The sequence below is a fragment of the Coregonus lavaretus genome, assembly GCF_964263955.1.
Source record: "Coregonus lavaretus genome assembly, chromosome: 1".
Lineage (NCBI taxonomy): Eukaryota > Metazoa > Chordata > Actinopteri > Salmoniformes > Salmonidae > Coregonus > Coregonus lavaretus.
The window spans coordinates 72,046,866-72,191,044 of NC_139988.1; the positions used below are offsets into that span (position 1 = coordinate 72,046,866).

General features: G+C 42.8%; 5 protein-coding genes across 6 annotated transcripts in view; 2 read left to right on the forward strand and 3 right to left on the reverse strand.

Moving 5' to 3' along the window:
• Positions 1 to 6,341: 6,341 nt before the first annotated feature.
• Positions 6,342 to 54,892, reverse strand: pth3r (parathyroid hormone 3 receptor; the record flags this gene model as incomplete). Its single annotated transcript, XM_084158523.1, has 13 exons — positions 6,342 to 6,866; positions 14,929 to 14,970; positions 15,555 to 15,696; positions 17,656 to 17,750; positions 18,049 to 18,115; positions 18,236 to 18,296; positions 20,491 to 20,644; positions 21,855 to 22,008; positions 29,147 to 29,241; positions 29,885 to 30,009; positions 31,680 to 31,790; positions 34,017 to 34,122; positions 54,830 to 54,892. 13 exons carry the CDS (start codon positions 54,890 to 54,892, stop codon positions 6,342 to 6,344), a joined length of 1,740 nt encoding a protein of 579 aa, XP_084014649.1.
• Positions 54,893 to 56,324: 1,432 nt separating this feature from the next.
• taco1 (translational activator of mitochondrially encoded cytochrome c oxidase I) lies at positions 56,325 to 67,106 on the forward strand. The gene is made up of 6 exons (XM_084162310.1): positions 56,325 to 56,396; positions 56,704 to 57,002; positions 57,128 to 57,237; positions 65,718 to 65,851; positions 66,020 to 66,182; positions 66,441 to 67,106. Exons 2-6 carry the CDS (start codon positions 56,708 to 56,710, stop codon positions 66,648 to 66,650), a joined length of 912 nt encoding a protein of 303 aa, XP_084018436.1. The 5' UTR covers positions 56,325 to 56,396; positions 56,704 to 56,707; the 3' UTR covers positions 66,651 to 67,106.
• A 295-nt stretch (positions 67,107 to 67,401) lies between these two features.
• LOC311129827 (mitochondrial amidoxime-reducing component 1-like) lies at positions 67,402 to 70,911 on the reverse strand. The gene is made up of 2 exons (XM_084162290.1): positions 70,598 to 70,911; positions 67,402 to 68,543 (listed from the first exon to the last, which is right to left on the reverse strand). The coding sequence occupies exons 1-2, from the start codon at positions 70,849 to 70,851 to the stop codon at positions 67,805 to 67,807; spliced, it is 993 nt and encodes a 330-aa protein (XP_084018416.1). The 5' UTR covers positions 70,852 to 70,911; the 3' UTR covers positions 67,402 to 67,804.
• A 32,581-nt stretch (positions 70,912 to 103,492) lies between these two features.
• On the forward strand, positions 103,493 to 122,061 carry kcnh6b (potassium voltage-gated channel, subfamily H (eag-related), member 6b; the record flags this gene model as incomplete). Its single annotated transcript, XM_084167564.1, has 11 exons — positions 103,493 to 103,627; positions 115,630 to 116,055; positions 116,572 to 116,965; positions 117,175 to 117,374; positions 117,851 to 118,103; positions 118,547 to 118,740; positions 118,911 to 119,022; positions 119,121 to 119,381; positions 119,554 to 119,743; positions 121,428 to 121,620; positions 121,777 to 122,061. The coding sequence occupies 11 exons, from the start codon at positions 103,493 to 103,495 to the stop codon at positions 122,059 to 122,061; spliced, it is 2,643 nt and encodes an 880-aa protein (XP_084023690.1).
• A 16,818-nt stretch (positions 122,062 to 138,879) lies between these two features.
• LOC311131741 (DDB1- and CUL4-associated factor 7) overlaps positions 138,880 to 144,179 on the reverse strand; it is a 21,774-nt gene continuing 16,474 nt past the window's right edge. The window contains exons 4-7 of one of the 2 annotated variants that reach the window (XM_084164869.1): positions 142,763 to 142,881; positions 142,225 to 142,434; positions 141,864 to 141,981; positions 138,880 to 141,231 (exon numbers count right to left, since the gene is read on the reverse strand). In XM_084164869.1, the coding sequence (XP_084020995.1) occupies positions 141,059 to 141,231; positions 141,864 to 141,981; positions 142,225 to 142,434; positions 142,763 to 142,881 (620 nt within the window). In that variant the 3' untranslated portion in view covers positions 138,880 to 141,058. Of the gene's footprint in view, positions 141,235 to 141,863; positions 141,982 to 142,224; positions 142,435 to 142,762; positions 142,882 to 144,179 lie in introns of both variants that reach the window. The other variant, XM_084164868.1, reaches the window with a different exon arrangement.

The following is a 144,179-nucleotide window of genomic DNA, read 5'->3' on the forward strand; positions in this document are numbered from 1 at the left end:
ATTGCTGTAATAGCTTAATTTCCAAATTTTTTCTCGAATAAAAGATTACATCTCACTAGAATAGACAAATAGTTCATGAATTGTTATGCAGACAGAGAAGAGATCAGAGAAAGCAGACAAGCAGACAGAAAAGCAAACAGAAAAGGAAAAACAATAGTCTGTTTAACGATGATGCAAAGCAGAAGATATCAAATATACCTGACAAACAAATATCGCACGTATAGAAAGGCATGCAGAACTCCACATTCCGTAATGGGTGCAGCAACCCACTAGTCATTGGTTTCTTTATTACAACCACTGATAAATTAAATCACCAATCACGCTAAAACTACATGTTATTTCTTCATGATCAATGGATCAATGTTTAAGTGATGGCGCCGGAGGGGATGGCTGTCGTTTAATGGACTCTTGACCAACTGTGCTATTTTGTTCGTTTTTTCGCATTGTTTGTAACTTATTTTGTACATAATGTTGCTGCTACCGTCCCTTATGACTGAAAAGAGCTTCTGGACATCAGAACAGTGATTACTCACCTTGAACTGGACTAAGAATGTTTCTTTCATGAGTCGGACGAGAGGGATTTGCTCCAGACACCCAAAAGGGCCCTCATCCCCATCATTCGCAGTAGAAAGAAAATGAAATACTGCGGAAGGAGATCGGGGTGCCTGGTAAGGAGCTGGCGACGAGTGGCTAATCTGCCTTAGCCATCGACACTATTGGCCAACTTACAATCGCTTGATAATAAAGTGGACGAACTACAAGCACGTATATCCTACCAACGGGACATTAAAAACTGTAATATCTTATGTTTCACAGAGTCGTGACTGAACGAAGACATGAATAACATACAGCTGGCGGGTTATACACTGTATCGGCAGGATAGAACAGCAGCCTCTGGTAAGACAAGGGTAGCGGTCTATGTACAGTCGTGGTCAAAAGTTTTGAGAATGACACAAGTATTGGTCTTCACAAAGTTTGCTGCTTCAGGGTTATGAGATATTTTTGTCTGATGTTACTATGGTATACTGAAGTATAATTACAAGCATTCCATAAGTGTCAAAGGCTTTTATTGACAATTACATTAAGTTTATGCAAAGAGTCAATATTTGCAGTGTTGACCCTTCTTTTTCAAGACCTCTGCAATCCGCCCTGGCATGCTGTCAATTAACTTCTGGGCCACATCCTGACTGATGTGAGGGGAACGGCATTCTTGCATAATCAATGCTTGGAGTTTGTCAGAATTTGTGGGTTTTTGTTTGTCCACCCGCCTCTTGAGGATCGACCACAAGTTCTCAATGGGATTAAGGTCTGGGGAGTTTCCTGGCCATGGACCCAAAATGTCGATGTTTTGTTCCCCGAGCCACTTAGTTATCACTTTTGCCTTATGGCAAGGTGCTCCATCATGCTGGAAAAGGCATTGGTCGTCACCAAACTGTTCTTGGACGGTTGGGAAAAGTTGCTCTCGGAGGATGTGTTGGTACCATTCTTTATTCATGGCTGTGTTCTTAGGCAAAATTGTGAGTGAGCCCACTCCCTTGGCTGAGAAGCAACCCCACACATGAATGGTCTCAGGATGCTTTACTGTTGGCATGACACAGGACTGATGGTAGCGCTCACCTTGCCTTCTCCGGACAAGGTGTTTTCCGGAGGGGATTCATCAGAGAAAATGACTTTACCCCAGTCCTCAGCAGTTCAATCCCTGTACCTTTTGCAGAATATCAGTCTGTCCCTGATGTTTTTCCTGGAGAGAAGTGGCTTCTTTGCTGCCCTTCTTGACACCAGGCCATCCTCCAAAAGTCTTCGCCTCACTGTGCGTGCAGATGCACTCACACCTACCTGCTGCCATTCCTGACCAAGCTCTGCACTGGTGGTGCCCCGATCACGCTGCTGAATCAACTTTAGTAGACATCCTGGCGCTTGCTGGACTTTCTTGGGTGCCCTGATGCCTTCTTCACAACAATTGAACCTCTCTCCTTTAAGTTCTTGATGATCCAATAAATGGTTGATTTAGGTGCAATCTTACTAGCAGCAATATCCTTGCCTGTGAAGCCCTTTTTGTGCAAAGCAATGATGACGGCACGTGTTTCCTTGCAGGTAACCATGGTTAACAGAGGAAGAACAATGATTTCAAGCACCACCCTCCTTTTAAAGCTTCCAGTCTGTTATTCTAACTCAATCAGCATGACAGAGTGATCTCCAGCCTTGTCCTCGTCAACACTCTCACCTGTGTTAACGAGAGAATCACTGACATGATGGCAGCTGGTCCTTTTGTGGCAGTGCTGAAATGCAGTGGAAATGTTTTTGGGGGATTAAGTTCATTTTCTTGGCAAAGAGGGACTTTGCAATTCATCTGATCACTCTTCATGACATTCTGGAGTATATGCAAATTGCCATCATCAAAACTGAGGCAGCAGACTTTGTGAAAATTAGTATTTCTCATTCTCAAAACTTTTGACCACGACTGTATCTTTGAAAACAACAGCTGGTGCATGATATCTAAGGAAGTCTCAAGGTTTTGCTCGCCTGAGGTAGAGTTTCTCATGATAAGCTGTAGACTACACTATCTACCAAGAGAGTTTTCATCTATATTCTTCGTAGCTGTCTATTTACCACCACAAACCGATGCTGGCACTAAGACCGCACTCAATGAACTGTATACGGCCATAAGAAAACAGGAAAACGCTCATCCAGAGGCGACTCTCCTAGTTGCCGGGGACTTTAATGCAGGGAAACTTAAATCTGTTTTACCTCATTTCTACCAGCATGTTAAATGTGCAACCAGAGCGGGAAAAAACTCTAGACCACCTTTACTCCACACACAGAGACGTATACAAAGCTCTCCCTCGCCCTCCATTTGGCAAATCAAACAATAATTATATAATAATTATTCCTGCTTACATTCATAAACTAAAGCAGGAAGCACCAGTGGCTCGGTCAATAAAAAAGTGGTTAGATGAAGCAGATACTAAGCTACAGGACTGTTTTGCTAGCACAGACTGGAATATGTTCCGGGATTCTTCCAATGGCATTGAGGAGTACACCACATCAGTCACTGGCTTCATCAATAAGTGCATCGATTACGTCGTCCCCACTGTGACTATACGTACATACCCCAACCAGAAGCCATGGATTACAAGCAACATCCGCACTGAGCTAAAGGGTAGAGCTGCTGCTTTCAAGGAACGGGACTCTAATCCGGAAGCTTATAAGAAATCCCGCTATGCCCTCTGACGAACCATCAAACAGGCAAAGCGTCAATACAGGACTAATATCAAATTGTACTACACCGGCTCCGACGCTCGTCGGATGTGGCAGGGCTTGCAAACTATTACAGACTACAAAGGGAAGCACAGCCACGAGCTGCCCAGTGACACGAGCCTACAAGACGAGCTTAATTACTTCTATACTCGCTTCGAGGCAAGTAACACTGAAACATGCATGAGAGCATCAGCTGTTCCGGATGACTGTGTGATCACGGTCTCCGTAGCCGATGTGAGTAAGACCTTTAAACAGGTCAACATTCAAAAGGCCGCAGAGCCAGACGGATTACCAGGACGTGTACTCCGAGCATGCGCTGACCAACTGGCAAGTGTCTTCACTGACATTTTCAATATCTCCCTGTCTGAGTCTGTAATACCTACATGTTTCAAGCAGACCACCATAGTCCCTGTGCCCAAGAACACCGAGGTAACCTGCCTAAATGACTACCGACCCGTAGCACTCACGTCTGTAGCCATAAAGTGCTTTGAAAGGCTGGTCATGGCTCACATCAACACCATTATCCTAGAAACCCTAGACCCACTCCAATTTCCATACCGACTGGTTGCATCACTTCCTGGTATGGCAACTGCTCGGCCTCCGACCGCAAGGCACTACAGAGGGTGCGTACGGCCCAGTATTTCACTGGGGCCAAGCTTCATGCCATCCAGGTCCTCTATACCAGGCGTTGTCAGAGGAAGGCCCTAAAAATTGTCAAACACTCCAGCCACCGTAGTCATAGACTGTTCTCTCTGCTACCGCACGGCAAGCGGTACCGGAGCGCCAAGTCTAGGTCCACGAGGCTTCTAAACAGCTTTACCCCCAAGCAATAAGACTCCTGAACATCTAATCAAATGGCTACCAAGACTATTTGCATTGCCACCCCCCCCCCCCCCTTTTACGCTACTGCTACTCTCTGTTTATTATCTATGCATAGTGACTTTAATAACTCTACCTACATGTACACATTACCTAAATTACCTAGACTAACCGGTGCCCCCGCACATTGACTCGGTACCTGTATCCCCTGTACAGTGGGGAGAACAAGTATTTGATACACTGACGATTTTGCAGGTTTTCCTACTTACAAAGCATGTAGAGGTCTGTAATTTTTTATCATAGGTACACTTCAACTGTGAGAGACGTAATCTAAAACAAAAATCCAGAAAATCACATTGTATGATTTTTAGGTAATTAATTTGCATTTTATTACATGACATACGTATTTGATCACCTACCAACCAGTAAGAATTCCGGCTCTCACAGACCTGTTAGTTTTTCTTTAAGAAGCCCTCCTGTTCTCCATTCATTACCTGTATTAACTGCACCTGTTTGAACTCGTTACCTGTATAAAAGACACCTGTCCACACACTCAATCAAACAGACTCCAACCTCTCCACAATGGCCAAGACCAGAGAGCTGTGTAAGGACATCAGGGAGAAAATTGTAGACCTGCACAAGGCTGGGATGGGCTACAGGACAATAGGCAAGCAGCTTGGTGAGAAGGCAACAACTGTTGGCGCAATTATTAGAAAATGGAAGAAGTTCAAGATGACGGTCAATCACCCTCGGTCTGGGGCTCCATGCAAAATCTCACCTCGTCGGGCATCAATGATCATGAGGAAGGTGAGGGATCAGCCCAGAACTACACAGCATGACCTGGTCAATGACCTGAAGAGAGCTGGGACCACAGTCTCAAAGAAAACCATTAGTAACACAGTACGCCGTCATGGATTAAAATCCTGCAGCGCACGCAAGGTCCCCCTGCTCAAGCCAGCGCATGTCCAGGCCCGTCTGAAGTTTGCCAATGACCAACTGGATGATCCAGAGGAGGAATGTGAGAAGGTCATGTGGTCTGATGAGACAAAATAGAGCTTTTTGGTCTAAACTCCACTCGCCGTGTTTGGAGGAAGAAGAAGGATGAGTACAACCCCAAGAACACCATCCCAACTGTGAAGCATGTAGGTGGAAACATCATTCTTTGGGGATGCTTTTCTGCAAAGGGGACAGGACGACTGCACCGTATTGAGGGGAGGATGGATGGGGCCATGTATCGCGAGATCTTCGCCAACAACCTCCTTCCCTCAGTAAGAGCATTGAAGATGGGTCGTGGCTGGGTCTTCCAGCATGACAACGACCCGAAACACACAGCCAGGGCAACTATGGAGTGGCTCCGTAAGAAGCATCTCAAGGTCCTGGAGTGGCCTAGCCAGTCTCCAGACCTGAACCCAATAGAAAATCTTTGGAGAGTGCTGAAAGTCCCTATTGCCCAGTGACAGCCCCGAAACCTGAAGGATCTGGAGAAGGTATGGAGGAGTGGGCCAAAACCCCTGCTGCAGTGTGTGCAAACCTGGTCAAGACCTACAGGAAACGTATGATCTCTGTAATTGCAAACAAAGGTTTCTGTACCAAATATTAAGTTCTGCTTTTCTGATGTATCAAATACTTATGTCATGCAATACATTTCAAATTAATTACTTAAAAATCATACAATGTGATTTTCTGGATTTTTGTTTTAGATTCCGTATCTCACAGTTGAAGTGTACCTATGATAAAAATTACAGACCTCTACATGCTTTGTAAGTAGGAAAACCTGCAAAATCAGCAGTGTATCAAATACTTGTTCTCCCCACTCTATATAGCCTCGCTATTGTTATTTTACTGCTGCCCTTTAATTATTTGTTACTTTTATTTCGTATTATTTTATATTGTATTTTTTTGTGTGATATTTTTTTGTATTCTTTCTTAAAACTGCATGGTTGGTTAAGGGCTTATAAGTAAGCATTTCACTGTAAGGTCTACACCTGTTGTATTCGGCGCATGTGACAAATAACATTTGATTTGATATGATTTGATTTGGTTTACACACAATGATTCTTTAACCCCCACTAAATAATGTACGTAGCTAAGTCTTCGGACATCAGTCACGACTCAAGCAAACAGGGGATCCAAGGGAGATTTAAATAGGTCCTTGGAGATCACTTGAATGGAGCCTTGATATGGATCCATGGCAGGAATCTGGCTAAGTAAAGCCATCTGATACAGTGCTCACTGTTTGACGCCATAGATCTGACAGTTCCAGTTCACAAGATGGTCTCTAGTTCCTTTAGAGACAAAGAGCAGCAGGGCTCCTCGTCTCCCAACCACTGGGGCGCAGAGGCTGCAGTCTCTGTCTTGGCTCCACCACCACCCCCTTGGATCCCCTCGTTAGCAGCCCTGGGGTGCCTGGGAAAGGTGCCTACACCGGCCCCAGCTCCAGCACCAGCACCCACCCCCGGCCTCCTAATGACAAGTTCCTGCCTGGGGGTCTCCGTGTCGCTGGGCACGTAACCTGGCAGGTTGGTGAGGGGGTGGAAGGAAGAGGTGAGGAGGCGTGGCTGCCTGCTTCCCCCTCCCCCGTTGCTTCCCCCGGCTCCTCCCACCCCGGAGGCCCCATTCAGCGACATTCCTCTGGGATTGGCCACAGTCAGACTCACACTGTGGGTTGTGGTGTGTGACATCATGCCGCCGTAGTAGCAGCTGCCCCCGCTGCTGGTCACCCGGGTCTTCTGTTTAAGGTCCAGGGCCAGGCTCCGCCGTAGCCACGCCTTCTTTACCTCCGCCTGCACCTGGGAAGACAGGAATTAAAGTGGAACTGACAGTGTTTAAGCAACATAAAATCTTATTAAAATCTGTTCATATACACCCCCAGCAAGAATATGACACCTTTTTTAAATGTTCTGACAAGCGAGCACTTGGAGATGGTCATTTTCACGTTTTCATAAATTCATAGAATGTTTGGGAATGACATAGAGTAAGGCATCTGTGAAACTTCTATAGCAATAGAGTGGGAAAGCGGCGGTGTGTTTGGACAATTAATAGACACTGCTGTAAATAAAACCTAATAAAAACATCTGTCTCATCCAGGACCGGAGTCTACGCAGACCAGTGCACCATAACCAATCAGAGCTACATTTACATTACATTTACATTTTACATTTTAGTCATTTAGCAGACGCTCTTATCCAGAGCGACTTACAGTTAGTGAATACATATTTTTTTATACTGGCCCCCCGTGGGAATCGAACCCACAACCCTGGCGTTGCAAACGCCATGCTCTATCAACTGAGCTACATCCCTGCCGGCCATTCCCTCCCCTACCCTGGACGACCCTATGCCAGCTGATTCATGATTTCGACTGGCTGAGAAACGCTGCCTGCCTGTCTCGTCCCAACTCCCGACACGTTCATTACTATGGGACAGCTGGAGATCGAATTTGGAAATATTGAAACAATGTTGCAAATGTAGGAGAGACAGACAACAAGGTTTATACAAATCTCCGCGCTTGAAAACTAAATGTTAGTCCAAAAGAAATGTGAGATGATATCTAGATGCTTTTTATAGTGGAGATAAAGATTATAAATTGCCTGGCTAGGCTGATGAAACAGTGGATTGCGCAGTCAGATGGAACAGAGTAAATAGGCATTTTAACATCATGAATTTAGCCGGTGGTAACTTGTGGAATAGACACCGGCTGGAAAGCGGTTTTAACCAAACAGCATTCAGGATTAGAACCACCCGTTGTATAATGCACTATTGGCACAGGACGGTTGATCCGAGTGTTCCTCACAACGGCAGTCAAGCACCCAAGCTAACTGGCTAAAGTTGGCTAGCTTGCAAGCTACATCCAGACACAAATGCGAGAACAACTCACGCACAGGAGGTTGGTGGCACCTTAATTGGGGAGAACGGGCTCGTGGTAATGATTGGAGCGGAATCAGTGGAATGGTATCAAATACATCAAACACATGGTTTCCAGGTGTTTGATGCCATTCCATTCGCTCCGTTACAGCCATTATTATTTTCCCCTCAGCAGCCTCCACTGACCTCACACTGACCATTTTACTCGCCCTAGCAGGGCTGATTAGGCTGTTAATATGTTATCTAGAGTGTTAGTGACCAACTGTGCTGCTGGCAACAATTTAATTACAGTGGGGAAAAAAAGTATTTAGTCAGCCACCAATTGTGCAAGTTCTCCCACTTAAAAAGATGAGAGAGGCCTGTAATTTTCATCATAGGTACACGTCAACTGTGACAGACAAATTGAGATTTTCTTTCTCCAGAAAATCAAATTGTAGGATTTTTAATGAATTTATTTGCAAATTATGGTGGAAAATAAGTATTTGGTCACCTACAAACAAGCAAGATTTCTGGCTCTCACAGACCTGTAACTTCTTCTTTAAGAGGCTCCTCTGTCCTCCACTCGTTACCTATATTAATGGCACCTGTTTGAACTTGTTATCAGTATAAAAGACACCTGTCCACAACCTCAAACAGTCACACTCCAAACTCCACTATGGCCAAGACCAAAGAGCTGTCAAAGGACACCAGAAACAAAATTGTAGACCTGCACCAGGCTGGGAAGACTGAATCTGCAATAGGTAAGCAGCTTGGTTTGAAGAAATCAACTCTGGGAGCAATTATTAGGAAATTGAAGACATACAAGACCACTGATAATCTCCTTAGATCTGGGGCTCCACGCAAGATCTCACCCCGTGGGGTCAAAATGATCACAAGAACGGTGAGCAAAAATCCCAGAACCACACGGGGGGACCTAGTGAATGACCTGCAGAGAGCTGGGACCAAAGTAACAAAGCCTACCATCAGTAACACACTACGCCGCCAGGGACTCAAATCCTGCAGTGCCAGACGTGTCCCCCTGCTTAACCCAGTACATGTCCAGGCCCGTCTGAAGTTTGCTAGAGTGCATTTGGATGATCCAGAAGAGGATTGGGAGAATGTCATATGGTCAGATGAAACCAAAAGATAACTTTTTGGTAAAAACTCAACTCGTCGTGTTTGGAGGACAAAGAATGCTGAGTTGCATCCAAAGAACACCATACCTACTGTGAAGCATGGGGGTGGAAACATCATGCTTTGGGGCTGTTTTTCTGCAAAGGGACCAGGACGACTGATCCGTGTAAAGGAAAGAATGAATGGGGCCATGTATCGTGAGATTTCGAGTGAAAACCTCCTTCCATCAGCAAGGGCATTGAAGATGAAACATGGCTGGGTCTTTCAGCATGACAATGATCCCAAACACACCGCCCGGGCAACGAAGGAGTGGCTTCGTAAGAAGCATTTCAAGGTCCTGGAGTGGCCTAGCCAGTCTCCAGATCTCAACCCCATAGAAAATCTTTGGAGGGAGTTGAAAGTCCGTGTTGCCCAGCGACAGCCCCAAAACATCACTGCTCTAGAGGAGATCTGCATGGAGGAATGGGCCAAAATACCAGCAACAGTGTGTGAAAACCTTGTGAAGACTTACAGAAAACGTTTGACCTGTGTCATTGCCAACAAAGGGTATATAACAAAGTATTGAGAAACTTTTGTTATTGACCAAATACTTATTTTCCACCATAATTTGCAAATAAATTCATAAAAAAAAATATTTTCCTCATTTTGTCTGTCACAGTTGACGTGTACCTATGATGGTCCTCTGTAGCTCAGCTGGTAGAGCACGGCGCTTGTAACGCCAAGGTAGTGGGTTCGATCCCCGGGACCACCCATACACAAAAATGTATGCACGCATGACTGTAAGTCGCTTTGGATAGCCAGAGTGAATTTACGAATGGAAGAAATATGCTAACTGGATAACAGTTGTTTAAGTTCTGCATCGCTAGCTAGCTAGCTAGCTAGCAAAGTGCTTCACATATATTGCTAGCTAACCAGATGGCACCTGCATCTCTAGCTGTCACCCACTCCTCCAATGACATGACATCCTCCCAGCAGGTAGATAGCTAACGTTAGGCTCTGTTTTTTTAGCTTTGTATTGACATTCCCAGCCTTAGTTACAGTCATCCTTTTTTGTCCAAAATATTGAGTCTTTGAAACAGTGCATCCTGAATTGGTGGAAGCAGCAAACAATGTACCAGGCCAGCTGTGATTTACTACCAGATAGCAATATTTGTTGGACTACCAATAAATGTATTGGTGAACTATATGAATCATGCATTGAACTGCATCCATCTACAGTGCATTCGGAAAGTATTCAGACCCCTTCCCTTTTTCCACATTTTGTTACGTTACAGCCTTACTCTAAAATGGATTGAATTGTTTTTTTCCCTCATCAATCTACACACAATACCCCATAATGACAAAGCAAAAACAGTTTTTTTGAAATTTTTGAAAATGTATTATAAATAAAAAACGGAAATATCACATTTACATAAGTATTCAGACCCTTTACTCAGAACTTTGTTGAAGCACCTTTGGCAGCGATTACAGCCTTGAGTCTTCTTGGGTAGGACGCTACAAGCTTGGCACACCTGTATTTGGGGAGTTTCTCCCATTCTTCTCTGCAGATCCTCTCAAGCTCTGTCAGGTTGGATGGGGAGCATCGCTGCACAGCTATTTTCAGGTCTCTCCAAAGATGTTAGATCGGGTTCAAGTCTGGGCTCTGGCTGGGCCACTCAAGAACATTCAGAGACTCGTCCCGAAGCCACTCCTGCGTTGTCTTGGCTGTGTGCTTAGGGTCGTTGTCCTGTTGGAAGGTGAACCTTCGCCATAGTCTGAGGTCCTGAGCGCTCTGGAGCATATTTTCATCAAGGATCTCTCTGTACTTTGCTCCGTTCATCTTTCCCTCAATCCTGACTAGTCTCCCAGTCCCTGCCGCTGAAAAACATCCCCACAGCATTATGCTGCCAACACCATGCTTCACCGTAGGGATGCTGCCAGGTTTCCTCCAGACGTGACGCTTGGCATTCAGGCCAAAGAGTTCAATCTTGGTTTCATCAGACCAGAGAATCTTGTTTCTCATGGTCAGCGTCCTTTAGGTGCCTTTTGGCAAACTCCAAGTGGGCTGTCATGTGCCTTTTACTGAGGAGTGGCTTCTGTCTGGCCACTCTAACCTAAATGCCTGATTGGTGGAGTGCTGCAGAGATGGTTGTCCTTCTGGAAGGTTCTCCCATCTCCACAGAGGAACTCTGGAGCTCTGTCAGAGTGACCATCAGGTTCTTGGTCACCTCCCTGACCAAGGCCCTTCTACCCCGATTGCTCAGTTTGACCGGGCGGCTAGCTGGGGGACCTCAATTCTGTAGAAATGTTTTGGTACTCTTCCTCCGATCTGTGCCTCGACACAATCCTGTCTCAGAGCTCTACAGCCAATTCCTTCGAACTCATGGCTTGGTTTTTGCTGTGACATGCACTGTCAACTGTGGGACCTTATATAGACAGGTGTGTGCCTTTCCAAATCATGTCCAATTAATTGTATTTACCACAGGTGGACTCCAATCAAGTTGTAGAAACATCTCAAGGATGGTCAATGGAAACAGGATGCACATGAGCTCAATTTCGAGTCTCATAGCAAAGGGTCTGAATACGTATGTAAATAAGGTATTTCCGTTTTTTTTTCTCAATACATTTGCAAATATTTCTAAAAACCTGTTTTCGCTTTGTCATTATTGGGTATTGCGTGTAGATTGATGAGGAACATTTGGATTTTCATCCATTTTAGAATAAGGCTGTAATGTAACAAAATGTGGAAAAGGGGGTCTGAATACTTTCCGAATGCACTGTATTCTGCCAACAATGTCTGCAAGGAGCTTTACATATGAAACAGCCTACATGGCAGCATCCTGATTTATCAGCCTCTGAGGCCGCTATTGAATCTGATCAGCCTTCCAGGAATAGAGCTCACCCACTCTGGATTATATGCATCTGCCTATAAAGCACTTGACAGCTAATCTGTCTGCAAGAAGACTTACCTATGAAATAGCCTACAAGGCAGCATCCTGATTTATAAGGCTCTGAAGCTGAAATTGAATCTGATCAGACTGTCACCCACTGTAAATTTAAATATTATCCCAAGACATGAAGTGTCCCTTATACACTGAACAAAAATATAAACAACATGTAAAGTGTTGGTCCCATGTTTCATGAGCTGAAATAAATGATCCCAGAAATGTTCCATACACACAAAAAGCTTATTTCTCTCAAATATTGTGCACAAATTTGTTTACATCCCTGTTACTGAGCATTTCTCCTTTGCCAAGATAATCCATCCAGCTGACAGGTGTGGCATATCAAGAAGCTGATTTAACAGCATGATCATTACACAGGTGCACCTTGTGTTGGGGACAAAGTCACTAAAATGTGCAGTTTTGTCATACAACACAATGCAACAGATGTCTCGTTTTGAGGGAGCGTGCAATTGGTATGCTGACTGCAAGAATGTCCACCAGAGCTGTTGCCAGATAATGTAATGTTCATTTCTCTACCATAAGCCAACTCCAACATCGTTTTAGAGAATTTGGCAATACGTCCGACTGGCCTCACAACTGCAGACCACGTGTATGGTGTTGTGTGGGAGAGCGGTGTGCTGATGTCAACGTTGTGAACAGAGTGCCCCATGGTGACGGTGGGGTTATCGTATGGGCAGGCATAAACTACGGACAACGAACACAATTGCATTTTATCGACGGCAATTTGAATGTACAGAGATACCGTGATGAGATCCTGAGGCGATCCTGAGGCCCATTCATCCACAACCGTCACCTCAAGTTTCAGCATGATAATGTCGCAAGGATCTTTACACAATTCCTGGAAGCTGAAAATGTCCCAGTTCTTCCATGGCCTGCAAACTCACCAGACATGTCACCCATTAAGCATGTTTGGGATGCTCTGGATCGACGTGTACGACAGCATGTTCCAGTTCCTGCCAAAATCCAACAACTTGAATAGTAGTGGGACAACATTCCGCAGGCCACAATCAACAGCCTGATCAACTCTATGAGAAGGAGATGTGTCACGCTGCATGAGGCAAATGGTGGTCACACCAGATACTGACTGGTTTTCTGATCCACACCCCCACTTAAAAAAAAGGCACACTATATATACAAAAGTATGTGGATACCCCTTCAAGTTAGTGGATTTGGCTATTTCAGCTACACCCATTGCTGACAGGTGTATAAAATTGAGCACACATCCATGCAATCTCCATACACAAACATTGGCAGTAGAATGGCCTTACTGAAGAGCTCAGTGACTTTCAACATGGCACCGTCATAGGATGCCACCTTTCCAACAAGTCAGTTCGTCAAATTTCCGCCCTGCTACAGCTGCCCCGGTCAACTGTAAGTGCTGTTATTGTGAAGTGGAAATGTCTAGGAGCAACAACGGCTCAACCAAGAAATGGAAGGCCACACAAGCTCACAGAACGGGACTGGCGAGTACTGAAGCGAGTTCCACGTAAAATGTGTCTGTCCTCGGTTGAAACACTCACTACCAAGTTCCAAACTGCCTCTGGAAGACACTTCAGCACAATAACTGTTCGTTGAGAGCTCCATGAAATGGGTTTCCATGGCCGAGCAGCCACACACAAGCCTAAGATCAGCATTCGCAATGCTAAGCATCGGCTGGAGTGGTGTTAAGCTCGCCGCCATTGGACTCTGGAGAAGTGGAAACGCCTTCTCTGGAGTCATGAATCACGCTTCACCATCTGGCAGTCCGACGGACGAATCTGGGTTCGGCAGATGCCAGGAGAACGCTACCTGCCCGAATGCATAGTGCAAACTGTAAAGTTTGGTGGAGGAGGAATAATGTTCTGGGGCTGTTTTTCATGGTTCGGGCTAGGTCCCTTAGTTCCAGTGAAGGGAAATCTTAATGCTACAGCATACAATGACATTCCTAACAATTCTGTGCTTCCAACTTTGTGGCAACAGTTTGGGGAAGGCCCTTTCCTGTTTCAGCATGCCCCCGTGCACAAAATGAGGTCCATGCAGAAATGGTTTGTTGAGATTGGTGTGGAAGGACTTGACTGGCCTGCACAGAGCCCTGACCTCAACCCCATCGAACACCTTTGGGATGAATTGGAATGCCGACTGCGAGCCAGGCCTAATCGCCCAACATCAGTGCCCGACCTCACTAATACTCTTGTGGCTGAATGGAAGCAAGTCCCCGCAGCAATGTTCCAACATCTAGTGGAAAGCCTTCCCAGAAGAGTGGAGGCTGTTATAGCAGCAAAGGGGGTTCAATTCCATATTAATGCCCCTGATTCTGGAATGAGATGTTCAACGAGCAGGTGTCCACATACATTTGGTCACGTAGTGTATCTGTGACCAACAGATGCATATCTGTATTTCCAGTCATGTGAAATCCATAGATTAGGGCCTAATTTATTTATTTAAATTGACAGATTTCCTTATATGACCTATAACTCAGTAAAATCTTGGAAATTGTTGCATGTTGCGTTTATACATTTGTTTAGTATATTTATACACATATCAGTTATGCACGCTAACAACCAGCATAGGTAACAAGCTACCTAGCTAACTAGCTAGCTCACAAGACTAGCCAAGTTAGCTGCGTTGTTCCTTGCATGCGATTGGCTGTAGTCTTTGGGGCCTGGGAGACAAGCTGCCTGTCAGGCATCGTTCAGGGCTCCTTGATGAAGTGGTTCTCGTGCATCTGAGCAAATTAATAGATGATGCGTGGTACTTTTGATTATCGTGATCTCGACAAAACAACTTTTGTTATGTAGTGGCCACAAGAAAAGTATCTTGTGATCTCAACAAAACAACTGTTGAGATAAATAAGTCGTGATCTCGACATAACAAGGGATTTTATTTATTTATTCATATGTCCTGTCTGGACTTCCGTAGATATTCAAAATGAGGTAGATTGTTCTTCATTTACCTCCCCATTGCAGAAACAGTAGATGAATGCCACAAAGAATCCCTGAAAGGATAAAAGGGGAAAAGCCCAAGTTAGATAAAGGAAATACATTTAGTGCTGTTCGACATTTACTAACAGCACTTAAGACAGATTTTTAGGACATAACATAAATCTGTCATCAATAGTCAATAGTCATCAACAGTCAATAGACAATAGCCTGCATAAAACTGGCAGATTAGCCTTTTTTCGTCATGAATCTTGTTCTGGAGGCAGCTCTGCACAGTGGTTACTAGCTGACACAGCCACAAAAAAAAATCACCTCAACCCTAACTTTAACTACACTGCTAACCATAATGCCTAACCCTAACCTTAAATGAAGACCAAAAAGCAAATGTTGGTTTTGATGAATCTTTACAATATAGCTAATTGTTACTTTTCAGCTGGCCTATCTAATGGGAAATCACTCAGTTTTGCCTCAAGGACAAGACTCATGACAATAAACGTCAACTTGCGGTCATTACTATTTTTTTTATATTTTGTAAAATATTTTTTTATTTGGGGGGGGGGGGGGGGGGGGGGGGGTAGATCAGCTTTAATATTGCAGAGAGATTGTAACTTCCATCAATTTGCCCTTTGGGGTGTCTGACCTGGGAAGAGTTGAAGAACATCTCGTAGTGCATCTGCACCTGCCACAGCAGGCCCGTAACCTCAGTGTAGGGTAGAGCCATAAACACCATGTAGTGCACTCCAAACAAGGGCATCAGGACAAGGGTGGATTTCAACAGCTTCCTGTGGACAGTAACGGACAAAATTGTACAGATAATATTATATCAGTGTAATATACTATTTATCTACAGTACCAGTCAAAACTTTGGACACACCTACTCATTCAAGGGTTTTTCTTTATTTTCACAATTTTTTACATTGTAGAATAATAGTGAAGACATCAAAACTATGAAATAACACATATGGAATCATGTAGTAAACAAAAAAGTGTTAAACAAATCAAAATATATTTTAGATTTGAGATTCTTCAAATAGCCACACTTTGCCTTGATGACAGCTTTGCAAACTCTTGGCGTTCTCTCAACCAGCTTCATGAGGTAGTCACCTGGAATGCATTTCAATTAACAGGTGTGCCTTCTTAAAAGTTAATTTGTGGAATTTCTTCTTAATGTGTTTGAGCCAATCAGTTGTGTTGTGACAAGGTAGGGTTGGTATACAGAAGATAGCCCCATTTAGTAAAAGACCAAGTCCATCTTATGGCAAGAACAGCTCAAATAAGCAAAGACAAACGACAGTCCATCGTTACTTTAAGACATGAAGGTCAGTCAATACGGGAAATGTCAAGAACTTTGAAAGTTTCTTCAAGTGCAGTCACAAAAACCATCAAGCGCTATGATGAAACTGGCTCTCATGTGGACCGCCACAGGAATGGAAGACCCAGAGTTACCTCTGCTGCAGAGGATAAGTTCATTCGAGTTACCAGCCTCAGAAATTGCAGACCAAATTAATACTTCACAGAGTTCAAGTAACAGACATATCTCAACATCAACTGTTCAGAGGAGACTGTGTGAATCAGGCCTTCATGGTCGAAATGCTGCAAAGAAACCACTACTGAAGGACATCATTAAGCAATGGACATTAGAACATTGGAAATTTGTCCTTTGCTCTGGATTCCAAAATTGAGATTTTTGGTTCCAACCGCCGCGTCTTTGTGAGACACGGTGTGGGTGAACGGATGATCTCCGCATGTGTATTTCCCACTGTAAAGCATGGAGGAGGAGGTGTTATGGTGTGGGGGTGCTTTGCTGGTGACACTGTCTGTGATTTATTTCGAATTCAAGGCACACTTAACCAGCATGGCTACCACAGCATTCTGCAGCGATACGCCATCCCATCTGGTTTGGGCTTAGTGGGACTATCATTTGTTTTTCAACAGGACAATGACCCAACACACCTCCACGATGTGTAAGGGCTATTTTACCAAGAAGAAAAGTGATGGAGTGCTGCATCAGTGATGGCCTCCACAATTCCCCCACCTCAACCCAATTGAGATGGTTTGGGATGAGTTGGACAGCAGAGTGAAGGAAAAGCATCCAACAAGTGCTCAGCATATGTGGGAACTCCTTCAAGACTGTTGGAAAAGCATTCCAGGTGAAGCTGGTTGAGAGAATGCCAAGAGTGTGCAAAGCTGTCATCAAGGCAAAGGGTGGCTATTTGAAGAATCTCAAAATATAAAATATATTTTGATTTGTTTAACACTTTATTGGTTACTACATGATTCCATGTGTTATTTCATCGTTTTGATGTCTTCACTATTATTCTACAAGGTAGAAAATAGTAAAAATAAAGAAAAACCCATTGAATAAATGGGTGTGAACAAACCTTTGACTGGTACTGTATGTTTGAATAAAGTGGCCTTGATTTAGAGAAACTATGTAAGACAACGTAGGATTTATTATCAAGATACAGCCAATGTATTCCCATAACATGCACAGTGATTTCTGATTTCAAATGATATTTTCAAAACACAAATTTACAGTCACATGTTTAGCAATCAGGAAAAACTAGCCTAGGCTCTATCACAAATGAAGAAATGGTGGGTTGTATCATGTGCATAGAGCATGTATCCATTAATTTATCCATGCTATTACTAGTACTGTTTATTACAAGTGCATTACTAGTTTATTACTAATCTATTGCCAGTCTTTTACTGTTTATTGTTAGTCTAATACAGTCCCTCACCTGTACTGCTGACGGGGGTCCAGTTTGCCTGTGTTGGTCTCCCATAGCTTAGAGGCCAACACTCGTATGATGTTGAGGAACAGGAAGAAGTTCACCTGTAGGAAGAGTTAGAAATGCATGTAAGGTGTCCATATTAAGACAGCCTCAGAGTCACAAGGAGTTGGTGTAACAGTCACTCTGACTTCGGACACCGTATTCATGCTCTTAAGTTGAAGATCAGTTGAAAGCGGAGACATCCAATAAATAGTACATTTCAGCTTTTGAGCTTATTTGGATTGTGTCAAATAAGATGTTTGATGTGAAATCACGGATGCTATCCAACAATAAAAAAGGGACATGAGACAAATGCTTGTGAAGTGCATGAGTCAAGGTGAAAAGGAAATATTTACTTACTACAATGGCTGCAAGAATCGGGACTTGATAGATCCACTTCAGATTTCCCGCACTGATGTCCCAGCACCTGCAAATGGGGAGAACACACTGCGATTGTGTGTTGTGTGTAGAATAGCTAGTGTTAAGTGTTAAGTGTGATTATTCACTTCAATGTGATGTACACACAATTTTGTATAAAGGGACTCACTGAGTGTCCGCCAGTGATGCTCGCGCACTGACCCAAATGGACACAAACACTGCAGGGACACCTATGAGAGAGGGAGGGAAAGAGGTAGGAGGGTGAAATAGATTAATGTTGAATTCCCGTCTGAGCTATCTAACATAGCCACAACAAAGGTCTTTCAAGGTGGTCTTTTCCAGTGGTGGACAAAGTACCCAATTGTCATACTTGAGTAAAAGTAAAGATACCTTAATAGAAAATGACTCAAGTAAAAGTGAAAGTCACCCAGTAAAATCCTACTTGAGTAAAAGTCTAAAAGTATTTGGTTTTAAATATACTGAAGTATTAAAAGTAAATGGAATTGATCAAATAATAATAATCTGATCTCGCAACGCTTGGAGGAGTGTTTAAAGGGGCAATCTGTGACTGCTTTTAAACCCTTTTTTGGACTTTTAGATTAATAATACAGTGAGGGAAAAAAGTATTTGATCCCCTGCTGATTTTGTACGTTTGCCCACTGACAAAGACATGATCAGTCTATAATTTTAATGGTAGGTTTATTTGAACAGTGAGAGACAGAATAACAACAAAAATATCCAGAAAAACGCATGTCAAAAATGTTATAAATTGATTTACATTTTAATGAGGGAAATAAGTATTTGACCCCTCTGCAAAACATGACTTAGCACTTGGTGGCAAAACCCTTGTTGGCAATCACAGAGGTCAGACGTTTCTTGTAGTTGGCCACCAGGTTTGCACACATCTCAGGAGGGATTTTGTCCCACTCCTCTTTGCAGATCTTCTCCAAGTCATTAAGGTTTCGAGGCTGACGTTTGGCAACTCGAACCTTCAGCTCCCTCCACAGATTATCTATGGGATTAAGGTCTGGAGACTGGCTAGGCCACTCCAGGACCTTAATGTGCTTCTTCTTGAGCCACTCCTTTGTTGCCTTGGCCATGTGTTTTGGGTCATTGTCATGCTGGAATACTCATCCACGACCCATTTTCAATGCCCTGGCTGAGGGAAGGAGGTTCTCACCCAAGATTTGACGGTACATGGCCCCGTCCATCGTTCCTTTGATGCGGTGAAGTTGTCCTGTCCCCTTAGCAGAAAAACACCCCCAAAGCATAATGTTTCCACCTCCATGTTTGACGGTGGGGATGGTGTTCTTGGGGTCATAGGCAGCATTCCTCCTCCTCCAAACACGGCAAGTTGAGTTGATGCCAAAGAGCTCGATTTTGGTCTCATTTGACCACAACACTTTCACCCAGTTCTCCTCTGAATCATTCAGATGTTCATTGGCAAACTTCAGATGGGCCTGTATATGTGCTTTCTTGAGCAGGGGGAACTTGCGGGCGCTGCAGGATTTCAGTCCTTTACAGCGTAGTGTGTTACCAATTGTTTTCTTGGTGACTATGGTTCCAGCTGCCTACAGATCATTGACAAGATCCTCCCGTGTAGTTCTGGGCTGATTCCTCACCGTTCTCATGATCATTGCAACTCCACGAGGTGAGATCTTGCATGGAGCCCCAGGCCAAGGGAGGTTGACAGTTATTTTGTGTTTCTTCCATTTGTGAATAATCGTTGTCACCTTCTCACCAAGCTGCTTGGCGATGGTCTTGTAGCCCATTCCAGCCTTGTGTAGGTCTACAATCTTGTCCCTGACATCCTTGGAGAGCTCTTTGGTCTTGGCCATGGTGGAGAGTTTGGAATCTGATTGATTGATTGCTTCTGTGGACAGGTGTTTTTTATACAGGTAACAAACTGAGATTAGGAGCACTCCCTTTAAGAGTGTGCTCCTAATCTCAGCTCGTTACCTGTATAAAAGACACCTGGGAGCCAGAAATCTTTCTGATTGAGAGGGGGTCAAATACTTATTTCCCTCATTAAAATGCAAATCAATTTATAACATTTTTGACATACGTTCTTCTGGATTTTTGTTGTTGTTATTCTGTCTCTCACTGTTCAAATAAACCTACCATTAAAATTATAGACTGATCATTTCTTTGTCAGTGGGCAAACGTACAAAATCAGCAGGGGATCAAATACTTTTTTCCCTCACTGTATATACCCATTGATTCTTGAAGAATATCACTTATGAATGCCTCATGAGCTTTGTTCAACTGTCATTCCCCATCCGAACCCAACATAAGCTTTTTTTACTGCATTTTTTGTAAACAATGTAAATGTAAACAAACACTGTATAGCCTCAAAACAAATGGTGAAATGGTTCTACCTGGAACCAGAAAGTGTTCTCCTGCAGGGAGTGTAGAAAGACTCACCCCAGCCGATGATGGTGAGTGCCCACAGGTAGTTCTTGTCTGAGAGGAAGGCCATGAAGATGAGGCTGTGCAGGTACAGCCCCTCCACCAGGATCCAGTAGTGATTGGTCGCCAGGAAATACAGGAAGAGAGTAACGGCCACCTTACAGCCCACCTATAGGGCACCAGAGAGAAGAGAGGTGTCATGTTCATATCGTTAATAAGGGACTTGGGACATTCAACATATCATCATCAGATAATGGTTCCAATGGATCAATGGGATAGAGCAGGAGGGGCAAGCTACGGTTTCAATTCGTAGCTTAAACTAGATATAAAGTATGTAGAAATTATAATGGACCTAAACTACCAGTCAAAAGTTTGGACACACCTACTCATTCAAGGATATGTCTTTATTTTTTTACATCGTAGAATAATAGTGAAGATATCAAAACTATGAAATAACACATATGGAATCATGAAGTAACCAAAAAAGTGTTAAACAAATCAAAATATATTTTAGATTTGAGATTCTTCAAATAGCCACCCTTTGCCTTGATGACAGTTTTGCACACTCTCGCGTCCTCCTGCCACATCCGACGAGCGTCAGAGCCGGGGTAGTAGGATTCAATCTTAGTCATGTATTGACGCTTTGCCTGTTTGATGGTTCAACTGAGGGCATTGGGGGATTTCTTATAAGCGTCCGGATTAGTGTCCCGCTCCTTGAAAGCGGCAGCTCTAGCCTTTAGCTCGGTGCGGGTTTTGCCTGTAATCCATGGCTTCTGGTTGAGATATGTATGTACAGTCACTGTGGGGACGACGTCATCAATGCACTTATTGATGAAGCCGGTGACTGATGAATGCCATTGGATGAATCGCGGAACATATTCCAGTCTGTGCTAGCAAAACAGTCCTGTAGCGTAGCATCCGCGTCATCTGACCACTTCCGTATTGAGCGAGTCACTGGTACTTCAGGAGGATAGAATTATGGTACGATTTTCCAAATGGAGGGCAAGGGCGAGTTTTGTATGCGTCTCTGTGTGTGGCGTAAAGGTGGTCTATGGTGATTCAAGAGGGACAAACAACAATAGCAAACATAACACACCCACATCGAACCACACCCCCAAGATGCAAATATTGTTTTTCTTAATGAGCAGCAGGAAAAGCCCAAGCAAAATCGTTGAGTTCAGCCACCCTTTAAGAAAAATTATATGTAGCTTCCTCCTATATGTGCAGGTGTGGGGGTACTACTTATATCTGACTGTTTACTGTTGTTTGTTTCCTGTTGTGTTTTTCGATGTATGTGTGAGCTGTGGGAAGATGTTCCTCGTGTAGGACAATAAACTTCAATCTAATCTAATCTTAGTCAGTAAAGAAGTGCACAGTACCATATGGGGTCTCTCTGCCAAGTCCTCCGCTTCAGTCTTTCCGTCGTCAGACATGGCGTAGAGGACAGCATCCTTCACAAAGATACTGATGGCCCGACACACAAAGGAGGTGAATAGGTGAATGTGGATGTAGTTCCGTGTGCAGTGGAGACGCCTGGAGGGAAGAGAGAGAACGAGAGATAGTCATGTTTGCAATGCTTCTTTCACAAATACAACAACAGCTCAAAGATGCCCCAATACCCAGAACCTTTTGTCATAGTAACCATCCAGAACATGTGAAAAAAAAGACATAAATAATCCTCCAAACCCGCCCACTGAAGACACACCAGATCCCAGCCGTCTGATAACATTGTTGAGAACTGATTCCAGTGCAGATTACAATAGGTCCAGAGACCCCAACAGCTACCTATGAGGCCTACACTTGCCACATGCTCATCACATTAATAACAGATAGGTATCATAGTGTGCCTTGGGCCTGGTCTCCTGTACTTAACCCTGGGAGTGTGACAGACCATTGATAGGATCAAAGATTTATTGGAAATTGGAATCCGGCTTAATATGGTTCAGCTAGGGTCTATCCTGGGTTTTAACTCAGGGCTTTTTCAATCTAAAGATCACATTAAAAGCAATGATTTAGTTGGCTAACAGCATATACATTTTTGGTGTACAGTGAAATTGCCCCTAGACACTGATCTTAGGTCAGTTTTGAATTTCCTCCACGAAATGGGTAGTATACACCCACAACCCGTATACGGGCTGAAAATGGCAGATGTGGTCACTGATAAGCACCTAAATTGGAACGCAGTGGCTGTACAGTAACATGCTATACATGACAGAGCTCAGTGTCTCTGCTTTATAGCACTGTTTGGGATATATACTTTTTTGTTGTCTGAGAGAGGGGAATGCTGTAAATCAAGACCAAAGAGCTCTCCAAGGATGTCAGGGACAAGATTGTAGACCTACACAAGGCGATTATTCACAAATGGAAGAAACACAAAAGAACTGTCAATCTCCCTCGGCCTGGGGCTCCATGCAAGATCTCACCTCGTGGAGTTGCAATGATCATGAGAACGGTAAGGAATCAGCCCAGAACTACACAGGAGGATCTTGTCAATGATCTCAAGGCAGCTGGGACCATAGTCACCAAGAAAACAATTGGTAACACACTACGCCGTGAAGGACTGAAATCCTGCAGCGCCCACTGCTTCCCCTTGCTCAAGAAAGCACATATACAGGCCCGTCTGAAGTTTGCCAATGAACATCTGAATGATTCAGAGGAGAACTGGGTGAAAGTGTTGTGGTCAGATGAGACCAAAATCGAGCACTTTGGCATCAACTCAACTCGCCGTGTTTGGAGGAGGAGGAATGCTGCCTATGACCCCAAGAACACCATCCCCACCGTCAAACATGGAGGTGGAAACATTATGCTTTGGGGGTGTTTTTCTGCTAAGGGGCCAGGACAACTTCACCGCATCAAAGGGACGATGGACGGGGCCATGTACCGTCAAATGTTGGGTGAGAACCTCCTTCCCTCAGCCAGGGCATTGAAAATGGGTCGTGGATGGGTATTCCAGCATGACAATGACCCAAAACACACGGCCAAGGCAACAAAGGAGTGGCTCAAGAAGAAGAACATTAAGGTCCTGGAGTGGCCTAGCCAGTCTCCAGACCTTAATCCCATAGAAAATCTGTGGAGGGAGCTGAAGGTTCGAGTTGCCAAACGTCAGCCTCGAAACCTTAATGACTTGGAGAAGATCTGCAAGTGAGTGGGACAAAATCCCTCCTGAGATGTGTGCAAACCTGGTGGCCAACTACAAGAAACGTCTGACCTCTGTGATTGCCAACAAGGGTTTTGCCACCAAGTACTAAGTCATGTTTTGCAGAGGGGTCAAATACTTATTTCCCTCATTAAAATGCAAATCAATTTATAACATTTTTGACATGCGTTTTTCTGGATTTTTTTGTTGTTATTCTGTCTCTCACTGTTCAAATAAACCTACCATTAAAATTATAGACTGATCATGTCTTTGTCAGGGGGCAAACTTACAAAATCAGCAGGGGATCAAATACTTTTTTCCCTCACTGTATATGTGCCCTTTGTTCCCCATTGTCCTTGTCGATTATTGTACCTGTACTCTGTTGTATCGGCTTTCGTGCTACGTGTTACTGTACATTGTATTACGGTTTACATACTGTGTAATTGTGCACTTGTTATTACGGGTCTCATCCCGTGTATTATTTAGAGGTTTACAACTCGCTCTTTTGTTTGGGTTACATCCCTGTGTTTTATATATATATATATATACACACGTGTTTGTTTTGGGCTTCGTACCCGTCGTTTTTCATGACATACCTTATGTTGGGTAGAGAAATAAAAAACCCTATTACGTATTCCTGCGCCTGTCTTCTATCATTTTACAACGTGACACCTACCCCACATTTTCATGAATATTCGTATTATGTTAATGAATGTATCCAGAGTATTTTCAGATGTTGTTATCGACAAACGCTGCGAAAAGTACAGCAAATGTAATCATAAAATCATCAGTGTACTGTTTGGATTCAGTCTTGTGTCCAGGTGAACTGTCGTGTCCTCACCTTTGGGTTAAAGATTGGGGGAGGGGAAGCTCATCCTAGATCTGTATTTAGGGGAAACTTTACCCTGGAGCATTATTTTTATGTGTGTTTGAAACACACAAGAGTGGTGAGTTAATTTCAGGGCTGCTTTACTGTAATCTGCCGGTTCTCATTGCATCATACGTCATCACTACACACCAGCAATGTTCAGCAATGAATTTTTTGGGGCACTGAGCAGATTTTAGGTCTTGTGAGCAGAAACTTGAACATTGTGAGAATTTTGTGCAACTTTACAGTGAACACTGAGGCTGTACCCTTACAGTTTTAGACAGTAGCCAATAGGTTATTGTGGCTATTTTGAGCATAATGTAGGCCTACCAAGAAAACCAATGGAGCGAATCCCATAACATTTTCACATGGAAATAGCTTTTGATTTCTATGATATAGCCTACAGTAGCCTATATGTGGTGTTCACTGCAGGCCTACATTGCATGAGACTTTTAAAAATGTTTTTACATTATTTATTTTTTACTTGGTATGTAACACCGTGGGCCAAATAGGTGACTGTAAAGTGCATTGTGTTGTATGATGCAACAAACCACTACAAAATAAAATTTATTATTATTACCATACAGAGAATTTGACAATGTAGACTATCACTCTGCATATTGGCTTATATACATATTCAAACCTGTCTCAAAATACACCACTGCCCCTTTAATTAAGATAAGCTTTTTACCTGACTGGCTTTTCAAAGACCGCTTGAAATGTACCCTACACTTTTTGTGCTCTTGTAGGAAGCAGTAACTACCCATTGCTTACCTATACTTATCTATAACTGGGCTAATAACTTACTAACTAGCAAAGAATATCAACAAATGTGCACTGAGCTGAACTGATCTGAAAAGCGCATTCACTCCCGGGTGATTGAAAGACCGCTCATGGGCTACCCCCGCCAATAGAATTCTACTCCGTTGCGATCTGGCTCTGCCTAAAACAAAAACACAGAGTCAATCTTGCAAAGTTAGATTTGTTGCATTGAAAAGGGGCTGATACAGTTGAAGTCGGAAGTTTACATACACTTAGGTTGGTGTCAGTAAAACTCGTTTTTCAACCACTCCACAAATTTCTTGTTAACAAACTATAGTTTTGGCAAGTCGGTTAGGACATCTACTTTGTGCATGACACAAGTAATTTTTCCAACAATTGTTTACAGACAGATTATTTCACTTATAATTCACTGTATAACAATTCCAGTGGGTCAGAACTTTATATACACTAAGTTAACTGTGCCTTTAAACAGCTTGGAAAATTCCAGAAAATGATGTCATGGCTTTAGAAGATTCTGATAGGCTAATTGACATAATTTGAGTCAATTGGAGGTGTACCTGTGGATGTATTTCAAGGCCTACCTTCAAACTCAGTGCCTCTTTGCTTGACATCATGGGAAAATCAAAAGAAATCAGCAAGACTTCAGAAAAATAATTGTAGAGCGCCACAAGTCTGTTTCATCCTTGGGAGCAATTTCCAAATGCCTGAAGGTACCACGTTCATCTGCACAAACAATAGTACACAAGTATATACACCATGGAACCACGCAGCCGGCATACCGCTCAGGAAGGAGACGCGTTCTGTCTCCTAGAGATGAATGTACTTTGGTGCGAAAAGTGCAAATCAATCCCAGAACAACAGCAAAGGACCTTGTGAAGATGCTGGAGGAAACAGGTACAAAAGCATCTATATCCACAGTAAAACAAGTCCTATATCGACATAACCTGAAAGGCCGCTTAGCAAGGAAGAAGCCACTGCTCCAAAACCGCCATAAAAAAGCCAGACTACAGTTTGCAACTGCACATGGGGACAAAGATCGTACTTTTTGGAGAAATGTCCTCTGGTCTGATGAAACAAAAATAGGACTGTTTGACCATCGTTATGTTTGGAGGAAAAAGGGGGTCGCTTGCAAGCCGAAGAACACCATCCCAACCGTGAAACACGGGGGTGGCAGCATCATGCTGTGGGGGTGCTTTGCTGCAGGAGGGACTGGTGCACTTCACAAAATAGATGGCATCATGAGGAAGGATAATTATGTGGATATATTGAAGCAACATCTCAAGACATCAGTCAGGAAGTTAAAGCTTGTTCGCAAATGGGTCTTCCAAATAGACAATGACCCCAAGCATACTTCCAAAGTTGTGGCAAAAAGGCTTAAGGACAACAAAGTCAAGGTATTGGAGTGGCCATCACAATGCCCTGACCTCAATCCTATAGAACATTTGTGGGCAGAACTGAAAAAGCGTGTGTGAGCAAGGAGGCCTACAAACCTGACTCAGTTACACCAGCTCTGTCAGGATGAATGGGCCAAAATTCACCCAACTTATTGTGGGAAGCTTGTGGAAGGCTACCCAAAACGTTTGACCCAAGTTAAACAATGTAAAGGCAATGCTACCAAATACTAATTGAGTGTATGTAAACTTCTGACACACTGGGAATGTAATGAAATAAATAAAAGCTGAAATAAATCACTCTCCTACTATTCTGACATTTCACATTCTTAAAATAAAAGTGGTGATCCTGACTGACCTAAGACAGGGAATTTACTAGGATTAAAGGTCAGGAATTGTGAAAAACTGAGTTTAAATGTATTTGGCTAAGGTGTATGTAAACTTCCGACTTCAACTGTATAATGTTGATTCGATCACAGAAGAAACGTTGATCTAGAGTGCATTCGCAGAGTGTTCAGACCACTTCACTTTTTCCACATTTTGTTACGTTACAGCCTTATTCTAAAATTGAATAAATAAAACATGTTCCTCATCAATCTACACACAATACCCCATAATGACAAAGTGAAAACAGGTTTCTAGAAATTCCTGCAAATTTATTTAAAAAATATAATTATAATAACTTATAAGTAATCAGACCCTTTGCTATGAGACTCGAAATTGAGCTCAGGTGCATGTTTCCATTGAACATCCTTGAGATGTTTCTACAACTTGATTGGAAATCCACCTGTAGTAAATTAAATTGATTGGACATGATTTGGAAAGACACACCTGTCTATATAAGGTCCCACAGTTGACAGTGCATGTCAGAGCAAAAACCAAGCCATGAGGTTGAAGGAATTGTCCATAGAGCTCCGAGACAGGATTGTGTCGAGGCACAGATCTGGGGAAGGGTACCAAAATCTTTCTGCAGCATTGAAGGTTCCCAAGAACACAGTGGCCTCCATCATTCTTAAATGGAAGAAGTTTGGAACCAACAAGACTCTTCCTAGAGCTGGCCACCTGGCCAAACTGAGCAATCGGGGGAGAAGGGTCTTAGTCAGGGAAGTGACCAAGAACCCGATGGTCACTCTGACAGAGCTCCAGAGTTCCTCTGTGGAGATGGGAGAACCTTCCAGAAGAAGAACCATCTCTGCAGCACTCCATCAATCAGGCTTTTATGGCAGAGTGGCCAGACGGAAGCCACTCCTCAGTAAAAGGCACATGACAGCCCACTTGGAGTTTGCCAAAAGGCACCTAAAGGACTCTCAGACCATGCGAAACCAGATTCTCTGGTCTGATGAAACCAAGATTGAACTCTTTGGACTGAATGCCAAGCGTCACATCTGGATGAAACCTGGCGCCATCCCTACGTTGAAGCATGGTGGTGGCAGCATCATGCTGTGGGGATGTTTTTCAGCGGCAGGGACTGGGAGACTTGTCAGGATCGAGAGAAAGATGAACAGAGAAAAGTACAGAGAGATCCTTGATGAAAACCTGCTCCAGAGCGCTCAGGACCTCAGACTGGGGCGAAGGTTCACCTTCCAACAGGACAACGACCCTAAGCACACTGCCAAGACAACGCAGGAGGGGCTTCGGGACAAGTCTCTGAATGTCCTTGAGTGGCCCAGTCAGAGCCCGGACTTGAACCCGATCGAACATCTTTGGAGCGACGCTCCCCATCCATCCTGACAGAGCTTGAGAGGATCTGCAGAGAAGAATTGGAGAAACTCCCAAAATACAGGTGTGCCAAGCTTGTAGCGTCATACCCAAGAAGGCTCAAAGCTGTAATCGCTGCCAAAGGTGCTTCAACAAAGTACTGAGTAAAGGGTCTGAATACTTATGTAAATGTGATATTTCAATTTTTTCTTTTGAATAAGGTATCAAACATTTCTAAAATCCTGTTTTTCCTTTGTCATTATGGGGTATTGTGTGTAGATTGATGAGGGGAAAAAACTATTTAATCCATTTTAGAATAAAGCTGTAACGTAACAAAATGTGGAAAAAGTCAAGGGGTCTGAATACTTTCCGAATGCACTGTATGTATATAGTGCAAACTAATGGGGCAAACTCAGTGAAGTTCAATCTCTTGCATCTCTGCGCAGCATGGCATTTCTTCTGTGCGGCAATCCTAGAGGAAGTGCACTGCCGCATGGCAGATTAATCTGATGTCATGACAGTAAATACACTGGAAATACCAGTCGTTATAAGGGGTGTTAATGGGGATGTTAATGTCAAGGCAACTAATTATAACCACATCATAATGCAATATACCATTCTTAAGTAACGTGCTATTATTTACTTTCTACTTACCAGATGTTTTCTTTTGTTATTACACGTGCAATAAATCACTTGTCTTAACTGAGTGTTAAAGATTTTTATGAATGTTGGACTAGTGTATTGGTATTACTATAGTAATACTACTGAAGAGGAGCAGCATTAAAGGGGTCTTACTTGAAGTAGCAGAGAATGGAGACAGCCACAAGTAGGGATACCAGAGAGATGGAGTAACCAATGGTGTACATCAAGTGTAGCCGCTCAAACACCTCCTAAAAACAGAGAACAAATACACTCAGCAAATGAGCATGTGTGTGTGCGATTGTGCATGCATTTCTCTGCATGTGTGTGTGTGAGTGTGTGTGTGTACGTGCGTGCGTGTGTGCAGGTGAACAGGAAAAAAGTCAAGAACATGCTGTTCACAAATGGCTACGGTCAACTGCTGAAGACCACAGCGGCTGGTGGGTGAGTATCATGATGGACTGATGAATTCCACATAGGGTTTTAATGTGATTCTTTTTTTTTTTATGCATGGAAAAGATTCTCGCCACAATCAAAATGCTTGGTCAACTCAGGGTGACTAATTCATGCATTGTGGTTGACACCTTGATAACTCTTCACTTAAAACAGATAGAGAGGCCTTTGTTCAGGTGAAAATCCCCCCTCAAATCACACACACTGACATTTACATTTGAGTCATTTAGCAGTCACTCTTATACATACACGCTCTTATGCATACATTTTCATACTTTTTTCTTACTGGTCCCCTGTGGGAATCAAACCCACAACCCTGGCATTGCAAGTGCCATGCTCTACCAAGTGATCCACACAGGACCAACACACACACGCGCACAAAGGTGCCCACACACACACAGCACAGCCACACACACACCACACCACACCACACACACACACCTCCTCCTGGCTTCTATGACTGGACAACAGATAGGTGGTACACTCAGTGTAGTTGGCCCAGGTGCGGTTGATGCTAGGCACCTGCTCCCAGTTCCCTGAGGCATCACACTGACGATAGGCCTGACCTGGAGGATGGGGAGAAGAGGTATAACATCAGCATTAGTACAATGGCCTTAAAGGGGCAAAACAGAGCGTTTGCCTCAGGAGGGGGCTCTTGAGCCAAAAGGGGTCCCTTAAATGCGCAGAAATATAACTAAAAAGACCCACCTCCCCAAGCCCATGAGCAAAAACATACACTGAGTGTACAAACATTAGGAACACCTTCGTAATATTGAGTTGCACCACCTTTTGCCGTCAGAACAGCCTCAATTCATCGGGGCATGGACTCTACAAGGTGTCGAAAGCATTCCACAGGGATGCTGGCCCATGTTGACTCCAATGCTTCACACAGTTGTGTCAAGTTGGCTGGATGTCCTTTGGGTGGCGGATCATTCTTGATACAAATGGGAAATTGTTGAGCGGGAAAACCCCAGCAGTGTTGCAGTTCTTGACACACTCAAACCGGTGTGTCTGGCACCTAATACCATACCCTGTTCAAAGGCACTTAAATATTTCGTTTAGCCCATTCACCCTCTGAAAGGCACACATACACAATCCATGTCTCAATGGTCTCAAGGCTTAAACATTATTCTTTAACCTGTCTCCTTCTATTTAACAGGTGACATCAATAAAGGGTCATAGCTTTCACCTTGATTCATCTGGTCAGTGTATGTCATAGAAAGAGCAGGTGTTCCTAATGTAGACTGAAACTGAGGATTGTGTGCTTTTGTTGTATCATATGTGTATGAACCATACAGACAACATTCAAGCCAGAATTTGATATTAACAAGTACTGTAGCAACTAAATTTCCATAGTGTATATTTAAAGGCTGATACTTGTTACATCTAATGCAATGTGGTGTTAGACTCCTTATGATATAGCTTGAGACTGTCGTAAACACATGAACAAACTGGAGCCTGCAGATGTCTGCAAGTACTGTGCAAAAAGAGTACTTAATTTGGGACTGGTAAACCGCATAAACTGAATTTGCATTTCGCAATGTGCATTTATAAGGAATCGATATTAGAAGTTTGGATGAAAGGGTCAGTGTCCCAGCTTGCAAGCCGTGAGGCTGCTGGTTTTGTTTGGTGGCTATGAGCCTTTTAAAATGATAAACCTAGATTAGCAAACACAACGTGCCATAGGAACACAGGACTGATGGTTGCTGATAATGGGCCTCTGTACGCCTATGTAGATTTCCATAAAAAATGTGCCGTTTCCAGCTACAATAGCCATTTACAACATTAACAATGTCTACACTGTATTTCTGATCAATTTGATGTTATTTTAATGGACAATTTTTTTTATTTTCTTTCGAAAAAAATGACATTTCTAAGTGACGCCAAACTTTTGAACGATAGTGTACATTCAACACCTAGGCATATACGCTGATTTCTCACATAGATGCACATCATTCATTCAGGTTACAGACCATGTAACTAGGCCTATGACCCCTAGACCAAGTGAGTGCAACAATATCCGTAGGCTAGTTATTGGTTCCGTAAAACCTGAAGACCAGTGTCTGCTGGTAAACACAATCTATCACTGACCTGTCATGATTATGTAAGTGATCGATGTATGTGGCCAACATACTGTATTTCCTTCTACTGTATGTGGTTTGTCCATTAGTGTATTTAAAAATAACAAAGCAGCTATTGAGCTTTAAATTAGTGATCTTGTCATGAGCCAGCCCACCTCTGTGGTTGAAGTCGTAGATGTACTCTGGACATAGCACCGAGACCAGCTGACTAGGCTTCCCTCTGGGCCAGCAGATAATCCCATCCCACTCTGGTACACAGTCACCTTCTGCAAATATACAACAGCACAGATGGCCATTTTGTATGAGTCATTGTGCTCTTACTTTAAAATCAGTAGAAAATTCACCCAACATTTCATTTCATGATATACAGCGCATTCGGAAATATTCACACCCCTTGACTTTTTCCATATTTTGTTACGTTAAAACCTTATTCTAAAATTGCTTAAATTGTTTTTTTCTCCCTCATCAATCTACACACAATACCCCATAATGACAAAGCAAAATTTGAGCAAATTTATAAAAAAATGAAAACGGAAATATCACATTTACATAAGTATTCAGACCCTTTACTCATTACTTTGTTGAAGCACCTTTGGAAGCGATTACAGCCTCGAGTCTTCTTGGGTATTACGCTACAAGCTTGGCATACCTCACTTGTATTTGGGGAGTTTCTCCAATTGTTCTCTGCAGATCCTATCAGGCTCTGTCAGGTTGGATGGGGAGCGTCGCTGTACAGTTATTTTCAGGTCTCTACAGAGATGTTAGATCGGGTTCAAGTCCGAGCTCTGGCTGGGCCACTCAAGGACATTCAGAGACTTGTCCAGAAGCCAGGGTCATTGTCCTGTTGGAAGGTGAACCTTCGCCCCAGTCTGAGGTCTTGAGCGCTCTGGAGCAGGTTTTCATCAAGGATCTCTATGTACTTTGCTCCGTTCATCTTTCCCTCGATCCTGACTAGTCTTCCAGTCCCTGCCGCTGAAAAACATCCCCACAGCATGATGCTGCCACCACCATGCTTCAACGTAGGGATGGCGCCAGGTTTCGTCCAGATGTGACGCTTGGCATTCAGTCCAAAGAGTTCAATCTTGGTTTCATCAGACCGGAGAATCTTGTATCTCATGGTCTGAGAGTCCTTTAGATGCCTTTTGGCAAACTCCAAGTGGGCTGTCATGTGCTTTTTAATAAGGAGTAGCTTCCGTCTGGCCACTCTACCATAAAGGCCTGATTAGTGGAGTGCTGCAGAGATGGTTGTCCTTCTGGAAGGTTCTCCCATCTCCACAGAGGAACTCTGGAGCTCTGTCAGAGTGACCATTGTGTTCTTGGTCACCTCCCTGACCAAGGCCCTTCTCCCCCGATTGCTCAGTTTGGCCGGACGGCCAACTCTAGGAAGTGTCTTGGTGGTTCCAAACTTTTTCCATTTAAGAATGATGGAGGCCACTGTGTTCTTGGGGACCTTCAATGCTGCAAAAAGTTTTTGGTACCCTTCCCCAGATCTATGCCTCGACACAATCCTGTCTCGGCGCTCTACAGACAATTCCTTCAACCTCATGGCTTGGTTTTTGCTCTGAAATGCACTGTCAACTGTGGGACCTTATATAGATAACTGTGTTCCAATCAATGGAATTTACCACAGGTGGACTCCAATCAAGTTGTAGAAACATCACAAGGATGAGCAATGGAAACAGGATGCACCTGAGCTCAATTTCGAGTCTCATAGCAAAGGTTCTGAATACTTATGTAAATAAGGTATTTCTGTATTTTATTGGTAATAAATTTGCAAACATTTCTAAAAACCTGTTTTCACTTTATAATTATGGGGTATTGTGTGTAGATTGATGAGGATTATTTTTTAAAAATCCATTTTAGAATAAGGCTGTAACGTAACAAAATGTGGAAAAAGTCAAGGGGTCTGAACACTTTCCGAATGCACTGTATCTCAGATGATACAGTACATCTGTAATTAAATTCCTAACAGAGGGCCATTAACAATCTGTATCAAGACACTGCATCATAACTCTACGTCAAGACGGTGAGTCGAGCTGGTTTTCCTATCATTCATTTCACATCTAACCTTCTGTTACCATGGAAATACTTCTCTCCAGGATATTGGATTGAAATGGCTTTTGACTGTACTTGAACAGGAGGAAGTGACAAACAATCTTCTTTGTAATCAATTACACTATCACTTTATCCTATATTGGACTGTGGTTGACACAAGACAAGCTGATTTGACACTTTAACAAATCATTCATAATCTGGACAACCACTGCACCAGAAACCTTTTCTGGACCTTGATTTTCAGTTGGGTGCATAACTAAAGCCAAAGGGGATCCCTATGAAATCATAAAAAAGTATAGGCTATGTCCTGTAACAGTGTTTCCCAAACCTCTCCTCCAGTACATCCAGACTTCCCATGTATTTGATGTATTCTAGAAGCACACCTAGATTTGGCAATCACTGTCCTATAACTTGTGATGTGGTTATAGTTAACACACCTTTGACTATGGCCAGCTGTGAATGGATTATCCTCTCACACTTGGCACGGGGACCAATCAGGAGGTAAATCTGCTCGTCTCGCGTGATGACATCATCAGAGTCTATCTATGGTAGAGGGGCAGAAGAAGAAGACAGAGAAGAAGAAGAAGAAGATTATACTATAACATCAGGTGAAGACCGATGACTTGACACCAACGTGACACATGCCATGATTTAGGCGAGACAGTTGGCTAGCAGCCAGCATATCAACAATCAATGGTCAGACTGTCCACTGCTGCGTGTGACTTGACATAAAAAAAGTTGTTTGTCTCAAATTATGCGGCTCTAATGACAGCTGTCATGTCGTGTTCATGAATCATTGCATTATGTAGTGTTTGTTTAACAATTAGGGTTACGTGTGCAGACAGGGCAACATTTGTTTTATCCTTCAGGTGTGAAGCCACAGGTCTATCTACTTCTTATCTTACCCTTTGTCTGATCATGCCCTTACGTCCAAAACCTTCACCAATGAAATCTGAGGGACAATTAACCCCTCAGTCCTAGCCTGGAATTCCAAACTGAATTGCTCTGTTTCACTGTTGTTTTACTTTACCGATTCAGTATGGCCATCTTTTCATTAAAACTGTGTGTGCCTGTAATGAGCGGCATTGTTCAAAACTAATTTGTCAGCAATTAGATCACCTTTAACCAATCAGAAGACAATCTAATCCAAAGCTTTTGGACCCCTGGAAGAGCAGCTGTTGCGATAGATTATTGGTTTATTTTCATCCCCATTAGCTTTTGCAGAAGCAGCAGCTACTCTGCCTGGGGTCCACAAAAACACAAAACATGACAAGTAACAAAACACTGATGCACTAATAGACAAGGAAAGTCACACAAATGCAAAATATATAACTATATACAAACAATGCAACTCAAAAATAATACAAACAATACAACACAGAAAAATGTGTGTGTTAGTGTCTGTGTGTGCGTGTGCGTGTGTTTATGTGTGTGTCCCCTCACAGTCCCCACCGTTCCATGTGTTGTTTTTCTATCCGTTTTTTTTAAAGGTAATTTTGCTGTTTCTTGAGTAATTGGAGATGGAAGGGAGTTCCATGCGATCATGGTTCTGTATAAAACTGTGCGTTGCCGTGAATTCGTTTTGGACTTGGGGACTGTGAAGAAACTCCTGGTGGCATGTCTTGTGAAGTATGTATGGGTGTCTGAGCTGAATGTTATTTGACTATGCAGACAATCTGGAATTTTCATCACAGTGATATTTCTCATAAAAACTAGAAGAGAAGCAGTTAATCTCTCATCAACCCTCAACCAGGAAAGACTGGCATGCATGTTGTTGATGTTAGTTATGTATGTGCAGTTAAGGGCAAGGCGTGCTGCTCTGTTTTGAGCCAGCTGCAGCTTTGCTAGGTCTTTCTTTGCTGCAGTTGACCATATTACCAGACAGTAATCAAGATGGGACAAGACCAGAGCCTGAATAACTAGTACAGTTGATTTTTGTGTAAAAGATGCAGAACATATTTTTATAACAGACATACCCCTCCCCATCTTCACAACAATTTTGTCAATATGACTTGCCCATGATAATTGACCAGCCAATGCTATAGTAAACTCTAATGGGGATCCAAATAAACAAATAAACTCAGCATTTGGGTTTTCTTGCTAAAGCTATCTATAGGTCATGAGATCTGTCTATTAGAGCAAGGCCAGACTGATCAGTGAAGTGAAATGAAGGCTGGAGCATTTCCGTTTGGATGCCCAGGATATCACAGTCCCCTAGAAGTACACTGAATTTGACCAATACAATCCCCCCAAGTCTTAGATGGGTTGAGACAAGAGATTTCATTGGGTTTGTTTGAAGGTGTCCTAATTGCAATCGTCTCTTGTCTGTGTCCTGGTAGAGGCGATTTGTCACCTTTGGACAAAATTAGCTAACACTCCAGAGCAGGGTTCTAAATTAAAAATATTCATTGGTAGTACTGGTGCTCCCAACTGTCACGATCGTCTTGAAGAGAAGTAGACCAATGCGCAGCGTGTTGAACGAACATGGCGAACTTTATTATCTTAAGTGATAATATACACAATAAACAAAACAAGAAACGACTCGTGAAGTCCACGGTGACAATGACCGAACACGGAACAAAAACCCACAAACACAAAGTGAAAAACAGACAGTTAAATATGGCTCCCAATCAGAGACAACAAGCCAACAGCTGACACTCGTTGCCTCCGACTGGGAGTCACTAAGGCAAACATAGAAAACGACAAACTAGAACCCCCAACATAGAAATAAACCACATAGAATGAACACACCCTGGCTCAACATATAGAGTCCCAGAGCCAGGGTGTGACAGTACCCCCCCCTAAAGGCGCGGACTGCGACCGCGCCTCAATAAGAGCAAAACAGGGGAGGGCTGGGTGGGCATACCTCCTCGGCGGCGGTTCTGGCTCCGGCCTTGCCCACCACCCTCCAATAATCCCCCCATAGCGCCCCTGGTCCGGTCTGGCCCCGCTGGCAGGAGCTGACCTGAACGTAGCAGGAACGGCTAGCTTCAGCTCCGTTGTGGAGCAGTTGAGCGGTACCCGATTTGGCACCGATGACCCAGGCACGGGTTGTGCCGGACTGACGACGCGCACCCCTGGCTTGGTGCGTGAGGCCGGAACGGACCGGACCGGGCTGACGACTCGCACCCCTGGCTTGGTGCGTGGAGCAGCAACGGGCCGGACCGGGCTGACGATGCGCACCCCTGGCTTGGTGCGTGGAGCCGGAATGGGCTTACCAGGGCTGACGACTCGCACCCCTGGCTTGGTGCGAGTAGCAGGAACGGGCTGGACCAGGCTGACGACTCGCACCCCTGGCTTGGTGCGAGTAGCAGGAACGTTCTGGACCAGGCTGACGACTCGCACCCCTGGCTTGGTGCGAGTGGCAGGAACAGGCCGGGCCGGGCTGGCGACTCGCACCCCTGGCTTGGTGCGAGTGGCAGGAACAGGCTGCGCCGGGCTGGCGTCGCGCACCGTAGGCTTGGTGCGAGTGGCAGGAACAGGCCGGACTGGGCTGGCGACGCACCCCGTAGGCTTGGTGCGTGGAGCAGGGACAGGCCGGGCTGGGCTGGCGACGCACACCGTAGGCTTGGTGCGTGGAGCAGGGACAGGCCAGACTGGGCTGGCGACGCACCCCGTAGGCTTGGTGCGTGGAGCAGGGACAGGCCGGGCTGGGCTGGCGACGCACACCGTAGGCTTGGTGCGTGGAGCAGGGACAGGCCGGACCGGGCTGGCGACGCACACCGTAGGCTTGGTGCGTGGAGCAGGGACTGGCCGGACTGGGCTGGCGACGCCCACCGTAGGCTTGGTGCGTAGAGCAGGGACAGGCCGGACCGGGCTGGCGACGCACACCGTAGGCTTGGTGCGTGGAGCAGGGACTGGCCGGACTGGGCTGGCGACGCACACCGTAGGCTTGGTGCGTGGAGCAGGGACAGGCCGAACCGGGCTGTGGAGACGGATAGGAGCCCTGGAGTGAAGAGCGGCCACAACCCGTCCTGGCTGAATGCCTACCCTCACACACTCTGTGTGAGGCATCCGCACAGGACGTACAGGGCGGTGTATCCGTAACCTGGTGGCCTCCAGAATCCGCCCCTCCTTTGCCTCCGTCAGCCCCGTCGTCCATGCCGTGTGCCCCCCCCCTAAAACATTTTTGGGGTTGCCTCTCGTCAGTCTCACTCCATGGCCGGCGATCCTCCCATGTCCAGTCTGCCTGCTCCTGGACACGCTGCTTGGTCCTAGTATGGTGGGTTTTTCTGTCACGATCGTCTTGAAGAGAAGTAGACCAATGCGCAGCGTGTTGAACGAACATGGCGAACTTTATTATCTTAAGTGATAATATACACAATAAACAAAACAAGAAACGACTCGTGAAGTCCACGGTGACAATGACCGAACACGGAACAAAAACCCACAAACACAAAGTGAAAAACAGACAGTTAAATATGGCTCCCAATCAGAGACAACAAGCCAACAGCTGACACTCGTTGCCTCCGACTGGGAGTCACTAAGGCAAACATAGAAAACGACAAACTAGAACCCCCAACATAGAAATAAACCACATAGAATGAACACACCCTGGCTCAACATATAGAGTCCCAGAGCCAGGGTGTGACACCAACTTAATAAAGTTAGGAGCGCAACATGAAATTTAGGAGCACCAGAAAATACGATTTTTTAAATTGATTGAAATACTGTATACAGTAAATGGACGCGCAATGACAGAGCGGCATGGACTAAGATACAGTAGAATATTATAGAATACAGTATATACATATGAGATGAGTAATGCAAGATATGTAAACATTATTAAAGTGACTAATGTTCAATTTCTTAAAGTGGCCAGTGATTTCTAGTTTATGTCTATAGGCAGCAGCCTCTAATGTGCTAGTGATGGCTATTTAACAGTATTTCAATCAATTAAAAAAATATTATTTTCTGGTGCTCCTAAATTTCATGTTGTGCTCCTAACTTTATTAAGTTGGGAGCACCAGTACTACCAATGAACATTTTTAGTACAGAACCAAAATAACAAAAGAATGGTCACTGTCCAATGAATTATGGAGCTCACTGTATGTATATATTCTTAATTCCATTCCTTACTTAGATTGTGTGTATTGGGTATATGTTGTGAAATTGTTAGATATTACTTGTTAGATATTACTGCAATGTCGGAGCTAGAAGCACAAGCATTTCGCTACACATCTGCTAAACACGTGTATGTGAAAAATAAAATTTGATTTGATTTGATTTACAGCCTACACTACCGTTCAAAAGTTTGGGGTCACTTAGAAATGTCCTTGTTTTCGAAAGAAAATACATTTTTTGGTCCATTAAAATGACATCAAATTGATCAGAAATACAGTGTAGACATTGTTAATGTTGTAAATGGCTATTGTAGCTGGAAACGGCTGATTTTTTATGGAATATCTACATAGGCGTACAGAGGCCCATTATCAGCAACCATCAGTCCTGTTTTCCAATGGTACGTTGTGTTTGCTAATCCAAGTTTATCATTTTAAAAGGCTAATTGATCATTAGAAAACCCTTTTGCAATTATGTTAACACAGCTGAAAACTGTTTAGCTGATTAAAGAAGCAATAAAACGGGCCTTCTTGAGACTAGTTGAGTATCTGGAGCATCAGCAATTGTGGGTTCGATTACAGGATCAAAATGGCCAGAAACAAAGAACTTTCTTCTGAAACTCATCAGTCTATTCTTGTTCTGAGAAATGAAGGCTATTCCATGCGAGAAATTGCCAAGAAACTGAAGATCTCATACAACGCTGTGTACTACTCCCTTCACAGAACAGCGCAAACTGGCTCTAACCAGAATAGAAAGAGGAGTGGGAGGCCCCGGTGCACAACTGAGCAAGAGGACAAATACATTAGAGTGTCTAGTTTGTGAAACAGATGCCTCACAGGTCCTCAACTGGAAGCTTCATTAAATAGTACCCGCAAAACACCAGTCTCAATGTCAACAGTGAAGAGGTGACTCCGGGATGCTGACCTAGACAGAGTTGCAAAGAAAAAGCCATATCTCAGACTGGGCAAAAGAACACAGACTCCAGACTTTTTCTTTGCAACTCTGCCTAGGTCAGCATCCCGGAGTCGCCTCTTCACTGTTGATGTTGAGACTTGTGTTTTGCGGGTACTACAAACTTTTGAACGGTAGTGTATATTAGGCCTATATGAATTCTAGCTACTTTTGAAGCACATGTTTTGACCTAGAAACTAATATGTAACACTGTAAACACGTTCGTTTATTATAAAAGCTAAAATGTCGATACCAATACCTGTCATTGAAATTATAAAGTAATTTGTGTAATATTAGGGTTCTACATCGTGTAAAAGCCCTATTGTCCTATTGAGATGCATTACATATCCAGAGCGACTTACATTATCTTTTTATTTTTCATACTGGCCCCCCGTGGGAATCGAACCCACAACCCTGGCGTTGCAAACGCCATGCTCTACATCCCTGCCGGCCATTCCCTCCCCTACCCTGGACGACTCTGGGCCAATTGTGCACTGCCCCATGACTGAACAAAGTGTTTACAAATAGTTAACGACGCGCAAGTAGTTTTAGAAAGGCCCACGACATGGTTTATAATGTAAAATGCGTCCTGGAAGATAGAAATGTTGCACCAGTAATATGGGTCAGATCTTTTGACCTGTTTGGGTTAGAAGCAAGTCATTTTCACTGTAGTAATGGTGCAACCGTAGCTAGGTTTACATCCAATTGGCGACAGATTTTCATGCAAATAAAAACGCATAATGAAAATATGTGCATTTCCCAACCAGTGGTGTTTCCACCCAATGGACCTGTTGTGGATAAAATCACAAAAATCTATCACATTTTCAACTCTACCGATAGTTTTGTCACAGAAACTGTTGCGTTAAATAGCAAATGTCCCTACTATGGTTTTGGCACATGCGCTCTAGCCAACAGCTTGCAGATAACAGTATGGGTAGGCTGTGCGTAGGCCAGTCTGCATGACTGAGATTATTATGAATAGCCTAGAAGCATCGATCAGTCAAGCATCGATCATCATGTAACTAGATTAAGACTCTATTATTGGAAAGGTGCATCAAGATCGCCGTGCACGTTCACCGCCCTGTGAAGTTCATCCTAATAAACTGTATGGTTTCCCGAGTTATAGTGGGAGGACCACACACACCATATTATCGCGTGACTCCAAGTTTACTTCGATATGATGGTTATTATGTCAATATATGCGCGATAAGGAGTTTCCACTGGCATTTCTCACATTATACATTTTACCAACACAAAACGATCCCACCATGTCGAACAAACAAATTATCTGTTGGCATTTAAATAATTGTACCGAAACTTCCTGTTTCCATCATAGCTGTCATGATTATTTTTTTATACTGTGTGACTTTACTCGCATAAAAACTGTGAATGGAAACGTGGTTCATGACGCTAATGAATCTGCACAAATCTTGTTTCACTAGGGCACTTGGAAACAATGGTACAGCAAAGCCTTATCATTAGGCTGCATCAACTATTATCTGGGAGATTCATAGTTGCACAGTGCTCCCAAAATAAAACTCCTGGTCGCACAGCAAAATATTTAGTCGCATGTAGCTAGGTTACCATCCAATTGGCGACAGATTTTCATGCAAATATTCTAAAATCTGCATAAATAAAATATGAATATTCTCAAATCCACATAAGAAAATATGTGCATTTCCCTCCAGTGGTGTGTTTCCACCAAACTGACTTGTTGTGGAGAAAAATCAGTGCGTGATGACATAGTGCACACAAAATGTAATTTTTCACAACAATTTTCATGCACCAATTAACAATCAAAAGTTCACTGTGTTTCCATCACTTTTTCAACTCTACTGATAGTTTTGTCACAGAAACTGTTGAGTTAAATAGTAAATGTGCCTACTCTGGTTTTAGCACATGCACTCTAGCCAACAGCTCGCAGATACAGTGTGGGTAGCCCGTGTGGGTAGGCTAGTCTACATGATGAGATTATGGATGAGCCAGAATATTTGTATTTGTCAAACGGCAGTCAAGAATCGATCATCATGTCACCAGAATAAGACCCTCGATATTTATTGGAAAGGAGCATTAAGCTCATAGCTTGCACTTTCAACACCCTGTGAAGTTAATCATAATTTACTTAATCTGTAGGCTAATAAATTGCATGGTTTCTTGAGTCATAGTGGGAGAACCACACACCATATCTTCGCGTGACTCCAAGTTTACTTAGATATGATGGTTATTAGGGTGAGTATTGGTAAAGTGGGACACGTAGCAAAGTGGGACACTTAAGCTTTGTAATGGATATCTTTAAATGTGTACAATTACATACACCAAAATCAATGCCTGTGTGTTAGTGAGGAAGTATGTGATGATAAACAATGGGTTCAATGGGTATGAAGTCATCATTGTGGGCGTGGCATCACGTGTAATGGCACATGTCTCTAGAGGCATAATGGTAAGTAAAATGACATAGGGTTCTGAGGAAAAGAATGTAAAGTTTATAAAAAACTAAGTAAGGATATTCAATATTTAATTACAATATACAGTATTTTGTAATGGGATGTAATTGTAAATGAAAATGACTGTAAATGGTTTGCATACTACTTTCACCTTTTTAGAATATTGACATTTTGACTGTGTCCCAGTATGCCAATCGTCTACTGTCAAACTGGGACACACTGTTACTGTTAAACTGGGACACTCCTCTAGGCCATTTTAATGCAGATTTATTTTATTCTGGGGATTGTGAAATTTGTTTTCTTAACAGAAATCCATTTTCTAAATAGGATCAAATGTTCAATTTAATTTTCCTCAAATCTGACATCAGCTAGCTTGCTACTAAAAGTTAGCATAGCTGCATTTTCTTAATAATATATTACCTAACCACCATAAAAAATCATAGCTAGCTACAGTATATTCCTCATAGGTATACAATGACAAAAACATTATATTTTGCTGTATTTGACTCTGGTGACAATAAAACAGTCATTGAAATTGTTGAGGGGCGAGGTCTTTCTGGTTTCATTCTATAACATGGGTAGTGTACAGTGTAGTGTTAAGAATGTTGAGCTGATAGGCCTAGATGAAGTTCATTTTATTTTATTTATAGGCTTTACAATTACATATAGGTTACATAATACAATTATAATCAAGTATGATAATAATAATATATGATAATTCTTCATGTTCCACAAAAATACCTAAAGAATGTTTTAATACATTTAATTTGTAATAATAATTGAAGTTTATCATTAAAATATTGAAATTACTCATATACTCTCTAATTTATCCTTCTTTACAATAAAGAATGAAGTGTCCCACTTTGCCAATCAAGGTGTCCCAATTTGGCAGTATCGACTAAAGAAATTTGGTCTAAGGACAATTTGTGTTTAAAGTAGAGTCATTCATCCTGTGTTTAATTTTCATTTTTTATTTTGTATAGTGTAGTAGAGATCCTAAACTTTTTAGAATGGTATCATGCTGGGAGTTAAGACAATGGGATGATTCTGTAAGGTGTTCCGGAAAGTACATTTTCAGAAAGTGTCCCACTGTACCAATACTCCCACTATATCAGTATTTGTGCATAAAATCATTTCCACCACCATTTCTCACATAATACATTTTACTGCCACAAAATGATCACACCATGTCGAATGAACAAATTATCTGTCGGCATTTATAAAATTGTACCGAAACATCCTGTTTCCATATGTGGTTTATGTCGCACTTTAGAGCCATGCTCCCGAGGAGCTGATGTGCTGCCTCCGGGTGTTGTGAAATAGTTGTACTGGGGTGCAGTATGTGTCGATCCCTCTTGAACCCTTTTTTTCTGTGGCTCCCGGGTGCCTTGTCCTCAGGGCCCTTGCCTTGCGAGTGATGGGCAAGCGCAACACAAAGAAGCTTTGTGAGCCCGGTACATTTCACAACCGCACAGCAAAACTAGCAGCTAGTCAGCTAGCAATGACTAGCCATACTAGCCATAAGAGAGCAAGAGAGAGAGAGAGTGATTGATAGAGAGAGATATACAGTGCATTCGGAAAGTATTCAGACCCCTTCCCTTTTTCCACATTTTGGTACGTTACAGCCTTATTCTAAAAAGGATTAAATTACATTTTTTCCTCATCAATCTAAACACAATACCCCATAACAAATGACAAAGCGAAAACTGGTTTTTAGACATTTTTGCACAAAAAAATAAATAATAATAATACCTTATTTACATACAGTACCAGTCAAAAGTTTGGACACACCTACTCATTCTACATTCTAGAATAATAGTGAAGACATCAAAATTATGAAATTACACATATGGAATCATGTAGTAACCAAAAAAGTGTTAAACAAATCAAAATATATTTTATATTTGAGATTCTTCAAATAGCCACCCTTTTCCTTGATGACAGCTTTGTACACTCTTGGCATTCTCTCAACCAGCTTCACCTGGAATGCTTTTCCAACAGTCTTGAAGGAGTTCCAATATATGCTGAGCACTTGTTGGCTGCTTTCCCTTCACTCTGCCGTCCGACTCATCCCAAACCATCTCAATTGGGTTGAGGTCGGGGGATTGGGGAGGCCAGGTCATCTGATGCAGCACTCCATCACTCTCCTTTTTGGTCAAATAGCCCTTACACAGCATGGAGGTGTGTTGGGTCATTGTCCTGTTGAAAAACAAATGATGGGATGGCGTATCACTGCAGAATGCTGTGGTAGCCATGCTGGTTAACTGTGCCTTGAATTCTAAATAAATCACAGACAGTGTCACAAGCAAAGCACCCCCACACCATAACACCTCCTCCTCCATGCTTTACGGTGGGAACCACACATGCAGAGATAATCCGTTCACCCACACCGCGTCTCACAAAGACACGGCGGTTGGAACCAAAAATCTCAAATTTGGACTCCAGACCAAAGGACACATTTCCACCGGTCTAATGTCCATTGCTCGTGTTTCTTGGCCCAAGTAGGTCTCTTCTTCTTATTGGTGTCCTTAAGTAGTGGTTTCTTTGATTCACACAGTCCCCTCTGAACAGTTGATGTTGAGATGTGTCTGTGACTTGAACTCTGTGAAGCATTTATTTGGTCTGCAATTTCTGAGCCTGGTAACTCTAATGAACTTATCCTCTGCAGCAAAGGTAACTCTGGGTCTTCCTTTCCTGTGGCGGTCCTCATGAGAGCCAGTTTCATCATAGCGCTTGATGGTTTTTGCGACTGCACTTGAAGAAACTTTCAAAGTTCTTGAAATGTTCCGTATTGACTGACCTTCATGTAATTTCTCTTTGCTTATTTGAGCTGTTCTTGCCATAATATGAACTTGGTCTTTTACCAAATAGGGCTATCTGCTGTATACCCCCCTGCCTTGTAACAACACAACTGATTGGCTCAAATGCATTAAGAAGGAAATAAATGCCACACAAATTAACTTTTAAGAAGGCACACCTGTTAATTGAAATGCATTCCAGGTGACTACCTCATGAAGCTGGTTGAGAGAATACCAAGAGTGTGCAAATCTGTCATCAAGGCAAAGGGTGGCTATTTCAAGAATATCAAATATCAAATATGTTTTGTTTTGTTTAACACTTTTTTGGTTACTACATGATTCCATATGTGTTATTTCATAGTTTTGATGTAAATGGGTGAAACTCCACAAATACAGGTGTGCTAAGCTTGTAGCTTCATACCCAAGAAGACTCAAGGCTGTAATCGCTGCCAAAGGTGCTTCAACAAAGTACTGAGTAAAGGGTCTGAATACTTAAATGTGATATTTCAGTTTTTTTAAATATTTATTTAAAGATTTGTCATTATGGGGTATTGTGTGTAGATTGAAGAGGGAAAAAAACATTTAATACATTTTAGAATAAGGCTGTAACGTAACAAAATGTGGAAAAAGTCAAGCGGTCTGAATACTTTCCAAATGCACTGTAGCTGATAATATAACACTTGAAATGTCTTTATCTTTTTGAAACCTTTTCGAGTGCAATACTGTTAAATTCTAATAGTTTATTGTCAATGTTGTTTTGTGTCTTCTCACTTTCGTTTATTGTTCATTTCACTTGCTTTGGAAATGTAAACATGTTTCCCATGCCAATAAAGCCCCTTTGAATTGAACTGAGAGAGAGAGAGGACATCACAAGCTATTATGGTAAACAGACATTAGAAGAGGGGGAGAGGGGAAGAGGGAGGGATTAAAGGAAAATCCAGAGGCATGAGGTACTGTAGATATACCAGTGCGCATATTTTCAATCAACTACGTCAACTTCAGAGTAGGGAATTTTGTGTATATAGTGCAGTTTTTTTCTACAAGACATGTACATACATTTCACAGCACTATAATGGCTGCCTCCCACACAAGTGAAAGAAAACCGTTTCTGTGTCTTTGAGCAAACCAAGACCAACTGGAACAACTCATAAACGTAAAAATGTGACAACAATCACATTCTTTGCGTAATTCGCATAAACAAACTGCCTGTGAGGAAACAGTATTTTACATGATCACCAAAAATATGTTTAATCAATATCATCTCCAAGTGTGACCAGGCAAATTATTTTCATAATTCACATTAACAAACTGCCTGGGAGTGAACAGTAGCTTAGATACAGTATAGAGCAAATAATGATCAATATCACCAACAATATGTTTCAGTGATATCATCTCAACGCATGACTTGAAGTTTGAGAGGCCTCAATGTTACTTTTACATCCCGGTCGAGCCAAAGTCAACACAGACACCTAAGTTGCCCCATACTGTGAGAGTTTTACTGTTTTACCGTTAACTGTAGACACATACTGGAAGTGTCGACAGTGCAATGCTGACAAATTCTCTGCTGTGTGTACGGCGCACTTGTGTCTCAAGGCTTAAAAATCCTTTAACCTGTCTCCTACCCTTTATCTACACTGATTGAAGTGGATTTAACAAGTGACATCAATAAGGGATCTTAGATTTCTCCTGGATTCACTTGGTCAGTCTATGTCTTGGAAAGAGCAGGTATTCTTAACGTTCTTTATACTCAGTGTATGCTTGAATGATACAAATAAATAAAATACATACAACCTATCAAATCCTGCGACCCTGCAGGCATAATGTACACTACATGACCAAAGGTATGTGGACACCTGCTCGTCGAACATCTCATCCCATAATCATGGGCATTAATATGGAGTTGGTCCCCTCTTTGCTGCTATAACAGCCTCCACTCTTATGTGAAGGCTTTCCACTAGATGTTGGAACATAGCTGCAGGGACTTTCTTCCATTCAGCTACAAGAGCATTAGTGAGGTCGGGCACTGATGTTGGGCGATTAGGCCTGGCTCGCAGTCGGTGTTCCAATTCATCCCAAAGGTGTTCGATGGGTTTGAGGTCAGGGCTCTGTGCAGGCCAGTCAAGTTCTTCCACACTGATCTCAACAAACCCTTTCTGTATGGACCTCACTTCGTGCACGGGGGCATTGTCATGCTGAAACAGTAAAGGGCCTTCCCCAAACTGTTGCCAATAAGTTGGAAGCACAGAATCATCTACAATGTAATTGTATGCTGTAGCGTTAAGATTTCCCGTCACTGGAACTAAGAGGCCTAACCCTAATCATGAAAAACAGCCCAAGACCATTATTCCTCCTCCACCAAACTTTACAGTTGGCACTATGCATTGGGGCAGGTAGTGTTCTCCTGGTATCTGCCAAACCCAGATTAATCTGTCGGACTGCCAGATGGTGAAGCGTGATTCATCACTCCAGAGAACGCGTTTCCACTGCTCCAGTGTCCAATGGCGGCGAGCTTTACACCACTCCAACCGACGTTTGGCATTGCGCATGGTGATTTTAGGCTTGTGTGCGGCTGCTCGGCCATGGAACCCATTTCATGAAGCTCCCGATGAACAGTTCTTGTGCTGACGTTGCTTCCAGAGGCAGTTTGGAACTCGGCAGTGAGTGTTGCAACCGAGGACAGACGTTTTTTTATGCGCTACAGTACTCGCCGGTCCCATTCTGTGAGCATGTGTGGCCTACCACTTCGCGGCTGAGCCATTGTTGCTCCTAGATGTTTCCACTTCACAATAACAGCACTTACAGTTGACCGGGGCAGCTCTAGCAGGGCAGAAATGTGACAAACTCACTTGTTGGAAACAGTGTCACGTTGAAAGTCACTGAGCTCTTCAGTAAGGCCATTCTACTGCCAATGTTTGTCTATGGAGATTGCATGGCTGTGGCTCGATTTTATACATCTGTCGGCAAAGGGTGTGGCTGAAATAGCCGAATCCACTAATTTGAAGGGGTGTCCACATACGTTTGTATATATAGTGTATGTACATATACAGTGCATTGATCGAAATATAGACCATTCATTTTCTGTCATTGTCAGTGTGGTATTTTTGCTGACAAAAAACAATTAGTGCAGGACCTTTCCTTGGCATTGTCTCTTAATTAGGTTTTTTTCCAACCCAAGTGATTTTCAGGTTGTCTGAGCAGCGCACGGCTGGCTGTATGTCTGCCTCAGGTCGACACTGATCGACTTCAGGAGATGAAGAGAAGATGGAGCATAGATTAGTGGTATAGCCATCAATTACAGGAGGGGTTAGAGGTCAGGGATGAGAGGTAATTTCAGAGCTGCTTTGTGGATGTGATTCTGAGGTAAGCCAGACTTCAGGAGCTTTGGGGGATATAGATGGCTATGTCGAAAATGCTTTCATGATGGGGGGATACCAGCTGTCAAAACAAGTCAAACAAAAAATGAAGATCAATGACTTGTTAAGAACAGTCGCAAGGGGTCTATTAGGACGTTGAGAATGTTGTGTTGAATTGAAGGATCACTCATAACAGGGATATTGACTATTCACAATGACACAGGCACTACGATAAGCACAGACACTATGGCATAAGCACTGTGTAAAAGCACAGGCACTATGACATAAGCACTGTTTATACTCCCAGTCGGTATTAGATAGAACGTCCACTTTGGGGGAAAACCAATGACTGTATATATGAACGGACAAAGACATCGATCCCGTGACACCTTTCATTCCTATGTGAAGACTCAATAGCGCATTGAAGCCAAATGAAGTCAGTTAAGATGGCGTCTCATGGAGACATAACATGCGCAGTTTGAGCTACTCCATGAAGTGACTTTGCAGGCTAGCTCAGTGCTGCTCCCTCTCAAGTTGAGGGCTGACTGGGGTACTGCAGGTACCATTAGCATAACTTCGTCTGAGTGTGATTTTAATATAATCGGTTCAAGGACATACAGTACATCTGGTGTATTAGAAGCAATTATTGGTACCATGAGTGTCTATGAATGTTTTATTTTTTTTACACGAAGAATGCCATTTTTCCATTCACTATAATGTGGGATCCTGTTTTCTTCTAACAATGCCTGCAGGGATTAACAATAGCAGGACCTAACCAAGATGGCGGACTGAACACAGCGGTGCAGATAGTCTCAAGATAAAAAAAGATTATTAAATATCTGTAAGTTAGACTAAATATTAGCACTTCACATACTCGTGGGTAATAACCTTCAATCTGGATAACAACACAAAATAAATCATAAGGCTAGAGAAATGTATCAACAAATACTAAGAAAACAAGCAACACCCAAACATGACGGAGGGTAAACAAGGAGAACCAATCTCCAAAAGAAAACGCGACTCCTCGACGGACACAGACGATTTACAGTGAGGGAAAAAAGTATTTGATCCCCTGCTGATTTTGTACATTTGCCCACTGACAAAGACATGATCAATCTATAATTTTAATGGTAGGTTTATTTGAACAGTGAGAGAAAGAATGTTATATATTGATTTGCATTTTAATGAGGGAAATAAGTATTTGACCCCCTCTCAATCAGAAAGATTTCTGGCTCCCAGGTGTCTTTTATAAAGGTAACGAGCTGAGATTAGGAGCACACTCTTAAAGGGAGTGCTCCTAATCTCAGTTTGTTATCTGTATAAAAGACTACTGTCCACAGAAGCAATCAATCAATCAGATTCCAAACTCTCCACCATGGCCAAGACCAAAGAGCTCTCCAAGGATGTCAGGGACAAGATTGTAGACCTACACAAGGCTAGAATGGGCTACAAGACCATCGCCAAGCAGCTTGGTGAGAAGGTGACAACAGTTGGTGCGATTATTCGCAAATGGAAGAAACACAAAAGAACTGTCAATCTCACTCGGCCTGGGGCTCCATGCAGGATCTCACCTCGTGGAGTTGCAATGATCATGAGAACGGTGAGGAATCAGCCCAGAACTACACGGGAGGATCTTGTCAATGATCTCAAGGCAGCTGGGACCATAGTCACCAAGAAAACAATTGGTAACACACTACGCCGTGAAGGACTGAAATCCTGCAGCGCCCGCAAGGTCCCCCTGCTCAAGAAAGCACATATACATGCCCGTCTGAAGTTTTCCAATGAACATCTGAATGATTCAGAGGAGAACTGGGTGTAAGTGTTGTGGTCAGATGAGACCAAAATGGAGCTCTTTGGCATCAACTCAACTCGCCGTGTTTGGAGGAGGAGGAATGCTGCCTATGACCCCAAGAACACCATCCCCACTGTCAAACATGGAGGTAGAAACATTATGCTTTAGGGGTGTTTTTCTGCTAAGGGGACAGGACAACTTCACCGCATCAAAGGGACGATGGACGGGGCCATGTACCGTCAAATCTTGGGTGAGAACCTCCTTCCCTCAGCCAGGGCATTGAAAATGGGTCGTGGATGGGTATTCCAGCATGACAATGACCCAAAACACACGGCCAAGGCAACAAAGGAGTGGCTCAAGAAGAAGCACATTAAGGTCCTGGAGTGGCCTAGCCAGTCTCCAGACCTTAATCCCATAGAAAATCTGTGGTGGGAGCTGAAGGTTCGAGTTGCCAAATGTCAGCTTCGAAACCTTAATGACTTGGAGAAGATCTGCAAAGAGGAGTGGGACAAAATCCCTCCTGAGATGTGTGCAAACCTGGTAGCCAACTACAAGAAACGTCTGACCTCTGTGATTGCCAACAAGGGTTTTGCCACCAAGTACTAAGTCATGTTTTGCAGAGGGGTCAAATACTTATTTCCCTCATTAAAATGCAAATCAATTTATAACATTTTTGACATCCGTTTTTCTGGATTTTGTTTGTTGTTATTCTGTCTCTCGCTGTTCAAATAAACCTACCATTAAAATTATAGACTGATAATTTCTTTGTCAGTGGGCAAACGTACAAAATCAGCAGGGGATCAAATACTTTTTTCCCTCACTGTATATAAATTATAAATATAGTTTTTATTTACCCTAGACACCCACCTGATCGAACCATACACTATGGAGAAGTCCTTATCTGTTTTATGGGCCTACTGTAAGCCAAATCAGAAAGATGAATGCGGTCAGAGACCTACTAAAGCAGCAACACCAAGCCTGCCTGGCAGGGTTGGTCTTACAAAGCCAAAGCCCCCTGATGGGAGAGCAAAATACACAAGGAAATTCTCAAAGCTGCTAATGAGAACGTTGACGACCTTGTACCTAGCCGGTGGGGATTCCGGTGGGGTGCCCCCACCCAGGTAGTGGCAGTGCTGGCAACACTAGCTGCAGTTACCCATGGGGAGGGGGTTACACTCAGACAATCAGAGAAGGGGCATATTATTGTGGCCCTAGTGGCACAAAAATAATCAAAGGTCTGACCTCACAGAGATGCTTGGGGAAATGGTCACAATGGGGGACCAGTGTGTGTGTGTTTCAGGGGAAGGGAGTGTATCTGATCTCCATCACCTAGGACGACAGTGGTTAATCAAATCTCACAAATGTTTCCAGTTTTTGCTCAATCTTGCATGCCTTCTCAAACAGCTGCAACTGTATATGCATTCGTAAATCAAGTCCTTTCTTGAGTTGGGCACAGGGATGGAACAACTGTTGAGCATCTGAGCTTATGGTTGTTTGTGTGGGAAAGGGGTTGAGTGTGTATGAATGTGTGTGTGTGTGTGTGTGTGTGTGTGTGTATGTATCCCACATCTGTTGCTAGGGGTAAGGATGTTAGGGACAATATAGGATGAATCACAATAATTGTTTGCTAAAGCTTTCGTGGCTTCAATGAGAGCGGACAGTTATTCTCCCATGGGGAAAACAACCTGTGGTTACCTTGGTTAAAACATCGGCTCATAGCAAAACACTTTTTCAAAAGCAATTTTCTTGTCGTCTGCTTGTTTTAGTCAATTACAACATTTCATTTAAGAAAAGTACAATGTCTAAAGATTACTTTTCAACATTGCCTGCTCCCAAGCGTTCTCGCTACATAGAAATTCTTAATATTGTTGGGCTACCCTGTTCCTGATTAACCATTTTCATGACGGCACTAGCCACGTGAATGAGTGCTAGCTAGCTACCGACCGCAACATTAGCAATCTAGCCATGGCCAACAACACAAACAAACGGACTATACAGCTTCAAGTAGTGAATATCTTACCTGTGATGAAATGTTTTCCACACACATAGCTACGTGTACTTGGACACCGGGTCCCATAATTTCCCATTCTCCCTCACTGAATAGCCTGATGCCAAAGGGCTCTCCTTGCAGGCTCTATTTCCGTACATGGGAGCATTGCAAATTAGAGATCGAGATTTTTTAACTGATTTGACGTACACTGTACAACACAGCAGCTTTTCGGCATGGTTTTTGATTTCTGTATAATAAAAAAATAAAAAAAATGGGCTATTTTATATTGGGGGTCAATAGGGAAGACGGATTGTTTTCCCCCAAGGTGGGGAAAACATGTACCTGTTTGCAATAAGGCATTAAAGTAATACTGCAAAAAATGTGGCAAATTTTAAAAATGTGGGTCCTGAATACAAAGCGTTATATTTGGGGCAAATACAACACAACACATCATTCATATTTTCAAGCAATATGGTGGCTACATCATGTTATGGGTATGTTTGTCATCGACAAGGACTATGGAGTTTTTTAGGATAAATATAAATGTAATTAGTGACTCCTTGTGGCGGGCCGGGTGCCTGCAGGCTGACATCAGTCATCAGTTGAACGGTGTTTCCTCCGACACATTGGTGCAGCTGGCTTCCGGGTTAAGCGGGTGTTAAGAATCTCGGTTTGGCGGGTCATGTTTCGGAGGACACATCACTCGACCTTCGCCTCTCCCGAGACCGTTGGGGAGTTGCAGCGATGAGACAAGATCGTAATTGGATCGCAATTGGATATCACGAAATTGGGGAGAAAAGGGGGGTAAAATACAAAAAGAAACACAAACCAAAAAAATAGTAGTAGAGCTAAGCACAGTCAAAATCCTAGAGGAAACCTGGTTCAGTCTGCTTTCCAACAGACACTGGGAGATAAATTCACCTTTCAGCAAGACAATAACCTAAAACACGAGGCCAAATATACACTGGAGTTTCTTACCAAGACGATATCGAGTGGCCTAATTAAAGTTGACTTAAATCAGCTTGAAAATCTATTGCAAGACATGAAAAAGGCTGTCTAGCAATGATCAACAACCAACTTGACAGAGCTTGAAGAATTGTTAAAACACAAATCGGCAAATATTGTACAATCCAGGTGTGCAAAGCTCTTAGAGACTTACCCAAAAAGACTCACAGCTGTAATCACTGCCAAAGGTGATTCTAACATGTATTAACTCAGGGGATTGAATAATCAAGATATATTAGTGTTTTATTTTCCATAAATGTTTGAAGAATATTATACTTTTTCTTCCACTTTCACATTACAGATTATTGTGTGTAGATCGTTGACAAAAATGACAATAAAATCTATTTTAATTCCACTTTGTAACACAACAAAATTTGGAAAAATTCAAGGGGTGTGAATACTTTCTGACGGCACTGTATAAGAACAGACACTATATAACATAAATAATAATAATAATAATAATAATAATAATAATAATAATAAATAAACACTATGTATAAGCACAGGCAACATGATTTTATACTTGTTTATGTATCATGATTGTGACTTCATAGAAGCTAAAGCAATGATTGGCAATGGACTAGCCTCGTGGCCAAATGTTAACATACTGTAGCAAATTTAGCTAATTGTAAGATACTGGAAATCCAGCCATTTCATTGTTATTCAAGATCATTATAGTTCCGTTCCAAGCCCCCATTTACACAGCTAGCCATGTAAATCATGTTGGATAAAGAAATATTAGCAATGTAAAAAGTAGAGACTCAAGAGTGAATGCTGCACTTCAGGGATTTTTGGTCTGATTATGAAAAGTTATTTGCCACACGCAAACCTTTCCTTACGGTAATCTGTGTGAAAATACACACTTCACTACAAATCTGTGTTTAGGCTTAGCACATAAAAGAGCTGCAGCACTCTCATTGTTTGCATGGGTAACTAACTAGTAAGTCAATTTACTATTTATTCTCATAGCAATCCACATAAATTATGTGAGTTATTGATTTCGTCTTATTGATGACTCGCTTCCCAGAACATATGACATACTCAGAAGATTAAATGCCTCAGCAACGGTATTACACAACATAAGTACATCAAATTTAATGTACTTATTATATTTTATGTAATTTCAACTTGGTCATTTACATTTTAGTCATTTAGCAGACGCTCTTATCCATAGCGTACATTTTCATACTGGTCCCCCGTGGGAATAAAACCCAAAACCCTGGCGTTGCTAGCGCAATGCTCTATCAACTGAGCCACACAGGTCATCAAAGGTAACGTAGCTACTTACCATTTTATGGCATTCAAACTGTGTGAAATATGCATTATTTTTCATTAGTTGTGAATGGAAGAGGTAGGGTGATAACTTGAAAAGTCCTTTCATAAGAAATGTGTAAAAAGTGGAACAGCAGCAACGTGTAGCCTATGGCATAATACAGTATGATCACTGACTATATACTATATATATATATATGTTTCAACAATGAGCTACTTCTCAATTATACAGTGGCAGCTATCTGAATATTTGTAAAAGCATAGCCAACATAAGTCTATCTCCATCTCATGTGTGTTGTAGATAATCAGTTAATATCACACTTACAGGAGAAATACAAATTAGGCCTAATAAACTTAATTATTAATAAATATGTATTTCATTACTTGTAAACATTCATAAGCATTTGATGTGAGCATGTGATAATATATAAAGCATTTATAACGTCTTCCTCATATTATAAAGTGTTACCGAAATACATTGAATGCTTTCTTAAAAATTGCTAATATATTAATGAATGAATCGATCAATCAATTAAATTAATCAATAAAAATTATTTTCACAGTTACGTGGATAGGATACTTACCACTGCACTGACATTCATCAATACGCAGCAGAGAACAATTCTGATTCTCCCCACAGATACCATGACTTCCTTGTGACCGTCAACCTGAACCAACACTTTTAATCACCAAGACACCCCCTGCTCACAACTCCTTATCCTCTCTAGGTTGCAGCGAAGGGAACCGTCCCCCGAAACATGTAGAGTGGTGGTCCTCGAGGCTGTGTCCCATTGCCGCTCCTATTACCTTGTTGCCTGCACACGTCTCACTGACAGTGATGATGAAGATGTCGTAACTTTGTTTCACAAGAGGGTAAAGCTTAGGTAGGAGGTGATCTTTCTATCCTTCTCATGAATGGCACCACATGAACCATGGCATTGTTGGATGGGAAGTTATTCAATCAAAACGTCCAGCTTCTCCTGCACCGCTGAGAGTGACAATAGAATCAGATGTGGAAGTTAAGTCAAGGATTCTCTATAACCACTGTTAGTCTTCCAATGCGCACTCTCTTCTTTTGTTTCAATCTTCTGTATGTAGTGCTTCTCTTGTGAACAATGAGCATTGGTAAGGTCAAGTTCCAGTGACTAGGTATGGAGTTCCTCATGTATCTCAGGGATGAGTACCTCTACTATGTTCCTTTGTGTGAGCATGATGTTAGTTAGTAAGGGGAGGAGGGAAGAGTAGGAGAGCTGAGAGCTGCTCATCTACTGCAGCTCCTTCCACTGTTGACTGTGGGAATGGGCTGTCCTCTTGGCGTTCCACCTCAGTTAACTCTTTGCTGCCTGGTGCAGCCAACATTCCCCATCCTGTATCTCTCTCTGTGCTTCTGTGTTTCTCTCTCCCTCCACACCTCCCTTTTTGCTGTGTAGACTACTCCCCCTATCTGCATCTCCAGGTGACTCAGTATCTCAGGTTTATTCTCTATTCTCTCAGTATCTATTTTTCTCCTTCTCTAAATATGCTCTCTTCAACAGGCCATAATTATCTTTCAGAATGTATATCATCAGTACAGCCATAGTCCATCAATGAAGTGGGCCACACACCAAAAAAATACACCATGGAGCAAATGCATCCCATAACATTTTCACATGCATAAAACAACAATGACATTCGATGAGAACAATGTGTTAATCTAGAAAATATTTGAAGTTATACAAATCATTTGCTTATAAAGTCCTACTACAATAAAAACATTAACAATGAAAAGGGTCCTTGTTTTTTTTATATCACTCAAAATCAATGTATTTAATTTAAATGAAATCTTAGAAACTGGCTTTAACATGATTATAACAAAACAACGTGCATTACTTTACCTCCAATTCTATCACGAAGACATTTTGAGAGGCTGTAAGAAATGTTGGCTTGTTTTTTTTACAACCAAAAGACACCCTTTAAATAATGTCTATCCAAATGCAGACGACAACATTTACCGTTGGAAATATTGTCTGTCGCCCTCTTGTGGAAACAGTAAAGTTTTAAGTGACGGACTTTTATTTTGAAAGGTCTGTTTCTTTCGTCACTAGACAACCCGGAAGCGTCAATTTCACCTCAAAGGACAGGGGCATGACTCTGTTGCTCTCTTTATAAAGTGTAAGTTTACGGAAAATGTGCTACTTTCATTAATTCATACGTTTTCCATTAGGAACAGCCATTATAGCTAGTAAGCTAGCAGACAGACAGTTATGTGGTCTTCTTAGCAGCAAGTAGTAACGTTAGCTAGCTAGCTAAGCTTATCAAATGTAGGCATTTATTTTTTAATAATAGCGAGGCAACTGTCATAAGCCATTTGAGCATTTGCACATACGTCCACCTGTTTCTTCTGGTTCTCGCATGTATAGCAAACATATAATACTGTCTGTCAATGCAATGCACTTACACTTTCCTTTTCTGACTCAAGGGCAATGGCATGGGGAGTGGTGTTGAGGGGTTTCTTGCCTCTGTGTCTACGTCGACTTGCCTGCTTGACCACAAACACTTACATGGGCGCAAGGATTCGTCCAGTACGCACAGACCTGACGGTGCCATGTCGCTACCCTCTTTGGACAACACATCCTGTAAGAACACTACATCTGTGCCCTAACTTGTGTGCTGGCCATAATAAATGGTCAAAGGTGAAAAATATAAAAGGACCCAAAGATGCAGCCCGGAGTCGAATGTTCATGAAGTTTGGGATGATGATAAGAATTGCAGTCAAAGGTAAGCTTGACTGACAACTTGTTTGCTCCAATTCAATGCACTACATGTGAGCATTATGAGGAATGTTTTGACTGGTGCTGCATCAACCATTCCCATGTTTTGCTTGTTAATTCTGTCTTCTACAGAAGGGGGATCTAGTAACCCAGAATTCAATCTAGCATTGGCGAATGTAGTGGAGCAATGCCGAGGCAAGAACATGCCCAAAGTGTCCATAGAAGCTGCCATCAAAGGGGCGGTAAGTTGATGGCATGATCAAAGTTAAATGTTTTGGTAACACTTATATAACACTTAAATAAAATGCATTATGATGCAGTTACACTGAACACACATATAAACGCAACATGCAACAATTTCAAAGATTTTACTGCGTTACAGTTCATATAAGGAAATCAGTCAATTTAATTGAATTCATTAGGCCCTAATCTATGGATTTCACATGAATGGGAATACAGATATGCATCTTTTGGTCACAGATACCTTTAAAAAAAGGTAGGGGCGTGGACAGAAAACCAGTCAGTATCTGGTGTGACCACCATTTGCCTCAAGCAGTGTGACATCTCCTTCGCATAGAGTTGATCAGTCTGTTGATTGTGGCCTGTGAAATGTTGTCCCACTCCTCTTCAATGGCTGTGCGAAGTTGCTGGATATTGGTGGGAACTACCCCACCGCCACCATAGGGGACTCTGTTCACAGTGTTGACATCAGCAAACCGCTCGCCCACACGACAACATACACGCTGGCGTTGTTGAAACCGGGATTCATCCGTCATGAAGAGCACACTTCTCCAGCGTGCCAGTGGCCATCAAAGGTGAGCATTTGCCCACTGAAGTCAGTTAAGACGCCGAACTGCAGTCAGGTCAAGACCCTGGTGTGTCAGACGGTTTCTGACAGTTTGTGCAGAAATTCTTCAGTTGTGCAAATCCACAGTTTCATCAGCTGTCTGGGTGGCTGGTCTCAGACGATCCCACAGGTGATGAAGCCGGATGTGGAGGTCCTGGGCTGGCGTGGTTACACGTGGTCTGCTGTTGAGGCCAGTTGGACGTACTGCCAAATTCTCTAAAATGACGTTGGAGGCGGCTTATGGTAGAGAAATGAACATTCCATTTTCTGGCAACAGCTCTGGTGAACATTCCTGCAGTCAGCATGTCAATTGCACGCTCCCTCAAAACTTGAGACATCTGTGGCATTGTGTTGTGTGACAAAACTGCACATTTTAGTGGCCTTTTATTTTTCCCAGTACAAGGTGCACCTGTGTAATGATCATAATGTTTAATCAGCTTCTTGATATGCCACACCTGTCAGGTGGATGGATTATCTTGGCAAAGGAGAAATGCTCACTAACAGGGATGTAAACAAATTTGTGCACAAAATTAGAGAGAAATGAGCATTTTGTATATGGAACATTTCAGGGATATTTTATTTCAGCTCATGAAACATGGGACCAACACTTTACATGTTGTATTTATATTTTTGTTCAGTGTAATGAATTGTAAGACTTGTCATGAGCATGTATGACAACCGCAGTGTTACGGATGTGTTCACTCAACTGTACCTTTTTACCCTGGTTACACGTGTCTGCTACATTGAATCTGCACGTTGTCTATCCCATAAGTACTTCCATTATGTGAAACGCTTTTGTCCAGAGGTGGGACCAAGTCACTATTATTCGAATCACAAGCAAGTCACAAGGTCTGAGTATCAAGTCGAGTCCCAAGTAGAACGGGTCGAGTCTCAAGTCAAGTCCCGGTCGTGCATTCTAAGAGCAAGTCGAGTAAAAAAAGATCTATACATGCAATGACTTGTTCAACTACAAATATTTGTCTTTGAGGCTACCAGACAGCCCTTTTGATTATTATGTAATAATAAATGACAAACTCCAAATTCAAGCTTCATAAGTAAATGATCAATTTCGAGCAATTTTGACATACCAAAAGACCAGTAGGCCTATACTAGTAATTTTTGCTTGATGCCCCATTGCTGGTGAGCTTGCAAAGTAAACATTCTTAGTTAAAGTTAATATTCTTGATCACCATTTTATTTTTGGAGCTGCATATTTCTTTATGCCAGTTTTTGACCTCTCTCCCTACAAACTGTTTTTGACCCGCAACCCCCAAAAAGGAGTGGTTCAATGCTGTTGACCCTGCGCCCGCACATGAACGCGCGCACATTCGCTGCACAAATGTAGCCTGTCATTACAGCCGTAAACGATGATGCATTTAAAAAATGCAAAATACAGAGATTAACTCAGTTTTACACCTGCATTTTGAGCTTAGTCATTCATGTTAGCAGTCAATATCAACGTCACTTCTCTGGAGTCAAGAGCAAGCAGGATCATACGGACTAGGGCTGTGCCTATATGGCCATACTCGTAATCGTAGCCTATCCGTAAATTAACAGTTGATAGTCAGATTGGAAAAAACTTAAGTGTTTTAATTTTACTAAGTAGATGTTAGCAAAATAACTCCCTTCGCATTCTCACAGCAAAAATACCTGCAGATTAGCGACAGCGCGCGGAGGGGTGTGTATCTGTCTGTGTGTCCTCAACTTGCAGTGGGCAGCCAAGTTTGCTGTCACTCAGTCAGAATGCGAATCAGGGTTACATTTTTTGCCCTACCCTTGCCCCGCTTGTTAGATATTCTGAAACTAACTGCAGCTCTTTGTTAAGTGTTGCTGTCATTTCAGTCGCTGTGGTAGCTGACGTGTATAGTGTTGAGTCATCCGCATACATAGACACACTGGCTTTACTCAAAGCCAGTGGCATGTCGTTAGTAAAGATTGAAAAAAGTAAGGGGCCTAGACAGCTGCCCTGGGGAATTCCTGATTATACCTGGATTTTGTTGGAGAGGCTTCCATTAAAGAACACCCTCTGTGTTCTGTTAGACAGGTAACTCTTTATCCACAATATAGCAGGGGGTGTAAAGCCATAACACATACGTTTTTCCAGCAGCAGACTATGATCGGTAATGTCAAAAGCCGCACTGAAGTCTAACAAAACAGCCCCCACAATCTTTTTATCATCAATTTCTCTCAGCCAATCAACAGTCATTTGTGTCAGTGCTGTGCTTGTTGAATGTCCTTCCCAATAAGCGTACTGAAAGTATGTTGTCAATTTGTTTACTGTAAAATAGCATTTTATCTGGTCAAACACCATTTTTTCAAAAGTTTACTAAGGGTTGGTAACAGGCTGATTGGTCGGCTATTTAAGCTTGTTAAGGGGGCTTTACTATTCTTAGGTAGGGGAATAACTTATGCTCCCCTCCAGGCCTGAGGGCACACACTTTCTAGTTGGCTTAAATTGAAGATATGGCAAACAGGAGTGGCAATATCGTCCACTATTATCCTCAGTAATTTTCCATCCAAGTTGTCAGACCCCAGTGGCTTGTCATTGTTGATCGACAATAATACTTTTTTCACCTCTTCCACACTTACTTTACGGAATTCAAAATGACAATGCTTGTCTTTCATAATTTGGTCAGATATACTTGGATGTGTAGTGTCAGCGTTTGTTGCTGGCATGTCATGCCTAAATTTGCTAATCTTGCCAATGAAAAAATAATTAAAGTAGTTGGCAATATCAGTGGGTGTTGTGATGAATGAGCCTTCTGATTCAATGAATGATGGAGCGAAGTTTGCCTTTTTGCCCAACATTTCATTTAAGGCACTCCAAATCTTTGTACTATCATTCTTTGTCATTTATCTTTGTTTCATAGTGCAGTTTCTTCTTTTTATTCAGTTTAGTCACATGATTTCTCAATTTGCAGTATGTTTGATAATTTTTCTTGCTTTACTGGGAAGCTTAGCAGAGGTAGACATACTCTGGTTATTTTTATTAGTGCAGGGTGAGCTGCACACAATGGACTTCCTACTTGGGCACACCACCTCAGTGCTAACAATATTACTCTGGTTCATAGGCATACAGTGAGGGAAAAAAGTATTTGATCCCCTGCTGATTTTGTACGTTTGCCCACTGACAAAGAAATCATCAGTCTATAATTTTAATGGTAGGTTTATTTAAACTGTGAGAGACAGAATAACAACAACAAAATCCTGAAAAACGCATGTCAAAAATGTTATCAATTGATTTGCATTTTAATGAGGGAAATAAGTATTTGACCCCTCTGCAAAACATGATTTAGTACTTGGTGGCAAAGCCTTCAGCTCCCTCCACAGATTTTCTATGGGATTAAGGTCTGGAGACTGGCTAGGCTACTCCAGGACCTTAATGTGCCTCTTCTTGAGCCACTCCTTTGTTTCCTTGGCCATGTGTTTTGGGTCATTGTCATGCTGGAATACCATCCACGACCATTTGCAATGCCCTGGCTGTATAAAAGACACCTGTCCACAGAAGCAATCAATCAATCAGATTCCAAACTCTCCACCATGGCCAAGACCAAAGAGCTCTCCAAGGATATCAGGGACAAATTGTAGACCTTTACAAGGCTGGGATGGGCTACAAGACCATCGCCAAGCAGCTTGGTGAGAAGGTGACAACAGTTGGTGCGATTATTCGCAAATGGAAGAAACACAAAAGAACAGTCAATCTCCCTCGGCCTGGGGCTCCATGCAAGATCTCACCTCGTGGAGTTGCAATGATCATGAGAACAGTGAGGAATCAGCCCAGAACTACACGGGAGGATCTTGTCAATGCTCTCAAGGCAGCTGGGACCATAGTCACCAAGAAAACAATTGGTAACGCACCATGCCGTGAAGGACTGAAATCCTGCAGCGCCTGCAAGGTCACCCTGCTCAAGAAAGCACATATACAGGCCCGTCTGAAGTTTGCCAATAAACATCTGAATGATTCAGAGGAGAACTGGGTGAGAATGTTGTGGTCAGATGAGACCAAAATCGAGCTCTTTGGCATCAACTCAACTCGCCGTGTTTGGAGGAGGAGGAATGCTGCCTATGATCCCAAGAACACCATCCTCACTGTCAAACATGGAGGTGGAAACATTATGCTTTGGGGGTGTTTTTCTTTTAAGGGGACAGGGCAACTTCACCGCATCAAAGGGACGATGGACGGGGCCATGTACCGTCAAATCTTGGGTGAGAACCTCCTTCCCTCAGCCAAGGCATTGAAAATGGGTCGTGGATGGGTATTCCAGCATGACAATGACCCAAAACACACGGCCAAGGCAACAAAGGAGTGGCTCAAGAAGAAGCACATGAAGGTCCTGGAGTGGCCTAGCCAGTCTCCAGACCTTAATCCCATAGAATATCTGTGGAGGGAGCTGAAGGTTTGAGTTGCCAAACAAGGGTTTTGCCACCAAGTACTAAGTCATATTTTGCAGAGGGGTCAAATACTTATTTCCCTAATTAAAATGCAAATCAATTTCTAACATTTTTGACATGCGTTTTTCTGGATTTGTTGTTATTCTGTCTCTCACTGTTCAAATAAACCTACAATTAAAATTATAGACTGATCATGTCTTTGTCAGTGGGCAAACGTACAAAATCAGCAGGGGATCAAATACTTTTTTCCCTCACTGTATGAGTACTGCACACAATAGCTATAGGATCAGCAGAGGCATTCCGGGCAGTAAGAGGGACATAAATTAGGTTATTTACATTTTGTCTTTCAACGCCCCTAGGATAATGTACATTTGCTGAATCATTATGACAACTCAGCGACACAATGGTAGGGATTAAATGAGCTGGTCTTGGGTCATTGATAAGTCATTGCCTCAACGCAGCCTTATAATGCTGTGAAAGGATCCAGGAACCCAAATGATTTGGGTGGATCCCATCCTCCTTATAATTATCTCCACCTCGTGTTGAGATTCAAAGTTCCAATCATTTTAAACGTGTAGCAGCCGCTTTCACATTTTCTGGTCTGATGTGTTCATTTATAATCCGTCCTTTATACACTCTGCTCGAAAAGGGGCGGTTCCGTCAGGCTGACACTCTCTCTGACCTCACTCGAGGCGTGACTTGTCCCTGTGCAAAGCTCATGAAAAACTATTATCTCTTATAGCGTTCTCAAATCACATCCCTCTCTTAACAAAAATACTTATTTTTCATATTACATGCACAACGTATAGGATGGAAACTTCCAACATGTAGTGGGTATACTTTCCAAGTTACAGTATTTCCTTTATAACATTTTTAATGACATCACAAAATAACAAACAATATGACATTAGTGTTCTATAGATCGCCTCCGACCATTCCCCACGTTCTACGTTAGGAATATTATTCCAGTATTCGCTTTTGATCGTGCTAAAGTTTCAGCGGGAAAAGGTTTGTTGAAACAAAGACATTCCTTTGGGGGATCTTGAAAGGGAGAGCCTGGCCTTCTTTGTTGATTTACAACAGGGTGTGAGCTGTTAATCCTACTGCAGGAATAATACGCTCATCCGGCTCCAGAGACGTGCTCCGACCACCAACTGTATCATATGTGCTCGCAGGAAAATAGATCACATGCTGCATAGCGAAGAAAAATACATGTTTAGAACTGATAATTGATCTCATGGTGCAAGAATGAATGTAATGTAATGTAATGTAATATTTTATGTTCTTGATGGACACTTGCCTGGCTACCAAGACTCCTTGCTCTGGCCAAACACTACGCCACACCCACGGACGTTAGTTTCTTCTCCGCAATGAGTCTTGATCTGAGCACCGCCCCGACCCTTCACCGAATATGAACAAATTGAGGGCCATCTGATTGGTCCAGAAACCGATGGGTTGAGCCAGAGCCAGAACACACGTGGGTAAATCTGCGGTTTGAAAATTCATCATTGGCTTTGATACTCTGATTGGTTAGACGATCCAATCGTTGATGTCTTTGTTTTGTACAACACTCCTCGTGCCCCTCGTCACCACAAACGACATCAATGATGGCAGTCTCAGATTAAAGTATGTAGCGAATGACAGAGCAGCAGAATCATTTAGTTTATCCTCAGGCTAGATGGATACATCTTTCTAGAAACAAAACAGCCTACACAGCCTCCATCTGCTCAACAAACTCAAACTACTTGTTTTGGGGAGCTGCTACAGTTTACAAATCTCCCTCGTGGCAGTCAAGTCATTCTGTCAAGAGTCGTTCACAATCTAGTCCGGTTGTGGCCGCAACTAGACCTCGTTTCAAAGGTATCAAGAAATAATCGTATTTGTCTGCCTAGCAATCACAAATGTACATTGTTTGAGGCACACTTTTGTAAGTCTCAGTCAGAAATGACAGCTCCAATAAGCCCCCTATGGTGAACGAGAGGCTTGTAGAATCATGAGTCTTTCAAGTTTTTATCTCATTGTTCGCAAGTAGGGGGTCCTGCGTGCTCTGGGGCATTACTGAATAAAATAAACAAAGATTTGTTCATTTTACTGAACAAGTTGAAAAGATCTCTCAGTAAAAAGATTCGAACTTCCCATCACTACTGGATATGTGTGCCCGCCTTTGCGTGCCAGTGCTGATGACTGGTCATTGGTCAACAGTCAAGCACAGATTAGATGTTCGAGACAAGAATTTGGTGCAATGCCGTAGGCCTATGTTAGTGACCACATCGAATAGGCAAAGGTATAACTATACTGTTTCAAAGATTTTACTGAGTTACAGTTCATATAAGGAAATCAGTCAATTGAAATAAATAAATGTATCTATGGATTTCACTTTACTGGGAATACAGATATGCATCTGTTGGTCACAGATACCTTAAAAATAATGGGCCTCAGGATCTCGTCACGGAATCTCTGTGCATTCATATTGCCATCGATAAAATGCAATTGTGTTCATTGTCCATAGCTTATGCCTGCCCATACCATAACCCCACCGCCACCATGGGGCACTCTGTTCACAACGTTGACATCAGCAAACCGCTTGCCCACACGACGCCACACACGTGGTCTGCGGTTGTGAGGCCAGTTGGACGTACTGCCAAATTCTCTAAAACGACATTGGAGGCAGCTTATGGTATAGAGAAATTAATATTACATTCTATGGCAACAGCTCTGGTGGACATTCCTGCAGTCAGCATGCCAATTGCACGCTCCCTCAACTTGACACTTCTGTGGCATTGTGTGACAAAACTGCACATTTGAGTGGCCTTTTATTTTCCCCAGCACAAGGTGCACCTTTGTAATGATCATGCTATTTAATCAGCTTCTTGATATGCCACACCTGTCAGGTGTATGGATTATCTTGGCAAAGGAGAAATGCTCACTAACAGGGACGTAAACAAATTTGTGAACAGAATTTGAGAGAAATAAGCATTTTGTATATGGAAAATTTCAGGGATATTTTATTTCAGCTCATGAAACATGGGACCAACACTTTACATGTTGCGTTTATATTATTGCTCAGTGTATAAAATACAAATGGTAGTAGGCTATATGTAGCCTATTAAAATATTTATGCATAAAACGAATCCCCATTCAGTTTCACACTCACAACCCTGTAAAAAACGTTTGATTGACAGTTTGCTGGTCCAATCTGTTGCACTTTATTTATTTATTTTTTGCATGTGTGATGCTGCGGCTACTGTCTCTGGCTGCGTGGAAAGTAATAAACAGAGACTCTGTGCCACAAAATGAGTGACAAAACATTACAAAACCTGGCCAGGCAATTTCAAGTCATCAGATCAAGTCGAGTCCCAAGTCTTGAGGCTCCAAGTTATTTTATTTTCTATCAAGCCAAGTCATCAAGTTTGTGATTTGAGTCAGACTCGAGTCTAAGTCATGTGACTCGAGTCCACACCTCATCTTTTGTCCTCTTCTCAGGAAAAGTCAAAGACAGGAACCCAGCACACGTATGAAGCCAGGGGCCCTGGTGGCTGCATGCTGCTCATCGATATACTAACTGACAACAACACCCGAAGTCTCCAGGACCTCAGACATCTGCTCAACAAACACGGGTCAGACCAGGGGGAGGGGGTTGGTAAATGTTTTAAGTGTTTCTTATGTTCAGTTCAGATAGTTTTCATTATGTTGTGAATAATTGCATTATGTCAGAGAGCCAGAGTCTGTGTAGGTTTACTGATCCATAGTTTGTTATTGATGCATATTTCTGTGTTTGTCCACAGGGCAGCGCTGTGCGACGGGGTGCGTCATAACTTCAGCAGGAAGGGGGTGGTGGTGACGCAGGGGGAGGGTGTGTCGTCCGAGCGAGCTCTGGAACTGGCCATCGAGGCGGGGGCCGAGGACTTCCAGGAGACCGAGGATGAGGATGAGAAGCCCCTCCTACAGGTAAGACGTGGGTAGGGTCAATACATGCAGGAGTGCACTGCTTTGGTCCTCGAGGGCTGCAGACATGCGAAACATTTTAAAACACCCTAATGAACACGACCCAGGGGTTTTCACGTCAATGTGTAACATGAGTTGAACAAGAAAAAGCAGTTGTGCCAGGGACAAATGAAAACCTGACCTTGAGGGTCTGAGTTGTACACCCTTGAACTAGTGTCCTATCCAGCATCAATACATTACTTTCTCTCTCTCTGTTGTCAGTTTGTGTGTGACATGACAGAGCTGAAGAAGGTGCGGACCTCGCTGGAAGAACTGGGGGTGCGCACTGTGTCCGCCGGCCTGGAGTTTGTTTCCCACACCCCCACGCAGCTTCCACAAGCTCAGCTGGAGGCAGCCTTATCTCTGATAGAAGCCCTGAGCGACTGCCTAGACGTGGTGCGGGTCTGGGACAACATCCAGGCCCAGAGCTGACAGTCATTATGTATTATTGTCATGTTACATATTATGGACATCTCACGTTAGGCAATATTGCACGTTTGGACATTGAATTGAACAGACAAATCTTAACACCAGATCTGCTCATCTATGTACTGTACAAAAGTCATGGTTGCAGTTATTTTAAGAAGACACATTGCACTTGTCAGTGCTATAAAAAAAAAATATTATCTGGAAGCTCGGGAGCAAGAGAAGTTGGACAGGATTCAGACTTGAGATCTGTGTACTTAACTCAAATTTTCATGCAAGTCTCCTATTGACAACCACAAATAAGGATTTACGTGAAAGTCTGAGTTGCAGGTGCTTATTTCAACTCTGAATCGGCCCGATTGTGACTAGCAAGGATTTTGTGTCAGGAAACCATGTGACACTCGTGTGAACCTGCTTAAAGTCAAAACAACTATCATGTCCAAATAAAACTATTTAATTTCTCATCTGCACAAGAGTGTTTACTGCTCAGAACTCTGGAGGGACTTGGCTACAATGTCACTGCATGAATGTGATGTTATCAAACATGCATTATCTGATACGGTTTGTTTCGGCACTGTTGATATAGTCAATCATCTCAACACTTAATAATTTCAACCTTTCTTGGAACAAATATGATGGGAAAAATATTTCTAAACAAAATGCATTTGATAAATGTTAAAGATCAACAATGTCAGTTTGGTTTGTTTTCCTTTCCATGATAAACATTACATCAGGAAGGAAAAGGCGCAACTCTCGCTCAATTAAAAACATACTTTATTTATCTAAATATTACAAATCGTGACATTTTGGCAGTCAATTGCCTTCATCAGACTCATGATAAATGTTACAGAAGTCTTTGCTCAAACAATATAGAACATAAAACCCATCTATAATGTTCTCAATCATAAAGGGTGTTTAATTTATTTTTCATATTTCTATTTAACATTTAATATCATCAACATATATGATCTGGCAAAAAAGGCTTATTTTAACCTTTACTTTATTTTGTGACAGGAAATGCCCTGACCTTTACAAAGCCTTCTCCCAGATCTGTTTGTGCTCTTTCCCACTCCATTGCTGTCCTTGTCAAGCCAAACATGACAAGGACTTGGCATGATAGCCTCAGTTCCAGTCTGTTTGTGCTAAGTCCTCCATCCAGCTCAGCGGCTTATCTTGTACACCACATCTCCAACCTGCAGGATCCCAATCTTGCTGACGGTGTACATCTGTCCAAACAGTGGCGATGTCTTATAGATGTGCTTCTCAGCTTCATCACACAGTCGGTAGTTTTTTAGCGTCTCCAGTGGCTGTTTCCTACTGATGACTCCTGTTTCAGGGTCGACCGTGGTGAAGATGCACCTTCCGCATGCCATCACGCGGTGCATCCGCACATCGCCAATCTGGATGTCTTCCCAAGAATCCTCATCAAACGCTTCGCAACTGCTAACGATGATATTTGGTCGAAAGCGTGCCACTGTGACGTCATTCTCCAGCCTGCTGCTTAGATCCTTCACAGAGGCTTCAGACAGCAACATTATCGGGCCACAATCAGAGTACGCAATCTTTTCACTCTGAGGATAGAGAGACTCTGTCTCTGCTGGCCTCCTGGGCTTCATGTGGGGCTCAAAGTGCACCAGGCGAAAGGTTTTCTCAGCAGCCAGGTAGCTGGTGAGCCAGCTAGACACTTCGTTGCCACAGTCCCTGCCTTGAATGTCGCTGCTAAACACCCTGCAGTTGATGATGGGATTGTCAGGCTGCAGAACGGGGAACCTCAGCTGCTCCATGTCGGGTCCATTCAGACACATCTGTCCCCCCTCACTGGTCAACGACACCAGCACTAGGCGAGGCTCCTGCCTCCCCGTCACCATGTGGCCATCCTCAGTGATCACCAGCCAGTGCCTACATTAAAACACAATTAAAGGGGGGGAACAAGCTACATTTACTCCAGCCATTATCACCTTGTTTCTGTAGCTTCAGTCACCTCAGTCAATAGGGGACTTTATTTTCTATGCACACTCACTAGACTCTCACACACACATACTACACTGACACTCCAACACACTACATACGCTCACACACAAAACACACATTCACAGTCAAATACACTGCTGCTACTCTGTTTATTATATATCCTGATTGCCTAGTTACAGTATTTACATGTGGGTAGGGGGAAAAGTATTACCTCAACTACCTCGTAACCCTGCACATTGACTTGGTACTGGTACTCCTTGTATATAGCCTTGTTATTGTGTTACTATTTACTTTTTTATTTAGCAAATATTTGTCTTACCTTTTAATTCTGCATTGTTGGGATGGGCACTGTAAAGTCTACACCTGTTGTATTCGGCGCATGTGACCAATAAAATGTTATTTGACTTAACGTTCTACAAATACATGTTATACAAGAATGAACTGCTATGCACGAGCTCAGTACGGGATTAAAACTCTAGTTTAGTTTAATGTCAAGTCAAACAGAAGTTACCAAGCCAAAGCCCTCTACTACAGCCATCTTTACCTCTGCACTGTTTTGAGAAAAAGTTACACTGTTCCCTGCAGCTGCATCAATGTGCTCTCCACAATGATTTATACACTAGATGACTTACGGGACGCTGTTTTGAAGCTACCGCACCTCAATCTTGGCATTCCCCACCATTGTAAAGAAAATATTTGGGAAGCTAAAGAAATGCATTTATGAATGTCTACATTTGTTTTTGCCACATGTATTATATTACAGACACCTTAATGCATACTTTTACATTATATTATGTGAGCTAAACTAAAATAATATATATACACACAAACTATTTCTTTAAAGTATATATTTTTTAAAGTATTAATGTTACTGTCCCCACTACAACCAAAAAATACTTAAATACATATAATTTGTCCTTGAAACATTTAAATGAAATACTATAGAATTACATGTAGGGGGTTCGATTACTCTTGCCTGGGGCCCATGTAGGCATGTTTTGCAATGGGTGAAAGTTGATTGCATTCGTTTTGGAACCGGGCTGCCTCCCAGGCGTGAGCCAAGTGCCCCGTTCAAAACAATGTGACACAGGAGCATGTAGAGTAATGAGTAGGATTCTGTGTTTTCACATGGAAAAGTGATTACTTTTAAGCTTATCTGCCTTCTCAATGAAAACGAGTTAGAAAATTCTAACATTTATTTTATGGAAAAGATATGCATGTTTCTGGACGATGCACTATGCTACCTTGTTGACAAAATGACCGAGCAGCACAGATGACTGTTCGATTTGAGAAGGGTGCTCCACCCTCCCTGCTTTTGTCCGATGACGTAACGGGCCTTTTCCCGGTGGCACAGCATAATCGAATCCGCCCATTCATTCCTATGGAGGACTGCTTTTCTGAGGAATGCCAATATGGCCGACCGGTGGCTTCAAAGCCGCTCCCGTCAGCAAACCATATGGCTCTCCATAAAGCCAGCCAACCAACCATACAAACAGCCTTCCCTCACGCTCCCAGGCATTCACATGGTCCCAAAGTAAGCCAAATAATGCCACTAAACTGCATTTGCCTTTTAATCAGGATTGGAATGATTTTAGTAGCCTATTTTACAGAACATTATGCTCCATTGACCTCCATTGAAAAAGTGCAAGGTGCCAATATATTTGATCGGATCTGTACATTGTTGAGCGGTATCTCATCAGAATGACCACCACAACATTTCCCTGACATGTTCTGATCTTTCACTTAAATGATTCACTTGAATAATTGATAAACATACTATTTGTTATTGTTGTTATTAGGGTTAGGCAACATGCAATTACTTCGATCAATAGTTGTGAGAAAGGATGACAACATAAAATACAGTAGCTATGTTGACACGGCTTATGTAACGTTTGGGACCAATTCAAGCAGTGCATTAGCTACTTGTAAAAAACATATTGCAATAATATATTCGGAAAAGGTCAGAATAAAATGTTACAAACCGATCTCTAAGTTCACCGTACTTCAAACCGATCTGTTTACATTCTGCAAGGGCCACGGAGACAGCTCTACCCGACTTCAGTGGGTGAATGAGTATCTGTGACACAACTCCCACGCGGGTAACTTTCTTCGGCCTTAGTAAAAACGTATATCCAAGTCCAAGTGCGACAACAGTAATACCACCACCTACAGTCCAGAGCTGGGCTTTCTTATATATAAATGTAAACGCATTTCTCAACACCTCTACTAAATCCATCTTTACTTTTAGAAGGCGCAGCAGATTGAATTTGGCAAAAATAACGCCAGTAAAGGGGGCTGGTCTATGATGACGTCGGAGAACGGCTAGTTCCAGGGCATATTGCTGCGTTCAAAACTGGGAACTGGGAAATCGGAAATCTCCGACTTTTGACTTAAGTGCATTCAAAACAACAGGGAACTCGGATAAAAACGAGCTCCATCTGGGAAAATCGATTTGAATGGTCATCTAACTCGGAATTCCAACTCGGGAACTCAGAACTGGGCAATTGGAAATCTCTGACTTTTGACTTCAGTGCTTTCAAACAACTCGGAATTCTAACTCTGGAACTCGGCTTCTTTCTAGAACTCCAACTTTCCGACCTGAAGATCACTGACGTCATGATTTGACCTTGTATTTTTCAGAGGTATGAAAGTCGGAGCTCTAGAAAGTGGCCCGAGTTCCCGAGTTGGAATTCTGAGTTGGATGACCGTTCAAAACTATTTTTCCCAGTCGGAGCAAGTTTTTGTTTTCTCCAGAGTTTTCAATTGTTTCGCACGCACTGAAGTCGGAAGTAGGAGATTTCAGAGTTCCCAGTACCGAGTTCCCAGTTGTTTTGAACGCAGCATTAATGCCGTGTTCAAGTGCTAGTCAGAACTAGGAAACTCTGGGATGTCCGACTTGATAACTGGTTGTAGCTATACACGTTCAACCTGTTAGCATGTCGGAAATTTCAGAGTTTCCTAGTTCCCAATTAGTTGACTACATTAAAATGGTGGAAGCCCTCATTGGCGCTGCCCATGCTAAGACTACCTTTTGGCCACTAGAGGCCTGCATCATTCTCTATGGTTGAATTTAATATGTTAATGGTAAGTTCGAGCAGATCACTTTTGTCACCTTTCAAAGTGTGTTGCATTATGGGGATGAAAATTGGCCGACATGTCGAGTGCATGAACTTTACAAAAATCAAGTGTCATGACATTTTGACTGCCAGTTTCTGTAGTTGCTCTTCACCAACTTTATCCTGCAGCCATCGCCTGCATTGTGGGAGGCTCTACTGTCAACATTTTTACATTTACATTTTAGTCATTTAGCAGACGTTCTTATCCAGAGCGACTTACAGTTAGTGAGTGCATACATTTTCATACTGGCCCCCCCTGGGAAACAAACCCACAACCCTGGCGTTGCAAGCACCATGCTCTACCAACTGAGCTACGGGGGGGTACCAATTATTAGGGTGTTTTTAATTGACCCACGTGAACATGACTGAAACAGGAACCAATGTTAATTTCGACATTATAAAGAATAACTTTTATAAACAATGGCAACACTGCCATGTTGATCTGAGCCTTGTTGTTGGAAAACCACATTAGTGTCTGACTTTGGGCTGTCACAGATGCACCTCTCCCGACTTCACTCCTCGACTTTTGTCTACAGTTGGTTGCTTTCGCCCCATGCACACAGTAGATTGACTGGTAAGCTTAATGTGGCTCATTTCACAGTGGTTTCAGAGTCCTGCAATAAGAACTATGATGCTAATATTTGTGTATACTCTACATAGTTGTGTTCTGTGGGTGTCACTGAGTAGGCTGATACCCCATTTCATGAGTGCACACTCTATAGGTAAGGCTGTACAGTACAAAATGAATTTCCAATAGACATAGGTTGACATCCAGGCTCTGTCGTAGCCGGCCGCGACCGGGAGACCCATGGGGCGGCGCATAATTGGCCCTGCGTCGTCCAGGGTAGGGGAGGGAATGGCCAGCAGGGATGTAGCTCAGTTGGTAGAGCATGGTGTTTGCAACGCCAGGGTTGTGGGTTCAATTCCCACGGGGGGCCAGTATGAAAAATAAAATAATGTATGCACTCACGAACTGTAAGTCGCTCTGGATAAGAGCGTCTGCTAAATTACTAAAATGTAAAAAAATTTGACTGGTAAGCTTAATGCGGTAATTTCACAGTGGTTTCAGAGTCCTGCAGTAAGAGCTAAAACGCTAATATTAGTGTAAACTCTACATAGTTGTGTTCTGTGGGTGTCACTGTGTAGGCTGAGTAGGCTGTTCAATACGCACAATAGACTGGGAAGGAGATTTCCAACAGTCAAAGTCCTGCAATAAGAGCTAAGACACCAATATTTGTGTAAACTCTTGACAATTGTTTTCTGTGTGTGTCACTGAGTAAGCTTATACCCGTGTGTCACTGACCTACACACAATACCCAAAATGTCAACGTGAAATAATGTTTTTATACATTTTTACAAATGAATTACAAATGAAAAGCTGACATATCTTGAGTCAATAAGTATTCAACCCCTTTGTTATGGCAAGCCTAAATAAGTTCAGGAGTAAAAATGTGCTTAACAAGTCACATAGTAAGTTGCATGGTTTAACATGATTTTTGAATGACTACCTCCTCTCTGTACCCCACACACACAATTACAGTGGGGGAAAAAAGTATTTAGTCAGCCACCAATTGTGCAAGTTCTCCCACTTAAAAAGATGAGAGAGGCCTGTAATTTTCATCATAGGTACACGTCAACTGTGACAGACAAATTGAGAAGAAAAAAATCCAGAAAACCACATTGTAGGATTTTTAATGAATTTATTTGCAAATTATGGTGGAAAATAAGTATTTGGTCACCTACAAACAAGCAAGATTTCTGGCTCTCACAGACCTGTAACTTCTTCTTTAAGAGGCTCCTCTGTCCTCCACTCGTTACCTGTATTAATGGCACCTGTTTGAACTTGTTATCAGTATAAAAGACACCTGTCCACAACCTCAAACAGTCACACTCCAAACTCCACTATGGCCAAGACCAAAGAGCTGTCTTAGGACACCAGAAACAAAATTGTAGACCTGCACCAGGCTGGGAAGACTGAATCTGCAATAGGTAAGCAGCTTGGTTTGAAGAAATCAACTGTGGGAGCAATTATTAGGAAATGGAAGACATACAAGACCACTGATAATCTCCCTCGATCTGGGGCTCCACGCAAGATCTCACACCATGGGGTCAAAATGATCACAAGAACGGTGAGCAAAAACCCCAGAACCACACGGGGGGACCTAGTGAATGACCTGCAGAGAGCTGGGACCAAAGTAACAAAGCCTACCATCAGTAACACACTACGCCGCCAGGGACTCAAATCCTGCAGTGCCAGACGTGTCCCCCTGCTTAAGCCAGTACATGTCCAGGCCCGTCTGAAGTTTGCTAGAGTGCATTTGGATGATCCAGAAGAGGATTGGGAGAATGTCATATGGTCAGATGAAACCAAAATAGAACTTTTTGGTAAAAACTCAACTCGTCGTGTTTGGAGGACAAAGAATGCTGAGTGGCATCCAAAGAACACCATACCTACTGTGAAGCATGGGGGTGGAAACATCATGCTTTGGGGCTGTTTTTCTGCAAAGGGACCAGGACGACTGATCCGTGTAAAGGAAAGAATGAATGGGGCCATGTATCGTGAGATTTTAAGTGAAAACCTCCTTCCATCAGCAAGGGCATGAAACGTGGCTGAGTCTTTCAGCATGACAATGATCCCAAACACACCGCCCGGGCAACGAAGGAGTGGCTTCGTAAGAAGCATTTCAAGGTCCTGGAGTGGCCTAGCCAGTCTCCAGATCTCAACCCCATAGAAAATCTTTGGAGGGAGTTGAAAGTCCATGTTGCCCAGCGACAGCCCCAAAACATCACTGCTCTAGAGGAGATCTGCATGGAGGAATGGGCCAAAATACCAGCAACAGTGTGTGAAAACCTTGTGAAGACTTACAGAAAACGTTTGACCTGTGTCATTGCCAACAAATGGTATATAACAAAGTATTGAGAAACTTTTGTTATTGACCAAATAGTTATTTTCCACCATAATTTGCAAATAAATTCATTAAAAATCCTACAATGTGATTTTCTGGATTTTTATTCCTCATTTTGTCTGTCATAGTTGACGTGTACCTATGATGAAAATTACAGGCCTCTCTCATCTTTTTAAGTGGGAGAACTTGCACAATTGGTGGCTGACTAAATACTTTTTTTCCCCCACTGTATATGTAAGGTCCCTCAGATAATTACACTTTGGATGGTGTATCAATACAACCAGTCACTACAAAGATACAGGAGTCCTTCCTAACTTAGTTGCCGGAGAGGAAGGAAACCACTCAGGGATTTCACCATGAGGCCAATGGTGACTTTAAAACAGTTACAGTGGTCCTCTGTAGCTCAATTGGTAGAGCATGGCGCTTGTATCGCCAGGGTAGTGGGTTCGATCCCTGGGACCACCCATACGTAAAAATGTATGCACACATGACTGTAAGTCGCTTTGGATAAAAGCGTCTGCTAAATGGCATATTATATTATATTATACAGAGTTTAATGGCTGTGATAGGAGAAAACTGAGGATGGATCAACAACATTGTAGTTACTCCACAATACTAACCTAAAAGACAGAGTGAAAAGAAGGAAGCCTGTACAGAATAAACATATTCCAAAACATGCATCCTGTTTGCAATAAGGCACTAAAGTAAAACTGCAAGAAAAATGTGGCAAAGAAATTAACTTTATGTCCTGAATACAAAGCATTATGTTTGGGGCAAATTTAACACAACACATCACTGAGTACCACTCTTCATATTTTCAAGCATGGTTGGTGGTGGCTGCATCATGTTATGAGTATGCCTGTCATCGGCAAGGACTAGGGACTTTTGGGGGGTGGATAAAAATAAACGGAATAGAGCTAAGCGCAGGCAAAATCCTAGAAGAAAACCTGGTTCAGCCTGCTTTCCAACAGACACTGGGAGACAAATTCACCTTTCAGCAGGACAATAACCTAAAACACAAGGCCAAATATACACTGGAGTTGCTTACCAAGACAACATTGAATGTTCCTGAGTGGTCTAGTTACAGTTTTGACTTAAATCTGCTTGAGAATCTATGGCAAGACATGGCTTTCTAGCAATGATCAACAACCAACTTGACTGAGCTTGGAGAATTTAAAAAATAATGTTGTGCAAATATTGTACAATTCAGGTGTGCAAAGCTCTTAGAGACTTACCCAGAAAGACTCACAGCTGTAATCGCTGCCAAAGGTGATTCTAACATGTATTGACTCAGTGGTGTGAATACTTATGAAAATGAGATATTTCTGTATTTCATTATCAATACATTTGCAAAAAGATATATATGTTTTCACTTTGTCATTATGGGGTATTGTGTGTAGATGGGTGAGGGGAAAAAAAAGATTCAATCCATTTAGAATTCAGGCTGTAACACAACAAAATGTAGAATAAGTCAAGGGGTGCCATCTAGGACCGCTATACCAGGCGGTGTCAGAGGAAAGCCCAAAAAATCATCCAAGACTCCAGCCACCCAAGCTATAGACTGTTCTCTCTGCTACCACATGACAAGCGGTACCAGTGCACCAAGTCTGGAAACAACAGGACCCTGAACAGCTTATACCCCCAAGCCATAAGACTGCTAAACAAGGCTGCTAAATAGCTAATCAAATGGTTAACTGGACTATCTGCATTGACCCTTTTTTGAACTAACTCTCTTGCACTGACTCTATGCACACACACTGGACTCTACCCACACATACACATGCTTACACCCCCAACACACACACACACACACACACACACACACACACACACACACCAGTGGAGACTGCTGAGGGGAGGACAGCGAGTGGTACTTGCGGCCGGCGTCAGTTAAACTGCAGTACCGAAGCAAGACTTTAGGAGCAGTCGAAAGCGTTCTTTCTAGACCGGAACCCTGGCTCCTTGACAGGAAATTTGACAATTTTTTTCGATAGAGAGCAATGGCGTCTTTTTGTAGGCACTAACTCCGCCATGGCTAGTTGAAACTCTGCCATGGCTAGTTTGCCAAAGCCTATGGGAAAATTAATGGGGGTTTTGGAGGGTTTTTGGATAAACGCCAAAAATAAGGTCTGTGGTATGCACAGGCCTTTTGTTCTATGAGATCGTCTTCATCAGCTAACGTCAGTTTTTGTGTATTTTGAAGCATTGATGTAATCAAAACAAGCACAGAAAGCACATACAGGCTTCATAATTCATAAAGGCCACGTTAGCTGACTGATATTATCTCATTGTAGAACAGGGCTCTAATTCTTCTCACATTTTTTTGTTAACTGTCCCTTTAATTGCACCTTTTAGTTAACTGTCCCTTTAATTGCAGGCACCTCTGAGCCATAGAGATGTATAGAGATCACAACGTATCAGTCCACAATGGTGCTGCGTCTAGTAATATAGGCTTTTGGGTACTATAGATCTCTCTATATCTCTATGCTCTGAGCAAACCTGCAACCAATTTAATTAGTTAAATACCTGAGTTTCTTTTAGTTTCAGTGCCAGGCAGTAGTACAAACCTCTCCAGCATTCATCCTTTTATTGACGTTTGTGTCCAATACCCAAATGTGAGTAACCCACCATATTGTTTTTATTTTACTTTATTTTTCATGTCTGTGTAGATGTGTATTTTATGATGCACTGTTGTATAATTAGTGGTAACATGTTTGAATGTTGCTGCATGTGGATATATTTTGTTCATGCAATGAAATGGTCAAATGTACACGTTTTTATAGTGAATCTATTTGTAAATGCTTTGGAGAGAATTATAATTATGGTTTGGCTTCTGGCTCTCTGAGATTGTGTTACTATGTGTATGACAATTAATATTATTATGTTTATGATGCAAATATGTTTTTGTTTATTTTAGCACATACACAAGTCAATGGAATTAAGATGGATTATGTTTGATTGGAGAAAACGCTCCCTAAAACGGAACCTCAAGTCTCTCTCCCTATCCTTGTCCTCTAACTGGGACACCTGCATCTGTATCACCTCCAACCTCTCCCAGTGCATTCAAAATAGGCAACCTGCCATGAAAAAGTGGTCATTTGGCCAGAAATGGAGTGGAATACAGGTGTTCCCATGGACGGGGACCTTAATTCCTCCACCCTCAGTGGCGAACCTCAGCCTGACTCCGCCATAGCTGGGCCCGGCACATATAAGATGCAAGCAAGTGGAACTTCCACTGTCTCACAGCCAAGTGCACAACCAGCAGGAGCTAAAGAGAAGCCTGTTTTGGGTGGAAAGAGCCGGAAGGGGAAAAAGCCCCCAGCCCATTTGAGAGCCTATGAGGTTTCCCCCACATAACCTGATCTCATAAGAGATGATCCACACAACCACATCAGCTATCTGTGGCAGCCTACCTGGCTCAACACTCTCCATCCAAGCCCTCTTCCTCAGAGCCTATGGAGGCCCCAACACATAAAGGCCTGCCATTTCACCACTCTGTGGATGATACCTCACGGAGGACGCACACTGGGGGATCAGAGCAACATTCTGTTGAATCTCTCAGATCCACTAAATCATCTCATTCAATGAGAACAGAGGGCCACTCATCATACTGGTCATCTCAGAGCCGTGGGAGCGGATAGAGTGGAGTCCCATCAATAGGAAGTGTATGAAGACAGTCTCTGAAATCAGGCACTAAAATTACTTAAACGTAAATGTTTACATGACTTATTTGATTTGATTTCCCACTATTCTATAAGTCAGACAGCCACCCAGAGCTTCCTAGGACAATGTAAACGTCCTGTCACAAAAGTGTATTTGCCTCCCTCTGGTGGTCGGCTTCATCATTACATCAATTTATCACTTCACTTCAACGTTACGTCAAACGGGCGGTCCTTAGAAACACTTTTTTTATCCAGCTCGACTGCTTCACGGCATAGACATGGGAAAGCAATCGCTGAATTTGTCTTGAGCAGGCGGATCTAAATACATCACTTTCATAGCTCTACGATAAAGAACGCGACCTACACACTTCCTTAAACGTAAAATAAGTAGAGGTGATTTTGTGTGGAAGTCAAACATTTTGTTTTACGTCGGAAGCAGACACATCGCAAATGCTCAGAACGACAAAATCGATCCCGTTACATAGCCATTCTCCTACTTGTCTATAGGAGGGACGCATGCTGTTTAAATGGCCCAAATGTTGAATTTAGAAGTGAACAGATTTTGACTCCCTAATGTCATGTTTGGTAAAGTAATAAAGGTGAAATATTTTGGGTAGATGTTCCGTGTGTATGAAAAGGGATTTATTCATTCACACATTTATTTTAAATCATATTTGTATGTTTATTATACTTTTATTGTGTACTAGCTCAGATGTGTTAGTGTTTTTTTTTCTCAGAAAAACAATTCCAGGCGAAAGCTAAAAGTAATAAAATATTGCCCTCTTGCGAACTTCACTAAAATCATAGCGAAACAGTGCAAAACGTCTGTCAGCTCAACTGGTTCAACTAGAATAGTTCAAATGCCAAATCATAGAGGTGGGTCCAAGTCTCAAGTCAAGCCCCAAGTAGAACGTGTGGCGTCAAGGCCGAGTCATGCATTCTAAGAGCAAGTCAAGTAAATACAATTCTATACAGGCAATGACTTGTTTAACTACAAATATACTGTCTTTGTATTTATTGAGGCTACCAGACAGCCCTTTTCATTATGTAGTCTACAACACATTTTGATTATGCAATAATACATTTAAACAAATTCCAAATGCAAGCTTCATAAGTAAATGATCAATTTCAAGCAATTTTGACATACCAAAAGACCAGTAGGCCTATGCTAGTAATTGTTGCTCGATGGCCCATTTCTGGTGAGCTTTCAAAGTAAACAGCTCATATGCTTGATCACCATTTTTCTTGGAGCTGCATATTTATGGCAATCATCTCGCCCTACAATTTGCACGAGCTTACAAATGTAGCCTGTCATTACAGCCATAAACAGTCACGCGTTTTCAAAACGCAAAATACAGAAATAAACTGTTTTACAGCTGCACATGACACCCAAAAGTACATCCCTGGTCATCTCTTCTGCCTCTAATCTGGCGGACTCATGAAACACATATTTGTTTGTAAATTATGTCTGTGTTTGAGTGTGCCCCTGGCTAGCAGTAAATTTAAACACATTGTGCCTTCTGATTTGCTTAATATAAGGAATTTGAAATGATGTATACTTTTGATACTTAAGTATATTTTAGCAATTACATTTTTTTTTATTTTTTTATTTTTTTTTATTTTTTTTACTTTTGATACTTAAGTATAATTTAAACCAAACACTTTTACTTTTACTCAAGTAATATTTTACTGGGTGACTACTTGAGTCATTTTCTATGAAATCAAATGTATTTATAAAGCCGATCAGCAGATGTCACAAAGTGCTATACAGAAACCCAGCCTAAAACCCCAAACAGCAAGCTATGCAGATGTAGAAGCAAGGTGGCTAGGAAAAACTCCCTAGAAAGGTAGGAACCTAGGAAGAAACCTAGAGAGGAACCAGGCTCTGAGGGGTGGCAAGCCCTCTTCTGGCTGTGCCAGGTGGAGATTATAAGAGTACATGGCCATTAAGGCCAGATTGTTCTAAAATATGTTCATAGATGACCAGCAGGGTCAAATAATAATCACAGTGGTTGTAAAGGGTGCAACAAGTCAGTACTTCAGGAGTAAATGTCAGTTGGCTTTTCATAGCCGAGCATTCAGAGGTCGAGACAGCAGGTGTGGTAGAGAGCGAGTCGAAAACAGCAGGTCTGGGTAGCACGTCCGGTGAACAGGTCAGGGTTCCATAGAGCAGTTGAAAATGGAGCAGCAGCACGACCAGGTGGACTGGGGATAGCCAGGAGTCATCAGGCCAGGTTGTCCTGAGGCATGGTCCTAGGGCTCAGGTCCTCTGGGAGGGGAGAGAGAGAGAGAGAATTAGAGGGAGCATACTTAAATGCACACGACACCAGATAAGACAGGAGAATTCCACCAGATATAACAGACTGACCCTAGCCCCCCGGCACATAGACTATTGTTGCATAGATACTGGAGGCTAAGACGGGGGGTCGGGGTACACTGTGGCCCCGTCCAACAATACCCCCGGACAGGGCCAACCAGGCAGGATATAACCCCACCCACCTTGCCAAAGCACAGCCCCCACACCACTAGAGGGATAAACAGACCACCAACTTACTACTGAGACAAGGCTGAGTATAGCCCACGAAGAGCTCCTCCACCGCACGAGCCCGAGGGGGCGCAAAACCGGACAGGAAGATCACGTCAGTGACTCAACCCACTCAAGTGACGCACCCCTCCAAGGGACAGCATGGAAGAGCACTAGTAAGCCAGTGACTCAGCCCCCATAATAGGGTCAGAGGCAGAGAATCCCAGTGGAGAGAGGGGAGCCGCGAGACAACGAGCGGTTCGTCGCTCCAGTGCCTTGCCGTTCACCTTCGCACCCCTGGGCCAGACTACACTCAATCATAGGACCTACTGAAGAGATGAGTCTTCTGTAAAGACTTAAAGACCAAGTCTGTGTCTCTCACATGGCTCCAGCTGTTTGCTTAGAAATTCTAGGGAAAATAAGGAGGCCTGCGTCTTGTGACCGTAGCGTAGGTGTAGGTATGTACGGCAGGACCAAATCGGCGCGATACGTAGGCGCAACCCATGTAATGCTTTGTAGGTTAGCATTAAAACCTTGAAATCAGCCCTAGCCTTAACAGAAAGCCAGTGTAGAGATGCTAGCACTGGAGTAATATGATCAAATGTTTTGGTTCTATTCAAGATTCTAGCTGTGTTTAGCATTAACTGAAGTTTATTTTGTGCTTTATCTGGGTAGCCGGAGAGTAGAGCAATGCAGTAGTCTAATCTAGAAGTGACAAAGCATGGATTAGATTAGTTCCTGATTTTTGCAATGTTAAATTCTTGATTGTTCATCAAAAGAAAGATCAGGGTCCAGAGTAACGCCGAGGTCCTTCACAGTTTTATTTGAGACTACTGTACAACCATCAATATTAATTGTCAGATCCAATAGCATATCTCTTAGTTTCTTGGGACCTAGCACTAGTTTTGTCCGAGTTTAAAAGTAAAACATTTGCCGCCATCCACTTCCTTATGTCTGAAACACAGGTTTCCAGGGTAGGCAGTTTTGGGGTTTAGATCGATATATGTTTCATCGAAATGTACAGCTGTGTGTCGTCCGCATAGCAGTGAAAGTTGACATTGTGTTTCCGAATGACATTACCACGATGTAGAACCTCCAACACACAATATCCCATAATGACAAAACAAAAACATGTTTTTAGACATTTTTGCAAATGTATTACATAAAAAAACCCGGAAATATCACATTTACAGATTGTGGATATGTACTTTTTTCATCTTTCTATCTGTAAAATACTGAAGACGTACGGAAACTGCATTTTTAGTGCATATTTCTAAAGAAAATGTTATGTTGAATCAAAATTTGACATATCAACAATTCCCTCTATATAAGTCTGGAGAATATATCTATGGGTAACACACAACATTTTGTGAGTGCAGATGCTTTTGAAGCTGAGTCTGCCTTTTGGGAAATGGCAGTTAGAGAAGTTAAATTAATTTAGCCTACCAATTGCCAATTTAGACCCAATCACTATCTATTTTAATGTAAGTTACTACATATAGTCCAGTTTGTAACATTCTCTATGAAATGGGCTTTTAAGCTTTTTAAATGATGTATGATTACATGTAGTGAGCTTTGAAATGATTGATTTATGGCATTTTAATGTAGTTAAAATTCATGAAATTTCTAACAGTATGATAAACAATGAAAAGCGCGTAGCTAGCTAGCCAGCCAGCTAGCTTTGAATATATTGTGCATCTTCAATTATTTACTGTAGCTATTTAACATTCGCTAGCGTAGGTGATAGTTTTATTTTCTTTAGATTTTGCAATAAAGGCAGATTGCCACATTCACCTCCACAAAAATGCTGTTTAGATCGATATTTGTACTGTATAAAGCAGTTACGGGACCTCATGTGCACCCATTTTCACTTAATTTAACCTTTTACTGCAATGGGGTAAATCAGGGTCTTGGTAGTGTTTCTTGGTAGTCAAACAAATCTACTTTGAAACAGAAGGATACACCTCACACACATGGTTATTGGCTTATAAAAAAGACACCTGTAACATGTCAGATATAGAGTTGAAATGTATTCAACTTTGAGTTTGCATCCCAATGTTATACTTTTTATACATCACAGAAGACTGAAATATAACAAAACCATTTGACATAGAAACAAAATTTTCTACAGGTTTTTGAAATAATGTTTATTAAATATGAAATTATGAAAAATATTAACATTCCACCCATGAGGCAACTACATTTGACATGTTGTGACATTTAGCAGACGCTCTTATCCGCTCTTATTACAGGAGCAATTAGGGTTAAGTGCCTTGCTCAAGGGCACATCGACAGATTTTTCAACTAGTCGGTTCGGGGATTCGAACCAGCGACCTTTCGGTTACTGGCCCAACACTCTTAACCGCTAGGCTGGGTGATTTGGTCATTTGACTGCAGGATATATATATATATATTATATATATATATTGCTAAAAAAAAAAGGGAACACTTAAACAACACAATGTAACTCCAAGTCAATCACACTTCTGTGAAATCAAACTGTCCACTTAGGAAGCAACACTGATTGACAATACAATTCACATGCTGTTGTGCAAATGGAATAGACAACAGGTGGAAATTATAGGCAATTAGCAAGACACCCCCAATAAAGGACTGGTTTTGCAGGTGGTGACAACAGACAACTTCTCAGTTCCTATGCTTCCTGGCTGACGTTTTGGTCACTTTTGAATGCTGGCGGTGCTTTCACTCTAGTGGTAGCATGAGACGGAGTCTACAACCCACACAAGTGGCTCAGGTAGTGCAGCTCATCCAGGATGGCACATCAATGCGAGCTGTGGCAAGAAGGTTTGCTGTGTCTGTCAGCGTAGTGTCCAGAGCATGGAGGCGCTACCAGGAGACAGGCCAGTTCATCAGGAGTCGTGGAGGAGGCCGTAGGAGGGCAACAACCCAGCAGCAGGACTGCTACCTCCGACCTTTGTGCAAGGAAGAGCAGGAGGAGCACTGCCAGAGCCCTGCAAAATGACCTCCAGCAGGCCACAAATGTGCATGTGTCTGCTGAAACGGTCAGAAACAGACTCCATGAGGGTGGTATGAGGGCCCGACGTCCACAGGTGGGGGTTGTGCTTACAGCCCAACACCGTGCAGGACGTTTGGCATTTGCCAGAGAACACCAAGATTGGCAAATTTGCCACTGGCGCCCTGTGCTCTTCACAGATGAAAGCAGGTTCACACTGAGCACATGTGACAGACGTGACAGAGTCTGGAGACGCCGTGGAGAACGTTCTGCTGCCTGCAACATCCTCCAGCATGACCGGTTTGGCGGTGGGTCAGTCATGGTGTGGGGTGGCATTTCTTTGGGGGGCCACATAGCTCTCCATGTGCTCGCCAGAGGTAGCCTGACTGCCATTAGGTACCGAGATGAGATCCTCAGACCCCTTGTGAGACCATATGCTGGTGCGGTTGGCCCTGGGTTCCTCCTCCTAATGCAAGACAATGCTAGACCTCATGTGGCTGGAGTGTGTCAGCAGTTCCTGCAAGAGGAAGGCATTGATGCTATGGACTGGCCCGCCCGTTCCCCAGACCTGAATCCAATTGAGCACATCTGGGACATCATGTCTCGCTCCATCCACCAACGCCACGTTGCACCACAGACTGTCCAGGAGTTGGCGGATGCTTTAGTCCAGGTCTGGGAGGAGATCCCTCAGGAGACCATCTGCCACGTCATCAGGAGCATGCCCAGGCGTTATAGGGAGGTCATACAGGCACGTGGAGGCCACACACACTACTGAGCCTCATTTTGACTTGTTTTAAGGACATTACATCAAAGTTGGATCAGCCTGTAGTGTGGTTTTCCACTTTAATTTTGAGGGTGACTCCAAATCCAGACCTCCATGGGTTGATACATTTGATTTCCATTGATAATTTTTGTGTGATTTTGTTGTCAGCACATTCAACTATGTAAAGAAAAAAGTATTTAATAAGATTATTTCATTCATTCATATCTAGGATGTGTTATTTTAGTGTTCCCTTAATTTTTTTGAGCAGTGTATATATCTCACAGTACCAGTCAAATGTTTGGACACACCTACTCATTCCAGGGTTTTTCTTTATTTTTACTATTTTCTACATTGTAGAATAATAGTGAAGACATCACTACTATGAAATAACACATATGGAATCATGTAGTAACCAAAAAAGTGTTAAACAAATCAAAATATATTTGAGATTCTTCAAAATAGCCACCCTTTGCCTTGATGACAGCTTTGCACACGCTTGGCATTCTCTCAACCAGCTTCATGCTCCAGTTTGGTTTATAAATTACCTATCAAATCGTACACAATGTGTATTGGTGGATGGTTGTAAATCTGAGTCCATACAGTTGTGCTCAGGTGTTCCGCAAGGTTCTATTTTGGGCACACTGTTGTTCATTTCGTATATCAACAACATTGGGGATTATATTGAAATAGCGGATGTTCATTTTTATGCAGATGATACTGTTCTTTATTCAAGTGGTTGTAGTTTATCTTTAGCTTTTGAAAATGGCCAAATAGCTTTTAACACCATACAACAGAATCTGTATGATTTGAAGCTGGTTCTGATTTCAGGTAAAACAAAATGCATGGCATTTTCAAATTTGCTTCATTGGATGTGTACAAATATTTGGGAGTGTGGGTGGATGACAAGCTGAGCTTCACTGTTCATGTGGAGAACTTGATAAGGAAGCTCAAACCGAGAATAGGCTTTTATTACCGGCACATGTCTTGTTTTTCTCTGGAGGCCAGGAAGGAGCTGGTACGATGTACATTACTGGCGGTTTTCGATTTTAGTGATGTTATAAATATATACAGTGAGTGAAAAAAGTAATTGATCCCCTGCTGATTTTGTACGTTTGCCCACTGACAAAGACATAATTTTAATGGTAGGTTTATTTGAACAGTGAGAGACAGAATAACAACATAAAATTCCAGAAAAACGCATGTCAAAAATGTTATAAATTGATTTGCATTTTAATGAGGGAAATAAGTATTTGACCCCTCTGCAAAACATGACTTAGTACTTGGTGGCAAAACCCTTGTTGGCAATCAGAGGTCAGACGTTTCTTGTAGTTGGCCACCAGGTTTGCACACATCTCAGGAGGGATTTTGTCCCACTCCTCTTTGCAGATCTTCTCCAAGTCATTAAGGTTTCGAGCCTGACGTTTGGCAACTCGAACCTTCAGCTCCCTCCACAGATTTTCTATGGGATTAAGGTCTGGAGACTGGCTAGGCCACTCCTGGACCTTAATGTGCTTCTTCTTGAGCCACTCCTTTGTTGCCTTGGCCATGTGTTTTGGGTCATTGTCATGCTGGAATACCCATCCACGACCCATTTTCAAAGCCCTGGCTGAGGGAAGGAGGTTCTCACCCAAGATTTGACGGTACATGGCCCCGTCCATCGTCCCTTTGATGCGGTGAAGTTGTCCTGTCCCCTTAGCAGATAAACACCCCCAAAGCATAATGTTTCCACCTCCATGTTTGACAGTGGGGATGGTGTTCTTGGGGTCATAGGCAGCATTCCTCCTCCTCCAAACACGGCGAGTTGAGTTGATGCCAATCATTCAGATGTTCATTGGCAAACTTCAGACGGGCCTGTATATGTGCTTTCTTGAGAAGGGGGGACCTTGCGGGCGCTGCAGGATTTCAGTCCTTCACGGCGTAGTGTGTTACCAATTGTTTTCTTGGTGACTATGGTCCCAGCTGCCTTGAGATCATTGACAAGATCCTCCCATGTAGTTCTGGGCTGATTCCTCACCGTTCTCATGATCATTGCAACTCCACGAGGTGAGATCTTGCATGGAGCTCCAGGCCGAGGGAGATTGACAGTTATTTTGTGTTTCTTCCATTTGCGAATAATCGCACCAACTATTTTCACCTTCTCACCAAGCTGCTTGGCGATGGTCTTGTAGCCCATTCCAGCCTTGTGAAGGTCTACAATCTTGTCCCTGACATTCTTGGAGAGCTCTTTGGTCTTGGCCATGGTGGAGAGTTTGGAATCTGATTGATTGCTTCTGTGGACAGGTGTCTTTTATACAGGTAACAAACTGAGACTAGGAGCAAGTGTGCTCCTAATCTCAGCTCGTTACCTGTATAAAATACACCTCGGAGCCAAAAATCTTTCTGATTGAGAGGGGGTCAAATACTTATTTCCCTCATTAAAATGCAAATCAATTTAAAACATTTTTGACATGCGTTTTTCAGGATTTTTTTATTGTTATTCTGTCTCTCACTGTTCAAATAAACCTACCATTAAAATTATAGACTTAGTATTTCTTTGTCAGTGGTAAAAGTACAAAATCAGCAGGGGATCAAATACTTTTTTCCCTCACTGTATGTAGGCCTCAATCACTACCCTGAGAGCACTTGATTCAGTATATCATGCGGCCCTCAGGTTCATTACCAATCAAAAACGTCTAACACATCATTGTGATCTCTACAGCGCCGTTGGCTGGTCGTCATTGACCTTGCGTAGGCTTAAACACTGGTATACACTGATTTATAAGGCCATACTGGGTAAAATGCCACTTTATCTCTGTTATTTTTTAATCAGGTCAGTAAATAAATATAAATTATGGTCCCATTCTCATTTGCTTTTAACGGTACCAAGAATTAGAACATGTCATGGTAGAAATAGTTTTAGTTACTCAGCTCCGTGGTCCTGGAATTATCTCCTGAACATTTTAAAATTTGATGATCTAGTCACATTGGTGGAGTTTAAAAACTTGGTCGATGTACATTTCATAGAGTGTAATTGTCTTTAGGACAGCTGATTTTTAGTTATGACATTTGTGTTTCTTTACGTAATATGTAATTGTTGTACTGTATGTGTGTCTATAGTTTTGTTCAATATTGTGTTAATGTATGTAAGTTGTTTTGTCAGAAACTTTGTTCCCCCTGCTGCTGTTGGACCAAGTCTCTCTTGAAAAGGGGGGGGGGGGTATACATTTTACATTTACATTTTAGTCATTTAGCAGACACTCTTATCCAGAGCGACTTACAGTTAGTGATTGCATGCATTATTTTATTACTGGAATCAAACCCACAACCCTGGCGTTGCAAGCGACATGCTCTACCAACTGAGCTACATCCCTGCCGGCCATTCCCTCCCCTACCCTGGACGATGCTGGGCCAATTGTGCGCCGCCTCATGGGTCTCCCGGTCGCGGCCGGCTACAACAGAGCCTGGATTCGAACCAGGATCTCTAGTGGCACAGCTAGCACTGCGATGCAGTGCCTTAGACCGCTGCGCCACTCAGGAGGCTATATAGAAGATAGCCCTATTTGGTAAAAGACCAAGTCCATATTATGTCAAGAAAAGCTCAAATAAGCAAAGAAAAACGACAGTCCATCATTACTTTCCTTTAAATAAAAAGCTGAAATATCACATTTACAAAAGTATTCAGACCCTTTACTCAGTACTTTGAAGCACCTTTGGCAGCGATTACAGCCTTGAGTCTTCTTGGGTATGACGCTACAAGCTTGGCACGCCTGTATTTGGGGAGTTTCTCCCATTATTCTCTGCAGATCCTCTCAAGCTCTGTCAGGTTGGATGGGGATCATTGCGGCACAGCTATTTTCAGGTCTCTCCAGAGATGTTTGATCGGGTTCAAGTCTGGACTCTTGCTGGGCCACTCAAGGACATTCAGAGACTTTTCCCGAAGCCACTTCTGTGTGCTTAGGGTCGTTGTCCTTTTGGAAGGTGAACCTTCGCCCCAGTCTGAGGTCCTGAGCACTGGAGCAGGTTTTCATCAAGGATCTCTCTGTACTTTGCTCAGTTCTTCTTTGCCTCGACTAGTCTCCCAGTCCCTGCCACTGAAAAACATCCCCACAGCATGATGCTGCCACCACCATGCTTTACCGTAGGGATGGTGCCAGGTTTCCTCCAGACGTGAGTCTTGGCATTCAGGCCAAAGAGTTCAATCTTGGTTTCATCAGACCAGAGAATCTTGTTTCTTATGGTCTGAGAGTCTTAAGGTGCCTTTTGGCAAACTCCAAGTGGGCTGTCATGTGCCTTTTACTGAGGAGTGGCTTCCGTCTGGCCAATCTACCATAAAGGCCTGATTGGTGGAGTGCTGCAGAGATGGTTGTCCTTCTGGAAGTTTCTCCCATCTCCACAGAGGAACTCTAGAGCTTTGTCAGAGTGACCATTGGGTTCTTGTTCACCTCCCTGACCAAGGCTCTTCTCACCCGATTGCTCAGTTTGCCCGGGCGGCCAGCTCTAGGAAGAGTCTTGGTGGTTCCAAACTTCTGTGTTCTTGGGGACCTTCAATGCTGCAGACATCTTTTGGTACCCTTCCCCAGATCTGTGCCTTGACAAAATCCTGTCTCGGAGCTCTACGGACAATTCCTTCGACCTCATTACTTGGTTTTTTGCTCTGACATGCACTGCTGCTGTGGGACATTATATAGACAGGTGTGTGCCTTTCCAAATCATGTCCAATCAATTGTATTTACCACAGGTGGACTCCAATCAAGTTGTAGAAACATCTCAAGGATGATCAATGGATGCACCTGAGCTCAATTTTGAGTCTCATAGCAAAGGGTCCGAATACTTATGTAAATAAGGTATTTCTGGATTTTATTTTTAATACATTTGCAAAAAATGTTTTTTTCGCTTTGTCATTATGGGGGATTGTGTGTATATTGCTGAGGATTTTTATTTATTTCATCTATTTTAGAATAAGGCTAATGTAACAAAGTGGAAAAAGTCAAGGGGTCTGAATACTTTCCTGAAGGCACTATATATACTACCGTTCAAAAGTTTGGGGTCACTTAGAAATGTCCTTGTTTTCGAAAGAAAATACTTTTTTTGTCCATTAAAATAACATCAAATTGATCAGAAATACAGTGTAGACATTGTTAATGTTGTAAATGGCTATTGTAGCTGGAAACAGCTGATTTTTTATGGAATATCAACATAGGCGTACAGAGGCCCATTATCAGCAACCATCAGTCTTGTGTTCCAATGGCACGTTGTGTTTGCTAATCCAAGTTTATAATTTTAAAAGGCTAATTGATTGATCAAATGTTATAAATTGATTTGCATTATAATGAGGGAAATAAGTATTTGACCCCCTCTCAATCAGAAAGATTTCTGGCTCCCAGGTGTCTTTTATACAGATAACGAGCTGAGATTAGGAGCACACTCTTTAAAGGGAGTACACCTCATCTCAGCTTGTTACCTGTATAAAAGACACCTGTCCACAGAAACAATCAATCAATCAGATTCCAAACTCCCCACCATGGCCAAGACCAAAGAGCTCTCCAAGGATGTCAGGGACAAGATTGTAGACCTACACAAGGCTGGAATGGGCTACAAGACCATCGCCAAGCAGCTTGGTGAGAAGGTGACAACAGTTGGTGTGATTATTCGCAAATGGAAGAAACACAAAATAACTGTCAATCTCCCTCGGCCTGGGGCTCCATGCAAGATCTCACTTCATGGAGTTGCAATGGATCATGAGAACAGTGAGGAATCAGCCCAGAACTACACGGGAGGATCTTGTCAATGATCTCAAGGCAGCTGGGACCATAGTCACCAAGAAAACAATTGGTAACACACTACGCCGTGAAGGACTGAAATCCTGCAGTGCCCACAAGGTCCCCCTGCTCAAGAAAGCACATATATAGGCCCGTCTGAAGTTTGCCAGTGAACATCTGAATGATTCAGAGTATAACTGGGGGAAAGTGTTGTGGTCAGATGAGACAAATCGAGCTCTTTGGCATCAACTCAACTCGCCGTGTTTGGAGGAGGAGGAATGCAAACCTGGTGGCCAACTACAAGAAACGTCTAACCTCTGATTGCCAACAAGGGTTTTGCCACCAAGTACTAAGTCATGTTTTGCAGAGGGGTCAAATACTTATTTCCCTCATTAAAATGCAAATCAATTCATAACATTTTTGACATGCGTTTTTCTGGATTTTTTTCATGTTATTCTGTCTCTCACTGTTCAAATAAACCTACCATTAAAATTATAGACTGATCATGTCTTTGTCAGTGGGTAAACGTACAAAATCAGCAGGGGATCAAATACTTTTTTCCCTCACTGTATATGTATGTGTGTGTGTATGTATGTGTGTGTGTGTGTATGTGTATATATATATATATATATATATATATATATATATATACATACATACATACATACATACATACATACATACATACATACATACATACATACATACATACATACATACATACATACATGTGTGTATACAGTGGGGAGAACAAGTATTTGATACACTGCCGATTTTGCAGGTTTTCCTACTTACAAAGCATGTAGAGGTCTGTAATTTTTATCATAGGTACACTTCAACTGTGAGAGATGTAATCTAAAGCAAAAATCCAGAAAATCACATTGTATGATTTTTAAGTACCAACCAGTAAGAATTCCGGCTCTCACAGACCTGTTAGTTTTTCTTTAAGAAGCCCTCCTGTTCTCCACTCATTACCTGTATTAACAGCACCTGTTTGAACTCGTTACCTGTATAAAAGACACCTGTCCACACACTCAATCAAACAGACTCCAACCTCTCCACAATGGCCAAGACCAGAGAGCTGTGTAAGGACATCAGGGATATAATTGTAGACCTGCACAAGGCTGGGATGGGCTACAGGACAATAGGCAAGCAGCTTGGTGAGAAGGCAACAACTGTTGGCGCAATTATTAGAAAATGGAAGAAGTTCAAGATGACGGTCAATCACCCTCGGTCTGGGGCTCAACGCAAGATATCACCTCGTGGGGCATCAATGATAATGAGGAAGGTGAGGGATCAGCCGAGAACTACACGGCAGGACCTGGTCAATGACCTGAAGAGAGCTGGGACCACAGTCTCTAAGAAAACCATTAGTAACACACTACGCCGTCATGGATTAAAATCCTGCAGCGCACGCAAGGTCCCCCTGCTCAAGCCAGCGCATGTCCAGGCCCGTCTGAAGTTTGCCAATGACCATCTGGATGATCCAGAGGAGGAATGGGAGAAGGTCATGTGGTCTGATGAGACAGAAATAGAGCTTTTTTGGTCTAAAACCCACTCGCCGTGTTTGGAGGAAGAAGAAGGATGAGTACAACCCCAAGAACACCATCCCAACCGTGAAGCATGGAGGTGGAAACATCATTCTTTGGGGATGCTTTTCTGCAAAGGGGACAGGACGACTGCACCGTATTGAGGGGAGGATGGATGGGGCCATGTATCACGAGATTTTGGCCAACAACCTCCTTCCCTCAGTAAGAGCATTGAAGATGGGACGTGGCTGGGTCTTCCAGCATGACAACGACCCAAAACACACAGCCAGGACAACTAAGGAGTGGCACCGTAAGAAGCATCTCAAGGTCCTTGAGTGGCCTAGCCAGTCTCCAGACCTGAACCCAATAGAAAATCTTTGGAGGGAGCTGAAAGTCCGTATTGCCCAGCGACAGCCCCGAAACCTGAAGGATCTGGAGAAGGTCTGTATGGAGGAGGTGGCCAAAATCCCTGCTGCAGTGTGTGCAAACCTGGTCAATACCTACAGGAAAGTTCTGCTTTTCTGATGTATCAAATACTTATGTCATGCAATAAAATGCAAATTAATTACTTAAAAATCATACAATGTGATTTTCTGGATTTTTGTTTTAGATTCTGTCTCTCACAGTTGAAGTGTACCTATGATACAAATTACAGACCTCTACATGCTTTGTAAGTAGGAAACACTGCCGATTTTGCAGGTTATCAAATACTTGTTCTCCCCACTGTATATATATTAGTGCCTTTGGAAAGTATTCAAAGTATTTTCCACATTAGTCAGGATCGAGGGAAAGATGAAAGATGAATGGAGCAAAGTACAGAGAGATGAAAACCTGCTCAGGGCCTCAGACTGGGGTGAAGGTTCATCTTCTAACAGGACAACGACTCTAAGCACAAAGCCAAGACAACACAGGAGTGGCTTCGGGACAATTCTGTGCAATGTCCTTGAGTGGCCCAGCCAGAGCCCAGACTTGAACCCGATCGAACATCTCTGGAGAGACCTAAAAATAGCTGTGCAGCAACGCTCCCCATCCAACTTGACAGAGCTTGAGAGGATCTGCAGAGAAGAATGTTAGAAACTCCCCAAATACAGGTGTGCCAAGCTTGTAGCGTCATACCCAAGAAGACTCGAGGCTGTAATTGCTGCCAAAGGTGCTTCAACAAAGTATTGAGTAAAGGGTCTGAATACTTATGTAAATGTTATAATTCAGATTTGATTTGATTTATACATTTGCAAACATTTCTACACACTTGTTTTTGCTTTGTCATTATGGGGTATTGTGTGTAGATTGATGGGGAAAAAACAATGAAATCAATTTTAGAATAAGGCTGTAACTTTAAATTTTTTTGAAAAAGTCAAGGGGTCTGAAAACTTTGGACATTTCACCTTATGTTTTTTCAAATGCTTTAACTTTAAGGGAAAAGATAAGAGGACAATTAACTTAAGATGTTTTATGCATCCGGGCCCAGTGCATCAAAAAAGTGGGCCCTGAACATTGTATGTTGATGGTCCTGAAGTTGAGGCTATCAGGTTGTTCATCATCAACAGCTTGGGGCTGGCAAGTGACATTAACATATCTGTTGGGATATGATCAGGCAGACATGGAATGGCAGACAAGTTTTTGTCCACAAGTATTTAATGTACACATTATTATACACTTAAAGGGGCAATCTGTGAATGGTACATCCATTTTTGGACATCACCAGGCAGGCCAAAACTCCATCCCACCAAAACAGGCAGAAATGTCAGTCATTTTAAACAGCTCTTACACTAAAAGGGCATCATCATAATTTTCACAATTTCACAGTATTATTCCAACCTCATAGCGTGGAAATACTGTATATGTTAAACACAGGAAAAGCATGTTTTTGATTGCACTGGGTCTTTTTAATGAAAACACACTGCTATTGGAATCTGTAAATTAGTTAATAGACCAACAACAGCTCGTTTTCAGTTTTCCCCTTTCCACTCGGACCACTCCCAGACGGTCTTAGCAAAATTCTTGCTTGAGAAATTGCTCTTTGCTAGGAAGCTATTTCTGTTTCTTTTTGAGCATTTTAATTGAAAACAATCACAGTAAGGTACTTCATTCTTACCTATAAACAGTAGCGGTGCATGGATAAAATCACTGGGGAAGCCAAGCCAGGGAAAAAAGCCAAATTACAACCTATGTTGTGATAATTGTGTTGTTTGCTCTATAACCCATTCGTCCATGATATACAATAAGGCAGAGACAACAAAAAGACAAAAGCCACACAGTGGCAGAATAAATTAAACCACACATATGTTTGTTTTATCACAAAACCGGAGAGCAACAGCTGTCTGGTGAAGTCCACAAAGCAAATATTGGATGTAACAAATAGTTACATGACCTACACAGCATGGTCAATCAACAGTGGTGGAAAAAGTACCCAATTGTCATACTTGAGTAAAAGTAAAGATACCTTAAAAGAAAATGACTCAAGTAAGAGTGGAAAATGTATGGAGTAAAAAGTACATACTTTTCTTTAGGAATGTAGTGAAGTAAAAGTTGTCAAAAATATAAATACTTTAAAGTATTTTTACATCACTGTCAATCAAGTTAATGTTCCGACAGTTTACTAAACAACTACTGTTTTAGAACCAGGAAGAGATACCGTCAGCACAAATAAAACCGGAGCAGTACCTCCGCTATTCCAGCACCATTTCAACATCATCAAATCAACTAGGCTATATGCTTAGCTAAATACAGTGACAACTTAAAGATGCTAAAAACTATTTGGTTCAATCAACGTTGCTAAATATCATGTGGCTGTCCTTGGTACTGATTTTCTGTGTGTGTTTGTGCGTGCGCACACAGGTAGAAAATACATGTAGACTAGGGGGAATCTCAATTGCATCCCCTCTGACCTTCTCCTCCAATGGGTTTTGAGAAGGAGGCGAGGATTATGCAACTGAGATTCTCCCTAGATGAATGACAATGCCATCCTCCTCTTTCATGTTGGCAAAACGGTCTATGTCTCTGTCATACAGTAGTACACACTTTTAGTTTTTGTTGTCCTGGTCCAAGCTACCTGGTTCAAATGCTTTCTAGCCTAAGTTACTAGAATGGGCAACAATGAACCAGCTAAGCTAGCTAGTTAACATGAGCTTACTACACTGAACAAAAATATAAACGCAGCATGTAAAGTGTTTGCCCCATGTTTCATGAGCTGAAATAAAAGATCACAGAAATGTTCCATAAACACCAAAATCTTATTTCTCTCAAAGTTTGGCTTCTCCTTTGCCAAGATACGTCACACCTGTCAGGTGGATGGATTATCAAGAAGCTGATTAAACAGCATGATCATTACACAGGTGCACCTTGTGCTGGGGACAAAAGGCCACTCTAAAATATGCAGTTTTGGAACACAACACAATGCCACAGATGTCTCAGGTGTTGAGGGAGAGTGCAATTGCCATGCTGACTGCAGGAATGTCCACCAGAGCTGTTGCCAGATAATTTAATATTAATATCTCTACCATAAGCTGCCTCCAACATCGTTTTAGAGAATTTGTTTGACCGGCCTCACAACCTCAGATCACGTGTAACCACTCCAGCCCAGGACATCCACATCCGGCTTCTTCACCTGCGGGATCGTCTGACACCAGCCACCCGGAAAGCTATGTGAAACTGGTTTTGCACAACCAAAGAATTTCTGCACAAACTGTCAGAAACCGTCTCAGGGAAGCTCATCTGCGTGCTCGTCTTCAGCAGGGTCTTGACCTGACTGCAGTTCCGAGTCGTAACTGACTTCAGAGGGCAAATGCTCACCTTCGATGGCCACTGGCATGCTGGAGAAGTGTGCTCTTAATGGCTGAATCGCGGTTTCAATTGTACCGCGCATATGGCAGACAGCATGTATGGCGTCATGTGGGCAAGCGGTTCACTGATGTCAACGTTGTGAACACAGTGCCCCATGGTGGGGTTATGGTATGGGCAGGCATACACTACAGACAACGAACACAATTGCATTTTATCAATGGCAACTTGGATGCACAGAGATACCGTGACAAGATCCTGAGGCCCATTGTGGTGCTATTCATCTGCCGCCATCACCTCATGTTTCAGCATGATAATGCACAGCCCCATGTCGCAAGGATATGTACACAATTCCTGGAAGCTGAAAATGTCCCAGTTCTTCCATGGCCTGCATACTCACCAGACATGTCACCCATTGAGCATGTTTGGGATGCTCTGGATCGACGTGTACGACAGCGTGTTCCAGTTCCTGCCAATATCCAGCAACTTCACACAGCCATTGAAGAGTGGCACAACATTCCACAGGCCACATTCAACAGCCTGATCAATTCTATATGAAGGAGATGTGTCACGCTGCATGAGGCAAATGGTGGCCACACCATATACTGACTGGTTTTCTGATCCACGCCCCTAACTTTTTCTTTTAAGGTATCTGTGACCAACAGATGCATATCTGTATTACCAGTCCAGAAGCTGTCTCCGCACCACGTGCTCTCACCACTGGTGTCCCCCAGGGCTCAGTTCTAGGCCCTCTCCTATTCTCCCTGTACACCAAGTCACTTGGCTCTGTCATATCCTCACATGGCCTCTCCTATCATTGCTACGCTGACGATACACAACTAATCTTCTCCTTTCCCCCTTCTGATAACCAGGTGGCGAATCGCATCTCTGCATGTCTGGCAGACATATCAGTATGGATGACGGATCACCACCTCAAGCTGAACCCTGGCAAGACGGAGCTGCTCTTCCTCCCGGGGAAGGACTGCCCGTTCCATGATCTCGCCATCACGGTTGACAACTCCGTTGTGTCCTCCTCCCAGAGTGCGAAGAGCCTTGGCGTGACCCTGGACAACACCCTGTCGTTCTCCGCTAACATCAAGGCGGTGACCCGATCCTGCAGGTTCATGCTCTACAACATTCGGAGAGTACGACCCTGCCTTACACAGGAAGCGGCACAGGTCCTAATCCAGGCACTTGTCATCTCCCGTCTGGATTACTGCAACTCGCTGTTGGCTGGCCTCCCTGCCTGTGCCATTAAACCCCTACAACTCATCCAGAATGCCGCAGCCCGTCTGGTGTTCAACCTTCCCAAGTTCTCTCACGTCACCCCCCTCCTCCGCACACTCCACTGGCTTCCAGTTGAAGCTCGCATCCGTTACAAGACCATGGTGCTTGCCTATGGAGCAGTGAGGGGAACGGCACCTCCGTACCTTCGGGCTCTGATCAGTCCCTACACCCAAACGAGGGCATTGCGTTCATCCACCTCTGGCCTGCTGGCTCCCCTTCCTCTGCGGAAGCATAGTTCCCGCTCAGCCCAGTCAAAACTGTTCGCTGCTCTGGCACCCCAATGGTGGAACAAGCTCCCTCACGACGCCAGGACAGCGGAGTCACTCACCACCTTCCGGAGACATTTGAAACCCCACCTCTTTAAGGAATACCTGGGATAGGATAAAGTAATCCTTCTACCCCCCCCCCCCCCCCCCCAAAAAAAAAAAGTGTAAAGTGGTTATCAGGGATGTAGCTCAGTTGGTAGAGCATGGCGTTTGCAACGCCAGGGTTGTGGGTTCGATTCCCACGGGGGGTATAAAAAATAAAATAAAATAATAATAATGTAAGTCGCTCTGGATAAGAGCGTCTGCTAAATGACTAAAATGTAAAAAAAATGTAATGTTATCCCACTGGCTATAGGGTGATTGCACCAATTTGTAGGTCGCCCTGGATAAGAGCGTCTGCTAAATGACGTAAATGTGCCCTTGAGCAAGGCACTTAACCCTAATTGCTCCTGTAAGTCGCTCTGGATAAGAGCGTCTGCTAAATGACTAAAATGTAAATGTAATGTGAAATCCATAGATTAGGGCCTAATGAATTCATTTCAATTGACTGATTTCCTTATATGAACTGTAACTCTGTGAAATTGTTGCATGTTGCATTTATATTTTTGTTCAGTATACATCTAGGCTACATATTGAACTTCAATCGTCTCAGGCCAGTGACACAATGTATACATTTATGGTTAGATCAGAATTTCCTTAATAATCATTGGCCTGTACAGAGAATTAAGTAAAAACCAGAAATCCAAATCCCCATCTCCATCCATGACTTATGAAAGGGCCGATTTGAGCTAGCTAGCTACTGCAGGACAACAACATAAGCAGACCAGGAACAGACACGTTTCTTTCTGACAATTACGTTTAGCTTTTGATGTGATTTTGATTGATGTGAAGCCAAACCCAAACTGCGCTCCTTTGAGGGGTGGTTTTGCTGTGCCAAGACCAACAACAGTTGAGCTCAGCTCAATGCTGATTGGCAAATTCTTATATTTTTTCTATCAAGGGAGGCTAAATGCTGCTGGCATCAATCAATCAAATGCTAAGGGCGCCAAAATGTCATACTCTTTTTGGCCAGACAGCATCAGATACATGGGCTACATATACATTTTACATTTTAGTCATTTAGCAGACGCTCTTATCCAGAGCGACTTACAGTTAGTGAGTGCATACATTTTCATATTTTTTTCATACTGGCCCCCCATGGGAAACGAACCCACAACCCTGGCTTTGCAAGCGCCATGCTCTACCAACTGAGCTACACAGGGATAGTGTAACTGAGACAGCGGGGCGCTGTTTCCCTCGCTCTGATAATTTCTCCGGTGAGATCGATTCAGCCACTAGGGAATTGATGCTAAATCGTAAAAACACAGAGAGACGAAAGAGATTGTTTTACAAAGTCACTTTTTCTGAGCAATTGTAGCTCAGTATTTGTATTATTTATTTTATACAGTCTTTTTTGCTCCTCTTCTTTTAAGGGTGGCAATAATTTTGGACATGACTGTATTAGCAGTAAAATCTACCATTCAATTGTGTCAACATCTTCAAATTGTCGATTTTGATTTAGGTTAAGAATTTTCTCAAACCTGTATTATTCTACAAAAATATCAAATCAAATAAGTGACTGAGTGGATTTAACTCTAGCCTGTTACCAATCTGTTACTTAACTGTCAACCCTGTTACCACAGCTATTTGTATAAGGGAATTTGTGAAACTTACTCCTCAGCCTGAAGTGTCACCACTTGCGCTGCTGAGGAGCTAGCTTTTCTCTGGTGCGACTTGAAAGACGCTTCAGGAGGGCCGTCACGTGTGTTTTCCAGGCAGAGGTCCTGGGTTCGAGCTTCGGTATGAGCCGAATCAGGAGGACGCGGTACTCGCTAAGCAAGCAGCTTGACATTCGTTAGATATAAACATACTGTATCATGAACGTCATTTTGTGTGCTCTATCCTCTCTGATAATCCATCAGTCTGACAAAGAAATGCATGCTACAGTGAGGGAAAAAAGTATTTGATCCCCTGCTGATTTTGTACGTTTGCCCACTGACAAAGAAATGATCAGTCTATAATTTTGAAAAATCTGTCGATGTGCCCTTGAGCAAGGCACTTAACCCTAATTGCTCCTGTAAGTCGCTCTGGATAAGAGCGTCTGCTAAATGACTAAAAATGTAAATGTAAACAGTGAGAGACAGAATAACAAGAAAGAAATCCAGAAAAACACATGTCAAAAATGTTATTAATTAATTAGCATTTTAATGAGGGAAATAAATATTTGACCCCCTCTCAATCAGAAAGATTTCTGGCTCCCAGGTGTCTTTTATACAGGTAACGAGCTGAGATTAGGAGCACACTCTTAAAGGGAGTGCTCCTAATCTCAGCTTGTTATCTGTATAAAAGACACCTGTCCACAGAAACAATCAATCAATCAGATTCCAAACTCCCCACCATGGCCAAGACCAAAGAGCTCTCCAAGGATGTCAGGGACAAGATTGTAGACCTACACAAGGCTGGAATGGGCTACAAGACCATCGCCAAGCAGCTTGGTGAGAAGGTGACAACAGTTGGTGTGATTATTCGCAAATGGAAGAAACACAAAATAACTGTCAATCTCCCTCGGCCTGGGGCTCCATGCAAGATCTCACTTCGTGGAGTTGCAATGGATCATGATAACAGTGAGGAATCAGCCCAGAACTACACGGGAGGATCTTGTCAATGATCTCAAGGCAGCTGGGACCATAGTCACCAAGAAAACAATTGGTAACACACTACGCCGTGAAGGACTGAAATCCTGCAGTGCCCGCAAGGTCCCCCTGCTCAAGAAAGCACATATATAGGCCTGTCTGAAGTTTGCCAATGAACATCTGAATGATTCAGAGGAGAACTGGGGGAAAGTGTTGTGGTCAGATGAGACCAAAATCGAGCTCTTTGGCATCAACTCAACTCGCCGTGTTTGGAGGAGGAGGAATGCTGCCTATGAACCCAAGAACACCATCCCCACCATCAAACATGGAGGTGGAAACATTATGCTTTGGGGGTGTTTTTCTGCTAAGGGGACAGGACAACTTCACCGCATCAAAGGGACGATGGACGGGGCCATGTACCGTCAAATCTTGGGTGAGAACCTCCTTCCCTCAGCCAGGGCATTGAAAATGGGTCGTAGATGGGTATTCCAGCCTGACAATGACCCAAAACACACGGCCAAGGCAACAAAGGAGTGGCTCAAGAAGAAGCACATTAAGGTCCTGGAGTGGCCTAGCCAGTCTCCAGACCTTAATCCCATAGAAAATCTGTGGAGGGAGCTGAAGGTTCGAGTTGCCAAACGTCAGGCTCGAAACCTTAATGACTTGGAGAAGATCTGCAAAGAGGAGTGGGACAAAATCCCTCCTGAGATGTGTGCAAACCTGGTGGCCAACTACAAGAAATGTCTGACCTCTGTGATTGCCAACAAGGGTTTTGCCACCAAGTACTAAGTCATGTTTTGCAGAGGGGTCAAATACTTATTTCCCTCATTAAAATGCAAATCAATTTATAAAAATTTTTACATGCGTTTTTCTGGATTTTGTTGTTGTTATTCTGTCTCTCACTGTTCAAATAAACCTACCATTAAAATTATAGACTGATCATGTCTTTGTCAGTGGGCAAATGTACAAAATCAGCAGGGGATCAAATACCTTTTTCCCTCACTGTATGAACTAAGATTAATGGCCACGTGAACTCTCAATCTTTACCTGGTACAGCCAGAACATGGGCCACCGCTCTGAGCTGGGTTCGTCTCTAGGTTCCTTCCTTCTAGGGAGTTTTTCCTGGCCACTGTGCTTTCTTTTCTGCTTTGCTTGCTCTTTGGGGTTTAGGCCGGGTATCTGTAAAGCACTCTGTGACAACTGTTTATGTAAAAAAGGCTTTATAATATACATTTGATAGATTTAATTTGATTGATTGAAATATGATGTCCAGCTTTGATATGATTTGGACACCTAGGTACAGTATTTGAAACCCTTTGGCCCTGTTTGTCTAACTGATAAACATTTGGCCCAAAGTTCTGAAAACCAATACTCTAGAAATAGTTACGTCGAACGTTACCGCTGAAGGACATTTCGATTTAAGTGTGTCAGGTCATGCCCACATCTCATTCCATCATATTAATGTTATATAAACACTGTAAATCAATAAGGTGCCACATTAGCAGCATATGCATGCAATGTATTAAGTGTTTTTCCAGCTATTTTCGAGGTTGTGTTCCCCACATATCACAACATTCTTCGGTGACTGCCTGATACTTATAGCAAAACTGAAAGGGTCCTTTGAATGTAGTGACAGCCAGGAATGTCCAATGTAATAACGTTGAGCCCATTTCCTGTTGTTATCCGTGATTTGGGATTGATTTTATTTGTCGGCGGCTCTCTGCTGTAGTCATTGATCAGTTCACTGTGTTAGTGAATGAGGCATAGCCACGTGCTAACGCTAACCCAGTTCACTGGCCTGTGGGAGTCAGACTCCGGAGAGTATGACCCTAAGAGAGGTTGTCATCTGCGCAGATTAAAGGACAGCATTCTAATGTATATTATGAGAAAAAAAGGAACCATAAAACAACTGGCGAACACTTTTGGACAGAATCTCTTCAAAGTATTTACACAAATTGTAATTTTGGTAGACATTTTCTGAGAGAACTGGTTTTATACTGGTAGATTTTTTGGGGGGAGAGAGGAAGACCAACAGGGGACATTTTCGCAGAGGAGATACGTTTTTTAAACTGGCTCTGACTTTTACTTTTGTTTGTGGTGGAAGAAGTTGCTGAACCAGTTGCTTGTTGGGACATTCTGTGGAGGACCATCTTAGTGGAACTAGTATCCTGAGGGGATATCCTTTGTCTCTCCCAGGGACATGAGGGCGGATTGGGGAGCCCAGGGTGGGGAAGTACGCGTCACCACCAGTAAGTCTGTCTGCGTTCGAAATTGCACCCTATTCCCTATGTAGTACACTCTTTTTTTTTTTATGGGCAAAAGTAGCATACGTAGGGAGTAGGGTGCCATTTCAGACATTCCCTCTGTCAGTGTTTACTAATTTCAGATGAACGTTTTCATAGATAAATAAATTCTGAATCTATTTTGTGCTTGCTCAGCAGACCTGGGTTGAAATACTATTTCAAAAATCGCAATTACTTTCACATACATTTGAAGTATGTATTGAGATATATTCTCTTTGAAAAGACAACTAGTTTAATATATTAAATTATTTGGAAATGCACTTGGAAAGTATTTGAAAAACTCTAATACACTAACTCAAATACACTCCCATGCATTTAACCCAGGTATTTCAAAATAGTATTTGAAATAAGTATTTGAACATACTGTCAGATACAATTTGGCAGACTATTTGGTTCTGACAAATAACCATTCAAATACCCAAATAAAAGTACTTGTTTTGGTATTTGAAAATACTCAAATACGCAGAAATTATTTAAAATACCAGATACTCAATTACACGTGTATTTGAACCCAGGCCTTTTGCTCACATCCTAATAATAATAAAACGTTTCCTTTTTAAAAGCCATTTTTCTAATGTTTGTTATAGTAATGTACATTAATTCTAGTCCTGAAATCAGTCAAACATAGTCAAACATTTCCACCCCCTACTAAAATGGAGGTCGGAAATTAATTCAAAGGAGTGTTGTAGCGCTGCGCATGGCACTACAGACAATGGACCTTTTTAAAAGGCTATTTCCCTGACATTCACCGAGATTGCACCCATATTCAACCTCTGCAATGTGCCTTTGAATGTATCCCGGCCGGAGGCTCTGAAAATAGGGATGTTTATGTGTACTCTGGTATGCATCTACATCACTAAGAGTGCAATTTGTCTTTAAAAAAAAGTGTGATGGGGAAACACCCCCGTTACCTCATTTAGCTGCCAGGTCTTCCACAAATTAGGGGAGGGGAGATGCACTCAACACACCCTAATTTGTGTAATTATATGGATTTTTATAAGCATCACAACACTCCAAACTTTTGGGGATTTTTTAAAAAGAGAAGCAGAGCTGAAAGGTCTAATTCTGCCGCTACAGTCACTCTTTAATAGCATATTTGCAAATTCTAGTCTCTTTTGACAAACCTGGTTCTGGGTAAAGTTAAGAAAAATCATATTTTGGTTCTTCATCAAAATGTTAAGCAAATGCATACAAAACCACATTGGGACTCATGTCATTGTTTCTATAACTAAACATGGGTGCCTGTTTTTCTTTGTCTCCTGTCATTGGCCCCAAATTACCTGTGTCTGGTGGGAACATTGGACCTCCATCAGACCTCCAGCTTTGCCAGCTGAACTCCACGTCCGACTTAGACCTAATGAAGACTGGGGGAACGGCCAACCCTCCTCCCTTCAAACCCGACAGGCTGTCCCCCCCGGCCCACAGGGTGGAGCTCCTCGCCCCAGCCAAGGTGAAGGAGCGCACACAGAACGTCAAAGAGAAGGTCACACAGGTAGGGTGGTGTGTGTGTGTGTATATATATAAGTATAGTAAAAAAACGTATACAGTGCCTTCAGAAAGTATTCACACCCCTTTTCCACATTCTGTTGTGTTACAGCCTGAATTAAAATTGATTAAATTGAGTTTTTATGTCACTGGCCTACACACAATAGCCCATAATGTCAAAGTGGAATTATGTTTTTAGACATTTTTACAAATTAATAAAAAATGTCAAGCTGAAATGTCTTGAGTCAGTAAGTAGTCAACCCCTTTGTTATGGCAAGCCTAAATAAGTTCAGGAGTAAACATTTGCTTAACAAGTCACATAATAAGTTGCCTGTGCAATAAGTGTTTGACATGATTTTAGAATGGCTACCTCATCTCTGGACCCCACACATAAAATTATCTATAAGGTCCCGCAGTTGAGCAGTGAATTTCAAACAAAGATTCAACCACAAAGGCCAGGGAGGTTTTCCAATGCCGCGCAAAGAAGGGCACCTATTTGTAGCTTTTAATTTAAAAAATATATATATACATTGAATGGCCCTTTGAGCATGGTGAGGTTAATAATTACACTTTGGATGGTGTATAAATACACCAAGTCACTGCAAAGATACAGGCATCCTTCCTAACTCAGTTGCCGGAGACGAAGGAAACCGCTCAGGGATTTCACCATGAGGGAAATGGTGACTTTAAAAAAGTTAGTTTATTAATGGTTGTGATAAGAGAAAACTGAGGATGGATCAACAACATGACCTAAATACTAAACTAAATGACAGAATGAAAAGAAGGATTCCTGTAGAGAATACATGCATCCTGTTTGCAATAAGGCACGAAAGTAAAACTGCAAACAAATGAACTTCATGTCCTAAATACGAAGTGTTATGTTTGGGGCAAATCCAACAGAACACATCACTGAGTACCACTCTTCATATTTTCAAGCATGGTGGTGGCTGCATCATGTTATGGATATGCTTGTCATTGGCAAGGACTAGGGTGTTTTTTTGGATAAAAATAAATGGAATAGAGCTCAGCACAGGCAAAATCCTAGAGGAAAACCTGGTTTAGTCTGCTTTCCAGACACTAATCTGCTTTTTAGCAGGACAATAACCTAAAACACAAGGCCAAATATACACTCGAGTTGCTTACCAAGACGGCATTGAATGTTCCTGAGTGGCGTAGATAGTTTTGACTTAAAACGGCTTGAAAATCAATGGCAAGACTTGAAAATGGCTGTCTAGCAATGATCAACAACCAACTTGACAGAGCTAGAAGAATTTTAAAAAGAATAATGTGCAAATATTGTACATTCCAGGTGTGCAAAGCTCTTAGAGACTTACCCAGAAAGACTCTCAGCTCTAAACGCTGCCAAAGGTGATTCTAACATGTATTGACTCAGGGGTGTGAATACTTATGTAAATGAGATATTTCTGTATTTCATTTTCAATTCATTTGCAAAATGTTCTAAACATGTTTTCACTTTGTCGTCATGGGGTATTTAATCCGTTTTTAATTCAGGCTGTAACCAACAAAGTGGAAAAATTCAAGGGGTATGAATATTTCTGAAGGCACTGTAAGTTTGTGTGTGTGTGTGTGTGTGTGTGTATATATACAGTGGGGGAAAAAAGTATTTAGTCAGCCACCAATTGTGCAAGTTCTCCAACTTAAAAAGATGAGAGAGGCCTGTAATTTTCATCATAGGTACACGCCAACTATAACAGACAATATGTGAAAAATTCCAGAAAATCACATTGTAGGATTTTTAATGAATTTATTTGCAAATTATGGTGGAAAATAAGTATTTGGTCAATAACAAAAGTTTCTCAATACTTTGTTATATACCCTTTGTTGCCAATGACACAGGTCAAATGTTTTCTGTAAGTCTTCACAAGATTCTCACACACTGTTGCTGGTATTTTGGCCCATTCCTCCATGCAGATCTCCTCTAGAGCAGTGATGTTTTGGGGCTGTCGCTGGGCAACACAGACTTTCAACTCCCTCCAAAGATTTTCTATGGGGTTGAGATCTGGAGACTGGCTAGGCCACTCCAGGACCTTGAAATGCTTCTTACGAAGCCACTCCTTCGTTGCCCGGGTGGTGTGTTTGGGATCATTGTCATGCTGAAAGACCCAGCCACGTTTCATCTTCAATGCCCTTGCTGATGGAAGGAGGTTTTCACTCAAAATCTCACGATACATGGCCCCATTCATTCTTTCCTTTACACGGATCAGTCGTCCTGGTCCCTTTGCAGAAAAACAGCCCCAAAGCATGATGTTTCCACCCAATGCTTCACAGTAGGTATGGTGTTCTTTGGATGCAACTCAGCATTCTTTGTCCTCCAAACACGACGAGTTGAGTTTTTACCAAAAAGTTATATTTTGGTTTCATCTGACCATATGACATTCTCCCAATCCTCTTCTGGATCATCCAAATGCACTCTAGCAAACTTCAGACGGGCCTGGACATGTACTGGCTTAAGCAAGGGGACACGTCTGGCACTGCAGGATTTGAGTCCCTGGCGGCGTAGTGTGTTACTGATGGTAGGCTTTGTTACTTTGGTCCCAGCTCTCTGCAGGTCATTCACTAGGTCCCCCGTGTGGTTCTGGGATTTTTGCTCACCGTTCTTGTGATCATTTTGACCCCACGGGGTGAGATCTTGCGTGTAGCCCCAGATCGAGGGAGATTATCAGTGGTCTTGTATGTCTTCCATTTCCTAATAATTGCTCCCACAGTTGATTTCTTCAAACCAAGCTGCTTACCTATTGCAGATTCAGTCTTCCCAGCCTGGTGCAGGTCTACAATTTTGTTTCTGGTGTCCTTTGACAGCTCTTTGGTCTTGGCCATAGTGGAGTTTGGAGTGTGACTCTTTAAGGTTGTGGACAGGTATCTTTTATACTGATAACAAGTTCAAACAGGTGCCATTAATACAGGTAACGAGTGGAGGACAGAGGAGCCTCTTAAAGAAGAAGTTACAGGTCTGTGAGAGCCAGAAATCTTGCTTGTTTGTAGGTGACCAAATACTTATTTTCCACCATAATTTGCAAATAAATTCATTAAAAATCCTACAATGTGATTTTCTGGATTTTCTTTTCTCAATTTGTCTGTCATAGTTGACGTGTACCTATGATGAAAATTACAGGCCTCTCTCATCTTTTTAAGTGGGAGAACTTGCACAATTGGTGGCTGACTAAATACTTTTTTTCCCCACTGTGTGTGTGTATGTATATATATATATATATATATATATATATATATATATATATATATATATATATATATATATATATATATATTAAGTATACCTGAGGATTCTGTCTCGCTGTGTTGTGAATCTCAGATAGCAACATTTGAGTTGGCTTATCAGAGTTTGGTATTGTGAGACAGCGGAAGCACTTGGAATTATTGTCATCATGAACATCTTAATTTCATATGAAGTTACACATAGCAGTCAATTTGTCTAGTTAGTAATATCACATCATATTTCGTATCCTGTCATATAATAGTAGGCATAATTTCCACTATAGGGACAGGGGAATAGTGTAGAAATGTAGAAACTAGATAGTGTAGAAATGTCAGAAATTAGCATAAAATGACAAACACATTAATATGCCATTTAGCAGACGCTTTTATCCAAAGCGACTTACAGTCATGCGTGCATACATTTTTGTGTATGGGTGGTCCCGGGGATCGAACCCACTACCCTGGCGTTACAAGCGCCATGCTCTACCAGCTGAGCTACAGAGGACCACTACATTCTAGGGGAAGGTCTCCCCCTCCCCACTAACACATTCCAAATCAAATTTACACCACTTACATGGATAACAGAGCTGTCTCCGATTGCTCACTGAATTTACTTGTTCAACGTGGTGCTTTGTTAGTGTATTGAGATTTGTCCTCTAACCCGTGAGTCATACTGACTTGGCACCCTACAGGGAAATCATTGATGCCTGGTATCAGTATTAGGGCACGTGGGAGGCAATGTGGTTGACACGCTAGTGGAAAAATCACTACTTGGGTTGAATAGATGTTATATCTCCTGTGTGTGGAGAATGGCTGGCTGCCACTGTCCAATCTATGCCTGCTGGAGCCCCAGGGACAGTATCCTGGATCAGTGCCATGGTATAATGTGTGTTTGATATCAGTGAAGGACAACAGGGTGTTGTTTTGTACTGTGCAGTCCATAATGTATGTATGGGACCCATGGCCATGACTGTTGACCTTTGTGTCAAAGGGTGATTAGCTCATTTAATTGAATCCAATTGAAATGGACATCAACTTAAAGGCTTTATAGAGCATTCATAAAGTCTCCATGAGCCATATAATAATAATAATATAATATGCCATTTAGCAGACGCTTTTATCCAAAGTGACTTACAGTCATGCGTGCATAAATTTTTGTGTATGGGTGGTCCCGGGGATCGAACCCACGACCTTGGCGTTACAAGCGCCGTGCTCTACCAGCTGAGCTACAGAGGACCACATATATATATATATACACTGCTCAAAAAAATAAAGGGAACACTAAAATAACACATCCTAGATCTGAATGAATGAAATAATCTTATTAAATACTTTTTCTTTACATAGTTGAATGTGCTGACAACAAAATCACACAAAAATTATCAATGGAAATCAAATTTATCAACCCATGGAGGTCTGGATTTGGAGTCACCCTCAAAATTAAAGTGGAAAACCACACTACAGGCTGATCCAACTTTGATGTAATGTCCTTAAAACAAGTCAAAATGAGGCTCAGTAGTGTGTGTGGCCTCCACGTGCCTGTATGACCTCCCTACAACGCCTGGGCATGCTCCTGATGAGGTGGCAGATGGTCTCCTGAGGGATCTCCTCCCAGACCTGGACTAAAGCATCCGCCAACTCCTGGACAGTCTGTGGTGCAACGTGGCGTTGGTGGATGGAGCGAGACATGATGTCCCAGATGTGCTCAATTGGATTCAGGTCTGGGGAACGGGCGGGCCAGTCCATAGCATCAATGCCTTCCTCTTGCAGGAACTGCTGACACACTCCAGCCACATGAGGTCTAGCATTGTCTTGCATTAGGAGGAGGAACCCAGTGCCAACCGCACCAGCATATGGTCTCACAAGGGGTCTGAGGATCTCATCTCGGTACTTAATGGCAGTCAGGCTACCTCTGGCAAGCACATGGAGGGCTGTGCGGCCCCCCAAAGAAATGCCACCCCACACCATGACTGACCAACCGCCAAACCGGTCATGCTGGAGGATGTTGCAGACAGCAGAACGTTCTCCACGGCGTCTCCAGACTCTGTCACGTCTGTCACATGTGCTCAGTGTGAACCTGCTTTCATCTGTGAAGAGCACAGGGTGCCAGTGGCGAATTTGCCAATCTTGGTATTCTCTGGCAAATGCCAAACGTCCTGCACGGTGTTGGGCTGTAAGCACAACCCTCACCTGTGGACATCGGGCCCTCATACCACGCTCATGGAGTCTGTTTCTGACCGTTTGAGCAGACACATGCACATTTATGGCCTGCTGGAGGTCATTTTGCAGGGCTCTGGCAGTGCTCCTCCTGCTCCTCCTTGCACAAAGGCGGAGGTAGCAGTCCTGCTGCTGGGTTTTTGCCCTCCTACGGCCTCCTCCACGTCTCCTGATGTACTGGCCTGTCTCCTGGTAGCGCCTCCATGCTCTGGACACTACGTTGACAGACACAGCAAACCTTCTTGCCACAGCTCGCATTGATGTGCCATCCTGGATGAGCTGCACTACCTGAGCCACTTGTGTGGGTTGTAGACTCCGTCTCATGCTACCACTAGATTGAAAGCACCGGCAGCATTCAAAAGTGACCAAAACATCAGCCAGGAAGCATAGGAACTGAGAAGTGGTCTGTTGTCACCACCTGCAAAACCAGTCCTTTATTGGGGGTGTCTTGCCTATAATTTCCACCTGTTGTCTATTCCATTTGCACAACAGCATGTGCAATGTATTGTCAATCAGTGTTGCTTCCTAAGTGGACAGTTTGATTTCACAGAGGTGTGATTGACTTGGAGTTACATTGTGTTGTTTAAGTGTTCCCTTTATTTTTTTGAGCAGTGTATATATATATATATATATATTGAACAAAAATATAAACGCAACATGCAACGATTTCACTGAGTTACAGTTCATATAACGAAATCAGTCAATTGAAATAAATTCAATAGGCCCTAATCTATTGATTTCACATGACTGGGCAGGGATGCAGCCATGGGTGGGCCTGGGAGGGCATAGACTTGCCCACCCACTGGGGAGCAAGGCCCAGCCAATCAGAGTGAGTTTTTCCCCACAAAAGGGCTTTATTACAGACAGAAGTACTCCTCAGTTTCATCAGCTGTCCGGGTGGCTGGTCTCAGGTGATCCTGCAGGTGAAGATGCCGGATGTGGAGGTCCTGGGCTGGCGTGGTTACACATGGTCTGCAGATGTGAGGCCGGTTGGACGTACTGCCAAATTCTCTAAAACGACATTCAATTCTCTGGCAACAGCTCTGGTGGACATTCCTGCAGTCAGCATGCCAATTGCACGCTCCAAAACTTGAGACATCTGTGGCATTGTGTTTGACAAAACTGCACATTTTAGAGTGGCCTTTTATTGTCCCCAGCACAAGGTGCACCTGTGTAATGATCATGCTGTTTAATCAGCTTCTTGATATGCCACACCTGTCAGGGGGATGGATTATCTTGGCAAAGGGATGTAAACAAATTTGTGCCCAACTTCTTAGAGAAATAAGCTTTTTGTGCATTTCTGTGACCTTTTATTTCAGCACATATGACCAACACTTTACATGTTGCGTAAATATTTTTGTTCAGTATAATTTCCGACATTGTGGTAGGCTATTCGTTAGTCAACTACTTGTAGCTTCTCTTCTGTCTTATGTTGCCCTATATGACTAATAAACCCTTGCTTACCAGAATAATGTCATAAATGATAGAAGGAATGCTTCAATTTAGTTGACATCGGTAATGTTTTTTTCTGTCATCTCTGCTTCTTTCACGGAGCAAAGACACGTAGGGACCAGGGAGAAAATGCAATAAATAACTCAACAAAAGAAATTGAAATAGTAAGCCGTGAAAACGACTCAACATGTTTCTGAAAAGATTTCATTTGGGCTTGGATGCATATTTTATGTGGTTAAAATACTATCAGCTTTCATGATGCTGATAAAGATAGCACCTCTACAGACGTATCTAACTGCACATTCGTATTCTCTCAATATGCTGAATGAAATAAATATTTCTCTACTCCTGTTCCCGAGTCAAAATGTACATTTGATGCTTAATTCTGCAGGAGTTAATATTAAGGATATGTGAGAGGTTATAGACATACAGTCAGTGTCCAGATTTCAGTTTCCATTTAACCCATTTGAACAGTAGGCTAAAGTTCCCGTGACGTGCCATAGGCCTATTTGAAGTCCCCATCTTGTGACTGTCGAATTTGCAAAGCGCCTCACAATCATCACACATACTGTAACATAGGCATTGCTATCATCCTCGGTTTCCATTATGCCAAATCTTTCCCAAACATTACTTTTCTGGCCCTCCCTTCTCTTTATTTTCAACACTCCTTTTCGCAGCTTTTCTCTTACTGAATTAAACTCAAACATTGTCCTTTTGGCCACAGTGGATCAAGGTTAACTTTTTCTGCCGGTTTCAAAAAGCGTTTGGCGATTGGCATGTAGGCTATTTGGCACATGTAAAGTTAGGCCCTAAAGATTACGCACTAATGCCAGATAGCCTAAAAATTATGAAAATAAAACCTAAATGATAGTTATAAATTGCACAACAATATATTGTTTTCTCTTAATTCAATGGGTTTCTAGATGTTCGCGTTATATATCCACCCCAACCAACAACCCTATGTTAATGTTTGCCTAAAGTAACCATCTGTCTTATGTAACCATACCAAACGTAACATATCATACTAATTTAAGTGCCGGATTTACATTTACTATGTTACGTCTAGTCTGAGACCAGGCTGGGCCCGCAGTTACAGTGAGGGGAAAAAAGTATTTGATCCCCTGCTGATTTTGTACGTTTGCCCACTGACAAAGACATGATCAGTGTATAATTTTAATGGTAGGTTTATTTGAACAGTGATAGACATAATAACAACAAAAAAATCCAGAAAAACGCATGTCAAAAATGTTATAAATTGATTTGCATTTTAATGAGGGAAATAAGTATTTGACCCCTCTGCAAAACATGACTTAGTACTTGGTGGCAAAACCCTTGTTGGCAATCACAGAGGTCAGACGTTTCTTGTAGTTGGCCACCAGGTTTGCACACATCTCAGGAGGGATTTTGTCCCACTCCTCTTTGCAGATCTTCTCCAAGTCATTAACGTTTCGAGGCTGACGTTTGGCAACTCGAACCTTCAGCTCCCTCCACAGATTTTCTATGGGATTAAGGTCTGGAGACTGGCTTGGCCACTCCAGGACCTTAATGTGCTTCTTCTTGAGCCACTCCTTTGTTGCCTTGGCCATGTGTTTTGGGTCATTGTCATGTTGGAATACCCATCCACAAACCATTTTCAATGTCCTGGCTGAGGGAAGGAGGTTCTCACCCAAGATTTGACGGTACATGGCCCCGTCCATCGTCCCTTTGATGCGGTGAAGTTGTCCTGTCCCCTTAGCAGAAAAACACCCCCAAAGCATAATGTTTCCACCTACACGTTTGATGGTGGGGATGGTGTTCTTGAGGTCATAGGCAGCATTCCTCCTCCTCCAAACACAGCGAGTTGAGTTAATGCCAAAGAGCTCGATTTTGGTCTCATCTGACCACAACACTTTCACCCAGCTCTCCTCTGAATCATTCAGATGTTCATTGGCAAACTTCAGACGGGCCTGTATATGTGCTTTCTTGAGCAGGGGGACCTTGTGGGCGCTGCAGGATTTCAGTCCTTCACGGCGTAGTGTGTTTCCAATTGTTTTCTTGGTGACTATGGTCCCAGCTGCCTTGAGATCATTGACAAGATCCTCCCGTGTAGTTCTGGGCAGATTCCCCACCGTTCTCATGATCATTGCAACTCCACGAGGTGAGATCTTGCATGGAGCCCCAGGCCAAGGGAGATTGACAGTTATTTTGTGTTTCTTCCATTTGCGAATAATCGCACCAACTGTTGTCACCTTCTCACCAAGCTGCTTGGCGATGGTCTTGTAGCCCATTCAAGCCTTGTGTAGGTCTACAATCATGTCCCTGACATCCTTGGAGAGCTCTTTGGTCTTGGCCATGGTGGAGAGTTTGGAATCTGATTGATTGATTGCTTCTGTGGACAGGTGTCTTTTATACAGGTAACAAACTGAGATTAGGAGCACTCCCTTTAAGAGTGTGCTCCTAATCTCAGCTCGTTATCTGTATAAAAGACACCTGGGAGCCAGAAATCTTTCTGATTGAGATGGGGTCAAATACTTATTTCCCTCATTAAAATGCAAATAAATGTATAACATTTTTTACATGCGTTTTTCTGTATTTTTTTGTTGTTATTCTGTTTCTCACTGTTCAAATAAACCTACCATTAAAATTATAGACTGATAATTTCTTTGTCGGTGGGCAAACATACAAAATCAGCAGGGGATCAAATACTTTTTTCCCTCACTGTATAACCGTGGGGACAGCGGGTTATGAGTCAACCCGAGCATTACTAGTCAGTATTATGTTTGTTTGTGGGGGTGGGGCACTCATGAGAGGCAGGACCACATGCTGCTTTGAACAACAGTTTATGCAAATCAGCCAGTTCAGACTTCCACCAGATGGGAGAGTATTTGAGGAGAAGTCAGTTTGTAAACACAGGTGTTCCCCCTATCTCACATCAGATTATGTTTATAATCAGAGACAAGGTTACCAGACAGCAAGATCCCTCATTCCTCTCCAACTATAAATGTGAATGGGCGAAAATACTTTTCTATGTGATCTGGAGTTCATTAGCGACACTATTGCTATGCTGGGATTGTGATACAGAGAATAGTTGATTACTTTGTCCATAAGAGCTGGTCTGGATGGCTTTGTTAAGGCGGTAAAATGTGGTAAATTAGTTAATAGACCAATAAGAAAGAGTTCCAAAACTCTCTGCCAATAAAAACTAGTTTTCAGTTTTCCCCTCCCCACTCAGACCACTCCGACAGTCCTAGCAAAATTCTTGCTTGTGAATTTGCTCTTTGCTAAGAAGCTATTTTTGTTTCTTTTTGACCATTTTAATTGAAAACAATCACAATAAGGTACTTAATTGTTACCCAGAAATCATTTGATAATTAGATAAAAACAGCTGCATCGGACCTTTAAAGGACAAATTCAGTCATTTTTATATTGACATTTATTTTGGCCCTGAAAATCTATGGGCTAGGATAAACTGTAATCCACTGTTGGTTTAAATAGCCAACTTCAACTAACTTTAGCCACGGCTAACCAAAAACACAATAGGATTAAATGGGGAAACGATGACAGAGGATATTTACAAAACCTAAATATATATATTTTTTAAAGTGAATACAATAGACAGAAATGTACATCAATGGGAGTATAAACGAGCCTATTTCAATCTCACCCTGTATGTAACATGTTATGTACAGTCCCTTTAGAAAGTATTTATACCCCTTGACTTACAGCTGTGTGTCTTTCTGGGTAAGTCTCTAAGAGCTTTCCACACCTGGACTGTGCAACATTTATTAAAAACATTATTCAAGCTCAGTCAAATTGGTTGATCATTGCTAGACAAACATTTTCAGGTCTTGCCCTAGATTTGTAAGAATATTTAAGTCAGAACTGTAACCCGGACACTCAGGAACATTCACTGTCCTTATTCACAGGTTATTGTCCTGCTGATGGAAAGCAGACTGAACCAAGTTGTCGTCTAGGTTTTTTCTGTGTTTAGCGCCATTCTGTTTCTTTTTTAACCTGAAAACTCCCCAATCCTTAACGATTACAAGCATATCCATAACTATGCTGGAAAATATGGAGTGATCCTCAGTAATGTGTTGTATTGGATTTTCCCCAAACAAAACACTTTTTATTCAGGACAAAAAGTTAATTGTTTAGCAATTATTTTTTTTAGTATTACTTTAGTGCCTTGTTGCAAACAGGAATATTTGTATTCTGTACAGGCTTCCTGCTTTTCATTCTGCCAATTAGGTTAGTGTTGTGGAGTAACTACAATGTTGTTGATCCATCCTCAGTTTTCTCATATCACAGCCATTAAACTCTGTAACTGATTTAAATTCACAATTGGCCTCAGTGTGAAATCCCTGAGCGGTTTTCTTCCTCTTCGGCAACTGAGTTAGGAAGGACGACTGCATCTTTGTAGTGACTGGGTGTATTGATACACCAGACAAAGTGTAATTAATAACTTCACCATGCTCAAACGGATATTCAATGTCTGCTTTTTTTGTAACCCATCTACCAATAGGTGCCCTTCTTTGCAAGATATTGGAAAACCTCCCTGGTCTTTGTGGTTGAATGTGTTTGAAATTCACTGCTCGACCGAGGGACCTGATATATGGGGTACAGAGATGAGGTAGTCATTCACTATTATTGCACACAGAGTGAGTCCATGCAACTTATTATGTGACTTGTTAAGCAACGTTTTACTCCTGAACTTATTTAGGCTTGCCATAACAAAGGGTTTGAATACTTATTGACTCAAGACATTTCAGCTTTTAATTTGTAAAAATGTCTAAAAACATAATTCCACTTTGACATTATGGATTATTGTGTGTAGGCCAGTGACAAAAAAATATAAATGTAATCCATTTTAAATTCAGGATGTAACACAACAAAATGTGGAAAAGGTCAGTGAATACTTTCTGAAGGCACCGTATCCGTTTACTGAGAAAAGCAATACATGGACATATACACAATCAATAGGCTACAGCAGGTTGCACTACTTGCCTTCAAATCGAATTAACAAATTAATAAGTATTGATTAGTAATTGGTGTGCGAGCATTTGCTGAATGCCTCGGGCCCCACTCTATGCGGATGAATCACTCCAATGTAATTCGGATCTCTGTTAGGTTCTGTCTCTGGGTGCTGACGTCCTGCCGGAGTACAAAATCAAGGCCCCGGTCACCCACTCATGGACCATGCTGCACTACAGCCCTGTCAAAGCGGCATGGGACTGGGTCATCCTCCTCCTGGTCCTCTACACAGCCCTCTTCACCCCCTACTCGGCAGCCTTCCTATTGGATGAGCACGGGGACTCGCTGCGGCGGCGTTGCGGCTATACCTGCAATCCTCTAAACGTGGTGGACCTCATGGTGGATGTGCTGTTCATCGTGGATATCGGGATCAACTTTCGCACAACTTTCGTCAACCCTAACGACGAGGTGGTGACCCAGCCGGGGAAGATCGCCGTGCATTACCTTAAGGGGTGGTTCGCCATCGACCTGGTGGCCGCCATACCCTTCGACCTGCTTATCTTCCGATCAGGGTCTGACGAGGTGAGAATAATGGAAGTGGGGATGAATATTAAGCTTTTTGGTGGGCTAACACTTTACTTGAAGCCAACAGGTATAATGCATTATAAAGCATTTAGGCCTTTAACTCAGTTGTGATGTCTTCTTAATATCTCATAATGATCCTGAGTAAATACCAGCCAGATAGGCATAACATATTATAACCCTTATAATAAGACAATATGAAGGTTCATGCTTATTTAGCAGACATGAGTTGGACTCATGGTCTCGTGATGAGGTAACCATGTCTGCGATTTCAAAATTGGCGTTGCCATCAGTCTAAGACAGAATTCCCTCTTGATCTCATGGTCAAGACGTTGGTATCTCCCGTGGGAGAGCAGGGTTCAGATCCCACTAGGGACACCAAGCATGAAACCTTCCTGTGTTACCTATTTACAACTACATTTGCTTGTAAACTGTAGCCATTTTCCCATCAATTCATTCTGCTTCTCTTTTCCCATCTTCTCGCTACTATTCTCAATAAATGGCCACCTACTAAAGATGGCCACCTTGATTGGCCTGCTGAAAACAGCGCGGCTGCTTCGGTTGGTTCGTGTGGCGCGAAAGCTCGACCGCTACTCGGAGTACGGGGCCGCTGTCCTCTTCCTGCTCATGTGTACCTTTGTGCTCATCGCCCATTGGCTGGCCTGTATCTGGTATGCTGTCGGCTACGTGGAGAGGCCTTACACGGAGACTGGTTGGCTGGACAACCTGGCTGAGCAGCTGGGCAAGGCATACAACGCCAGTGAACCTGGCTCGGGTCCGTCTGCTAAGGACTATTACATCACTGCACTCTACTTTACCTTCAGCAGCTTGACCAGTGTGGGCTTTGGGAACGTCTCCCCCAACACCAACTCAGAGAAGCTCTTCTCCATCTGTGTTATGGTTATTGGCTGTAAGTCCTTAAATGTTCAATTTACTCAGACCACATTCACAATCCATACACACTGCATTCATAAGTAGTAAATTTTCATAAATACTTATGTCAACAACTGTTGATAATATTTTTGTTATGCCACGGTTATGTAATTTATACTGCATTATCAACATGCGATTGTTGACATAAGCCTTTATAAGCCCCATTGGCTCCTCCTCATCCTCCAGCTCTCATGTACGCCAGCATCTTTGGAAACGTGTCGGCCATCATCCAGCGCCTATACTCAGGGACAACGCGCTACCACACCCAGATGCTGCGGGTCAAGGAGTTTATCCGCTTCCACCAGATCCCCAACGGGCTTCGCAACCGCCTGGAGGAGTATTTCCAGCACGCCTGGTCCTACACCAATGGCATTGACATGAATGCAGTGAGTAGAAAACTGGCCACCAAACTTGTAAGAAACACTTTTTTCGGTAACGCTTTACGTAAAACCTGCAGGTATAATGCATTATGATGCAGGTATAATGCATTGTAAGACTTGTCATGAGCATGTATGACCTCCTTATGTATTATCCTGTCATCATGATCCTGACTAAATACCAGCCATTTTCAGTAGGTTAATGTGTAGTACATTGAGAAAGAACATATTATAAGCCTTATAAGAAATTATAAAGGCTACATGCTTATAACATGTTATAAAAAAAGAATTATACCTGTAGACTTTACGTAAAGTGTTACCTTATGGTCAACAAATCTATTCAAATCCCCAAGGCATTGTCCAGTGTAATATACTGCAGTGCTGAAAAAACTCATTTTACATTGAGAAGCACTTTAAATGCCCTATAGCAAAATTACTGATATTGACATTTTATATTGACTTTCCATCTTCCTCTTCCTCCCAAGGTGCTGAAGGGTTTTCCAGAGTGCTTGCAGGCTGATATATGTCTGCACCTGAACCGCAGTCTGCTACAAAACTGCAAGGCGTTCCGGGGGGGCAGCAAGGCCTGTCTGCGGGCTCTGGCAATGCGCTTCAAGACTGTACATGCCCCGCCAGGGGATATCCTCATCCACTCTGGAGACATCCTCAACTCTCTCTACTTCATCACTCGCGGTACCATCCAGATCACCCATGATGATTTCGTGGTGGCCATACTGGGTAAGGAAGGCTATGCAATCTACTGTTTCATATGTCATTGACTTTAGCTATATGTTACGGTCATTGAGGTCTTTCAAACTATTTTAGAAATGTAAATGTAGTTTCTGAAGATCATTCTCCTTCTCATGTCTTTATGGTTATTTTCTGATTTTATTGAACAGATACAGATATAGAATGACAGTGGGGAAGGATAGTGAAGTTTTCAAAGGGCAGTAGGTCCGATTCGAACCTATGCCGACACCGTCGACGTGTGCTGGAGGCTGCGGCTATGCTGCTAGACAAGCCAGACCACAGCTAAATACAGTATCCTCTTAAATAGATGTGAATCATATACAGTAACTACATCCTATAGCTCAGCATTCTTTAAAATAACAGCCATTTATAAGTGATGTTATCCCCCTCAATTTACTCTCATTGTCCCCCTTCCTCCCTCTATACTGTAGGGAAGAATGACATCTTTGGGGAGCCTATCCACATGTATGCAGAGCCAGGCAAGTCCAACTCTGACGTGCGCGCCATCACTTACTGTGACCTGCACCGGATTCAGAGGGATGACCTGCTCGAGGTTCTGGACATTTACCCAGGCTTTTCCGACAACTTCTGGGCAAACTTGGAGTTCACCTTTGACCTAAGAGATGTAAGAAGACACACACATGTGGCTAAACTAAGAAAATTGACACATTTATTGTTGAACAAGATCTTTTTGTTTCACTGTGTCCAATGAAATGGGATTGTTGGCACTGTATCAGTGTATTGGGATGTGTTCAGTTTGTGTCTTGCTCTTTCTGTATGTCTGGTATCTGTCAGGCTGACCAGGTCCCACCAATACTGTTGACTGATGATTCTGGTGATGATTGTGCATACAGTCATAGCAAGCCACGACACAGGGGACACTCCCTGGACTGTCGCAACGGTCCTGGTAAGTTATTAAGTTGATTAGTTAAATCAGGGGCTGTATGTATCAAGCGAGCTAGCTGTATGGACTTCTTTTTTATGTTCTTGTGCTGCTTTGGACAGATGGCATGGACCAGGATGACCCGTACCCCTACCGCCAACGCCATTCGGCCCCACAGCCCCACTGGGAAGAGGGCTGCAGCTGTGAGTCGCCTTGCTCCCAGTCCAGCGAGGACCTAAACAAGCCCCTCCCCCACAGGGGCAAGGTGGAACTGTACCCTCCGGACAACGATCGGCTGGACTACTCCCTCTCAGTGGTGCAGCTGATGCCCCCTAGTGGCGCCACAGTGGGCAGAGAGGCCCCCATGGACAGGGCTCAACCAGGTACAGTATGATCAGTATGGGACCTTGTGGTAAATTCTGTCCATTGAAATTGTATGTTATTTAGCATTACTGGACCGGAGGGTTGCCGATTTGAATCCCAGAGAAGCAAAAAGACGTATCAGTTGATCAACAATAAAATTGTATGTTATTTTAACTCTGTAAATGTTTCCAGCCACCTCTAACCTCTCACCGAACTTGTCTGGGTATGTTCGATACTGGCCAGAGAGGCAGTCGGCCCAGTACTCCAACAGGCAGTGGCGCTCCTCTTCGGTTCGGACCTCTTACCACCCGCCCCCATTCACAGAGGAGAGGCCCAGTGAGCTGGAGTCCCGACTGAAACTACTACAGTCACAGCTCAACAGGTGAGAGGAACAACATGGTTACTGTTACAAAACTCTCTTTTTAACAGTTGAGCCAGACAAACAGCTGAGCCTGCAAGTTTTAGCTTATTTTCAATTTACCTAGGGTGCACCGCTGGCTGACACAATTCGCATTGCAACATGCTCCAAAAATGCTAGCCAGGAGATTCTGGATGTTACTGAGCTGAAATAAAATGTTTCATGAGCTGAAATAAAAGCCCAGAAATTTTCCATACGCACAAAAACCTTATTTCGCTCAAGTTTTGTGCACTATTTGGTTTACATCCCTGTTAGTGAGAATTTCTCCTTTGCATCCACCTGACAGGTTTGGCATATCAAGAAGCTGGTTAAACAGCATGATCATTACACATGTGCCACATTCTTTTGAACTGAATGTTCATTTCTCTACCATAAGCCACCTCCAACGTCGTTTTAGAGAATTTGGCAGTACGTCCAACCGGCCTCACAACCGCAGACCACGTGTAACCACGCCAGCCCAGGACCTCCACATCCCGCTTCTTCACCTGTAGGATCGTCTCAGACCAGCTACCCGGACAGCAGATGAAAGTGTGGGTTTGCACAACTGAAGAATTTCTGCACAAATGTCAGAAACCGTCTCATGGAAGCTCATCTGCGTGCTCGTCGTCCTCACCAGGGTCTTGACCTGACTGCAGTTCGGCATCGTAACATACTTCAGTGGGCAAATGCTCACCTTGGATGGCCACTATCAGGCTGGAGAAGTATGCTCTTCACGAATGAATCCCGGTTTCACCTGTACCGGGCATATGGCAGACAGCGTGTATGGCGTTGTGTGGGCGAGCGGTTTGCTGATGTCAATGTTGTGAACAGAATGACACATGGTGGCGGTGGGGTTATGGTATGGGCAGGCATAAGCTACGGACAATGAACACAATTGCGTTTTATCGATTGCAATTTGAATGCACAGAGATACCGTGACGAGATCCTGAGGCCCATTGTCGTGCCATTCATCTGCCGCCATCACCTCATGTTTCAGCATGATAATGCACGGCCCCACGATGCAAGGATCTGTACACAATTCCTGGAAGCTGAAAATGTCCCAGTTCTTCTCATGGCCTGTAAACATACCAGACATGTCACCCATTGAGCATGTTTGGGATGCTCTGATTCGACGTGTTCGACAGCGTGTTCCAGTTCCTGACAATATCTTGCAATTTCGCACAGCCATTGAAGAAGAATGGGACAACATTCCACAGGCCACAATCAACAGCCTAACCTACGCTGTAGGAGACCAATGGTGGTCACACCAGATACTGACTTTTCTGATCCACACCCCTACCTTTTTTTTAAGGTATCTGTGACCAAAAGATGCATATCTGTATTCTCAATCATGTGAAATCCATATATTAGGGCCTAATGAATTCAGTTCAATTGACTGATTTCCTTATAGGAACTGTAACTCAGTAAAATGTTTTCATTTACCCCTTAAAAGGGAAAATCTGCAATTCAAACAATAACAAAGCGGTTCCTATACCCCCACTTCCCACATTAACAAACTGGAGCTTATGGAGTTAGACTGTAACTTTGACAAGAAAGACATTCCACTTAGTTATCTGGAAGGTCTTCAATGGCAACAGTGAAAACATGACTACTCAGTAACCCTCCTTTTCCTTCCCTCTTTCTGCCCCCTTTACCCCTCCATTACCAGACTGGAGATTCGAATGACTGCCGATATCAACGTCATCCTGCAGCTGCTCCAAAGGCAGATAGCGCCGGTACCGCCCGCTTACAGCACTGTGTCAGCCACAGACTCACCAGGCCTATATGGGACAGGAGCGCCAGTGTTGCACACCATGTACCAGATCCCACCCATACAAATGGACAGCCAAGCATCTATGCAGGTAGGAAGTCTATGATACATGGAGAGCATGATGGTGAACACAAAAAACATCTGTCAAAGCACCTGAAACATATTCACAGAAGCTGTGTTAGTGTAGTTACTGTTGTTAAACCTCCAACCTGTGACTCAATACTCACCCTTGATTGTATCGTTGTAGAGCTCTGGCCAGCCTGACCTCAAGTTACCCCTGAAATCCCAGGAGTCGCTGTCCAGTGGTATCCAGCTGACTGTAGAGTCCGACGACACCATGTCCGTCACCCCGGAGATGGAGCCAACCGAGTCACTCTCCCCCCAACCGACGGTCAAGCTGTCACTGTCTCTCATGGAAACGCCCAGACTAAGTGGCAGCCTCCGCTTCCCCTCATTGCCCGGGAACCTGGACGCCTCAGGGCAGGTGGAGATCCAGAAACACCTCTCAGATCCTGTGCTTCCTGTGACCTGAGACCCCAGCCCTAGTTCCTCATACCTGGGATCCTACAGACTGCTTCCACTCATATACGGACTGTAAGATAGTAGCAAAACATGCCTTTCCAGGCCCTGTCCATTAACAGCCCCTACCCCCTATGCACTGAGATCGGAGTAGTGGATGAGTTTAAACAGCTCTTACAAACTTCTGCTAACTTTAGCCACCACTAGCAAAAAATTTATGAAATTGATGGGGACATGGCATGCGGAACTGTACAAAAAAAAGGCCAAATCACGTAACGTCAAACCAAATAATGAGTTGATTTGGCCATGTTCTCCCGAGTGGCGCAGTGGTCTAAGGCACTGCATCGCATTGCTAGCTGTGCCACTAGAGATCCTGGTTCGAATCCAGGCTCTGTCGTAGCCGGCCGCGACCGGGAGACCCATGGGGCGGCGCACAATTGGCCCAGCGTCGTCCAGGGTAGGGGAGGGAATGGCCGGCAGGGATGTTTGTAGAGCATGGCGTTTGCAACGCCAGGGTTGTGGGTTCGATTCCCACGGGGGGCCAGTATGAAAAAAAAAAAATGATATATATATATAAAATGTATGCACTCACTAACTGTAAGTCGCTCTGGATAAGAGCGTCTGCTAAATGACTAAAATGTAAATGTAATACTGAATGCCCCCATCACTTTCATAGATTTTTTTTATTAGCGTTACGTTTTTAGTGGCTGTTTAGAGAAAACCGAACCATGGATACGTTTCTCATGGCCCATAAAATACTTTCAGGGTGAAGAACCATCTAACATTGAGTTGGAAAACACTGAACTTCCCCTTTAAGATCAAGTGCCTAGGGGAGGGGGTTGGGGATGTTTCTGGAAAGGCTGAATCCCATGTCACCCCCTTCCCCTTGCCCCTCCATTTGCGCATTCACGCGCTCCTCCGCCATACACACATCCCAAAGCAGAGGGTGTAGGGGTTAATTAGACCCTCCAATAGCCACTTTGAACGAGTCAGCTGTGGCTTCAGAGCAAAGTGGTATCAAATGTATTTATAAAGCCCTTTTTACTTCAGCAGATGTCACAAAGTGCTTACACAAAAACCCAGCCTAAAACCCCAGACAGCAAGCAATGCAGATGTAGAAGCACGGTGGCTAGGAAAAACTCCCTAGAAAGGCAGGATCCTAGAGGAACTGAGGCTCTGAGGGGTGGCCAGTCCTCTTCTGACTGTGCTGGGTGGAGATTATAAGAGTACATAGCCATTAAGGCCAGATCGTTCTTCAAAATGTTCAAACGTTCATAGATGACCAGCAGGGTCAAATAATAATCACAGTGGTTGTAGAGGGTGCAACAGGTCAGCACCTCAGGAGTAAGTCTGTTGGCTTTTCATCTCCGAGCAGATATAAACCTGGTGTTCCATAACGCACCACTTTATCCCATAACGCACCACTTTATTTTGTGAGTTTGCTCAATTTTACACCAAATAATTGAGGCTTGCCTAATTATGAGCCACCTTTATTTGTTGGTGTCTGATTTCGAGAAACGACACAAGTAACATGATGTAGCTCAGTTGGTAGAGCATGGCGTTTGCAACGCCAGGGTTGTGGGTTTGATTCCCACGGGGGGCCAGTATGAAAAAAAATAATACAAAAAATAATGTATGCACTCACTAACTGTAAGTCGCTCTGGATAAGAGCGTCTGCTAAATGACTAAAATGTAAAATGTAAATGTAACATTTGAAATACCTCCCAAATTAAATGTTTAACTGTTACTGAGGTTTATATCTTGTAAAATGACAGGCTGAATTTTCTTATTTGAATTTCATGCTCATTTTATTATTTAAATGTGGAACATGAACCGCATCATTCAAGTCACCAGTGTCTCCCGAACAGGGGAGAACGACTGCCCCCTCTCATTGGAGCCACGAAGTTCAAGGCTGATCGCGGTACTGCAGGCATTATTTGCAGAAAACAGGATCCCCCATTATAGTGAAGGGGAAAACGACAATCTTTGTGTAAAAAATATATAAAAATGGAAGACAATCATGGTACCAATGATTACTTCTAATACACCAGATGTATGTCCTTGAACCGATTATTTTAACGTCGCACACAGAAGAAGTTATAAGGATAATTTAGTAGCCAATAGCAGCCTGCAGTACCCCGGTTGGCCTTCAACTTGACATACTCAATGAATCAAATCAAATCAAATTTTATTTGCCACATGCGCCGAATACAACAGGTGTAGACATTACCGTGAAATGCTTACTTACAGCCCTTAACCAACAATGCATTATTTATTTTTTTATAAAAAAAATGTAAAATAAAACAACAAAGTGTTGAGAAAAAAAAGAGCAGAAGTAAAATAAAATAACAGTAGGGAGGCTATATACAGGGGGGTACCGGTGCAGAGTCAATGTGCGGGGACACCGGCTAGTTGAGGTAATGTGGGGACATGTGGGTAGAGTTAAAGTGACTATACATAAATAATTAACAGAGTAGCAGCAGCGTAAAAAGATGGGGTGGGGGTGCAAATAGTCCGGGTAGCCATGAAGAAGAAGCTGTTGAGAAGCCTTTTGGACCTAGACTTGGCGCTCCGGTACCGCTTGCCGTGCGGTAGCAGAGAGAACAGTCTATGACTAGGGTGGCTGGAGTCTTTGACAATTTTGAGGGCCTTCCTCTGACACCGCCTGGTATAGAGGTCCTGGATGGCAGGAAGCTTGGCCCCAGTGATGTACTGGGCCGTACGCACTACCCTCTGTAGTGCCTTGCGGTCGGAGGCCGAGCAGTTGCCATACCAGGCGGTGATGCAACCAGTCAGGATGCTCTCGATGGTGCAGCTGTAGAACTTTTTGAGGATCTGAGGACCCATGCCAAATCTTTTCAGTCTCCTGAGGGGGAATAGGCTTTGTCGTGCCCTCTTCACGACTGTCTTGGTGTGTTTGGTCATGATAGTTCGTTGGTGATGTGGACACCAAGGAACTTGAAGCTCTCAACCTATTCCACTACAGCCCCGTCGATGAGAATGGGGGCGTGCTCTGTCCTCTTTTTTTTTCCTGTAGTCCACAATCATCTCCTTTATCTTGGTCACGTTGAGAGAGAGGTTGTTATCCTGGCACCACACGGCCAGGTCTCTGACCTCCTCCCTATTTGTCTCATCGTTGTCAGTGATCAGGCCTACCACTGTTGTGTCGTCGGCAAACCTAATGATGGTGTTGGAGTTGTGACCGGCCATGCAGTCATGGGTGAACAGGGAGTACATGAGGAGACTGAGCACGCACCCCTGAGGGGCCCCCGTGTTGAGGATCAGTGTGGCAGATGTGTTGTTACCTAGCCTTACCACCTGGGGGCGGCCCGTCAGGAATTCCAGGATCCAGTTGCAGAGGGAGGTGTTTAGTCCCAGGGTCCTTAGCTTAGTGATGAGCTTTGAGGGCACTACAGTCCTGTAGCTTTGCATCTGCATCATCTGACCACTTTTTTATTTTACAGAGTCACTGGTGCGTCCTGTTTTAGTTTTTGCTTATAAGCCGGAATCAGGAGAATAGAGTTATGGTTAGATTTGCCAAATGGAGGGCGAGGGAGAGCTTTGTATGCGTCTCTGTGTGTGGAGTAAAGGTGGTCTAGAGTAATTTTTTTCCTCTGGTTGCACATTTAACACGCTGGTAGAAATTAGGTAGAACGGATTTAAGTTTCCCTGCATTAAAGTCCCTGGCCACTAGGAGCGCTGCCTCTGGATGAGCGTTTGCCTGTTCACTAATGGCCTTATTCAGCTCATTCAGTGCAATCTTAATGCCAGCATTGGTTTGTGGTGGTAAATAGACAGCTATGAAAATATAGATGAAAACTCTCTTGGTAAATAGTGTGGTCTACAGCTTATCATAAGGTACTCTATCTCAGGCGAGCAAAACTCGAGACTTCCTTAATATTTGATTTTGTGCACCAGCGGAGTCAGCCGTTCTATCCTGCCAATGTAGTGTATAGCCCGCTAGCTGTATGTTGTCCATGTTGTCGTTCAGCCACGACTCGGTGAAACATAAGATATTACCATTTTTAATGTCCCGTTGGTAGGATAAGCATAATCGTAGGTAATCTAATTTATTTTCCAATGATTGAAGATTGGCTAATAGGATTGATGGAAGAGGCAGTTTACTCGCTCGCCGTCGGATCCTTACGTGGCACCCCGACCTACGTCCACGATATCTCCGTCTCTTTCTCCTGCGAATGACAGGGATTTGGGCCTTGTCGAGTGTCTGTAGGATATCCTTCGCGGCCGCCTCGTTGAAGAAAAAATCTTCGTCCAATACAAGGTGAGTAATCGCTGTCCTGATATCCAGAAGCTCTTTTTGGTTATAAGAGATGATGGCAGAAACATTATGTACAGAATAATTTACAGATAACGTGAAAAAACACACATAATAGTACAATTGGTTAGAGGGCTGTAAAATGGCAGCCATCTTCTCTGGCACCAATGAGAGGAGGCGGCACTGAGCTAGCCTGCAACGTCACTTACTGGACTAGCTCAAACTGTGCATGTTTTGGGAGAATGCATACTCCTGGCGTCCTCGCTCCTCGCCTTCTTCTTAAAACCCATTGGATGAGCAAGCCAGAGGTCCCTCCCAGAGCCAGAGGCCAGCTCTGATGCTTGTCGGATGAGGCAAGGCTTGCAAACTATCACGGATTACAAAAGGGAAACCCAGCAGCAAGCTACCCAGTGGCGTGAGCCTGCCAGACGAGCTACATGCCTTCTATGCTTGCTTCGAGGCAAGAAACACTGAACCATGTATGAGAGAACCAGCTGTTCCGGACGACTGTGTGATCTCGCTCTCCATAGTCGATGTGAGTAAGAGATTGATTTGAGTAAGACATTTAAAAACAGGTTAACTATCACAAGGCCACGGGACCAGATGGACTACCAGGACTGCGCTGCTCTGATCAGCTGGCAAGTGTCTTCACTGATTTTCAACCTCTCCCTTACCTAGTCTGTAATACCTACATGTTTCAGGCATGCATACCACCATAGTCCCTGTGCACAAGAACGCCAAGGTAACCTGTCTAAATGACTATCGCCATGTAGCACTCACATCTGAAATGCTTTGAAAGGCTGGTCATGGCTCACATCAACTTCATCATCCCAGACCCACTAAAATTCGCAAACTGCCCCAACCGATCCACAGATGACGCAATCTCTATTGCACACCACACTGCCCTCTCCCACCTGGATAAGAGGAACACCTACAGTGCCTTCGGAAAGTATTCAGACCCCTTGACTTTTTCCCCCATTTTGTTACGTTACAGCCTTATTCTAAAATTTATTAAATTGTTTTTTTCCCCCCATCATCAACCTGCACACAATACACCATAATGACAAAGCAAAAACAGGTTTAGAAATGCTTGCTAATTTATTACAAATAAAAAACAAATACCTTATTTACATAAGTATTCAGACCCTTTACTCAGTACTTTGTTGAAGCACCTTTGGCAGCGATTACAGCATCGAGTCTTCTTGGGTATGACGCTAAAAGCTTGGCACACCTGTATTAGGGGAGTTTCTCCCATTCTTCTCTGCAGATCCTCTCAAGCTCTGTCAGGTTGGATGGGGAGCGTCGCTGCACAGCTATTTTCAGGTCTCTCCAGAGATGTTAAAGTCCGGGCTCTCGCTGGGCCACTCAAGGACATTCAGAGACTTATCCCGAAGCCACTCCTGCATTGTCTTGGCTGTGTGCTTAGGGTCGTTGTCCTGTTGGAAGATGAACCTTCGCCCCAGTCTGAGGTCCTGAGCGCTCTGGAGCAGGTTTTTATCAAGGATCTCCCTGTACTTTGCTCCGTTCATCTTTCCCTCAATCCTGACTAGTCTCCCAAACCCTGCCACTGAAAAACATCCCCACAGCATGATACTGCCACCACCATGCTTCACCGTAGGGATGGTGCCAGGTTTCCTCCAGACATGACGCTTGGCATTCAGGCCAAAGAGTTCAATCTTGGATTCATCAGACTAGAGAATCTTGTTTCTCATGACAGTGGTATGCCTGATTGCAACGATGATGAGAAAGCCTATAAGGAGGTGATCAGTGACCTGGCAGTGTGGTGCCAGGACAATATACTTTCCCTCAATGTCAGCAAGACAAAGGAGCTGAACATGGACTACAGGAAATGGAGGGCCGACCACGCCCCCATCCACATTGACGGGGCATTAGTGGAGTGGGTCGAGAGCTTCAAGTTCCTCAGTGTCCACATCACTAAGGAATTAACATGTTCCACACACATCAACACAGTTGTGAAGAAGGCACAACAATGCCTCTTCCCCCTCAGGAGGCTGAAAAGATTTGGCTGCACCATTTGAAAAGCTGCACCATTGGGAGCATCTTGGCTGGCTGCATCACCACTTTGTATGGCAACTGTTTTTGGCATCTGACCGCAATGCGCTACAGAGGGTAGTGCGTACGGCCTAGTACATCACTGGGGACGAGCTCCCCGCCATCCAGGACATCTATACCAGGCAGTGTCAAATTGTCAAAGACTCCAGCCACCCAAGTCACTGTTCTCTCTGCAACTGCACAGCAGGCGGTACCGATGCACCATGTCTGGAACCAACAGGACCATGAACAGCTTCTACCCCAAGCCATAAGACTGCTAAATATACTGAACAAAAATATAAACACAACATCAAATCAAATTTTATGTGTCACATGCGCCGAATACAACAGGTGTAGACCTTCCCGCGAAATGCTTACTTACAAGCCCTTAATCCACAATGCAGTTCAAGAAATAGTTAAGAAAATATTTAATAAATAAACTAGATAAAAAAATTAAATAAAAAGTAACACAATAAAATAACAATAACGAGGCTATATACAGGTGGTACCGGTACCGAGTCAATGTGCAGGGGTACAGGTTAGTCAAGGTCATTTGTACATGTAGGTAGGGGTAAAGTGACTATTCATAGATAATAAACAGCGAGTAGCAGCAGTGTAAAAACAAAAGGGGGGTGTCAATGCAAATAGTCCGGGTGGCCATTTGATTAATTGTTCAGCAGTCTTATGGCTTGGGGGTAGAAGCTGTTGAGGAGCCTTTTGGACCTAAACTTGGCGCTCCGGTACTGCTTGCCGTGCGGTAGCAGAGAGAACAGTCTGTCTTGGTTGACTGGAGTCTTTGCCAATTTTTTGGGCCTTCCTCTGACACCGCCTAGTATATAGGTCCTGGATGGCAGGAAGCTTGGCCCAAGTGATGTACTGGGCCATATTCACCACCCTCTGTAACGCCTTACGGTCGGATACCGAGCAGTTGCCATACCAGGCGGTGATGCAACCAGTCAGGATGCTCTCAATGGTGCAGCTGTATAACTTTTTGAGGATCTGGGGACCCATGCCAAATGTTTTCAGTCTCCTGAGGGGGGAAAGGTGTTGTCGTGCCCTCTTCATGACTGTCTTGGTGTGTTTGGACCATGATAGTTTGTTGGTGATGTGGACACCAAGGAACTTCAAACTCTCGACCCGCTCCACTACAGCCCCGTCGATGTTAATGGGGGCCTGTTCGGCCCTCCTTTTCCTGTAGTCCACGATCAGCTCCTTTGTCTTGCTCACATTGAGGGAGAGATTGTTGTCCTGGCACCACACGGCCAGGTCTCTGACCTTCTCCCTATAGGCTATCTCATTGTTGTCGGTGATCAGGCCTACCACTTGTGTCATCAGCAAACTTAATGATGGGGTTGTAGTTGTGCTTGGCCACGCATTCGTGGGTGAACAGGGAGTACAGGAGGGGACTAAGCACACACACACCTGAGGGGCCCCAGTGTTGAGGATCAGCATGGCAGATGTGTTGTTGCCTACCCTTACCACCTGGGGGCAGCCCGTCAGGAATTTCAGGATCCAGTTGCAGAGGGAGGTGTTTAGTCCCAGGGTCCTTAGCTTAGTGATGAGCTTTGTGGGCACTATGGTGTTGAACGCTGAGCTGTAGTCAATGAACAGCATTCTCACATAGGTATTCCTTTGGTCCAGGTGGGAAAGGGCAGTGTGGCGCGCGATTGAGATTGCATCATCTGTGGATCTGTTGGGGCAGTATGCAAATTGGAGTGGGTCTAGGGTTTCCAGGATGATGTGAGTCATGACCAGCCTTTCAAAGCACTTCATGGCTACCGACGTGAGTGCTATGGGGCAGTAGTCATTTTGGCAGGTTACCTTCGCTTTCTTGGGCACAGGGACTATGGTGGTCTGCTTGAAACATGTAGGTATTACAGACTCGGTCAGGGAGAGTTTGAAAATGTCAGTGAAGATACTTGCCAGTTGGTCAGCGCATGCTCCGAGTATACGTCCTGGTAATCCGTCTGGCCCCGCGGCCTTGTGAATGTTGACCTGTTTAAAGGTCTTGCTCACATCGGCTACGGAGAGTGTGATCACACAGTCGTGCGGAACAGCTGGTGCTCTCATGCATGCTTCAGCGTTGCTTGCCTCGAAGCGAGCATAAAAGGCATTTAGCTCGTCAAGTAGGCTTGCGTCACTGGGCAGCTCGCGGCTGGGTTTCCCTTTGTAGTCCGTAATAGTTTGCAAGCCCTGCCACATCCGACGAGCGTCAGAGCCGGTACAACAATTTCAAAGATTTTACTGAGAGTTACAGTTCATATAAGGAAGTCAGTCAATTGAAATAAATTCATTAGGTCCTAATCTATAGATTTCACAACTGAGAATACAAAAAAAAAGTAGGGGCGTGAATTAGAAAATCAGTCAGTGACCACCATTTGCCTCATGCAGCATCACACATCTCCTTAGCATAGAGTTGATCAGGCTGTTGATTGTGGCCTGTGGAATTTTGTCCCACTCCACTTCCATGGCTGTGCAAAGTTGCTGGATATTGGCGGGAACTGGAACACGCTGTCGTACATGTCGATCCAGAGCATCCCGAACATGCTCAATGGGTGACATGTCTGGTGAGTATGCAGGCCATGGAAGAACTGGGACATTTTCAGCTTCCAGGAATTGTGTACAGATCCTTGCAACATGAGGCTGTGCATTATCATGATGAAACATGAGGTGATGGTGGCAGATGAATGGTACGACAATGGGCCTCAGGATCTCGTCACGGTATCTCTGTGCAGTCAAATTGCCATAGATAAAATGCAATTGTGTTTATTCTCCGTAGCTTTTGCCTGCCCATACCATAACCCCACCGTCACCATGGGGCACTGCAGTTGTGGGGCCGGTGGGACGTACTGCCAAATTCTCTAAAACGACATTGGAGAATGATAAAGAAATGAACAGTCAATTCTCTGGCAACAGCTCTGGTGGATATTCTTGCAGTCAGCATGCCAATTGCACGCTCCATCAAAACTTGAGACACCTATGACATTGTGTTGTGTGACAAAACTGTACATTTTAGAGTGGCCTTTTATTGTCCCCAGCACAAGGTGCACCTGTGTAATGATCATGCTGTTTAATCAGCTTCTTGATATGCCACATCTGTCAGGTGGATGGATTATCTTGGCAAGGGATAAATGCTCATTAACAGGGATGTAAACAAATTTGTGCACAAAATTTGAGAAATAAGCTTTTTGTGCAAATGAAAACCTCATGAAACCAACACTACATGTTGCGTTTATATTTTTGTTCAGTGTAGTTAACCAATTATCTACCCAGACTATCTGCATTGACCCCTTTTGCACTAACTCTTTTGACTCATCACATACGCTGTTGCTACTGCTTACTGTACTGCTACTGTTGCCTAGTCACTTTACCCCTAGGACATTTTTTTTTTTTTACATTTTAGTCATTTAGCAGACGCTCCTATCCAGAGCGACTTACAGTTAGTGAGTGCATACATTATTTTTTTGTTTATTATTATTTTATTTTTTCATACTGGCCCCCCGTGGGAATCGAACCCACAACCCTGGCGTTGCAAACGCCATGCTCTACCAACTGAGCTACATCCCTGCCAGCCATTCCCTCCCCTATCCTGGATGACGCTGGGCCAATTGTGCGCCGCCCCATGGGTCTCCCGGTCGTGGCCGGCTACGACAGAGCCCGGATTTGAATCTAGTGGCACAGCTAGCACTGCGATGCAGTGCCTTAGACCACTGCGCCACTCTGGAGTACATATCTACCTCAATTACCTCGTACCCCTGCACATAGCCAAGTTATCGTTACTCATTGTGTATTTATTCCTTGTCTTCTATTATTTTTCTCTCTGCATTGTTGGGAAGGGCCTGAAAGTAAGCAATTCACAGTTAGTCTACACCGGATGTTTATGAAGCATGTGACAAATAAAATAATATTTGATTTGAGGAGGTGGGGAGAGAGGGGAGTATGCAATTGAGATTCTCCCTGTCTACAGAAATCTCCCACGAGACGCCATCTTAACCGACTTCCTGGGCTTCAAATGCACTATTGAGTCTTCACATAGGAATGAATGGTGTCACGTGATCAATGGCTTTATCCATTCATATACACTGAGTGTACAAAACATAAAGAACACCTTCCTAATATTGAGTTGCACCCTCTTTTGCCGTCAGAACAGCCTCAATTAGTCAGGGCACGGACTCTTCAAGGTGTCGAAAGCGTTCCACAGGGATGCTGGCCCATGTTGACTCCAATGCATCCCACAGTTGTGTCAAGTTGGCAGGATGTCCTTTGTGTGGGGGTTGGGGGGGGGGGGGGGGTGGGGGGGTATTTTGTGGCACAGTCCATGCCTATGCAGCGCTACGAGCCAGAAGGTTGAGGGTTCACTGACCACCACGGACGAGCTAACTCAATCGAAGTTGACTGCAGACAATGATCAGCTTGGTAGAAATCAGATTTTCAACACTATATAAAATATATTCAACATATTTTCCACCAACAGGTTTCTGTGCCAATGCACTACACAACCAATAAGCAAAGCATACAGACTTCGGAACCTTCAACATCGTGGTTTGTGTTTAACACCACAATCAAATAGACTATTGTCAATCTTGACAAACAGACAATAGGGCTAAATCCCTCCCTATCTTGTAGGCCTACCCTGCATCGAAGGCTTGGCAATCTTGGTGTTTTGTAACAAATGCATTTTTCCATTCAACAAATGGCCGCTACAAAGTTTGGATGCTGGAATTATATTTTGGATGAACATGTGCATGCCTACAGGACACTTTTGAAATAGCCTAAATCAAATGAAAACATTGTGACTGGTTGTGTTTATACCACACGTAAAAGGTAATACATTAAAAAAGTTAAATGACAAATATTTAGGCTATTTTGAAGTGTTAAGTTCTAGGTGCATGAGGAATAGCTGCTCGGATTGGAGAGGAGGCAGAGCGCGTTAAGCTTTCCTGAATAACTGGGCCTGCTGGGAGCATTCAGTGCATTCGGAAAGTATTCAGACATCTTGACTTTTTCCACATTTTGTTACGTTACAGCCTTATTCTAAAATGGATTCAATCGTTTCCCTCCCCACATCAATCTACACACAAAGCAAAAACAGGTTTTTAGAATGGTTTACTAATTTATAAAAATAAATAAAAATAAAATACGTATTTACAGTATTCAGACCCTTTGCTATGAGACTCGAAATTGAGCTCAGGTGCATCCTGTTTCCATTGATAATCCCTGAGATGGTTCTACAACTTGGAGTCCACCTAGGGTAAATTCAACTGATTGGACATGATTTGGAAAGGCACACACCTGTCTGTATAAGTTCCCACAGTTGACAGTGCATGTCAGAGTAAAAACCAAGCCCTGAGGTCGAAGGAATTGTCTGTAGAGCTTGGAGACAGGATTGTGTCGAGGCACAGATCTGGGCAAGGGTACCAAAAAATTCTGCAGCATTGGTCTCCAAGAACACAGTGGCCTCCATCATTCTTAAGTGGAAGTTTGGAACCAACAAAAATCTTCCTAGAGCTGGCCGCCCAGCCGAACTGAGCAATCGGGGGAGAAGGGCCTTGGTCAGGGAGGTGACCAAGAACCCAATGGTCACTCTGACAGCGCTCCAGAGCTCCTCTGTGGAGATGGGAGAACCTTCCAAAAGGACAACCATCTCTGCAGCACTCCACCAATCAGGCCTTTATGGTAGAGTGGCCAGACAGAACTATTGAATCCATTTTAGAATAAGGCTGTAACGTAACAAAATGTGGAAAAAGTCAAGGGGCCTGAATACTTTCCAAATGCTCTGTATGTGGCACACTATCATTTGAAGACTTTGGAAAATAATGATCTGTAACAGACAGCACATCTCAGTATCAGAACTTAAAATACAGCCAGACTGGCCTGCTACTGTGCCTTTCTAGACCGTATAAACTGTGGAGAGTAGACCCACAACTGATCCAAATGGAATAAAATACTCAAATCACAACGCTTTTTCACCGTTATTCAAATGACATTTTCAATGCAGTTTACAGCCTAGAGTATAATTCTGTACTCCCATGAAAAAAATAATGCAATTATTTATTGCATAGTGGTGTTGTAGGCTAGTCTAGGTAAGATAATTGTATCGACCCTAAACTGCCCGTCTCATGTCTTCACTGTGCTTTCATGCTCAATGATGCACCTGGCCTTTCCGCTTATATTGAACATTGGTGCAGCTTTGAATGATTTTGTGTGTGGTATAAGGCTAGTTAGCCTATTGTCACTATGAATGGTGGCTAGATAGAGGGCCGGATAGACAGACTGGTAGACTATTATTGACCTGTGGTATAGTTAGCGCATGGAAAAGTGTAGTGCATAAGGGAAGTACCAAAACACCTTGATACAGGTCGTTATCAATGAAAAGTCACAAGGTGCAGAGCGTTTGATTTGCCTGCTAGGGGGCAAGGAGACCCCAGCTCCGCTAAAACCATTGACAACTGTGTGTCAATTGTTAAATAACTATTTGGATGTAATATCATCACCTCATGAAGAGTATAGTCAGAACTACACATTTCTTGATTTTTCCATGCAAAACAATTGTTCACATTTAGCTCTTTAGTACTGTAACTTCATGCTTTTCATGATCAACTGATCATGTCATTTCAGATACAGAAGGCTAGCCTCAAGATATCTCTCAATATTGGCCACCATAAATTGGATTTGAGTAATATAAAATAAAAATGAACTTGACCTGACAAGCATGAGTGGTTTAGGTTAATTTCCCATCCTTTGTGGGCTGTTGCCTGTCAATCAGCAGAAGGGCGTATTTGCCGATGTACTGTTAGCTGTTAATGTTTACTTTGCAAGCTACCAGTAGAAACTTTGTACAGTTCAGCTGAACATACTGGTAAGTAGACCTAATGTACTTTTTTCTCCAACCAATAGGCCTACCTAGCGAAGTTAGCTAACATTATCCCCTTTTCAACATTGTTTTTAAGAGTGTTTAATCACGATTGCTGCTGACAGATATAAGTTACATTGATTAATGGACCACATCAAATTGGCTAGCTAATAACAGATTACATCAATATGGCTTGTTAACAAACTGTTAGGTGATAAACTAGAAGGTTATATTTGCTTGCCATCTATAGTGGTGATGACAGTAGTCCGACTGACAACTTCACCAGGACGAGGACTTGCCGATGTCAAGCTCTTTCCAAAAGCCTAATCTACTAGCTACATGCCAAATGGATAGGCTGAAAATACATGATCAATTGATGTTTACTGATCATGAGAAGCATGAGGTTACTTGCTGTATAACTCCGATGATAGAGCCAAATGTGGAATGATCGGAAATGTGTAGTTTATTGCTCTTCAAGATGTGATAAATGCAACATGTAAAATGTTGGTCCCATGTTTCATGAGCTGAAATAAAAGATCCCAGAAAATTTCCAGATGCACAAAAAGCGTATTTCTCTCAAATTGTGTGCACTAATTTGTTTAAATCCCTGTTATTGAGCATTTATCCTTTGCCAAGACAATCCATCCACCTGACATGTGTGGCATATCAAGAAGCTGATTAAACAGCATAATCATTACACAGGTGCACCTTGTGCTGGGGACAATAAAAGGCCACTAAAATGTGCAGTTTTGTCACAACATAATGACACAGATGTTTCAAGTTGAGGGAGCGGGCAATTGACATGCTGACTGCAGGAATGTTCCCCAGAGCTGTTGCCATAAAATTTTATTTTAATTTCTCTACCAAAAGCCGCCTCCAACGTCGTTTTAGAGAATTTGGCAGTACGTCCAACCGGCCTCACAACCGCAGACCACGTGTAACCACACCAGCCCAGGACCTCCACATCCCGCTTCTTTACATGCGGGATTGTCTAAAACCAGCCACCCGGACAGCTGATGAAACTGTGGGTTTGCACAACCAAAGGATTTCTGCACAAACTGTCAGAAACAGTCTAAGGGAAGCTCATATGTGTGCTCTTCGTCCTCACTAGGGTCTTGACCTAACTGCATCGTAACCGACTTCAGTGGGCAAATGTTCACCTTCGATGGCCACTGGCACGCTGGAGAAAAGTGCTCTTCACGGATTAATCCTGGTTTCAACTGTACCGGGCAGATGGCAGACCGCATCTATGGCGTTGTGTGGGTGAGCGGTTTGCTGATGTCAACGTTGTGAAGAGTGCCCCGTGGTGGGGTTATGGTATGGGCAGGCATAAGCTGTTGACAATGAATACAATTGCATTTTATTGATGGCAATTTGAATGCACAGAGATACCGTGACGAAATCCTGAGGCCCATTTATACGCCGCCATCACCTCATATTTCAACATGATAATGCGCAGCCCCATGTCGCAAGGATCTGTACACAATTACTGGAAGCAGAAAATGTCCCAGTTCTTCCATGGCCTGCATACTCACCAGACATGTCACCCATTGAGCATGTTTGGGATGCTCTGGACAATCCTGCCAATATCCAGCAACTTCGCACAGCCATTGAAGAGGAGTGGGACTGCATTCCACAGGCCACAACTCTGCGAAGGAGATGTTGTGCTGCATGAGGCACATAGTGGTCACACCAGATACTGATTGGTTTTCTGATCCACAACCCTACTTTTTTTTTTTTTTTGTCATCTGTGACCAACAATACTACATGATTCCATACGTGTTATTTCATAGTTGATGTCTTCACTATTATTCTACAATGTAGAAAATAGTAAAAATAAAAGAAAAACCCTTCAATGAGTAGGTGTTCTAAAACTTTTGACCGGTAGTGTACATTTACCTAATCTAGTTTATACACAGTGTTTAGGGTTACCTTTAGCACTAAGATTATGCTTAATATTTTACAGGCAGAACCAAGTAAGACAAATAGGAAAGCTGTATTGTAATAGTGGATGAATATGTTCAATGCAGATATTTACTGTAGTTTGTATTAAATAAAGATGTTTTTCATATCACAATTGTCACTATGTTCAATGGCAAAATTTAAAATGTGAAGATAAAAACAAACAATTGAATACCTGAATAGTGGAATTCAGTCACATTTTAAATATAACCATATGATCTAAAACTGTGATTCAGATGTAATAGGGCCTAATTAATTAATTTAAATTGACTGATTACCTGATATGAAGTGTAACTCAGTAAAATCTTTGAAATTGTTGCATGTTACGTTTATTTTTGTTCAGTCTAGTTAATATTTATTTTAAAATCCCTTAAAACGGCACGTAGGCTTAGTTGTCAATGGTTTTAGCAGAGCTGGGGGTCTCCTTGACCCAGAGCAGCCAAATCGAACGCTCTGCACGGTATTGTGAAGTTTTATTGCACGCAAGCAAGCAGTTGAGGAAATCTGGCTAGGATGGAAGAAATTATATAGTAAAAGCTGCAAAAGGGCGAATGTAAACAGGAAAAAAAAACACACTACCCTCCCGTGCCCAATAATAATAATAATAATAATAATAAAAACAAAGCAACAATTTCTGGGGACAACCCTCCCCTATTCCCCTCCACCACCACTGACTAAGCTTATTAATGGTGTGTGTCATGACATTTTTTAAGTTGGTTGCCATAAGGTGACACCAGCTGTCATGGCTGTTTATGTCATCATGACAGTGTTATGTAGCCCTTACGACCGAGGCTTAAAGTAAAATGTAAAAAGTAGAACCCCTTGTTGAGATGACATTTGCACCTCGACAATACAATATTTCCTCTCTGTACATTACAATAATTCATACACACTACCGGTAAAAAGTTTTAGAACACCTACTCATTCAAGGGTTTTTCTTAAATTTTTTACTGTTTTCTACATTGTAGAATAATAGTGAAGACATCAAAACTATGAAATAACACATACGGAATCATATAGTAACCAAAAAAAGTGTTAAACAAATATATATTTTATATTTGACATTCTTCAAATAGCCACCCTTTGCCTTGATGACAGCTTTGCACACGCTTGGCATTCTCTCAACCAGCTTCACCTGGAATGCTTTTCCAACAGTCTTGAAGGAGTTCCCACATATGCTGAGCACTTGTTGGCTGCTTTTCCTTCCCTCTGCGGTCCGACTCATCCAAAACCATCTCAATTTGGTTGAGGTCGGAGGATTGTGGAGGCCAGGTCATCTGATTCAGCACTCCATCCCTCTCCTTCTTGGTAAAATAGCCCTTACACAGCCTGGAGGTGTGTTGGGTTATTGTCCTGTTGAAAAACAAATAATAGTCCCACTAAGCCCAAACCAGATGGGATGGCGTATCGCTGCAGAATGCTGTGGTAACCATGCTTGTTAAGTGTGCCTTTAATTCTAAATAAATCACAAACAGGGTCACCAGCAAAGTACCCCCACACCATAAAACCTCTTCCTCCATGCTTTACGGTAGGAAATACACATGCGGAGATCATCCATTCATCCAAATTGGAACCAAAAATCTCCAGTTTGGACTCATCAGACCAAAGGACACATTTCCACCGGTCTAATGTCCATTGCTCATGTTTCTTGGCCCAAGCAAGTCTCTTCTTCTTATTGGTGTCTTTTTAGTAGTGGTTTCTTTGCAGCAATTCAACCATGAAGGCCTAAAATCACAGTCTCCTCTGAACAGTTGATGTTGAGATGTGTGTTATTTGAACTTTGTGAAGCATTTATTTGGGCTGCAATTTCTGAGGCTGGTAACTCTAATGAACTTATCCTCTGTAGCAGAGGTAACTCTGGGTCTTCCATTCCTGTGGCGGTCCTCATGAGAGCCAGTTTCATCATAGCGCTTGATGGTTTTTGCAACTACACTTGCAGAAACTTTAAAAGTTCTTGAAATGTTCTGTATTGACTGACCTTCATGTCCTAAAGTAATGGACTGTCATTTCTCTTTGCTTATTTGAGCTGTTCTTGCCATAATATGGACTAGGTCTTATACCAAATAGGGCTATCTTCTGTATACCCCCCCTACCTTGTCACAACACAACTGATTGGCTCAAATGCATCAAGGAGGAAAGAAATTCCACAAATTAACTTTTAAGAAGGTACACCTGTTAATTGAAATGCATTCCAGGTGACTACTTCATGAAGCAGGTTGAGAGAATGCCAAGAGTGTCCAAAGCGGTCATCAAGGCAAAGGGTGGCTATTTGAAGAATCTCAAATATAAAATATATTTAGATTTGTTTAACACGTTTTTGGTTACTACATGATTCCATGTGTTATTTCATAGTTTTGATGTCTTCACTATTATTCTACAATGTAGAAAATAGTAAAAATAAAGAAAAACCATTGAATGAGTAGGTGTTCTAAAACTTTTGACCGGTAGTGTACATTTACCTAATCTAGTTTATACACAAAGTGTTTAGGGTTACCTTTAACACTAAGATAATTCTTAACATTTTACAGGCAGAACCAAGTAAGGCAAATAGGAAAGCTGTATTGTAGTAGTAGATGAATAAGTTCAATGCAGATATTTACTGTAGTTTGTATTAAATAAATATGTTTTTCATATCACAATTGTCACTTTATGTTCAATGGCAAAATTTTAAATGTGAAGATAAAAACAAACAATTGAATACCTGAATAGTGGAATTCAGTCCCGTTTTAAATATAACCATATGATCTGAAACTATGTGATTCAGACATATTGGGTTGTTAAGGGAATAAAGATATTGTACATTACAATGGCCACTCAACTAATAACTACGCACATTACACTGCATTTAAAACAAGAGCTTAAAGCGGCAATCAGCAGTAGAAACAATAACAAAGAGACTCCCTGTTTCAGTAAAAAGCTGAGGGATGGGGCTGGAGAAATCTAACCACTCAAATTCATAGACAGCTATGGATGCAAGTACTGACCATATATGATATCAAAACTATAGTTTTAACCATGTTTTGAGGATATATAGTGTTGTTTACATTTACTTTGTTTACAAACACTGGAGTTTATATTTTGGGTTCTGATTTGGAACGACAGTTGAACTAAGCTCAAGAAGCATTTATAGGTTATATTCTTCAAGAATCAAATGGGTACGTATCATTAATTTATAAGTCAAAAAATTGATGTAGCAACTGCTGATTCTAACAAAGACCCATTTTAAAGAAATAGATCCATTCACATGTTAAAGCCTATTCGTTTATCAAACAACATACTGAAAAGTCTCAGATTTAAACAAAGCGCCCTGGTAAGTGTGTGTATAATTGTGACAAGTTGAGTCTTTTGGCTACTCTTGATTTGTGTTCTTGTTTTTCCTTCACAAACATCATCTCACAATGAACCGCATCTTATTCAAACATGTCTGTCAAAAATGACAACTGCTGAGAAAATTATAAATTGAGAGGCAGCCAGGGGGAGTGCGAGTGCAACATGTGTGGTATGTACACCAAATTGTCTTGAGCATTTCCGTAAATTACTCAGGAGGGTGTAAACATTGTCTGTGGGTAACGTTGTCGCCCCCCTTTGAATGTAAAGGGCATCTATAACATTATCCTCAGATGAAAAGTGCAATAACACACACACAATCCAGTATCATTATCACACGGTTCAGTCCTTCATGAACAGGAGTCCCTGTTGACGTCAGATTTTTAAAAAATGAAGTTGCCATGTCCGTTCTTGAGCGGGCTGGAGTTATACAATCCCTCTCGGTTTACCAACTGTATAAATAGGACATCAACACTGAGCTCAGATCAGATTCCGAGGATCACCTCAGACTGTCCCGCTAAGAGCTGAGCCCAGGTCATGTCAGACGCGGAGAATCTCTAGGCAGTTGTTGTAGCAGATTGCAATCCAGTCAGGCTGGGTGGATGCCCACTGGACGTTATTGATCTCGCCTTCGGCTGTGTAGGCCAGGATGGGGTCCTCGATGGCCCTGGGCATCTGCTGGATGTCCCAGATCAGCGCCTGATGGTCATCCGCTACTTTCCGGACAGGAAAGGGAACAGTAGTTAGTGTATTGTAGACCGAAATCAATGCTTGTGTTCTGGGCTACTAGAGGTCAGATTTGATAATCAATGGTATTTATTTTCAGCCCTGTGCTCTAGTTTTACTAAATAATTCCAAGGGGATGTTATGGAACAACGATTTATAAAAGATAAAATCTCACCAGCGGTGCAGATGTGCTATTTCATCTATATTCATATTTTCTGAGAATATCTTTGATGTTTTTGTCAACTGAATCTTATGGATTAATCAATCAATAATGTACATTTAAGAGATAGCTCACCCCAATTACAAAATGACATATGTTTCCATACCTTGAAGGAGTGCATTGCAAACTTTGAGTTTGTTTACCTAGCCACTGCCACCATCCGCCAAATTTAGCATTTTACAACCAAAAACCAATTTAAGTAACTGCACCCGATATTATCATGTTTTAATTTTAAGTCCAAATCATCCCAAAGTCCTTGTCATTTTCCAAATACTACTTCAAAAACTAAGGAATCAAATATGTAAAAAAAATTACTTGGAAGGTTAGCACATGGCTGGTTGGCACATACGCACATGGTTAATACTGTATAAGCTTAGCGGGAGGAAACAGAGAGCATACCTGCTGTACAGATGTGGCAGGAGGAGTGGGGCGCCCAGGCGATGCCGTTGACACAGGCACGGTGGTTGTTGAGTCTGGCCACTGGGGTGCATGGCACACGGACGTCCAAGATCACCACCTGGGACGGACATAGAGAATAATGCACATGCTAAGGTAGAATACATATAATCATAGACCACTAGAATTTTTGTTTAGCACAATTGACGGATTTCTACTGTTCCAGTATTTTAGCCAGATAACCAAACACATTATTTGCATTGCTATAGCATTAATCAATCACATGAACGTAATCACATACAGTACAATGAAGGATGGGACAGACATGCAGACAGACAGGCAAACAGACACAGACAGAGCAGACCTCCATTCCATCCATGGCCATGGTGGCCAGGTAGTTGGGGTCTTGTTTGTTCCAGCAGAGGCGGAGCAGCGGGTGGTGCTGGGGGTCCTCGTAGATGATGGTGCTGTGCTCCAGGTGGCGCAAGTCAAACATGCGCACAGAGCCGTCTGCCCCCACCGACGCAAACATGTCCCGGCCACCACCGGCTCGGCTAAATGCGATGTCATAGACCTGTGACAAGGACACACACAGGACAGACATTTGGTGAAATAACAAGTGACATCTACTGTTTCGATAGAAAATATGGTTTGTTCATAGTCAATTGACTTGACAGATACTTTAGGCAAGTATGGCAAAATACGACGACTTACAATGGGTGGAGGCAATTTCATTGATCACTTGGGACATTGCTATACCATTTAATTGAATATGCCCAATATCCACACTAGCATACTACGTAGCATGCATGACCAATACATCACCACATACTTAGTATGAAAGTGTGGATATTGGAACTTTGTTTATTTCAGCTCTGGCCTAACCCCTGCAGTGCCTTTACCTCTTTGTCATGGGCGATGAGCTGAGTCTTGACATGGCCAGACACCAGGTTGACCCTGCCCAGTACCTGACCTGTCTCCAGGCCCCAGATAGTGCAGGTGGTGTCAATACTGGAGGTACCTACAGAGAAGAAACATGAGATTTATTCAATGGGATCTTAAGTACTTACAAATTCATAAAATGTTGTACGAATTGGAATTTGTAACATATCATTTGAATTGCAGGGGAATTTTATGGGACCTGTTTTGGCCTGAGAGCTAAAACTACTGGCTGAAATTATACAAAACCTTTACAGCGCATCTTTAATGAAGCCTTCCTATACCCTTTATAAGGCCTATGTATCATTCATAAGCAAATGTCATGCTATATAAAAGGGTGGCAAAAGGGTTATGCTGCATTTGGCAAAGCAACAGACGTAAGAACCTTTTATATCCCCCTTTATGTAGTAAGACTTTGCTTATAAAACGTGAAGTGAAGCATCGATGTAGAGCTAATAAAGACATTATGAATGCTCTATATAAAGTCTTTATAAGATGTTCTTTTAAAATGGGACCAACCATGGGTGTATAAGAATGACACCTGGAGAGCTAATGGTATATGCTAGTGTCTCTTGTTTGTGAAGAGGCGACAAGAGCTCATACTTGCTCAAGACTCAATTCTTTGCTATTGACATTTAGTGTTAAAAAGAAGGCAGAGGCTGCGTGACCGGATCGAACCGCCCCGTTCCGCACACGAGGACACCTCTTCCCCAGAGCTAAACAACCATATCACATTCTGGGCATGTGTTATCAGCCAATTTGATCGACGGGATGTACAGCGCATTCGGAACGTTTTCAGACCCCTTGACTTTTTCCACAGTTACATTACAACCTTATTCTAAAAAAAAAATTAAATTTTTAAAAAATCCTCAATCTACACACAATACCCCATAATGACAAAGCAAAAACAGGTTTTTAGAAATTGAAAACATAAATACCTTATTTACCTAAGTATTCAGACCCTTTGCTATGAGACTCGAAATTGAGCTCAGGTGCATCCTGTTTCAAATCAAATCAAATTTTATTGGTCACATGCGCCGAATACAACAGGTGCAGACATTACAGTGAAATGCTTACTTACAGCCCTTAACCAACAGTGCATTTATTTTAAACAAAAAAGTAAGAATAAAACAACAACAAAAAAGTGTTGAGAAAAAAAAGAGCAGAAGTAAAATAAAGTGACAGTAGGGAGGCTATATATACAGTAAAATAAAGTGACAGTAGGGAGGCTATATATACAGGGGGGTACCGTTGCATAGTCAATGTGCGGGGGCACCGGCTAGTTGAGGTAGTTGAGGTAATATGTACATGTGGGTAGAGTTAAAGTGACTATGCATAAATACTTAACAGAGTAGCAGCAGCGTAAAAAGGATGGGGTGG

What these genes read in the sequence shown, in the direction of transcription:
- taco1 (XM_084162310.1), top strand. Translation starts at nt 56,708, where the DNA reads ATGGCATGGGGAGTGGTGTTGAGGGGTTTCTTGCCTCTGTGTCTACGT. An exon ending in CATCTGCTCAACAAACACGG is followed by an intron (nt 65,852 to 66,019) that starts GTCAGACCAGGG and finishes GTTTGTCCACAG; the next exon opens with GGCAGCGCTGTGCGACGGGG. An exon ending in ATGAGAAGCCCCTCCTACAG is followed by an intron (nt 66,183 to 66,440) that starts GTAAGACGTGGG and finishes CTCTGTTGTCAG; the next exon opens with TTTGTGTGTGACATGACAGA.
- LOC311129827 (XM_084162290.1), bottom strand. Translation starts at nt 70,851, where the DNA reads ATGGATTTAGTAGAGGTGTTGAGAAATGCGTTTACATTTATATATAAG. An exon ending in TACGGTGAACTTAGAGATCG is followed by an intron (nt 68,544 to 70,597) that starts GTTTGTAACATT and finishes GTTTTAATGTAG; the next exon opens with GCACTGGCTGGTGATCACTG.